This window comes from Bos taurus, chromosome 15 (genome assembly GCF_002263795.3).
Source record: "Bos taurus isolate L1 Dominette 01449 registration number 42190680 breed Hereford chromosome 15, ARS-UCD2.0, whole genome shotgun sequence".
In the NCBI taxonomy this organism is placed as follows: domain Eukaryota; kingdom Metazoa; phylum Chordata; class Mammalia; order Artiodactyla; family Bovidae; genus Bos; species Bos taurus.
The window spans coordinates 74,363,186-74,506,290 of NC_037342.1; the positions used below are offsets into that span (position 1 = coordinate 74,363,186).

At 51.6% G+C, this 143,105-nt stretch overlaps 1 protein-coding gene across 1 annotated transcript; it reads right to left on the reverse strand.

Annotated features, from left to right (window-relative positions):
- Nucleotides 1-9,818: 9,818 nt before the first annotated feature.
- On the reverse strand, nt 9,819-54,409 carry ALX4 (ALX homeobox 4). The gene is given in 4 exon segments (NM_001030304.1): nt 9,819-10,291; nt 12,720-12,848; nt 21,731-22,041; nt 53,986-54,409. Coding segments are annotated over 4 exon segments (1,194 nt in total). The 3' UTR covers nt 9,819-9,961.
- Between the last annotated feature and the right edge of the window lie 88,696 nt (nt 54,410-143,105).

Here is a 143,105-nt window from a genome sequence, read left to right on the forward strand (position 1 = left end):
TGATCTGATCTGAAAGAATATGAAGTTTGAAAATGTATTTTATATTTGAAAATGTAATTCACAATAGCAATAGAATAAAGGAGAATAGTCATATGATTATCTCAGTAGTTTAAAAAAAAAAAAAAAAAAACAGAAAACATATATCCACACAAAGACTTGTATACAGATGCTCTCGGCAGGTTTGTTCATGATAGCCAAAACCTGGAAAAAACTCAAAGGTTAAACAGCAGATGAGTGCATAGATAAATTGTGGTATATCCATACAATGGAATACATCTAGGCAATAAAGATAATAAACTACTGAGACACACACAAGGATGTGTTTCCAAAATAGGTGAGCAAATAAGCCGGACATGAAAGAGTGCATACTCCACATACATAGCTTCTATACATACAGGGATTCCCTGGTGGTCCAGGGAAGGGTGAGGTTCACCCTCAACTGTTCAGTCTTACGCAGTAGACAGGACCCTTAAGGGCTTCTCTCCTGTATTAGTTTGCCTGGGATGAGGCTCAAGGGAACTTTTGGGAGTGAGGAGGTTTTATATTTTGATCCTGGTGATAGTTACATATATATATATATATATATATATATATATATATATATTTGTCTAAACTCATCCAACTCTACATGTAAAGTTGGTGCATTCTTATCTAAGTAATACCTCAATAAAGATGATTATTTTTTCAGTGATAGTTAAAAACTGTCATCTTTCACAGTTCCTTTGCTTTGTCATGGACCAGCGTCCCTTTTCCCTCCTTTACCTGGAGGTTTGCTTAGGGCCTCAGGGTCCAAGCTGCCTCCAGTTCTGTTTACTGTTTTCTATCGTGTTTTGACATGGAATGCAGATTTGCCAGCCATCCAGCTGATATTTATCAAGTGCTTGCTGTAATACTCTACCAAATATTGCAGATAAACAATGAAGCCGTTTCTGCCTTATAATCAAACTAACACAGGAGATAAGTCCCTAATAGTCCTGTCTACTCTGTAAGACTGAACAGTGGAGGGTGAATGCACGCATTCCCTGCTGTGGAAGGAGCATGCGATCGCTTCTGACTTGGTGAAGGGGTGAGACTTGAGGTGTACTTTGGAGAATTCATTGGTAGAGACAGGCACTGTGTGGATAGGGGTGTGCTGGGAGGTTGGGCAGTCACTTTGACCTGAGGGGGGTGAAAGGAAACAAGAAGATGAGGAAGTGTACTGATACCCTAGATTTGTAGGAGCACTAACTCGAGGTTGGGACTTTACAAATTATGGCGCTGGATAGGTGTTTAGGGCTAGACAAAAGAGCTAAAATGTTTGTGGGCAGTGTGAAGGCTTTGCAGATGATTGTTCTGGTTGGGAGCGTGATCAGAGCTAGTCTTAGGCACTCCCACTTTGGCATCAGCACAGATGAGCGGGTGGAGCAGAGAGGGACCAGGAATGGGACGTGACCACTTAGCAGTAGCCTAGGTGATAAGTGACAAGGAACCGAGCCCAGTGGCTGCTGGACTCATGTGGGAGCTTGCTGGAGCTGTTGAGATGCTTTGGGATATGAAGTTGAGAAGAGCAGTCACTTCACCCATTTAACACATACCAGCCAGTCTTCTTGTTACAGACTAAATTATATCCTCCGTAAAACTCATATATAGAAGCCCCAACCCCCAGTGTGACGGGATGAGGAGATAGGGCCTATGTAGAGGTAGTCAAGTTTAAGTGAGATCATAAGGGTGAGGTCTTAATTCATTAGGACTGATATCCTCAGAAGAAAAGGAAGAAATAGCAGAGCTCTGTCTCTGCATGAGCAAAGACCACGTAAGGACACAGTGGGAAGGTGGCCGTCTACAAGCTAGGGAGAGAGGCCTCACCAGAAACCAGATCTGCAGACACACTGGTCGGAGCTTCTAGCTTCCTGCAGCTGTGAGACAATAAATGTCTGTAATTTAAGCCACCCAGTGTGTGCTCTTCTGTTACAACAGCCCAGACAGACCAATGCACTGCTCACCACCAGATTCCTCACCACCCGCCTTCCCAATTCCCATAAATAGAATATTGAGGGTTCCTGGTGCTTTATATTCTGATGACATACTTTTGTGAAACAGTACCCCAATCTCTGGCTTCCTTCTCTTAGCCGTTCGGGTACAAGTCAACCCTGCTGGCCCTTCCCAACCGTCAGCGTGTGTAATTCCTCCTGTCTCTACAGCTCTTAATTATTTCCAAGTATTTTAACTCGTTTGGATTTCATAACCACTTGTCTCACTTCCTATGACATAAGCAGGCAAGAGTTGGTTTGACCCCATTTTACAGATGAAGAAATTGAAAATCGGGATTTTCGTGGCTTGTCTAAGATAACCAGGAGGAGTTGCAAAGTCAGCCCATTAAATCCAGCTCTCTCACTTCACCACACAGCTTCCTGGCCTGTGCTTTTCTATGACTTTGTCTGGAGAGAGCTTTCTGTTCAAACCTGTCTTGGAGTGGAGATGTGGGCTGCCTTTGGGCTTCCTTCTTCCCTTCCTTCCTTTGTCCTCCCAGCATGCACACACACACACACACACACACATAAACACACACATTTATTTTCGTTCTCTCTCCATAGTGTAGCTTGGCCTTAATGTCATAGGAACAAGGAGCTCCTCCTTTTCCCGCAGAGCCTAAACATGACAGATCCCCTGTGGGTAGAGGACAAAGAAGGGATGGGCAAGGGGCTTACGATGCAACCAAAAGAGAAACCTCGGAAGGCGTAGCAAGAACACTGTAGCCCCTGGGCTGTCTGAACCGCATCCTGGCCAGGGCTCTGGGGGGCATCTCCTGCGGGCCCCACAGTGGGTTTGCTCCCAGCTAACAGTTAAGGCAGCACCTTAACACATGGTATGCACATGGTCATAAACCGAAGCTCCTTTCGGAAGTTTGCCCTTCCTCAAGGCTGTTGGTCTGTGTTGGGCTAAAAAAAGAAAATCTGTTTGGAATCACAGAACTCCTGGGAAAATGTCAACTCTCACACCCCATTGTCTTTGGAGCTGGCATGCATCTTCTCACTTCTGAGCCCTGTTTTGAGGGGCGGGGCTGTTTGCGGAGGGCCTATTGTTCCTGAGCAGCTGAGCATGCAAGTCTGGGCCTGTGTGTGTGTGTGGAGAAAGACCACCACTACCGTATCACCCCCCACCAGCCGAATCAAGGATTTCTGCTGAATCACAGAGCAGCCCGCTTGTGGCGCCCTGAGGTTGGCAACTGTTCTTGTAGCAAGACCTGGGACAATGGGATTGGTGAGAAAGATTCACTGGTGGTTGAGGCAGAGCAGAGGTGGGGAAGGAAGGTTTAGAGCATGAGGGTTGTCGAGGGATGACATGGGGAAAAGCAGGCTTTGAGCCCAAGGATAAATGGGAAAACCTCTGAGATGAGCACTCTCAGATTACAACACCTAGCCATCTCGAGGAGCTGGCCTCATGCCACCCAAACCCCAAGAACACTAAAGAGGTTAGGCTTCCTGTCCTGACCTTGGCTCATTGGGGATGCATATGACCCCTGAAGGAACAGGATGGACAGAGTCCACAGACAAGCAGAGGCTGTGAGTTCACACCAGGCTCATCTCTAGCCTTCCTCTTCCTATCCTGAACCAAAAACAGAGCCTCTCCGCATTCCTATCTTCCCATTCATTCTCCCAGTGAATTGCAGTTACTCAGTGTACTAATTTTCTGAAGGATTCATTCAGAAACAGAATTGGCCTGTCTTTTCTTGGCACTTGGAAGGCAGCTGGGGCAGTCAGACAGATACATAAGATACTATTATAAACAGTTCTGTGGGAGCATGGAGCCGCAACCACTGGCCTGGGGGTGGAAGTTGGGACGGGGCATAGAGTTAAGGAAGAACTTCACGTAGCACATTCTTATTAGGAGGAAGCCACAGAGGATGACCAGGAGTCCTCCTGGTAGAGTGGGCTGGTGACAGGGCGCAGGCATTCTAAGGAAACAGATGGCAAGTCTACCACTGTAGCCAAGTGAAAGGCCCCAGATGGTTTGGGGAAGCAATGAGTGGTCCTGGCACCCAGACAGGGAAGGGCTGAGCCACAGCTGATGTTCAAGGAAGCCCTGCTGACAGGGGAGTGTCCTCCCCAGCGATGCTCCTTGGAGGCACACATCCCAGGAATGGGTTACTTGAGTCCCCAGGGAGGACCAGATGACCCGGCAGCCATCCTGCCCTTTGGTGGGAGCACTCATCTGGACTCCAGATACTGTTGGGGTTGCTAAGCAAGGATTTCAGGCAGGCGGCTTCCCATGCACAAGAAATTTCTCCCTCTGCTTCCATTCCCACCTTGGGACTTGGCAGCGACTTGGTGTGGAGAGTCCAAGAGCTGCCATGACCCTGTCAGATGGCAAGGGTCACTTTTAAAAACAAGTTCCTAGTTAAAGTCAACCTAAAGCCATCTGGGTCTATAGTGAATGAAAACTTACCCTAGAGGTACGGTTGCAGAAAAGGGGACCCCTTCCAGGGCCCAAGAGTGGGCTCTTGTCTAACACTCGGAAATGAACTGTCCAAGGAGACACATGTGCTACCAAAGCAAGAGACTTGGGACGGGGCACCCAGGTGGAATAGCAGGGTAAGGGAACCCAGGAGAACGGCTCTGCCATGCAGCTCAGTCTCGGGTTTTATGGTGACGGGGTTAGTTTCCAGGTTGTCTTTGGCCAATCGTTCTGACTCAGGTCCTTCCTGGTGGCACCTGCATTGCTCAGCCAAGCTGGATGCCAGCGAGAAGGACTCTGGGCGGTGGCGGGACAGGTGGCAGCTCCTTTTGGCCTTTCCAGAACTCTTGCAGTTGGTGATGGCTTGTTAGTTCCATGTTCCTTACTAGGACCTCCTGTCGTAACGTAACTCTCACAGATGATTCCTAGCCAGGATGGGTGGTTTCAGTCAGAGTGCTTCCCCTAACGGAACCAAATCTGAGATGTGGCTCCAGGAAAGCAGCATTTACATAGTCAGAGAAGATGAAAAAGAGTTTCATGTCGGACTCAGAGCTGGTAGCCGGAGGGTGATGTCTTTCTCCCGGGAATAATCATAGCCCTTCATGTATTGCCACATCAGCTTACAAAGCCCAGGCATAGGCCATCTCACGCATACCTCCCCATGAACTGGGAAACTGGGCAGAGACAGGCTTCTTCCCCTCCTTCAGATGTGAGAGTTGATGGTCAGGCAAACAAGGATGCCTCCCCTTCAGCTTACATAGGGGTCCCTGGGAGACTAACTGCTTGAGTCACCTTTAGGCTGGAAAGCAAGGAAGCACCTCTTGCATAGCAAAATCCAGGCCTCCAGCTTGGCTTTATAATTAGTATATTAGTGCTTTGCTTTAAAAAATCCCCAGGCCTTACCTCCTGCAAGCTGTCTCAGCCACTAAGCGTTAGAGCTGGGACAGAGACCTGCCTCTCCTGGAAGCCTATCCTGCACCATTTGTCCCAAGCAGCCAGGTCTCCCTACCCTGACCTCCAGGCCCTAGCTGGCCCCTCGCTTTCAGAACAGACCCCGGAAACCCAGATGGTACCAGTGATATCGAGGGGCCGTGATGAGCGCGCTGGAGACGCAGGGGCGGCCCCTGATTTCCCTCCACTGCTTGTCTGCCGTGGAGGCAGGTCCTTTGGGATGACTGGGGGGGGGTGCTCCAGCCCCTCGCAGGCCATGCGCCCCTCTTTGTGCAGGAGCCCTGGCCGGCCACCTGTTGTTAATCTAGCCCTGGTAATCCATTCTGTACTGTGTCAGCAGTTCAAAAGGGCATTGTTAGTATTTTTTGCCGACTTCAATTAACGTGAGATTTCAGAGGCCCCTCTGATCACATTTCATCTGTCACAAGTTAGGAACAAAACAGACAGGTTCCAGTTGAGGGGAGGAAGGAGAAGGAGTTTATTGCAAACAACAACCAAGCGGACAGTGTGGGCCGTGCCCAGACAAGGGCGCTCTGCGAACGCGCAGCGGCGCCCCCCACGCCTGGACCCCGATGCCCCCTCCTCATCAACAGTCCAGCAGTCCTCCCCTCCCCCCAAAGATGTAAGTGCAATAACTTACTTTAAAAGGCAAGAACTTTTTTTTTTAATATTTTGCTATAATGTAGTTACATGGTGGTATAGGCAGTAAAACTTTATGGAACCGACTTCCTTTTTTTATACATTTTTTTTCTGAATTTTTAATGTCTTTTTCATATATACTTTTAATATTCCACCCCAGGCCATTAAGCTAAAGGAAAAGTTGCATTTATACAGGGTTACAATATCTTACAAGGAGAACAGTCATTATTGATTGAGGTTCATGTTCCTTCCAGCACTCAGCTCTCTTTTCAACCCACTGCACACCAAACAGACTATTAGACATTGAAAACTGTCCTTCAAAATCAGTAGTATAAAGGCCTAGCTCTGTGTGTGTAAGTGCAGGGGAAGAAGGGACAGGGCAGGGCAGGTTAATGTTTGGTTGACTGGGACACCTTTCCTCCCCCCCAGCATCTTTACAGACATCACGTGGGCTCCCGGGAACTTGAGGAGTGGAGTTTTCCTTGTCTTCCCAGTTTTCTCTTTTGTGGTCATGGATTATTATCCTGGGGGCCCGTTTGCCCAGCCATCCTCAGTCCCCACCAGGCCGTCAAGCAGACCGGAAGCCCCAGAACTGTCCAGCCCAGGGGGAGAAAAGCCGCAGAAGCAGGATTCATGGTCGTTTGCATGGAGGAGTTCCTCTCGTCGACCCAGCCGAAAGACGGCAGAGGGGACACTGGCGCTGGGCCCGATGTGGCCGCGGCCACGTGTACTAGGGACCCACCTCACGCTTGCTACCGCCACCCCCTGGCAGTGTCTTTGAACCAACCTGGCCGCCATGCTTCCCCACGCTGGGGGCATGGTAGTGAGAGCCGAGAATCAAGTATAGTGGAAAGAATTCAAGGAAAGTTCCAAAGCCCGTGTCCTCCAAGTGCCGTCGAAGACTCGGGGACAAGCCTCTCCGTGCGTCCCCGGAGCCCCCTCTCCCCACGCTGCCCTGGGAGCAGCGACGGCATCTGAGGGTGGTAGCAGCACCGTAGTGTCAAGCCTTGGCCGCCGAGACTGGTTCCCAGCAGGATTCGGGGGGCTGGCAGCGTGAGGAGGCTGCCCGGGGGCCTGCCAGCCACCCATTATTTCCGGTTTTGTGTGGCCATCTCTGTTGAGATTTTAGGCAAAGAGCAAAGGAAACCCCACCTCTTTTAGCTTATTGGCTTAACAGTGACCACCGGAGCCATCCACTCTCCCCTGTACCTGCCTTCATGAGACCACGCTCCTGAGGATGCCGCCAGCCCAGAGAGTCACACCCAAGCTTGCTTTAGTCATCACAGGAGAGGCTGCGGGGTACCTCCCACCCCAGCAGCTGAGAAGGCAGAAGGCCTAGGCCCAGCCCCCCACCCTGGGGAGCTCCACGCAGCATCAGTCATCAGAGCCCCTCTCTTAGCTCTGCCTCAAGTGAAATGTGGCTCAGGATGATGACCTTCCCCACTGGGGACTGGGGTCATCTCCGTTGTGAAGGGATTGGGCAGGCTAGAAGTTTTCTGATCCCTTCCCGCTCAGCGATTCTGTGCTTGTTGGAGTGTCAGGCAGGCCCTAGGGTCTGGGACAGGCCAAGGGCAGGCCTAGGGGCAGGCAGCTGCCCGTAGGGAGATGCAGAGGTGTTTCAGGCCGACATTTTAATCCTAAATACTTAGCTGCGTTGGTGGGACGGGCGGTCAGCGCCAAAGAGCCTTCTTCTATCGGAAGATTTTTCTTCTCAAGGTTTGGGGTGGAATTTGCCTGACTGAGGTCTGGCCCAGGTGGAAAGCAGACACACAGCGGAACTGATCGCCAGAAGTCCCTTCCAGAAGGTTCCACTTAAGAGCCGTGTCTCTCCCTTCCCTCCCCCTCGGTGTCTATCCTGGTTCTCTCTCTCTGTCTGATTCTCACCCAGGTGAGAACATACCTCCCAGGTCTTTCCAGCCATGATGGCATTTAAGGAGGAACTGGGGGGACTGTCTCCATCCTGAAGCCATTTCTTCCTTCCTTTTCCTAGATTTTGGGAGTCTTGAGTTGTTTCAGCCAAGCTTAGAACTAGAAAAGCCTTCCTAAGAGTTATTCCCAGATCCTCAAACATAGAAAACACTTAAAGCTAAGTCTCCAAGAACATTCAATTCAGTGTCCAAGATGCTTTTCACTTTGAGAAGATCAACTTTAGAGCTACGATTCCCAAAGAGGTCTGACTCTTACTAGGGGGAGGTTGAGGCCAGCTCCTTCCATAGTCCTGTTTCTGGAGCACATGAGGACTTGAGACACAGCTGGAGATGGCCACGTCCCCAAAAACCTAAGCAGGTCAAAGGGGGAGGGTCTCACCCCTCCCCACCCACCCAAGAGGCTGTGCTGAGTCCAGTCCCCTGGGCCTGGTAGACCTAGCTCTCCTCACTGACAGGATTGGGGTAGAAGGGATAAAAAGCAGACCCTTCTCCTCGGGGATACCTGCAAGGGGGCCTCCCAGCGCTCAAAAGGCCGGCCTTGGAGGATGGCTACCCCATGCCCCGAGCTTAGCTGACCCCTGGGCCCTGGAGCTGAAACTCAAGCTGCAGGCTGCATGTCAGACGGAAATGCAGCCCCCCTGAGAAGGAGGCCCCTTCCTGCAGGCAGGGAGATTGGCTTCCAGAAAGCACTGTGTCCAGAACAGAGCAAGCGACCCCAAGGAGCTCAGCCCCACATGAGCCCTCTGGAGGCCAGAACAAGGGACCGGGGTCACCCATGCCACAGGGCAGAATTGCCAGGGCAGGCGCTCTCTGCCCTACGCCCAGAGGACTGCACAGAAGGCTCTGGGCAGGTGTGATGCAGGAGGCCGCTAACCGGGAAGGCTGTCTGAGGCCGCGTGGGGGCCGACCTGGTGCCCGGAGGCCGGGTGAGTGTGCCCTCGTCGTCTGCCAGACCCCACAACCCGCTCTGGACCCTCTGGCACCGTGCCCCCAGGCCCTAGCGGCTGTGTCAAGGTGCGAGTCCTTCTGCATCAGGACACTGGCCCAACAGCTCCAGCAAGTGACCAGGATCTTCAGATTCCACCTGGAGGGGCCAGACTGGACAGGGTACAAAGCTACCCAGACCTGCCCCCTGCCACCATCATCCTGCCTGAGGTGGGGCGTCAAGGTGGCCGGAGAGCCGACGTGTGTGCACGAGCCCCTGCCTCCCCAGGACGCCTCCCTGCAGCCCTCTCGGCTCCTAGAAGCGTGCTTCCAGCACCGTGGGGCCGTGGGCAGCGGGTCTCCTTCCCTGCACTGTTCACCCAGATCCGGAGCCTCAGGGTCCAAGGGGGCCAGTGTGGCTGGGTGACGGCGGGCTCCTTCGGCTCCAGCTCCTCTCTCTCTGCCCTGTCCCTCCGGGTGCGTCCAGCACAGGGGACAGTCAGCAGGACGGGGGCTCCTCACGTCCAGGGTAAAGGCGAGGTGGGTGCCTTGGATCTAGGAGGTTGGAGTCCATGGGCTTTGAGGGAGAGCACAGGAGATGGGATGGCAGAGGCTGACTGGGCAGGGCATCTGTTCTCCAGACACGGTCACCGGGCTGGTGATCGGGGACCACACAGCAGAGGGAAGGACGGACTTTGACGGAACCGTAGCCACAGCTGGTCCAGGTGGGAATCTAGCCTCAACTCAATGGTCAAACCGGGCAGGGCGGAGGAGCAGGAGTGGGGAGAAAGGGTCTTCAGCTTATAATGGATGCAAAGCTGCAAAACTCGTGCCACCTGGCTGCCTCCACTGCCTCTGGCCGGGAGCGGGGGCACCTGGCCTCGGTGCCCGCTGCCCCCTTCCCTCCCCACAGTCCCCGGGGGCCTCAGACTTGGGGCGGCTGAAAGTGCTGAGGGTCAGGCTCCTGGGCCCAGGCCAGGTGCCTAAGAGGGGAGTTGAGTGGGGGGCCCGGGGGCCTGGGGAGCATGGGCATGGCCAGTGCCACAGGGCAGGGGAGGGCGCAGGGATGGGGCGGGGTGGCCCTGTCATGTGGCCCAGGAGATGGCCGCGCTGTGCTCCTTGGCCTTCATGCGGAGGGCCGCGATGCTCGAAGTCTTGCGGTCCGGCTCCCCGTTGAGCTCATAGCCGTTGAGGCCCGGGCTGAGGCCCGCAGCTCCAAACAGGCTGCCCATGTGCGTCTGGCCCACGTGGCTGCCAGCCCCCGAGACGCTCAGGAAGTCGGTGACGCCGCTGGCCCCGGAGCCGGGGGGGTGGGCGTGAGGGGACATGCAGGCGGGCACCGGGTCACAGGGCACCACACAGGCCGGCACGGGCGAGGCGGCCCCATTGTTGCCGATCCAGGACGGGTTCTGAATCTGGGGAGAGGGGAGGGAGACGCGTCACAGGCTGGCTGGACACAGGGGTGCTTTCCTGTCCCACACGGGGGACCTCTCTTCACTTACAAACCCATCCTGATGATAAAACCATTCCTGAGTGTTTACCTGGGAGGCTTTCCAAACCTGCCTGGCCACCTAGCCCCCTAGGAGCCTCGGGGTTTTATGCTCTGGTTCCTCCGTTCCCAGGTCCAGGAGAGCAGTGGACAGAAACTCCGTTTTAAGGACTGAACTCCGAATTCCATCAAGAGTCCAGTGAAAGGGTCGTCCTGGGGCACAGCTCACCAGCTGAGGGCAGCCCCTGATTCTGTTTATTTATTTGACCACACCACTTGCAGATCTTAGTTCCCTGACCAGGGATCGAACCTGTGCCCCCTGCGGTCAGAGTCCTCTTCATTGGACCGCCAGGGAATTCCTGGCAGCCCCGGATTTTAGACACAGAGGCAGACTCTGTCTCTCCATCCATGGACCCATTTAGGGTCAGCACCTGGGCCTCACCCTGCTCCGGCTCCTCCCCAGGCCCAGCACGCCCTCGTGACTTGATCCATGGGAGGGGACACGAGCTCAGAGAGCTCTGGCATGGCAACGTGGGCTCCGAGGCTGTCCACTCTGAGAGTGGACGTCGGGGGGGCCTCAATTCTCTCAGAAGCCAAGGTCAGTAGTGGAGGTCCTAGGGGCCGGTGCCCTTGAGGCTTCAGAAGTAACTCAGGGTCTGAAAGGGCTGCCTTGAGAGGTGGTAAGTGGACAGATAGAGCCAGGCGGGATGCCCACAGGCTCTAGGCTGGGGCAGAGACAGGTGGAGGAGGTGGAAGGTGCTCGGGCAGCGGGTGAAGGGTTGAACTGGACACTTTGTCTTGTATCTGCACGGCTAAAATCCTTTCCCCCTCCCCAGCTTCCAGCTCTAGACCCCACTTTGCCCCAGCATTTATGTGGAGGCAGAACTGGGGACTCAGCCAGAAATGCATCTCTCCTGGGTGATGGGAGGCAGGGGGGTTGGTGGGCAGGATGGGCTGTGAGGAGATGGTGCACCTCTCGGCCACGTGAAAGGGCTTCTCAGTGGTCCTGGAGCAGCATCTGCCGGCCTGCCCCCTGCCCCCAGCGTTTGGAGTACATTCAGAGAAGTCTGTAATAAAAGGAGTGACAAGGCGGCCATGCCCCCAGATGCCATGGTGACTGCAGTGACAACAAGAACTGCTTGCAGGTTCGGGTGATGGGGACCCCCTCTCTCGAAAGGCCTAGGGGATGTGGTGTGTGGTGCTGCATGGAAAAAATGAGCATGAGCCCCTCTGGTGTGTGAGCTCGGGCAGCAGAGGTCAAGGCCAGGGAGTCCGGGCTGGAGGTCCATCCTCCCAGGGACAGAGGGAGGCTGGCTGGGGGGACGGAGAGAGGAGAGAAAGATATGGGCGGGCCCAGGCTTGGAGCAGAAGGCGGAGGCCACAGCACAAGGAGGCCTGAGAGGAAGGAACCGGCTGCCTTTGCAGGGCAGGTTGAGGGGCGTCAGGATGGTACTCAGCCCCAAATGCACCTCTCCAAGGGTCCTGGCTGCCTGACTTCACCTACATCGCTTCCCATCCCTTGACATCCCACTGAGGACCCAAGTGGCACCAGGAAGGGGACTGAAGGACAGCCGTAGAAGAAGATGCTCTGGAAGGGATGGGAAGAAATGGGCCAGATGCCTGGGAGAGCCACAGACATACGAAGCAACCTTCCTAAAACCATGTAATTCACAAAGCACTTTTGCACAATCTAACGTAGACCTTCCAACAACCTTGTGAAAGAGCTGAGGCAGGTGTTTTTTTTGGCCACATCGTGTGGGATGTGGGATCTTAGTTCCCCGACTAGGGGTTGAACCTGAGGCCCCCCGCCCATGGAAACACAGAGTCTTAACCACTGGCCAGGGAAGTCCTGAGGCAGGTTCTTTTAAAAGACCCAATTCCTAGGTGAAGAAACTTGAGGCTCAGACATGTGACTTGCCTGAAGGGAGAAAGCTCTGGAGCTGGGATGACAGCCTAAATCCTGGGTCTGAGAATCCCACGTTCATTCCAGCCTTGCCTCACTCACGTCCTCGAACTTCAGGAACCCCTTCTTCTAGGAAACACTCTGGGTGGCTCCCGGTGGCCTGGAGGGCCCCTGGCCTTCAGCATTCCTCGGTTCCGATGCCCGTCACCGAAGTGGCCGAAGGAAAAGTCATTCTCAAGCTTCTCCCCCAGTCTCCCCTTCCCTAAAGTCCAGCCAAGCCTGGGTCAACGCTTATGGGGGGCAGAGAGAATTCTGGGCCTCCCACATCCTGGAGACACAAGTGCACTCCTGGAACGGGCCTGAAGCGGGGACTTAGAGCCCCGAGCTCTCTCTCCAGGGAAGGTGTTCCTCCTAAGGGCCCCAGAGCAGGCAGCTGGGGGCAGGGACTCACCTGGGCATAGTTTTCCGCTCGGGTGAGGAGGGGCAGCTCGTAGGCTGTGGAGAAGTGGGTCCGAACCTGCTGCATTTGCCCGAAGCGTTCCCTCTTCCTCCACTTGGCCCTCCGGTTCTGGAACCAGACCTGCAGGACAGAGCAGTTGTCGCCAGGGTCAGGCCCGGAGCTGGGGCCCCCGTGTTCGAGGCAGCGCCAACCTTGCCCTCGAGCCCCTCTGGCTGTAGTTATAAGGTCAAGACTGTGGGGCTACAGATTACACATCTGCCTTGGTCTCCGTGCTCAAGAGCTGATAATCTGGAAGGATCGACGCTGAGAGCCGGGAAGGCAGTTCACACCCCAGTCGTAGGCGTGACTTCGGGCCAATAGGTTCCTTTTTCTGAACTTCAGAACCCAGAGCAGGCAAGTGTCACAAGCACACGGAACACGTCACCAGTCATCTCAGCGGTCAAATAACCAGCCCTGACATGGGGCGGCCCAGTCCTCTGGGGCCACAGACTACGGCAGAATCTGATGACAGCCGTGAAAGCTTCACCAGAGAGTCATTCTCCTGGGTGGCCAAGTGGTAAAGAACCCGCCCGCCAATGCAGGAGATATAATAAGATGCCAGTTCCATCCCTGGCCCAGGAAGATCCCCTGGAGGAGTGCATGGCAACCCACTCCAATGCTCTTGCCTGGAGAGTCCCATGGACAGAGGAGCCTGGTGGGCTACAGTCCACGGGGTCACAGAGAGTCGGACAAGACTGAGCGACTAAGCACACACAGAGGATCACACACGTGTGGTTTTTCCATTGTTTTCCACTTCCTGAATCCCCCATGCAGCCTTTTGTGGAAAGAGTCTGGACCCCCTGGGTTACAGCTTCTCTGGGAGACAGGGCTTTAGCCAGGCTGTTGGAGGACAGTCAGGGACAGCTTTGTGGAGGGAAGGTGGGGGCTGGAGGAACAGAAGTCCAGGCTGAGTTTAGAAACGGCCCGGCCACGCCACCAGCTGGGAGAGTGATGGGAGGGGAAGGATGGTGGAATCAGATGGTAGGGGCCCTCAAATGCCAGGTGGGAGGGTCACCTTGGTGTTGTGAAGAGAAGCTGCTGCAATCTCAGGCCCCCAAGAGCAGCGTGATGCCAGGGAGGAGGGGAGGCCCAGCTGTCACTCAGCACGGGGGTGGCACATTGGCTTGACCAGGGTGCTCTAGGGGAGTGTGGTCTCTGAGTCAGGTGTGTATGAGCCAGGGTCTTGTTTCATACTTAGGAAAAAAATTGAGAACCTTCCAACAAAAGCTATTGGGCTTAATGGAAGCTTCCTTTGCAGGAGCGTTTCTGGCAGGCTGAGAACTTTCCCAAGGCTCGTGGGCAAGAGCTGGCTTTGGGGTCTGCCACCCCTGCAGGTGACTTGGGGTCTGGGGAGAGGGTGACGGGGACCAGGGAGGATGGGAGAGAGGGCGTGAGCAGGCTTGACTTCAGGCTGGCTCACAGGCAGGCTCCAGAGCTCCTCAGAGGGAGACTCCTGGCAGCTCGTCACACACCTGCCCGCTGACTCTGGTGCAGGGCACGCCCCTGGCACCACGGCCCAGGGCATGGAGCTTCCTGGGAGGAGGGGGGCGGAGCCGGGCCAGAGGGCTTGGCCCGCCCCCTGCAGGGCAGCACAGAGGCTGCTGGGCCCCTGGGCGCCTGCTGGACTGCCCCGCGTTTCCAAGGGCCTCAGTTTGTGCATCTGGAAACTGGGCTAGCATCCGTGTTGCCGGCTTCCCAGGGGCTGTGCCTCCAAGGGCCACAGGCAGCTGGAGGGCAAGTGCTGTCTCTGAGTTTTCAGAGGACTTTGCCCTGGTTTATTTATAGCTCCCTTCCAGCTGTCTTTTTCAGAAGAAAGAAGTCAAAAAAGAAGCGGTAGGTGTGGTTCATGTTGATGTGGGGAGGGAGGGGTGGGGACGGAGGGTGAGACTGCACCTTCCCAGCCAGTATACAAGCATCACACACACACACACACACACACAACACACACACATACACATACAACACACACACACACAACATAAACACACACAGCCCCCCAAGGGAGGGTGAGACTGCACCTCCCCAGCCAGTATACAAGCATCACACACACACAACACACACACATACACACAACACACACATACATACAACACACACACAACACACACACACAACACACACACACACAGCCCCCCGAGGGAGGGTGAGACTGCACCTCCCCAGCCAGTATACAAGCATCACACACACACAACACACACACATACACACAACACACACATACATACAACACACACACAACACACACACACAACATACACACACACAGCCCCCCAAGAGAGGGTGAGACTGCACCTCCCCAGCCTGTATACAAGCATCTCACACACACACACACACACACACACACAAAACACACATATACACAACAAACACACACAACATACACACACACAACATACACATAACACACACACACCCAAACACCCCCAAGGGAGGGTGAACTGCACCTTACCAGCCAGTATACAAGCATCACACACACACACACACAACACACAACACACACCACACACATACATACACCACACACACCACACATACACAGCACACACACACAGCACACAAACACAGCACACACACACAACACACACACACACACACACACACAACATACACACACCACACACACAACACACACACACACAACATACACACACACAACACACATACACATAACACACACACACACACCCAAACACCCCCAAGGGAGGGTGAGACTGCACCTTCCCAGTCAGTATACAAGCATTACATACACAGCACACACACACATAACACACATACACACAACACACACACAACACACACACACACACAACACACATACACACACACAACACACATACACATAACACACACACACACACCCAAACACCCCCAAGGGAGGGTGAGACTGCACCTTCTCAGCCAGTATACAAGCATTACATACACACACACACACACACACACACACACCACACATACACACACCACATACACACACCACACACACACACACACACACCCCCCACCCAAGAGAGGGTGAGACTGCACCTTCCCAGCCAGTATACAAGCATCACACACACACACCACACATACACACAACACATACACACACCACACACATACCCAAACACCCCCAAGGGAGGGTGAGACTGCACCTTCTCAGCCAGTATACAAGCATTACATACACACACACACACCACACATACACACAACACACACACACACACACACACCCAAGAGAGGGTGAGACTGCACCTTCCCAGCCAGTATACAAGCATCACAGACACACACACACCACACATACACACAACACACATACACACACCACACACATACCCAAATACCCCCAAGGGAGGGTGAGACTGCGCCTTCCCAGCCAGTACATAAGCACGAGCATCACACACACACACACGCACACGCACACACACCCCCAAGCGGCCGGCATTTCTTTCAGCACCACTGTTCCCCATCTTGTGGGGGAGAATCAGCTCTCCTGTGTCCCCCTCCTCCCCGGAGCTGATCCCCTCCCGGGCTGGGGCCTCAGCCGCTGTCCCAGAGCCTCCCAGGGGGGCCCCCCTTTCCTCCCAGGGCTCCTGGGGTCCAGGCCCAGGCCGCCCACTGGGAGCCAAGGGCGGATCGGGTCTCCTCTCCGGGACGCTGAAATGGGATCCCCCTTTATCAGTGGCCTGGAATGGGGGACTGGGGGCAGGACGAGAGAATGAATCAGAGGCGCTTGTTTTCATTTCATGTTTAATTTCCTGCAGGCTTAGCTCAGTCTTTCCGCTCCTTCCTCAGCCTCCCAGGGTTTTCTGGGCAGGAGGGGAGGCCAGGGGGAGGGGAGAAGCCCACTGGAAGCATCTAGATATACGACTGGACTGCTTTCTTCAGGGCTGAGGAGAAGCCTAGAAAAAAGTGAGGTTGCCACTGTGGTGGGGGCCGCCCCCTTGAGTCTCTGTGGACTCAGGTCCTACAGTGGGAGACACACAGGGCTGGCAAAGGGGGCCTGGGGGTGAGGGCAGGAGCAGAGCAGGGGTGGTGGGAAAGGGGGGCGGGGGACAGGAGATGGAATGCCGGCGGGCGGGGCGGAGCGGGGTAGAGGGGCGACCTGGGTTATCTGGGAAGACAGATGAGCTGGGGGAGAGGCAGCTGAGAGCGCTCGGCCTTTGGGAAGGGAGTGAAGAGGGTCAGGCAGAGGGGTTTCTTTGCAGGTTAAGATGGAGATCGTGGGAGGCGGCACGGCTGTGGGGAGCAGGCTGGGGGGAACAGAACTGCCCACCTCCAGCCCCTTCCTCCCTGGGGCCTCACCCTGCAGATGAGGCTGGAGCTTTTCTGCCCAGATAAGGCTTAAGCTCCATTAGCTTCCTGGTCTTCACTCTCATCATGCATAAACTTGGGTGGTGGCAGGGGTATCCTCCCGGGCCCCATCTGTGCTCACATTCATGGGCCCCCAAGGCTTAGAGCATCCTCCCATTTCTGACCCTTGGAGCCTGGGGTGCTGACAGCTGCGCCCCTAGATGCCCTGGGCCTCAGGCTCTGCAGCCCATAGGCTTGACTCCACTGGGCAACCTTGGGCAGGAGAAGGGACCCAGAGGCCCCAGCCTTCCCTTCAGTGCGTCACAGCAGCCCAGGACCACCCCGCTCCTGGCCCACCCTGGCCTGGACCCGCTCAGCACGGGCCTCTCCCCAAGGAACCAACTGTCTTGGCGGAGGCCCCTGCTAACCGCAGCCCATCTGGGGCCAGGGCGGGGTGGCTCAGGGCGGGGAGGCCTCTGCCTTATTGTCTTCAGACACAGCTGCGTAGATTGGAATCCCAGACAGCACAGAAGAGGCCCCTGCAGCCCCCTGGAGCGGCTCCAAACTCCGGGTTTCTTCCCAGGAAAGGTCCATCTCGGGGGCGGGGGGGCCCGTCCCTGTCCCCACCGTCACTCTGTGCCAGGCACCTGGCTTCCCATCAGCTGAGTATGGGCCCCCAACAAACTCATCAGAGGCAAGCAGGGGGTTCCATCCCCACCTCCCCCCATCTCCAGGGCACTGCCAAGCGCAACCCAGAGGTCTGACGCACCTGCCAATCCCACCAACCCTGCTGCCTTTATACAAAGTAAAGTCTCAGAACAATTAGGCACGTGTTCCTGGTGAGGCAAACTACAGGAAAAGCACTGGAAAGGGCTGGAACTCAGGGTCCCTCATTCTATTCTCAGCACGGCCACCCCATCACCTTTCCTGAGTCACCTGGTCACAGGTGATGGTTTCCTGCCTCTGGGTCTCTTCCTCCTCGATAGCGAATGAGAGAACGAGGTGGTCCTCTCCAGCACTAGCCTTCTAGAATTCTGCGGTCTCCCCCTGAGATGATAAGACAGGCAGCACATCACAGTTCCCCTTTTTGCTTTGGCGGCTGGGAAGCTCAGCATTGAAATTTGCGCTCAGTGAAATCTAGGATCCTTAGCTTAGCCTAGGTCTTTGACATAATTACCTTCCCATTTCATGGCACTGTTATTGTTCGAGGATGAAGATAAATCTTTTAAGTGTAAGCTGCCCCAGCTCCTTTTTGGAAGTAGGCATAAATGTGTGTGTGTGTAGAGAGAACACTCCTGAGCTGTACTGTGGTGCCTGAAGAATGTTAAACATGCTCTGGCGTCATTTCGTGTGTGGTACCAGAAGGATCATCCTATCAATGCTAAGCGAATTCTACTCCTGGGCACTTCTGTCCATTTGTTAGGGACACACACACGTGTGTGCACACACGTGTACATGTGTATACCTCACAGAAAACGGACAGTTCATTTTGCATCAACACAGCACCTACAGGAACATCCCATAGCCAGCTGCTCTCTCTCCACCGACTCCTTACGCTCCTCTCAAATCCACTGGCTGAGCTGAGGCCAGAGGCTGGGGTTCCTGTCCAGAGTCTGGGGCACCAGAAGTCTCAGGTGAGACAGTGGGTGTGAGAAGGTTTCTGGAACCACAGTGAGGCCTCAGCTGCCTGTCTTCCTTCCCCAAACACTCACTGTGAGCTGGAGAGGAATAAGGTGGGAAGCTTGCTTTGGGGAATTTATGAATAAATGAGCTGACCGTTCAGAGTTCCCTGGTGTTTCTGGATGGCTGTGTATTCACTGGCAACTACCAGTCTCTTTTACACTTTAGCCATTTTAGATGATCTAGTTTCTGGACCATGCTATTAATACAAATGTCTCTGCCTTGTTAAACAAAGACTGGTGAGCCTTTTATTGACACCGTAGGGGTTCCCTGGTGGCTCAGATGATAACAACTTGGCCTGCAATGCTGAAGACTTGGGTTCGATCCCTGGGTTGGGAAGATCCCCTGGAGAAGGAAACTGACTACTCACTCCAGTATTCTTGCCTGGAAGAACCACGGACAGAGAAGCCTGGCAGGCTACAGTTCAAGGGGTCTCGAAGAGTTGGACACAACTGAGAGATTTTTTCACTTTAGGAACACTCTACTTTCCTGGTAGCTTAGGTGGTAACGAATCCTCCTGCAGTGTGGGAAACCTGGGTTTGATCCCTGGGTTGAAAAAATCCACTGGAGAAGGGAATGGCTACCCACTCTAGAATTCTTGCCTGGAGAATTCCACCGACAGAGGATCCTGGCAGGCTACAGTCCATGGTGTCACAAGAGTCAGGCGTAACTGAGCGACTTTCACTTCACTTCAGAATACTCTGCAGAAGATTCTTTAGTGAAAAAAGGCGAGAAGGGGCACCCTTGGGGTCTGCTGAGTAACAGGGCTCTCAGTCCTGGCACCGAAAGGACCCCAGCTGAGCTTGCTGCTTTTTTAAAAAGACTCCTCTTTGCTCTTAAGCTGTTGATTTCTATAGCCCACGGGAGAGGGAAACACTGTTATCTGCAAACACTTGATTTGCTATTTCAACATGATTTGGGCTGGGAAGGCAGGCCAAACGTGGCGTTCATTTAGTGTTACGCTGAAGCCTGAGCTTTATCTTGTCATCTATGGTTGGGGTGCTTAGAGGACTTTGCATCCTCTCTGGTTTTTCCTTTGTTACAATTTCATGCAGGGAGGGGAGACATACCTCTCTGGACAAAGGAGGTCAGTTGGTCCACATATATTTATTTTTTGCCTTTTCTGATCTTAGTTCAGCCTTCTCTAATTGGTGGGAATTATAGTGATGAAGAATCAGACCGTACCTGCCCTCATCATATTCTAGTGAGATGAGACAAACAGATGACATAATTTAAGCCAATCATAAATTCTAAGATAAAATAGCACAACTGGTAGAAGGTGACCTGGTTTGTTTGTGTTGTATTAGGTTGAGTTGTGTTGGGTTGGGTTGAGCTGTATGGGGTTCCACTGTGGTGCACTGAATTGTGTTGGGTTGTGCTGAGTTCTATTGAGTTGAGCTGTGTTGGTTTGGGTTGTGATTGGCTGTGTTGAGTTGCACTGGGTTGGGTTCTGCTGGGTTCAGTTGAGCTGTCCTGGGTTCTGTTGTATTGTGTTGGGTTATGTGGATTGTGTTGGGTTGAGCTGTTAGTTTGGGTTATGTTGGTTGTGTTGGGCTGTGTTGGGTTCTGTTGAGTCGAGCTGTGCTGATTTGGGTTATGTTGTGTTGTGTTGTGTTGTGTTGAGCTGTGTTGGGCTGTGTTGAACTCTGTTGAGTTATGTGTTGATTTTGGTTATGATGGGTTGTATGTGTTGTGTTGGGCTGTGTTGGGCTCTGTTGAGTCGAGCTGTGCTGATTTGGGTTATGTTGTGTTGTGTTGGGCTATGTTGGGCTGTGTTGAGCTGTGTTGGGTTGTATTGAAGTCTTTTGAGTTATGTGTTGATTTTGGTTATGATGGGTTGTATGTGTTGTGTTGGGCTGTGTTGGTTTAGACTATGTTGTATTGTGTTGGGTTCTGCTGGCCTGTATTGAGCTGTGCTGGGTTCTGTTAAGCTGAGCTGTGTTGACTTGAGTTGTTTGTGTTGTGCTGAGCTGTGTTGGGTGTGCTGGACTCTGTTGAGTTGAGCTGTGTTGATTTAGGCTATGCTTGTCTGTGCTGGGCTGTGCTGGGCCGTGCTGAGCTGTGTTGGGCCGTGCTGAGCTGTGTTGGGTTAGGTTGCAGAGTGTTGTGTTGTACTGAGCTGTGTTGGGTTAGGTTATGGTGTGTTGTGTTGTACTGAGCTGTGTTGAGTTAGGTTGCGGGGTGTTGTGTTGTGCTGAGCTGTGCTGGGTTAGGTTATGGTGTGTTGTGCTGTGCTGAGCTGTGTTGGGTTAGGTTGCGGGGTGTTGGGTTGTGCTGAGCTGTGCTGGGTTAGGTTATGGTGTGTTGTGTTGTGCTGAGCTGTGTTGGGTTAGGTTGCGGGGTGTTGTGTTGTGCTGAGCTATGTCGGGTTAGGTTATGGTGTGTTGTGTTGTGCTGAGCTACGTTGGGTTAGGTTATGGTGTGTTGTGTTGTGCTGAGCTATGGTGGACTCTGCTGGCCTGTGCTGGGATTAGTGTTTTGGTGGTCGGGTGATGGTAGGGGGCAGTAGTCATGGTGATTGGGAAGACTTCTCAGAGGAGGCATACTGAGCTGGGACCTGAAAGATGGAGGAGGAGGCAGCCAGCTTGGGCAAAGAGAAGAGTTGGATTGTCTTGGTTTCTGCCCATGGGGTGCCATGGATGTCTTGTAAGTTCATCCTGTTTCCTTTCTAAGAGGTAGGCCTTCCAGAGCAGAGACCCCTCATCGTCATCACCTCCTTCGCAAGAGAGCCTGGACTCACACACCACACAGAACTCAGAAGCATAGCTGACGGGCTGCCTGCCCCTTCCCTGGGAGCCCCGCCCTAGCCCCTGCCAACCAGAGCATGAAGCAGGATGGGAACGTGAACAAAAGCAGACCTGCTCTGGTTACGGCAGGGGCGCGAGGGGCGAGCTCCTTGAGCTGAGGTGAAGAAAGCCCTGGTGCGCCTGGGGACGGGCAAGCGGCCCTGTCTCGGGCCACTGGCGGAAGGGGCCAGCCCCGCTCTCCCCGCCTTCCCTGGCACCCTCACTGACCTGCACGCGGGCCTCGGTGAGGTCGGTCCTCATGGCCAGCTGCTCCCGCGCGTACACATCGGGGTAGTGGGTCTTCTGGAAGACCTTCTCCAGCTCCTCCAACTGGTAGCTGGTGAAGGTGGTTCTGTTCCGCCGCTTCTTGCCCTTGTTGCTCTCCGAGTCGGCCTTCTCCATTGGGCTGGGGAGGTCGGCGCTGGCCCGGTCCTGGGGCCCCTTCACCCCAGCTTCCTTCACACTGAGGTAGCTGCTGTCCATCCCCACCGTGTCAGAGTCGGGTGGCAACTCTGGCTCACCCAGGGAGCTCTCTTTGGCTGAAGGGGGAGGAAACAAAGTCAAAAAAGCAATGGCTGAACCCAGCCCGAGAGGTAGGAGGGACGGGGGAGCCATTCCCTGCTTTTCCCTTCTCGGGGAAGCATGGGATGCAAGGTCCGGAGGCCTGGGTTCTAAGGTCATTAATGTGCTTTGTGACCTTGGCTAAGTTTCTTTCCCTCTCTGAGCCTCTTCGCCGTTACGTCAGCATGGGCCCCTTTTAGCACCGTGTCCTGTGACTCTGGGCCAGCCAATCTGACTTCTATAACATTTACCCTCCGCCCCCACTGACCCAGGGCTCCTCCCTCTAGGACTCCCCTTGCCAGAACTTCTCCTTTGGGTGTTGAGGATGTTGTCTCAGTCCTTCGGACTCAAAAGCTCAGCCAGCAGCCATGTCTGGCCCAACTGGCCTTAGGGTGAGGAGGAGAGGCTCCTCCTTGCCTGGCCTGATTCTGTTTGGGGTTCAGCACCCTGCCCCCTCCAGGTGGGGGCTGTTTACTAAGGAAATAGGGGGTCCTCCCCGTGACATGCCCAGGATGCTGAGCTGGGAGGCCCAGCAGATTTACACAAAGCTCATGGCCCCGGGGCCCACAGCCACCGCTGTCTAGCAGAACGGGACTCTGCCGGCTGATTCCTGGACGCTCAGAGCTGGCAAGGACCAGTTATCCAGTGCAGGTCAAGGTGAGGAGACAGAGGGAGGGCAGGGAGGGCGAGCTCATCCTTGTTCAGATAGCCCCATCAGTGCCCTGGGCAGACACACTCGCCCCAGGGCGGAGGTTAGGGGACAGGCCCTGCAACTGGCCTCAGGGTGTGAGTCCCCCCCCATGTCTGACTCCTGAGCTGTGTGCTTGGACCTTTCGCTGAGCCTCTCTGTGCCTCAGTTTCCCCCTCTATGAAATGAGGGCACAGATACTTGGATCTCCCTCACAGGGACTTCCCTGGTGGCTCAGACGGTAAAGCGTCTGCCTACAATGTGGGAGACCTGGGTTCAATCCCTGGGTCGGGAAGATCTCCTGGAGAAGGAAATGGCAACCCACTCCAGTATTCTTGCTTGGAGAATTCCCATGGACGGAGGAGCCTGGTGGGCTACAGTCCATGGGGTCGCAAAGAGTCGGACACGACTGAGCGACTTCACTTTCTTTCTTTCCTTCTTTTCTTTCAAAGGGTAGCTGTGGGATTAAAACGTCTTACAGGTAAAGTTGCTCCCTGTTCTGGTCTAGACTTGTGAGCAGCAGAAGAGTCTAGCCCTGGAAGAGTCCTCCCAGTGGGCAGGCCCTCCCTGGAGTCCCCCAGCCCAGGAGTGGGTGCGGATGGGGTGCGAGTCCCTCTCTGAGCCAAATTCCACTGGGGACTCTGACTTTACTTATAGAGTGAAATAACATACGGGATAATAAGACATGTGTGGGGAGCATTGGATAAAACTTTTCATGTGTGAAAGCTCTGATCATAACAAGCATTTGTGGTCTGTATGGGCTTCCACCATTCTGACTCTTGGTCTCCTCCTCTGGGAATAGATCTGAGCCCCAGGTGTTAGGTGTCAGGACGGTGCCTCTAGACCCGGTCCCTTGACCCTGACCAGATCCTGGGGCCGAAGCTTCGGATCCGCCCTCCTCCCTGGCACTCTGTGTTTACTGGGGGCTCTCTTATTGCTGGGGAGCTGAGAGGGACAGGCTGCCCAAGGCGGTGAGGAAAGGGAGTGGAGGTGAATGCTCAGAGTGGGCCTGGAAGCAGCTTCAGGAGGCTGTTCCTGAGGGCCACTGGCAGCATGGGCGCCAGCAGGCTGGGGGGCCGGCCCTTGGGCACCACGGATGACACCCGTGTGAGTCCAGGCACACGCAGACCGCCACGGCTTTGGTGACAGCGTCATGCAAACTGCAGCTGGCAGCTGGGCTGAGAGCTTTCAGCAAAGATATTTATCTTCCTGGCAGACAAATACATTTTATGTTTTGGTTTTTTTTTTTTTTAAAGAGAAGAAATCCCACCCAGTCTCACCAAAAATAAACATCTCTGTTATGCAACCTCCTGGAGGCCAGACTCGGGGAGCAGGCAGTGGCTGCAGCCCCTGCCCCTTGTGCCCAAGCCCTGCTGCCCAGACCCCATCCCATGACCCCAAGGACCCTTCCCGTATCCTCTGGCATCCAGCCTGGGCTCAGGACCACCCCACACAGCAAAAGGGGCTGGGCCGAGCAGGGGAAACTCCATGTTATAAATATCAAGGGACGGTAGGGACTAAACTCCTTGTGTTAATTCAGGGGAAACAGAAGCCAGAGAGAGTAAGAAATGTGCCAATAGGGACAGGGTGCAGGCTCTCAGCTCTGGGTCAGTCCTTCTCTTCTACCCCGTGGTCTTGGGGCCTTTCCCAGGGAGAGAGGGAAAACCAGAAGGAATCCCCAGGGCCTCACGTAATCAAGAGGTATGGTCTGCACATCAAGGAGGCAGAGAACCAGTCCCCGAGGATGAGAGAGTGAGGATGTGGCCCCTGGGAGAAGCCCACCCCCGCTGAGCTGGTTCTAGGCTCACTGCGGGTGGAGCTGGCTGAACACCCAGTCGTCCAAGTAGAGAAGCTTCCCCACCTCCATCCACCCACTGAAAGGGTAGGCATGGGGGGACAGCATAGTGTGGGGCGCAGCATGGGAGACCCCAGGCCCAAGGTGCGGAGATCTGCCTCGTCCCAGCTCTCCCGAAATCTGCCTGTGACCTCAGAGGACGCCTTCCAAGTGCCAGAGCCTCCTGTGCCGATGGGAGCAGGCAAGCCCTGTCCGCAGTGGGGAGTGCAGGCAGGAATGGCATCTCGGCCCTGTGGGGCAGCCCTCCCGCCTCAGTCTCCAGTGGGACCTTCCCCTTGGGACCTGGAGTGGGGAGAGGCTGGGGGCATATCTGTCCAGGCAAACGTCAGCTAACTAGAAAGGCTTCAAGATTTCAAGACGGAAGGGATTCTGGCAAACCGAGGCCTCTCTGGCCCTCGAAGAGGGACGAGACCTTCCAAATCTCAAGTCTTGATTATTCTTGCTTTAGGTGGCTTAGGCGGTAAAGCGTCTGTCTGTAATGCAGGAGACCCAGGTTCGATCCCTGGGTTGGGAAGATCCCTTGGAGAAGGAAATGGTAGCCCACTCTAGTACTCTTGCTTGGAAAATTTCATGGATAGAGCAGCCTGGTAGGCTATAGGCCATGGGGTTGCAAAGAGTCGGACACGACTGAGTGACTTCACTGACTTCACTTTAGGTTCTGAGGCTTGGCCCCTAATTGAGACAGCAAAGGAAAATTCCCCAAGGTTCTGACCCAACCCATTAGAATGACAAGCCAAGGTACTCATCCCTAAAGTGCCAGGCTTGGGGGCATCAGTTCCCACCTCCTGCCACCCTATAAGCATCTGCACCCAGTGCTGTCACTCAAGCTTTGGTGACGGAGCTCATCGCCCCCAGGACCACTGGACCGTCTGTCCAAAGGTCCAGCCTGTGTCTGATTCCTGCGGTCTGGCTCATTGGCATGGGTTCCAAACCTCCATGGGCCTTCCCCAAGGCAGCCCTGCGGACATCTGGAGATGGCTACCATGCCTCTGAGTGTCCCATCCTCCTGAATAAATATAGCTCTCACTGCTGTTCTGTAGGAGGCCCTGAGTTTAACAGGCCCGTGTGAGACAGGTGAATGCCAGGGATGGGATGGGTGGTGGTGCTGGGCTCTGGGCAAAGCCAGCAGATCGCTCTCCAACTAGAGGATCCAGAGAGGCTGGGTAGAGACTTGGCACCATGGCCCGAGACCTGGGCCTGGTCAGGATCCAGCTTGCTCCGTAAGGCCCCTCCTCAACAAGACGGCCGCTGAAAACAGAGGGCCTGAGACTCAGGCTGACTCACTCCTGAACAAAGGAAACCGCTGAGCTCCTTGCTCTCCCTCACCTCCTCCTCTGTCCACCTGTCTGGAACGCCCCTCTTTTCCAGCTGACCTCCAAGGTCCAGTCAAGCACCAGCTCCTCCAGGAAGCCTTCCCAAACTGCGGCAATCATACAGACCCCCTCCATCTAGTTGCTGCCTACGTTTTAATCAAACCCTGAAGGTCCAGCTTCTCCTCAGGGAACCAGTTCCCTGAGGGCTGGAACCTTGGGCCATTTGTCCCTGCTCAGCCCAGGATGGGGCAGGCAGGAGGTTACCGAGGAATCAATGGCCAATACAAACATTATCGAGCTCTCACCCTGTCCAGCTACCTCTGTGTACTCACTGGCAGTACCTACAGGGTACGTGCAGAGACGTCTGCTGAACAAACACATCCTCGGAGACAATGGAGAAAGCTGGTGAGGGTGCATGAAAGAGAGGCATGCAGTGGGTAGTGCCTCCATCAGAACTGATAGCTGAAACAGGAGGAAGAGGTGAGATCACCGAACGACAAGAGGGGAAGAGGGCAGACCGAAAGGAGGCAGGAGGAGGAAGAACAGGCAGACACAGATGATGTCTCCACACAGTGAGCAAGGGGGACACGCTGGGGGAGGCCACGCAGGAGCACCGAATGGGGGCTCTAGAATTGACGTTTCCAGAAACCCAGTCCAGGATCTGCCAGGAACCAGCTCTGCATTTACTGCACTGCCACACCAGGAGACAGGAAAGGCCCCAGCTAACCCCTTTGCCGGGCGCGCCTTCTTGAGGCCACATGGCATCCGCTGCTGGCATGAAGCTGAACGACAGCCCTCACTAGGACCAGGCCACCTGCCTGCCCGGCTGGCTTCCCCACATCCTCCCTGGAGCAGCCCCTCATGGTCTCTGGCCCCATCCAGAGCGGGAAGGGACCCCTGGGCGGGCTTTGTCCCAGGCTTTGGGGGCCCAAGACAATGTCCTCGCGAGCTGCAGCTTGCCCCGGAATGTCTTGATCTGGAAATACATCCCAGACTACCCAGAGGAATCATGTATTGTGCACAGAACGTCGAGAATCCAGAGTGCCTGCCCCCAGGGAGGGATGCACACCCTTCAGAGACTCCCATGACCACTTCTGATGAGTGGGCGGCGTTTGGTTCAAGGCTTACTGTTCATCAGGAGTCACAGACACCCTTGAGCCTCTGCCTGTTCTCCTCCTGGGGAGGAGGCCTCGCCTCTTCTGAGGGCCAACTGGTCTGTGCCGGACAGCCTTGGCTGTTGGATTTTAAGAGCTACAAGAAACGGGGTACCTTTCTTCATTCTCTTGTGTGCATGCTTTGTCACTCAGTCATGTCTGACTCTTTGCAACCGCATGGACTGTAGCCCACCAGAGTCCTCTGTCCATGGAATTCCCTAGGCAAGAATACTGGAGTGGGTTGCCATTCCCTCCTCCAGGGACCTTCCCGACCCAAGGATCTAACCCAAGTCTCCTGCATTTCTGGTGGATTCTTTACTGTCCGAGCCACCAGGGAAGCCCCTTAGCTTCTATCTACTCATCCTGGTTGAATCCTAGGGTGTTGCTCCAACCTAGTCTAACTTTTTTTTTTTTTGACATGAAAGGCCTTGAAAGATTTCCAAAGTTCACCTTAATTTTTTTTTTTTTTTCCATGACTGTGATTTCAAGAGAATTATTTCTGTGATTGTGATTTAAGGAGAATGAGCTTCTGAAGCCATTTGGGGAGAGGCTGCTGGAGCCCTTTCTGCGTGTATCCCTTTCTTGTGCACGGATGTGCGCCTTCGGGCATGTAGCACAAGCCTGCTGTTGTGAATGGGTGTGGGCAGCATATGTGTAGTTGCCTGCGGATAGGTCTGCGGAGCGTGCAGGCTTGTGTGGTCAAGGGCAGGCACACCAGTGGGCGTGTGTGCCAGTGGATGTGTGCTGCTGTGTGTGTCTGTGAGTGAGCGTGAGCCTGCAGACAGCCATGGGTGGGTCTGGACATGAGTTGTGTGTATGTGTGTGTGTGTGTGTGTGTGTAGCTGTGCACACACTCTGACGTATGGAGCGTCTGTCTAAGGGGCTGGAGTAATTTTATCCTCCATGGTTTTGATTATATCTATTTTTCCTCCAAACATCTGCTTTGTGGGGGACACACCGCTCGCCCTGTTCTCGGGTGAGCCAGCCTCACACGCCCTGTGGCAGTGTGCACAGCGCCAATGCAATCTCCTTAAAGAAAACAGGCCAGCGTGAGGCCCTTTCCTGCTGTTTAAAGGGCACCGAGTAAACCCATCGCTGTCCAAACAGTTGTGCGGGGGTGGGGGCAGAGGTTAAAGGTGAGCCATCGATCACGTCCCCAGCCCACCTTATCTGCCACTGGGCTCTGTCCCGAGTTCAGCTTGGATGGCCCGAGTTTTAGGTCCAGGCCCAATAAAATACACCAACGGGGGAGCCCATGCTGGGGCGACCTTTCAGCAAACACACGTGGAGCTTATCTGTGTGTACCGGGCCGAGATGGACTGTGTTCCTGTCCGGGAGGAACTGCCAGGCGGAAGAGGAGAGGTAAGCCAGGGACTCAGCCAGCCACCCACGAGGTGGGGTAGGCACTCCTGCCACCAACACACACCCACCCAAGGCCCAAACGTGCTTCTCCAAACAAGGCAAGTCTGAGAAACTGTCACACGTCACAGGAGGCTGAGACATGGAGGACTAAATGTGATGTGGTTTCCCGGACAGGGTCCTGGAACAACAGTAAAAAGCACATTAGCGGAAAACTAGTGAAATGGGAATAAAGCGTGGCACTTAGCAGGTAGATGGGTAAACTATTTGAATGGACATTTCACCCAAGAAGATATACATCTGGTGGTTCAGATGGTGAAGAATCTGCCTGCAATGCAGGGGACCCAGGTTCCATCCCTGGGTTGCAAAGATCCCCTGGAGAAGGGAATGGCTACCCCATTCCCTTGCCTGGAGAATTTCATGGACAGAGGAGCCTGGGGGGCTATCCTGAACTCACAGGATCCCAAAGAGTCAGACAAGGCTGAGCAACTAACAAATATAATAACCAGCTCAATGTATTACCAATTAGAGATTATTTACTAGGGATATTCATGAGATATGGCTACACACCAACAGCGATGGAAATAAAACTGGATGATACCCAGAGATATCAAGGAACTGAAGGGCGTGAACTCGCTTCCATCAGTGGTGGGAAAACAGCGCAGCAGTGCCTTATACCACGAAACACACTCTCATGGCTCGAGCCAGACATCCCACTGCTAGGCATTCGCCCTCAAGAGACAAACACTTCTTTTCAGGGCAAACCTGTATGCAAATATTTATAGTGGCTTTGTTCACAATCGCCTCAAACTGGAAACAGCCCAAATGTCCTTTAAACCATGGAACAGCCATGCAATGGGATACTACTCAGAGATAAAAGGAGAAAACTAGTGATGTGAACTGTGGATGACTCTCAAAGACAGCATTACTGTCTGTAAAAGAAGCCAGTCTCCAGAGGTATATGGTGCCTGGCTCCACTTGTTTATTGCATGCCATTCTGGGGAAGGTAACCGACTCAGTGGACGTGAATTTGAGCAAACTCCAGGAGACAGTGGAGGACCCAGGAGCCTGACGGGCTACAGTCCATGAGGTCACAAAGAGTTGGACACGACTTAGCAACTGAACAACAAACAAACAAACAGTCCCAGGACAGAGAGCAGATCGCTGGTGGCCTGGGGCTGGGCTGGGGTGGTTTTAACCCCAAAGGGCTGGTGTATGGGACTATCCGATCCTGTATCCCAGCTGTGATTGTGAGTACACGGATCTGTACAGGAACGTGTTCAAATTCATAAAATCACGCTCCTCAGTTTAAATTTTCAGCATGCTATTTAAAAAATAAAAAATATGCAAACTACAGGGCTTCCCTGGTGGCTCAGGGGTAAAGAATCTGCCTGCCAGTGCAGGAGACACGGGTTCGATCCCTGGTCTGGGAAGATCCCACATGCTGTGGAGCAGCTAAGCCCATCTGTCTGTCTGTCAGTTGCTCAGTCGTGTTCAACTCTGCAACCCCATAAACTGCAGCCGACCAGGCTCCTCGGCCCATGGGGTTTTCCAGGCAAGGACGCTGGAGTGGGTTGCCAAACTGCAACGTAACTATCGAGCCTGCGCTCTTCGAGCCCGGGAACCTCAAACGCTGAGCCCACGTCCTGCAAGTACCGAATCCAAGGTGCCCTTGAGCCTGGACTCCACAAACAGAGGAGCCACCACGGTGAGAAGCCCGCACACCGCAACAGAGAAAAGCTCGTGCAGTAAGGAAGATCCGGCACAGCCAAAAATAAATAAAAATATTAAAAAAATAAAAAATATATAAAACTATAGAGAAAATACAAAATTGGGTTTAAATATAGTAAAGAAAAACTAAGCAGGTAAAATGTTTGTATGTCTTCACCCAAAAATCTCACCTCTAGGGATTTAAAGACAGAATTATGGATAGACACAAAGAATTAACTAGAGAGAAAGTTCCTCGTGGCATTTTTATATGGGAAAATTGAAAATAAGCAAAATCTCTATTAATAGGAGATTGGTCAAATAAAGGATGATATTTCCATAAGTGGAAGATCCTTCCTGGTTTTCTTTATTCTACACACTGTTTCTCTCTTGGTATTTAACACATATTATTTTGTATTTATTTGTTTTTTCCTTCATTTATTGTCTCTCTCTCCCTTCCATAAAACAGGGAATATATCTGAATATATTTGTTTGGCTTAGCCTTTTGGTTTAATGCCTAGTATTGCGGCTGGTATGCAGAAGGGGTTCAATAAACACTGATGAAAAATGAAAGAAACTGATGTCCAAGAATAGCATTTTATTACCTGAAAGTTGTTCATGTTACAGTAAGTAAAACTTATTTTGAAAAAAGGGGAGGTGAGGATGCGGTGTCTGTTCTTAGAAAATTCTAGCAGTTTCCAGAAGTAAAGAATATCAGTATCTGGGTTTAGTTGCTTTTTTGTTTCTAGTCTGACTTAATTTTCTTATTTGTCCTACCATAAACAGGAATTTCTTTCATCATTTTAAAATGCTATGTGAAAGCAGCAGCTAGAATCCTGAATGGTGCCGGCTCGGTAGGTTTGGGACTGGGCTGTGTGATGGGAGGCGGAGGGAAGCGCTGCAGGGAAGCAGAGGAGGATGGCAGTGATGCTTCAGAGAAAGGCCCCTTCCGAGGTGGGACTAGCTACCGTCCTCACAAACTGGGCACCGCCCCCCACGGCTCTGAGGCCTCGTGGGTGCTGGAGAGTCCCAGAGCTCTGGCTTACGTTCAGACCTCACCGGTTCCTCTGCCCTCAGATCACCACGCTCCACTACAACCGGAGACAGTGTCTAAGACGCACACTGCTGGTCTAGGGCCACCCTGTCTAACCCAGAGCTCTCCTTGTTGTTCAGTCGCTAAATCGCGCCCGACTCTTTGCAACTCCACGGACTGCAGCACACCAGGCTTCCCTGTCCTTCACTAGCTCCCGGAGTTTGCTCAAACTCATGTCCATTGAGTCAGGGATGCCACGTAACCATCTCATCTTCTGCCACCTCCTTTCCCTCCTGCCCTCAGTCTTTCCCAGTATCAGGGGCTTTTCCAATCAGGATGGTCAGATAGGGTACAGGGTGCTCAGTTAAATTAGAATTTCAGAGAAACAGGAGTCACTTTTTCAGTAAAAGCATGTCCCAAATATTGCATGGGAAATACTTATGCACTAAGTCCCCTACGAACAAACCTTCAAGTTGCAGACTTTCAAAGATGCGAACGTGCATTCCCTCAGTGTCAGACCCGAGTGAAACTGCAGCTTGGCCCCTACCATCTCCTATAGCTGACGATCCTTCCGCTCTACCGTCTCCCACCTCCTGTCCCTCCTCCAGCCAGCAACTCTTCTTGCCTGTGTGCTGGAGGCCAGCTCCTCTATGCCAGCTGTTACACTGTGCTATTGCACTTTTCAAGGTACTGTACTGGAAGATGAAAAATGTTTAATTTTTTCTGTTTGTTTTTATGTATTGATATTATTTGTGTGAAAAGTATGATAAACCTATTTCCGTACAGTACTACATAGCCGATTGTGCTCGCTGGGTTTCTAGGCTAACTTGCTTGGACTTACGAACCAAGTGAAGTTACGAACTCGCTCTCGGAATGGAACTCGTTTGTATGTAAGGGACACAATGTACTGAACATTATTCATTGTTTATTTGAACTTCAAATTAAATGGAACATACTGGTTTTGTTGTTAGATTTTTATTTTATGTATTTATTTTTTTTGCTAAAACCGCCAATGCTCGAGTCAGGCTGACTATGGCATTCAGGATTCCCCAGGCAGGACCGGCCACTGTCCCCCTCACAGACTTACGTCTTGCCACACCCGCCCCTCCACCTCGCTTCCGGTCCCGCTGACCTGCCCGCACGCCCCCAACACACTGCTCGAGCGGCTTCAGGCTTCCCCACCCTTGCATCCTTCTCGCTGGGACGCCCTCTGCCCTTCGTGCACCTGGCTAACTCCTACTCTCCCTGGGTATCTTCCTCTGTAAGCTTCGTGGCTTTCCTCCCCACCCCCACTACATACAGTTATCTATGTTCTATATGAAGACAAGCCCAAAGAAGAAAACTATAATACATAAACAGAAAAGGGAAACATAATTTTTTATAAAAGTCTTTTGTAAAACCTATCACTGCCCTGTACATCTTTCCATCCTGTTCTATATTCTTCTGCTAATACATCACTTTTAATGGCTGCATAGTATTCCATCGTACAGACAAACTCTATTTCCTTTCCTCAGTCCTTACTGTTGGGTATACGGATTGTTGATTGTTTGAAATAGGAACAGGCCTGTGATGAATACCTTTATAGTTAAGTCCCTTGACATTTTTGTGGCAGTTACCTTTGCAAAAGTTCCAAGAACTAGAAATACTGAGTTTGGTCACAGTCACACCTTAAGAGCTCTGATAAGTGTGTCTGCTAGAAATGTGCCCATTTTTTCAGCATGCCTGCCTGCTTCAGGACAAGTACCAATCATTACACTGTTTATAAAAAGCTTTGCCAGTGTAATGGATAAAAGTGAAATCTCATTTGAATTTACATTTAAAAAAAAAAAAAACAAATTTGGGCTTCCCAGGAGGCTCCGGAGAAGGCAATGGCACCCCACTCCAGTACTCTTGCCTAGAAAATCCCATGGAAGGAGGAGCCTGGTAGGCTGCAGTCCATGGGGTCGCTAGAGTCAGACATGACTGAGCGACTTCACTTTCACTTTTCACTTTCATGCATTGGAGAAGGAAATGGCAACCCAATCCAGTGTTCTTGCCTGGAGAATCCCAGGGATGGGGAAGCCTGGTGGGCTGCCATCTATGGGGTCGCATAGAGTCGGACACGACTGAAGCGACTTAGCAGCAGCAGCAGGAGGCTCAGTGGTAAAGAGTCCACCTGACAATGCATGTGACATGAGTTCGATCCCTGGGTTGGGAAGATCTCCTGGAGGACGAAATGGCAACCCACTCCAGTACTCTAGCTGAAAAAAGTCCCACGGACAGAGGAACCTGGCAGTCTAGAGTTCATGAGGCCACAAAGAGCCGGACGTGACTGAGGCCGAGCGTGCTCACACACACACAGGCACATATTACTAGTGAAGTTAACCTTTAATGTGTTGCATTTCTTCTTTTGTGAATTGTTTCTACTGAGCTTCCAAGGTTCAGTGCAAAGGTGACTCCTTCTTCCTCTCTGACCCCAGGGTCGGGCTTCTCTCTTAAAGGCTGAATTCCCCACTCTGAAGCACGGCGGTGTGGTGTGGCCTCCCGTTCGACCGAGAGCTGTTGGGAATAGGGCTGCCCTGATGCACTTCGGGGTCCTGAACTGGGCCCCGGCTCCTTCTGCCTTTGGTAGCACCAGGCAGCTCTGCGTGCCCTGCTGAGGGCGACAAGGGCACCCAGAGGAAGGGGGCCCAGGACCATGAGGCTGGGCTCCAGAGCAGGGTGGGGGGCTGCGATCCCCCAGCACACACTGCTGTGGGGTGGCTGTGGCATGGGGGTGGACCTTGGTCCTTGTGGGGTGATGGGGCTCAGAGAAGCCGGCCACGGGGCAGGTCGTGTAGGACCAAGCCCCATGTAGCTCCAGACACTGCTATGGCCTCAGGCAAGGGTTTTGGCTTTTCTGCTTCTTCACGTCAGCAAGCCCTGCCTGGTCTCCTGCCAGGGAGAGGAGAGGAGGGTTACAGAGGAGGTGCAGCCCTCCCCGGGAAGCCAAGACTGGGATGTTCTCCTCACCCACAGGGCAGGTTTGTGCGGGCCCCTGTGTGAAGGCTCTAGGCACCCCCATCCTGCCAGTCAGGATCAAGGCTGCAGTAGCTCACACTGGCCACCAGGAGGCACTGCAGTCCCAAGTACCTTCCTCAGGGCCAGAAGTGAGGCCCCAGGGCCCCGCCGCAGATGCTTCTCCCAGTTTGGTTAAAGACCCAGGCCCCCTCCCGGAGGGTTGGCCAAACAAGTGGTGATTCAGCCCTACTATGTGTCTCTGATATCCCAGCCCTCCACACAGTGCTGGGTGAGGAAGGGTCCCTGCCCTTCTCCACAGAGCTCTTTCCTCCTCCGGCTCTGAGGGTATTCACGTTCTTGACTTGTATCAGTCCCCGTCTTGAGCGTCCTCATTTTACAGATGGGCAAACTGAGGCTCAGAGAGAGGGAATCCACTAAACGTCACCAGCCACTGGGCAGCCGGCCTGACCCGAGTTGCTCTTATTCCCCCCAATCTCTTCCCTTTGTGGAGACCTGAGGGGCATCGCTGGCCCTCCGGATACTGACAGGTAAGCCATGCCCAGGCTACCCGACCCTGGTTTTGCCAAGTCGGCTGTCCAGGCAGCTCGTGGATTTGTTGCTGGCTCCTCTGTGGGCTCTTCCCCAGGGAAGCTTCAGCAGTCTCGGGGACTGCAGGCTCTTCTTCCCATCACTCCACACTGAGGGGAGGGGTTTCCTGTGAGCCAGAGGATCGAGGGGGCTCCCCAGAATCAGGAGGGAAAAGGACTCAACCCTGGGCTCTCACTACACACCAGGAGCTTCATGGTTTACTAACATGCTCTCACTGCTGCTGTTTACAACAGCGATGTGAAATATGCCCATTTTACAGCTGCAGAGACTGAGGCCAGAGGGCGTAAAGGACTTGTCTAAGAATGCACAGCTGCTGAGAGGCAGGATTTGAACCCCAAGCCTGGGGCATCTTCCTCTGGGCCCTCCTGGAGTGGATACCCAGTGTGGGGCTGGGACAGGGCAGCCAGGAGACAGAGTCAGGGAAGAAGGGGAAAAAAAAGTGGGAGCCACAGGAAAATTCCTCCTCTCTGATGCCTCTAAATCTGCCCAACATATCCAACCTTCAGTGCTGGCCCTGGTGAAACTGTCCTGATAGAACTTCATAGAACATCTGGGACCTCCAGTGTGGACCAAGGCCTTTTCTCGGGACCTTGCTTTCAGGGTCACTCCATCCCTCAGTTTACATTCAACTAATTTTTTCTTTTCCTCTTCCTGACACTGGGTCTGGATTTATATTCAATTCTCTGCTAAATACCGAAGTATTTAAAAGTAAAAAGGCTTATGTCTGCGACTTACCCCCAAACAGTTCTGAAAGAAATAATATGTATATGTGCATCTGAATATATATTAATATATACATACAGAAAGAACACAAAAGAGAGTGAGGGCAATAATGCAAATATGGTAAAACTTTAAGATATGGAGGATCGGTGTCAAAGGGATCTGGGAATCCTTTGTATTCTACATTTAACTTTTCCTGGTGTCTGAAAACATGTCAAATGAAAAGCTTTTAAAAAGAACAAGAATGCAGACAAATGGGAAGAAACCACTTTATCCAGGAATCCAAGTTCTGAAACCGGCATTTGTTACAGTTTGAAACAGGACCCAGACTAGAGTCTAGTAAGCAATCTCTCTGCCTCCCTCTCACCAGCACCATCCACAACTTCTACAAACGGGCTTGCACGCTGAAATCAAAATCACAAGGCAGATCAACTCAAGGGACAAACGTATACTCCGTAGTCCTATGGAAACCCTCATTTCCATCCCCGGAAGCAACCGGAGACCCCATTAAAACATGCGGTTCTTCTAAGGCCGTAGGAGGCAGTATTTTGTTAGCTGAGGTCGAGCTATCCTTGGGACTTAGAAGTACTTGGTACTGTTTGAGCCTATTCTAATTTCAGCTCCCTTACAGTTAGTCCAAGCGGGTACGGCTTCCTTGCACCCAAAGAGAAGTGGTTAAAAAGGAAGCCCGCCGACAATAGCTGGCACATGCAAGTGACCGTGTTCATCGGTGATGAACCTCCACACAGAGGAGGATTATTCACCCTCAGAAAGGAGGGAAATTCTGGCACCTGCTACAGCACGGATGAGCCTTGAGGACATCGTGGTGAATGAAACAAAGCAGTCACAAAAAGGCAAATACTGCACGATTCCACGTACACGAGTCCCTGGAGCGGAGACAGAAAGTAGAACAATGGCTGCCAGCGGCCGGGGCCCAGGAGGGTGCGGAGTTGGTGTTTCACGGGGACAGGGTTTCGGTTTGACAAGATGAAAAGAGTTATGCGGCTGGATGGTGGTGATGGTTGCACAACATTATGAATGCTCTTCATACCGCTGGACCGTACACTTAAAAATGGTCATGATGGTAAATTTTATTTTTACTTGTATTTTAAAATTCTTTTAAAAATTGGAGAGAAAGAAAAGAAAGTCCACTACTGGCTAGGGTCCCTGCGGGCCTTCATCCGGCCTTCCTTCAGTCCCCACGGTCCTCTCCGTACCCCAGCTTAGGCCCCAGATTCTTTTCTCTTCTCTTCTCCCTGACACTGTGGCTTGGGTTGCGTCTATTCATTGCACTCATTCGTTAGTTGACTTGTTTGTTCATTCACCAAGCACCTCCCCAGGGCCTCCCTTTAGACATGGCCTCACCAAAGGGACAGACGACACCACGGCCTGACAGCAAGAGCCCTGTGACCTGGGCAAGGCAGGCTCTATGGGAGGAGTGGCCGGTGCTGGCTGAAAAGGTCAGGAGAGGCTTTAGCAAGGATGTGAACTTGACCTGAGTACTGACATCTACAGAGGCCTTGGCAAGGCCCGGTAACCACATTTTATGGCAAAACAGGACACCCAGCTTTCAGCTGAACTGGTCCTAAATTACTAAGTGAGAAGCCCCAGGGGCCCTCCCCCAGGGCTGGTGACAACAATGAGACAATCATACAATTGCTTGCGTTGCAGCAGTTCTGACCCACTCACTGTCTCATCTGATCTCCTCAGATCCCTAAGAGGTCCGTGATGAGGAAACTGAGGTCCAGAGAAGCTTGACTTGCTCAAGATCACAAAGCAAGGAGGGGCAGAGCTGGGATTTGAACCCAGATGGTCCGACTCCAAGCCTGGTGTCCCGTCCACGGCCTCTCACGTGTCTCCTGGACACAGGCAGGCAGTCTTGGGGGGTGGGGCGGGCACTGGCTGACTCGGTCTTGTCTTTGAGTGACACAGTTGAGCCTGAGGAGAAATTTCCATCTCAGAGGAATAACCTCAACAGAGCTCTGGGGTCACCGCGTGCTGGTTTTGGTGGTGTAGTCACTCAGTCGTGTCCAACTCTTGCGACCCCATGGACTGTAGCCTGCAGGGCTCCTCTGTCCCTGGGATTCTCCAGGCAAGAATACTGGAGTGGGTTGCCATTTCCTTCTCCAGGGGATCTTCCCGACTCAGGAATCGAACCCAGATCTCCTGCACTGCAGGCAGATTCTCTACTAACTGAGCTACAAGGGAAGTCCATGGGTCACCATGAGAAGCCCCATTTATGGTCTAACACTTGGACATCACCTGGTGCTGTTCTCTGGGGTGGGCTGGGGTCATGACCTCAGTCAGGGACTCTAACTACCCCTGTGAACAGCCCTCCTCATGGACACTGAGGTTTCCCAGCTCCCCGCTTCCTGGCCCAGCCCAGGTCTCATCCCCAAGCCCTGCCTCACGAGGCTGGAGGGGATCCAGAGACCCAGCAGGGGAAGGGGCAGCGGCCCAGGCTGGGTCTACTCCCAGAGAAACAGAAGGAACCTCCCCCATTCTCCCTTCAGCCCAAAAAGAAGCCCCAGAGCTCAGGGGCCACCCTGGGCCACCCCTCCTCTTTCAGGCAGGATACGGAGACCCCCGAGTGATCACATCGCCTGTCAGTGGAAGGACTGTCTTCTGATTTCAGATCAGCTCAGTGGTCTGCCTGCCCCTTGTCCCCCTCTACCTTTACAGAACCATGTGGCCTTGGGCACGTCCTTATCTCCTTGATCCCTCAGAGCCTCCGTCTCTCCTCTGCTTCAGAAAATCTGCATTCCCAAGCATCCCCTTGGGGACACTGTAATACCACCGTTGTATTCAAGGGAGGCAAGATGGAGAAGCTCAGATCCTGCTCTAGGTGAAATGAATGAGGAGTCCTTGGAGCAGGACGGACTTGGGTTGACTCCTGAAACTGCCCCTGACTTGCTGCATGCATTCATTCAGCAGCATTTCTGGAGCGCTAGTTATGTGCAGGGCAAAGCTCCAGGAGATGGAAACAAAGTCCAAGAAAGCATGGCCCCTCCCTTACAAAAGCCCTGCTTCATGAAGGAGGCAGTGATTATGGCGGTGGAGGTGGATACGGCAGGGGCATCTCGGCCAGCCTGGCGCGGGAAGCAGTGTTTCTGGGGCCTCTCCAGATCTCTAGGCAGCGATCTGGTTGGAGGGGTCTGTCGAAGCTGTGTACAGCTAGCTCTGTGCATACGATGAAGAAATGTCAGCTCTCCCCATCAAAGAAATGGGGAAATTTCTCAGGGAGATTGTTTAGGAGGCTTCCAAGCCACTCATGCCTTGGCAAAGTGACTTTGGCCTCTGTGTGACTGGGTTTCCTCATCTGTAAAGTAAGGGGGAGGGGACCCACCTCCCAGCATGTTTGTGGGCTCTCAGTGAGGCCAAGGGCGAGAAGGCACACCTCTGCCTGACACCCAGCACGCTGTCTGTCAACGGGAATCCTCCACGGGAGATTAACACACTTATTATTTGGAGGGAAGTTAGGCCAGGGCGGGAGGAGACCGCAGAAGAGCCCCTCAAGCTGCAGTGTCTCATCCTCCCCCTGCCCCCGCCCCCGCCCCAGGTATATGCTCTTCAGCTCAAGTTTCCCCAGCTCCAGCTGCCCAGAACATTCCACAGACCTCCGTCCCAAGCAGCTCCCCCCACCCCAGTCCCCTTCCAATCAAGGCTCATTTCCACGTACATATAACAGAGAAATAAATGGGGTGAAACACTGAAACTATTTTGTTTGTCATTTGTTATAGATATTTAAAAGTGCTAGCTGATGTTCAAGAAAGCCCCTTCCATACATACATTTTGACCCAGGCTGCAACTTGTAGTAGAGGCATGAAAGGAGGACTCTAATTTTAAGCGCTGCATCGAAGACAGTGTGGCTTATGCGCCAGTTGACAAAGGTCAGAGAGGCTGTGAGCTCCTTTCAAAAACCTCGCTCCTGCTTAGACACTTGGTAACATCTGGATGACTCTCCTATGCAGGCACACCAATATTTAACGGCTCCAGAAGAATTTTCTCTGTGGGGGCCTTCGCTGTCCTCCACCCAGCATACCACCCAAAAGCTATCTGGGGGTGGGGAGTGTCGAGAGGGATCGTTCCAGAAATGAACCGCCACTCCCACTGGCGCTGCTGTCTGCTGTCCTATAGAAACTAACCTTGGTGATTCGGGGCTATGTCAGGGCCCTTTCTGCCAGAGAAACCCAAATCACATTTCCAGGCCCGAGTCTGTTACCACTTCCTCTTTGTAGATTTCCTGCCATGCCCTCCTCCAAACTCTCCTTCTTCTTCTGTGAAAGTCACTTAGTCGTGTCCAACTCTTTGTGACCCCATGGACTATACAGTCCATGGAATTCTCCAGGCCAGAATACTGGAGTGGGTAGCCTTTCCCTTTTCCAGGAGATCTTCCCAACCCGGGGATCAAACCCAGGTCTCCTGCACTGCAGGCAGATTCTTTACTAGCTCTTCACGAGCCACAAGGGAAGCCCCCGAACTACTCCTAATAATTCGACTGCTTTTCACAAAGCATTGCCAAGTGTGGATGCATGGCACCCTCCACCATTAGACAGTGTCTTCATCACAGGCAGGGAAAAAGTCTTGTCAAACTCTGGTCCGCACATCTGGCACTCAAAAAATACCTGCTGAACAACCAACTCAACAGATACCTGAATTAAATGAATCTGGTTAAGTAACTAAATGTCTCAGTCTGTGGAACGACCACATCGGCCTAGAGAGAATGTTTTTCCCACCAAAATCAAGGGTTTTCTTCCTCCAGATGTGTTCATGGTAAACTAAACAATCATTTACAAGCCCCAAAAGCAAGAATATGTTTTCTCCCCTTGGACAAGAAGGGAAAAATTATGGCTGGATCAATTGTGAGGTTGCCAGTTAAAGTTTTCTGAGGTTGATAAAGATGGATAAGATTATTCAGGGTTTCCCAGGTGGTGGTAGTGGTAAAGAACCCACCTGCCAACACAGGAGACATAAGAGATGCGGGTTCATTCCCTGGGTCGGGAAGATCCTCTGGAAGAGAGTATAGCAACGCACTCCAGTATTCTTGCCTGGAGAATCCTATTGACAGAGCTGCCTGGCAGGCTACGGGTCCACAGAGTTGCAGAGTCAGACACGACTGAAGAGACAGCACAGTGCTTGTCAGGAAAATGACTCATCCCATGAAACAGTGAGAATGCACCTTATGGAGCACAAAAGTGGCTTCCTGTAATCTTATCCGAGGGGCTGAGTCCTGGGTAGCTCATTAGGTAAACCTGGCCCTGGATGTCCACTCAGGCAAGGCCTCTCCAAGGCAGCCCCTGATCCCTGGCACAGAACCAATGCCGAGCCAACGAGGAGGCCGTTCCAGGAGCGGTCATTTCTTGCGAGTTTAAGGAAGGGAGCCTAAACTCCCCAGCAGACATGGCTTGAGGGGTCTGAGGGGCCTAGGACTACCCTTCTCCCCTCCTTGATCCCTCCAGCCCCCATGCTGGGCAGACAGCCAGCTTATACCCTTTTTTCATCACTCATCTGCATTTTAAAATGCTTTGTCAACCACACAATATAGACTCAGCAATAATTTGTTGATTTTTCAATTTTATGCATTCAAGTCAACCATAACTGTCTGTCAAAGTTTCCGGCCTCACCTACTCAAAGTTCCAGCAACATCCTATTATCAACAATAACAACTAACATTTATTGAGCACTTCTGCTGCCGTAAGCTCTTTACCTATATCACCCTCCTCAATCCTCACAACATTCCTTCATGGTAGATAGGATTCATATGCCCACTTTACAGACAAGGAAAATTGAGGCAAGGAGGCAAAGAGGTCAACTCATTTGCCGAGGGGCACTCAGCTGGACAGGCCCAAATCTGTTTCCAGGTCCTGGCTATACTGGCCTCACTGAACCAAAGGCACCTGAAGATGCAGGCAGCCGGTGCAGCCTGACTGTAGCATGAACACAGTTTCTATAAGATTCCAAGGCATTAGAAGCTGCGCCTGTTACTTGCCTTTGGGCTTCCCCGAAGGCTCAGAGGATAAAGAATCGTCTGCCACGCAAGAGACACAGGAGACATGGGAGATGCAAGTTCAATCGCTGGGCAGGGAAGATCCCCTGGAGGAGGAAATGGCAACCCACTCCACCTGGCCGGGAGACCAGGCCTGTGTTTAACCAACTGGGCTGGGGGGTCCCGAGGCAGGATACACTGGTCTCATGAGCGAGCCCCCTCTGGGGCTCTCACTGCTCCACTGGTAGCGGCAGCCACCTGTCCGTTGCCCCCTGCCCCTCTGGTTACCCACCAGGGGCGCCGAATCCTACCTGGTCCCTGGCTGAGCCACTCCCTGGGCAGAGCTTGGGATGACCAGGGTTGGGTACAGGGAGCAGCAGATGCCTCTGATGAGGAGGAAGCAGAAAATCTTCAGGACATTCACGGGCCCAGGAGTACAGAGCAGGGTGGGGTGCATGGACTTCCCTCCAGGGGCTCCTCCCAGCCCTGTGGGGAGAGGGCTCTGGGGTCATGTTATGGAAGGGAGTCCTCTCCGATCTGGTCCTCTTAGGGGGTAGTGTGAGGACCCTAAGAGCACATCTACCCCAAGGCCATATCCTCATGGGAGACTCAGCTGATGGACACGGGGGCTCCCAAGTATGGCCACAGGCCTAGTCAGAGGCCAGGGCTGGGGCGTGGGCACCCTCGCCACTAGCTCTGCCCTCCCCCACTTCTCATCCGCTCTGGCTGCTGAAAAACAAATGTGTCCCAGAGCCGAATCTCTTTGGCGGGTCAGTCGTTGGCCTGGAGGTGAGGAGTTGAGCAGGATGACTTAATGAAGTTCCTTATATTCTAGAACTCTGGACCTTCATCTCAGGAGGCCATGCCACACTGGGGACATTGACTAGTGGTACAGAATAGAGAGCCCAGAAATAAATTCTCAAATACATGGCCAATGGATTTTTGACAAGGCAGCCAAGACCATTCAATGGAGAAAGGGCAGTCTTTTCAACAAATGATACCGGGAAAAGTGGATATCCGCATATGAAAGAATAAAGATTGATCCTTATCCTATACCATCTACAAAAATTAACTCAGCGTGGTTCAAGACCTAAACTTAAGAGCTACAACTATAAAGCTCTTAGAAGAAGACATAAGGAAAATCTTCCTGCCACTGGAGTTAGCAATGATTTCTTGGCTATGACAATGAAAACACAAGCAACCAAGGAAAAAATTGATAAATTGGATTTTTTCAAAATTAAAAAATTTTGTGCATCAAAAGGACACTATCCGGAAAGTGAGAAGACAACAATAGAGAAAATGTTTGCAAATCAGATATCTGACAAGGGATTATCATATATATATATATATATATATATATATATATATAGGGCTCCCTGGTGGCTCAGATGGTAAAGAATCCACCTATAATCTAGGAGACCAGAGTTCGACCCCTAGGTCAAAAAAATGCCCTGGAGAAGAGAATGGCAACCCAGTCCAGTATTCATGCCTGGGAAATTCCATGAACACAGGAGCCTGACGGGCTACAGTCCATGGGGTTGCAAAGAGTTAGACATGACTGAGCGACTAACACACATATATAGATATATCCAGAATATACATAAAACTCCTACAACTCAACAGCAAAAGCCAAGAATGCAATTCAAAAATGGGCAAATAGATATTTATTTATAAATATTTGCCCCAAAATGGGCAAATAAATCTTCTTTCTCCAAAGAAAGAAGTTGTCAGAATAAAGGTCAAAGATAAATAAATAAAGATTGTCAAAGAATAAAGGTCAACAATGGTTTGACAAAATGGTCAAACACAGAAGGACAAATATTGTGTAATTCGACATCTATGAGGTGCCTGGGGTAGGAAAATTCAGAGACAGAAAGTAGAACAGAGGTTTCCAGGGAATGGGAGGAGAGGGAGATGGGGAATTATTGTTTAATGGGCCCATTTGGGATGATGAAAGGGTTCTGGAAATAGTGGTGATGGTCACACAACACCACGAATGTACTTGATGCCAATGAATTGTTCATTTTAAATCCTTAAAATGGTAAATTTTAAGTTACGTATATGTTACCACGGGCTTCCCAGGTGGCACCAGAGGTAAAGAACCTGCCTGCCAATGCAGGAGACGCAAGAGATGCGGGTTTAATCCCTGGGTGGGGAAGATCCCCTGGAGGAGGGCATGGCAACCCACTCCAGTACTCTTGCCTGGAGAATCCCATGGACAGAGGAGTCTGACGGGCTATGGTCCACAGGGTTCCAAAGATCCAGACATGACTTAGCACAGCACATATTTTACCACAATAAAAATTATCCCTAATTAAAATAAAGATTTGAATGTTGAAAGAGGCTGCACTAAGTCTGGGGACGCAGCCTCTCACTGCACTGCTCAGAGGCTTCCAGGGGGCTTCCCAAAGTCTGAACCCTTCGTCAGAAAGTGAATGGCCCCCTCTGCTTTGCCCACGCCGTTCTTCAGGCTGATTCTTGCCTCTACCCATCATGCCCTCGCAAGTCACACACCTGCTCTTTCCCAGGCATTCCACGCACTTTCCTGACCTAGTTCTCTCTGACTCTAGAGTGCTGTTTCCAGCTCTTCCAGCTGGAGAACTCCTATTCAACCTCCAAGGCCCACTTCCAAATGCCCCTACCCACTAAGTCCCAGTCCATTCGCACTTTTCCTGAGAACCGCGATGTTTGCACATTTAGCTCCCCGTGGGCAGGAATCACCTGACTCGCTGCCCAGTGTTCCACACCCAACAACACAGGGCACAACCCGGCAGCAGCATGTGTCAGATGTGAAGGGGGAGCCTTTGGCAGCACACCTCTCACAGCCCCGTCTATGCCCAACTCCTTCTCTACAGAGAGACGGGGGGAGCCCTTCCATAGAGTCTCCTCCGCCTTTGTTGGCCGCCACCTGTGAGAGCTGACTCCAACCCAGGCTCAGGTCTCAGTGTTTCTTCTCATCTGGGCTGTGAGCTCAGGACGGCATATAGGCCCGAGCGGAGGGGGGCATCCCCTGGCGGGGGGAATCTCAGAACCCTGGGGAGGGGCAGGGCTGAGTGGAGGGGGGAGGACCTAGGGAAGAGCGTCATCAGAAGAACCAGGGGCCCCAAACTCACTGCAGGGAAGGGGGGAGCCCTGAGGAGAGGAGGGTGTGTATGGGTGGGTGAGGGGGAGACGGCCCAGGAGACTGCAGCCACGGTGCTCCTCTAACTGCAGGAGCCTGAGAGGACACCAGGCCTGTGCAGAACAGAGCAACTCAAGGTCTCCTTCTACCACGCTTCAGAGGGGTCCCCGCAGGAAATATTTTTCGCCAGGGTAGAAGAGAACTAGAAGTCGGGTTCTCACCCATGCCCATGCCTCCTTCAAAAGGAGGAGGAAGGGAAGGAGGATGGGAAGGTTCCCTCCCTCCTCCCTGCCTCCCTCCCTTCCTCCCTACGTTCCCAAAATTCACTGAGCGCCTGCCCTGTACAGCAAGCCCTGCTCTAGGCTCTGGGAAAACAGTTTGAAACAAAACCGTTTTGTAAGACAAAAGCCTCACAAGGTCTCACAAACTCCCCAGGAGGCAGGTATTTCCTCCTGTGGTCTTCAGCTCCACCCTGCCCTGATCAGAGGTTCTGGCACGATCCTGGAACCTCTGGGACTAAGATGCAATCCCTCACAACAGTTATGAGGCACCGATGCCACACCTGACCCCAACACAGCAGGACACTTGAACAGGGAAGAAACTAGGCCCAAGGACACAGGGTCAGGTCTAGACTCGGACCTACCGGGGCTCCAAGCCCATCCTTGACCTCCTCCCCAGCCACCGCCACCCCACCCGCCACCACTGCACCTCCAGACAGGAGGATGGGAGGAGCTCTTTGGGGCCATGTTTGTAAACCCATGTCATCTGAGATAGGATGAGCTGTGTTTAGTCGCTCAGTCGTGTCCAACTCTTTGTGACCCCATAGACTTCAGCCTGCCAGGCTCCTCTGGCTCCTCTGTCCATGGGGATTCTCCAGACAAGAACACTGGAGTGGGTAGCCTTTCCCTCCTCCAAGGGGATCTTCCCAACCCAGGGATCGAACCCAGGTCTCCTGCATTGAGGGCGAATTCTTCACCATCTGAACCACCAGGGAAACCCCTGGATATCAGGGAGGCCCACAAACCCAGGAAGGCCCCAGTGTTTCCTTTCTTACCCTGAAACCTGATCAGAATACCCCCCTGGCCCCCAACTGCCACCACCATTCAACATACCTTCATCATCTGCAAGATGAAATGAGAAGGCAGCATCCCTTAGTCCAGACTTTGGCCACCTTGCAGGATAACCCTGCAGGCATATCAGCTCTCTGCATCCTCACATTTCCTCCCACAGAGGCGGGACTGCCCCACACAGCCCCCGTTTTGCAAACGAAGAAATAAACTAAAGAGATAAGCAGACCATTTCAAAAACACAGGCAATTTCCAGGGAAGAGCCAACACATGAACCCAGAGCTCTTGATGTCCAGAGAAGCCATGGAGTGGGGAAGGAGAAAGCAAAGAAGCAGCTACTCAGCCACCAGAGAAGATCCAGGTGGTCTGTGGCAACTCTAAGCCCTCCCCTTACGGGGTAAAGCTCCACCCACCTGGGAGCGGGCTGCCCTTCTCCGCCCAGCCTCTCCAGCACCAACCCATTAACTGCAGTGAACCAAGCTACTAGTCTGTCTCCCCATCCCGACCTGAAGGCAGAGGCTGTGTCCAGGGCCTCACAGAATCCCCCAGGAGGCCGGGAACAGGGACAGGCAAAGTCTGGTGAGGAGCTGGAATTAGGCATTTCAGTCCCCTTCTCTGTGAAAACTGGGCATTTGGGCCAGGAGGCGTCTGGCGTCTCTTCCAACACTGGGCGGGACACCCATCCCGACACCAGGACCCATCATGTTGGAGGGTTGACTTCCGGGCCTCAACCAAGGTCCCTGACCTGGCAGGTGGTCAGCCTCAGAGGAGGAAATAAGTCATGTGGCCTCAGCTAACACCCTTGGGCTCTCACTGCCGGGTTTCCACACACTTAGGAAACAAAACCCGGGTCAGGGAGCCCAGCAGAGAGCAGGAGTCCCTGCCCCACTGGGTCACATTTGGGGATGAGTTCCTGCAATCCCATCAGGTGCTCTTCTGTTGCCCTGGCAACCCCAGGAGCTCCCAGTGGAGCCCATCTCATTTCTGAAGGAGGGGGAAAGGGCAAGCATCTGCTGTGCATGAGACACAGAGTGTGTGGCCAACTGGATGGATTACAGTGAAAGGAGACGGTAGGAGAAGGGGCACAGGTACCCCAGCTCCTTCTTCCTTCTCCACCCTCTGCAGTCCTTCCTTCCTTCCCACTGACTTGCCTGTGGGGTTCCATTCCCCTTTAGGCCTCAGTTTGTTGTTGATTAGTGGCTAGGTCGTGTCCGACTCTTGCAACCCTGTGGACTGTAGCCTGCCTCTGTCCATGGGATTTTCCCAGGCAAGAATACTGGAGGGGGTTGCCATTTCCTTCTCCATGGGGGTCTTCCTGACCCAGGGATCGAGCCCCAGCCCGCGTCTCCTGCATCAGCAGGTGGGTTCTTTACCACTGAGCCACCAGAGAAGCCCAGGCCTCCGTTTGCCAAGACGGTGCTCAGGCTGGTTTCTCTTCCTCAGAACTGAGGAAATGCTCAAGAGCTGGAGGTGGGAGGAGGCCCCACTGCGGTGTGGGTGGGCTGGGTGAGAGCTCTAGGAAGCCTCTGGGGCTTGTTCCACCCCCAAGGGTCCCAGGGAGACTCTGCCTCCCCGGGGAGCCACAACCAGCAACCGGGAAGGCCACAGGTCATGAAGCACAGGCTCTTAGTCACCGCCTCCTCGCCCAAGACTCTGGTGGTTGCACAGACCACAAGCATGGTCCATCCCCCGGGGAGGGGGTCGCACAGGATCCCATGCAGGTTCTCATTCTCACCTGCACGCTGCTGACTATACTGGGTGCATCCTTGCAAGTGCTAGGGGGCACGCAAGGCTTCCATATAGGCGTGCACATGAATTGGTACGCATGTATGGTCCCTGGAATCACCCTGGGACAGACACCCTGGTCCAGGACAGATGAGTGTGAGCCGGGAACACCACCCCACAGTCACGCGGGACTCGGGCTCACACCCACTCCCAGGCCTCCACCCGCACCAGTAAAGGTATTGGGATGTGCTCATAGCTTCCTTCCGGACAAAAGAAAAGTGAGGAGGGTGAGGAGGACCAGGAAATTGGGTGGGCGGGGGAGCGGGGAGAGTCCAAATTGGTACCAGCACAGTAACCCCTAGAGGGCCTTTGGAAACTGTCCAAACTCCCGGTTTCGTAGAAATAAAATCCGGATCCAGAAGGGGAAGGGGACCCAAGGCCGTGCGGGGAGTTAAGAACAGCGTGGTGGAGACCCGCCACCATCTCAACCTGGACCTTAGTGCCTGCCCCAAACCTTCCACAGCCTCTCCATCTTCTCTGCCATAGCCTTGCCCTCGGACAGCTTGGGAAACCTGCTGCTCTGCCCGGACCCGGGACCCCGGCAGTCCATCTTCGAGGTGCTTGGGGCTGATGCCCAGGTTCCTGAACCCCTAGTTTGGAAGGAAATCCGCTCTCCAGGACAATCTGCTTTAAGAATCCGATGAAATGCGCACTGACTCCCTCTCTTTCTAAAACGCACAGCTGCAACGCGCCCACGCCCAGCAGCCCCAATTCTGTGGTTCCCAGGACACGACCAACCGAGGTGCGGTCGTAGGGAAAGCAGGGTAGTTGGCAGGTGGTGGCACCTCCGTCAGTGACCCTCCACGCGGGAGGGCTATGATATCTCCCCGTAACCCTCCTCTCACACGCCGTGGTGACCCTGCTAGCTGCCCCCGGAGCTGAATTCCGAAACCGCCCGCTGCCCAGTCCCCAGCCTTTCGCAGCTCCGAGCCTCCTCTTTGCACGTCTCTTTCCCTCCCCACCAAGCCTCAGCTCCCCTTCCGCGGCTCCCTCTCTTCCTTGGAGCTGCCGGTTGGGGGTGGGACGGGGCAGAGAAGAGAGTCTTGGCTACGGCGGCAGAATGTTTCAGGGAGGCGTGGGGTGCACGGCCGCTGGTGTGTCTGGGGTCTCGCGACCCCTCCGTGGACACACTGGAGGCTCCGGTCGCACTCTTGAGTCAGCTTTGCTGGAGAGAACAACGTCCAGGCAGCACGGCGTCGGCTGCCCGCGGCCACCCCAGGGAATGGAGGTGGGGGTGTTACCGTCCATCTGTAGGCGAAAGAAGAGGGCACAGGCTGCACCTCTGGGTGGGAGGCCCCTGGGAGACCACCAGGAACTCGGATGGCTGAGAAGCACCAGCTTATGGCTGGAAGGTTTGTTGGCCAGACAGAAGTGTTTCTCTAAAAAGGCCCTGTTTTGAAGGAAGGCCCTCTTCTCAACTCTCTAGTGTGGACCAGCCGTCTCGGCCAGTGGTGTCCACAGCCCCAGACCAAGGGGTGGGGAGCGGGGTTGGGGGGGGGAGGGTGCCTTTCACTCTAAATTCGCTGGGTGGTATCATCCCGCAGCTGAGTACCCCCCTGTCTGGGTTTTCGAATCTGATGACCCGCCTTGTGACCGTAATACCTCCTGGGGAACCGGGTAGCGAGCGGGAGCATGTGGCCAGGTGGCACCTGGGTAAGCTGGGTCCAGATACAGGACCACCCTCCCACCGCCAGTGCCTCAGTCCTTCGGTTTCCTGGTGGGGAGTGGAGGGTCCTGGGAGCTGAGGACGCGGAGGTTGCCTCCAGCCAGGCATTCTCCCAGATCCATCCCACCAACTCCCCTTTCCCGGCCGCAAAAGGCGCACCCGCTGCAGCTCGGGCTTCGCGGGTCTCCACCCCAAGCCCTCGGAGCCGCTGGGGATCCCGGCAGTTTTCCTATCCTTTCTCCTGCCGCCGCTTCGGGCACCCTGGACCAGAGGTGAACGGAAAAGTCCAAGCCCCTGACAAACGCCGGGACCCCTCCCTCCCTCCCCCCAGCCCCCGTCGACGCGAAGGTCGTTATATTTCCATTTTATATTTCAATTTGTCACCGAAACAAAGCCGCACGCAGATTTGCGGGAAGAGAGAAAAGGGCTGGGACCAAGGGATAAGGTATGATCACGGGGCAGCGTGCGCGCAACTGCTTTCTGAAACGAAAGTTCTCATGGAGCATGGCGACATTTTACGTTTGGTACTGTTAACTTGTTTTCCTGTTGTGGCCCCTCTCTGCAGCGCACCAAACTCGGGGCTTCAGCGACTTCGGGAGAGCCTTTGGCGGCAAGGTTTCTGGGGCAGCCGGCAGTTCCCAGCAAGAGTGAGGACTGCGCAAATGCCCGACAGGCAAGGTTATTCTCTGGAGAAACGCCACTATCGGGAGAGGGGCAGGTTCTCTGGCTCCCCCGAAGCCTCTTCTGAAATTTCCTTGAAACAACTGAAAAAAAATCCCCCACCCTAGTTTTCGTTTAGGGATACAATATGTAAATGGTCTGTATCTCCATCCACGTGATAGTTATACCTGGAGCAAGTAATTAACAATTCTTCCAACGTTTCATTAACCGGGTGCTTCACTGTATATAAATTATAATAAAGACACATCGACTGTTTTAAAATAATAGGAGACCTTTAATCCAGGTCTGTTTTTCTATTTAAGATGCTATGTGTTTAGGCTGAACTGTTTCAGCAGACTGAGGGCTATAGAAATTAACAAAGTAAAAAATTAAAAGCATCTTTCTTCTTCTCCTCCCCACCCGCAACTGACTGGGGATCCTGGACGTCACAGCTCCTACGCTTGAGTTTTCCCTTCATCATCCCACAATCATCCATGGGTTCTTAAGGCTAATGCGCGCCCCTCAGTTTCTCCCTGTCTTTTGGGGGGATCCCTCTTACACAAAGCACACCCTGGTTCTTTGGCTTAATTTGACTATGACCCACGTGGAGTTTACATATTTCGTGGTGTGTGGATTGTGTCGGTGCTGGTGGGGGGAATAAATATCTCTAGCATTCAATCACTGCGTCTAATTCGACAAATCAAGGCCAGCCCCTCGGTGGCGCCCCAGGGGTCTCCGGCCGGGCTCAGGTCTCCCAAGACCTCTGCGCGGAGAGCACTGCCTTCACGCGCCGGGATGGGAAGGTAGCAATCGGCTAGCAACGAAAACCTGCGTGCACCAAATAGAAAGCGAAAGAGAAGGAAGTAGCAAGACTGCTTTCGGAAGCGTCCCGGCGCGCCTGGCCGAGGCCTGGGGTGGCGAGCGCGGCTTGGAGAGTTGGCCCCCGTTGCGAGCGAGATGCCAGGGTCCCGACTCCTGCAGGGATGAGGCTCTTTGAGCAGCTGAAAAACACTGGGTCTCCAACCTGGCAGGTCTCCTGGGGTACAAGCCGCCAAGTATGGGCCAGGATGGGCGGGGACTTTGGAAGGGCGACGTGTGGCCCCAGGGAACCTGGTGGGGTTGGGATTGCAGAAGGCAGGATACGGTGGGGCTCTTGCATAAAATAGTGAATGTGTATGCCTGAAGGGAACCGTGACTCCACGGTTCGGGACCCTTTCAGTACCGACGGGGAAGCAGTGGAGGCGCAGTTAGGGGCAGGAACTTCTGCAGCCTGGATTCGTGTCTCCCCTCCAAGTTCCACATCTCCAAGCAGCAACCCCCCCAACTCCCCACAGGAGGCTGCAGGCGGCTTCCTGCTCCAGGCTCTCGGGCTGCGGCCCCAGTGCAGCCCCCGGACCCATAGCTCTCCCGTCAAGGAGCGCTTGTATCCAAGCACTGGCTCCCGGCGGAGGAGACCTCAGACCCTCACTTTTGCTCCGAGCAGTTACACAGATGGAGGAACTGGCCTCTGGCCCCCGGACCAACGGAGCTGGAAAGGTGGTTGCCAGGCCGAAGCCCCACTGGGTGGCGGCCCGAGCCACAGTCAGCCTGGCACCAAAGCTGAGTCTGCCTCTGCCTTTCCCAAGCTCCTGGGAACCTCCGAGGCTTTTTCCCTCCTACTCACTCACTTTCCCCCTTTGGGGTACACACTCTCACGAGTGTAGGGAGAGAACCATGTCGGTGTGTGTGTGCTTCAGAGTCCCTGCCTGCTGCCAGCTCCAAAGGTCTTCTGCGCAACCGCCTCTCTGGGCGGCAGAACCTCACCTCTTGGTGCCTCGGTTCCCTCCTTTTGGGCCTAATGTGCCTTTCCCCCCAACCCCCACCTACAAGAGCCAGAAATCTCCTCCTGGCCAGAGAGACAGCAGCTGCTGAGAGAAGGAAACGAATAAGCAGAGCTGTCCATAGTTTGCGGCCGCACCCTGAGCAGTGCCTCCATCTTGGACAGCCGGGGAGGGCAGTCCTGTTGGTGTTTTCCAAGCTGCCGTTTGTCCCAACCTGCGGCTTTGGGATTTTACCAGCGCAGGGTCAGCGCCCGCCCTGTCCTCACAAGCGGGTGCTTACAGGTTCCCAGTGCAGCACAGAGGCCGACGGAAGAAACGTGGAGGGGGCAGGCTAGACTCCTCTGTCTCTCTGGGCTGGGGGCCGTGGGGGTGTGTGTGTGAGACATTTACTACCCAGTGAGGCCTGACTGTCATCTCCCTGGGATGCAGGTGAGGAAATGGGGCTTTAGAGAAGCTCCTCACACGCAGGTCAGCGGGGAGCCCCATGGCCACTGCCCATCGAGGGTGCATTATGGAGACTGGCAGTGGGGGCCCAGCAGGGCTCAGAGGTGGTGCTCAGAGGGGTCTCACACTTTCCCCCTTTCCCTCCAAAGCCGAAAACATTTCCAAATGAGACATTGGGAGCCACGTAGAATCTCTCCTTACCTACTTTCTCAGACGCCTTGCTGGGGAATTTCTCTAAAACATGAAAAACCAGTGCAGAGGGAGGGAAAACTGTCCGTGGGGCGTTCCGTCTGGGATATACCCACACCTAACGTTCCCAAAGGACAGGAACCAGGAGAGGCCTGGCGGGGGAGGAAGCCTGAGTCCCAGGGGGCAGGGGGGGCGTGCAGGCAGGGGCACGTGGACAGGGTGAAAGCCCCTCGCTGCCTGAGTGTGGAAGAAGCATCTGTGCGGAGATGCGGCTGTGATTCACGCCGCCTGAACTCATTCCAACAGGAAGGTGGAGAGGCGAGGTAGAGGAAGTGGGGAGAGCCCCGGAGCTCTCAGCCTGCTGTTCTCTGGGTTTGAGAGGCCACACGAGTGTACTAGGCGTGTGTGTGAGCCTGCTGCTCCTAAGGAAGAGGTTGTGTGTGTGTGTGTGTGTCTGTGTAGAATCCAAGTGTAGACAAGAGTACGACCCTGTGAATGTTTGTGCGTGTCAACAACCACTTAGTGGACCCCTTCTGAGCCTGTGGGGAGCCAGCTCCAGGCAGAGGGTAAAAAAAAAAAAAAAAAAAGCATCGGCCGAAGTTGTTTCCTAACGTTATTCCAGTCGCCAAGGCCTCCACCCCGTCTCACCTCTGTCCCCGGGGCCCGGTGTCTCATCCCGCCTGGATCAGTGCAGCCAAACCACTGTACTGTCAGAACCAGCTCGTTTCCAGGGCCCTTTGTGAGGGCCGTGGCCCAAGGGGGAGCGTGTGAACCCAGCGCTCCTAGCCCAGAGATTCTCCCATCCGTCTCAGTTTCTCTCCCTGCCAGACTGGAGCTCACCAGTGCCGATCCTGTAGCAGAAAAGGTTCTGGCCGCAGGCCTTCCTTGAGAAGCCCTCTCCTCCTCTTTGGTCGCGGCGCTCCGGGGCCCAGGCCTGTGTCCCGTGGCCGCGTTCAAGGGGGCTTGGAGGTCATTTAGGCCTCGAGTTCCCGTTGGGCCCAAATCAGGACCCAGAACCTTCCCTCTGGCCCAGCACCGCGCCGCCTGGAGCTCTGTGGCTTCCTGTTTTCCCAGCCGCTCGGTCCTAAAGCGTGGTTCAGAGGCCGGCCGCCTCCCGGGATCGCCCAAGGCGAAGCGCTTGGGAACTCCGATTCGCTCGCCTCGCCTGCTGCGAGCCACCCCGATTCGGGTCATCCGCGGCCTCGGGCGTCTTCGAACCCGCACCCAGCTGGCTCCCCTGCGCCACCGCATCCCCGGCGCGCCCCGCCGGCTGCGCTTCAGGCTCCCGGCCGGGCTCCGCACCTGCGATGCTCCCACCTGCAGCGCCGCCCGAGGAGCCTTCTAGCCGGCCAGGAGTCAGGCCTCAGCGGCCCGGGAACCCGGAGCCCAAGCGTTGTGCTGCAACTGTTTCCCGCCGCACGCCGGGAGCCGGTGCTGCGAAGCATCCGCTTCGAAGCCGGCCCGGCAAGCAGCGCAAAGCAAGCGGTTTGCGGAAACGGCGAAAAGGAGGAGAAACGGACTCCGGGTTGAGTTTTAACAGCCAACGCTCCGTGCCCTTGGCCGAAGGATCCCAAGGGGGCTGGACGGATTCCCCCGGTCCCTTCAGAGCGGTCGATCCCCATTTTCCGACCCAAAGTCACAAACCGCTCGGCCCCACGCCTCCCCAGCCCGCCAACTCTCGCCTCCAGCAAGTTGATCGCGTTTCGAAGGTCCCGGAGCCCCGGGTCCAGGGGTCCCCAGCCCCGAGGGATTCGCACATGCACTCACCGTAGCAGGGGACCTGCAAGGCCGCGTTGTGGCCGCCGCCGCCTTCCTGGAGTTTGAGGCTGCCGTCCGGGGGCGTCTTGCAGGCGCCTCGTTGCAAGTAGAGATGCGGCTGCGGCGCGGGCGGCTGCGGCTGCGGCGCGGGCGGCTGGGGCTGGAACTTGCTGAAGGAGCCCCGCGCCCCGGCGCCGCTCTCCAGAGGTGCTGCCGGGTCCTGCTGCCCCGCGCCGTAGCGGGCCCGGCTCTTGGCGTCCCCGAATCCCTGCCCTTTGGCGGCGGCTGACAGGAAAGTTGTGCTGAACTTATCACCGCCGGGGTATGCCCTAAAAGGCGACGAGCCCTCCCGGCTCTGCGACACCGGGCTGTAGTAGGCGTCCATGGCAGCAGCCGGCGACTCGCAGTAAGAGACGCAAGTCTCAGCATTCATGCCTGGCTCGCGCGGGCGACGGGCGGGGGCGCGAGCGGGAGCGCGAGGACGCCACCGCGCGCCTTGGCCGGGAGTTAGGAGAGGCCAGGAGGCGGTGGCTGTGCGCTGCGCGCGGGCCTGCTCGCTCCCCCTCCTCCCCTCCACGCCTCTCTCTCTGGCTCCTCACCCCCTCCTTTCTCTCCCTTCTCCCTCCCCACAGCTGGCCAAGGGAAAGAACCGAGGACTGTAAAAAGATTCAGATGTTTCGGAAAGTTGACCAGATCTCCCAAACCCTCTTAAGGTTTTTGAACCGGAAAAAGAGAGTGCTTTTTTTTTTTTTCCCCCCGACTCTTTCTTTTTCCCTTCCGTCTCCCTCTCCTCCTCTCTGCCTACTCCCCTTCTCCCTCACCCTTACCCCGTCTCCCTTCCTTTCTTTTAAGGAGGTGCTACTAATTCGGTCGCCACTCCGAGGGGATTTTACGCGGAGCCGCCCGAAGGCCTTTTCAAGTCAAGGCGGGGCCAGGGAGGTCTCTGGACTCCCCGGGCTCCCGAGGCTAGGTGGGTCCAAGCTTCGGCCTATGGGAGGGGGGCATGCACAACTTTAGTGATGGATTAAAAAAACAAAAACGAAAAACAATCCAAAAAATCTGACAGGGTTTGACATTTGGAGGCAGAGGGGCCGCTAACTTCTGGGTGCAGGCAAGTCGTTGGGGCACATCCCTGAGAATTTAGCGCGCAGCTGCTACGGTAAATGTAGCGCGCAACTTTCCTGTCTTCCCAACTGGTGCCTTTTGCTCTATTTCCAACCCCTTTTCCCTATTGTCGGTTCCTCCTTGAAAGTAACACAGTCACACACACACACACCCGCGCGCTGCAGTCACCCTGCGCACGGCCACTTTCTTGTTAACTGTTTTCCTCCCTTTAAGGGCACGGGCGAGGGTTGCGGAGGAATCCATGTTCACTCAGACACTGGAGAACCAGCAGGCTGCTCCAGTTTCTGAAGCTTTGCGCCCAGCCCAGGAGATTTTCTGGCTGGGTTAAGGGCGCTTTGAGAGTGGGGAGTTGAGAGACCCGCACCTCACCGCTGCGCAGTCACCTGCTCACTGCTCAGGTGGGGGTGAGACAGTCTAATCTCTGGCCTCACAGTCCCCACTAGAAAAGTAATGGCCTGGATTTGACGGGTTGTGTGCGCCTCAGGGCCCTGGAACCGGCCACAGCAAGGGAACAGGACTTCACTACAGTGAGCCGCGTCCCTTCTACACGGCTAATCACTGATTGCGCCTCACAGCAACCGTGCTTGGTGGAAATCGGGGTCCCCAAATTTTCCGATGAGCAAACCGAGGCTCAGAGAGGTATGAGCCCTTGACTGAGGTCACACAGCTGGGAAGCAGCAGCGCCTGCCTTGAAACCCACGCTGAGGCTCGTCCCTCCGCCGATCTGGGATGACGTTGCTGACAGCGAAAACGAAACCACGCAGAACGGAGGAAACGGAGCTCTGACTGTAGGATGACTCGGGTTTGGAGGAGCCCATTAAGAGCAGTCCTGGATAAACTGCAGAGAAAAGGATAGAAGACATATCTCAAGGGAGGCTGGGAGTGGGGTGAAAGGTGAAGGGGCAAAGTAAAATGAGAGAGGGCCTGAGCGCCCTGAACCCAGGAATGTAGGTCAGAAGTCAATCTTCTGCACCTAAAAGGTCTCCCTAAGAAGAAATATCGGGGGGGGGGGGCGTCATGCTTCTACCCCCAACCTTATCCTAGCTAATCCTCACCCCCACCCCTCTCCCTTGGTATCTCTGCTCCTTGCTCTGCCGCCGACTGCGCGATCCCACATCTGGTTTCCATCGCGGCTTACCTTGAAGTGCTCGTTAATAAAGATATTCTGCAAACCGTGGCCAGGGGTGCGCAGGCCTGAACCCCTCCCCCACTGCCCATAGGGACCCGCACCTCTCTGGCTCACGGCCCAAGCCAAGTGAGGATCTCATATATACTGAGTCCTTGTTGTGCCAGAAGCCATCCACAGGTTGTCTCTTGGGGCTACCCCAGCAATCTGGGGATGCTGGTCGTCTCCTCATACCCATTTTCCAGATGGGTAGACTGAAACTCAAAGACACCAACTAATTTTCCAACCTCAGTTAGCCAAAAGTGAGTGAGCCTGCATCATCCCAAATTCTCCTGTTCAGCCCTAGTTTCTTTTAGTTCTTAGACTCTGCCAAGTTCTGGAATTCCCGTCTCATCCCTGTGCTTTTTGTCTTGCTAATAACTTGGTATTCAGCAAAGAGTGTCTCCTCCAGGAAGTCTTCCCATCTTTCCCAGTCGAAGTGCATCTCTGTTTTGGACTTCAGGTTTGTCTGGTTGCCGGTTCAGTGTTCATCTCCATCGCACTAGTCTGAGGTTGCAAGAGGGCAGCTTCTGCGCTGCCTGGCGCCCCACAAATATTTACAGAATAAAATATTAGAGCCTGGGTTCCTTCCACTGCTCAGCGAGGCAGTTCCCAGCGTATTTGGTTTCCTCTAGCCAAGGACGACCGGCTGCTCGCCCTCCCCCTCTTCATGAATCAAGCGACAAAATTAAGAGTACGCTGGCCTCTCCCTGGCCGCACAAGAACAGTGAGTTCTCTCAGAGAAGGGGCCAGGCCTGTCTTGTTCACTGCAGGGCTTGGCACATCCTAGGTGCTCATAAAATGCGCATTGAATGAATGAATGAAAACACTGAGCGATCCAGTCTGAGATCTTAAAGGTGCATTTTCGCTAAGGCGTTCCAAGCTGAGAAGGCTACTCCGGTCCCCTGTGCCCCAAAACTGGCTACTAGAACCCAGATGATGTCTGCGATCCTTCTACTTCTCTCCCCTCATTTTCCAATTCCAGGAGTAGACACAAGGGGGAAACTAAGAGAAGTGAGCTATATGGGGTGGGGAATGGTGACTAGACAGGTAGAATGGCAATCACCATATTCTCTAGTAACTTCTGAGCTGCTCTGGCTGTCAATGCAAAAAGACAAAACCAAAAAACAACCCTGCTGCGATCCAGAAAGCTTTCTTTGCATTGGTGGTATAGTGGTTAGCATAGCTGCCTTCCAGAAAGCTGTCTTTGAGTGCTGCCTCCTGCCACCTACCCACCCCACGATCTTATCACCAGTTTCATCACTACTCCATTATTTAACCTTTTCCTGGCCACCCCCCACCCCTCACCCCTCACCCAGGGAGGAATTTCAGCCTCCCAGCCCTCCAGGCACAGACTCTGGCGTCCTCAGTCAGAAGCCCTCCTGGTGCACTGAGGTCATGGTTCTTGGAACCAGCAGGGGGGCCTTCTACCTTTCAAGGTACCTTAGAGGTGAACTCAGAAAGAGTGAGCATCTGCCTGGGCCTGAGAATGTGCATGTGGGTTTGCCTGTGACCAGTGAGAACATTCTGGGCATGTTGTTTTCCCCATGAAAACCTCCACAGACCCCCTGCCCAAGTCCCTTCAAACACGTCTTTTCTAGGAGAATGAGAAGCATAGCTGGTTATTTCTGTGTGCGTTAAGTCATTTGCAGGTTGATCAGCCCATGCCTCCCTATCTCCCTTTATCTCTCCCTCCATCTCTCCATCCATCAATCTATCCATCCATCCCTCTGCCATAGCTGAAAGCCAAGGCTCTCCCACCCAGTTCTCCTGCAAGGGTGCGGGGCATCTTTCCAGCCAGAAGTGAGGTGGATGACTCTGAAGCCTGGTTCTGGTCTTTGCTCTCCCCTTGCATTATTTCTTCCTCGGCTAAGGCTCCTCCGGCTTGCTGATTGTCCCTCCATCACTGATGTGTCTGGCAGTATCTCTACACTTCTGATCACTTTAATGTGCCAGGAATAGTGGGTGCAGCCAGTCCCTCTGCTTCAAGTCCTGATTCCTGTCCCCAGCCCTGGCAGACACACCCCTTGGCCATCCCTTCTCTCTCCCAGTGGCACTGTCCCACTTCACCCTCTTGGAAGCGGCTTCCCCCTTCGATGGGCTCCGCACACAGCCTGGGAAGGGGGAGTGGTGACAAAGTCTTTGTCAAGGCCAAGTGCTCAGTGTCACCTCCTCTTGGAGGCCTTCCTTCACCACCCTAGCATCTGCCTGGTTATTTCCTTGATCGTCTCTATTCTGACCTGACATTTTCTCCCACATTTATCAACCTACTTGTTTTATTGTCTGTCTTCCTACCAGAACGTGAGCCCATAGCTACACTCGCCCCAGGAGGAAAATACAGGGCTTGGCACATAGCACCACTCAGCACTCGATAAATATCTATTGAGCGAGTGACTAAATGAGTGAATGAACCAGTAAGTTGAATGAACAGATGAAGAATACTGGAGGAGAAATGCAGTAACTGCCCAGTCCCTATGGCTCAGGGCGGGAGCTCTTGAGGCTGGGGTGTAGAACTGAGTTGGAGAACGGGGAGGCATGGACTGGAAGTTCTTTCTTTTAAAGGGGAGGACGGATTCGGAGCCACCCCCTTTGGTCTGAGCTCCCTCCACTCCATCCGGCGCTGCAGTCTCCACCTCCTACAGACAGTGGAGCTGGGGAGGGGAGCAGCCCTGCTTATCTGCTACTTGACTTCTCCTGACAGTGCCCCAAGTCTTGGCCCCCAGTGTGGGTAAAACCGGGACCATACACACCTCAGCGAGTCACGTACTACTTGGCTTGCACTTGCCACTTTGTAAATGCCAGGAGGCAGCAAAGATTGCTCGAAAGGTTGGGGCTGCTGAATAGACATTTTGGACATCTGCAGAGGGGCAGGAAGAGTCAGGATATGAAGGGGGAAGGCCAGGGATCTTACAAATCTTGGGCAGAAATGCTTCTGCTCTGCAGACCCGGGCACACAGACCTCACATTCCCAGCAAGACATAAATTAGCAACTGTGTTTTGGACAACTGTTAAAAGTCAGCTCTTGCACACAGATCTTAGCAGTCCTTGAAACGGCCCGGTGATGGTACTATTATCCTCGTTTTACAATGATTAAAAAAATATATATCGAAGCACAGAGAAGTGAAGCGACTGCTTACAGTCACACAGCAAAGCAGACGACTTGGGATTCGAATTCAAGTGACTTGATCTCAGAACCCACGCTCTTAACCACTGCGCGTTCTCTGAGATCTCTGCGGCGACGCGGGTGGAAAGGTTCCCGAGTCCTCTCGGCCTACCGGGCGCTCAGAGAAGCTCCCCCTTCGCCAGTGCCGCGGGCATAGGGGCAAGGGGCTGGGGGCGCTCGCCAGCCTCGGCCGCACGCGCGGACCCTGGTCCTGTGGCGGAGGACCAGGCTATCGCCCCGAGGTCTGTGCCAGCGTTCGCCACCGGCGTCCAGCCTTCCAGCGTCTGCCCGATCTCCCAGGAATGCAGACACCTAGTCACCTTCCTGCATTCGGCTCCAGCCCCCGCGCAGCCCCCGGGACAGCCGCGCCTGCTGTGGGATGGAGCCCGGGAGGGAGGCACTCCCCACCAACATTCTCCGAAGACTCCAAGGCCACGCGGCGTGGGCGGGCGCACCCCCGGCAGTCCGCACCCTAGTGCGCTAGGCTGCCCGGGGCAAGAAGCGAGGGTCTCTTAGGCGTTTTGAGCCGAGGGAGGACCTCGCGAGGGGCCACCACGCTCCGAGAGCGCCGGGTCGCCTGCGCTTCCTCCTGGTCCACGGCCCCTATCTCTCACCCGGACCGGTACTCCCCGTTTAGGTGTTTAGCGTTCGCGGAGTCTGGCCCCTGGTCGGCTCCCTGGTGGCGCACGATAGGGGATTCAGCGCGGGGAGAGGCCCCAGAAGGACCTCCTCTTCCCCATTCTCCGCTTTCTAAGGCCGGGGAGCGAGGGTCCAAAAGGAGGTCTGCGTTCAGGGACGTATCTTCATTCACATGGGAAAAACACTAACTCCCGAAATGCGGGTAAACGGGGCGTTCTCGTGGGTTCTAGACGCTTGCACAACTGTTCGGTCGGGAGGGTCAATGAAATACAAAGCTGGAGGGATGAAGGTTTTTAAAATGACCAGGCGCGACGCCCCGACCCGCAGGAACGCATCCCTCCACCGCCCTTCCCCGCCCCCACGGTGCGTTTCTGGGACCTGCCTTCCCAGTCGCCCTGGTACTTTTCAGCGTGGGACTGGGGCTCCTGTCTGAACGCGCGGTCCAGGCGCACGACAGAACCTGGTTCCCTGCTCCCCACTTATCCGCAGGGGCAGAGCAAAGAGCTCAGGGCAGGGAGAGAGAACTGAGAGGGCCACAGCTGGCGAAACTGCAGTCTGGCGAACCCCCCAGGAAAACCGACTTGGCTGGAAAGCTCGTGAGGGGAGGCCTGGACATCGCCGGGGCGACCGCCTTAATCCTGGATCCGGAGAGGAAGTTGGAACCGGAAGTCCTCCTACGGGGGTCCTTGCACCCCTTGCATATCGGTTACAGCCCAGGAGAACACAGATCATTCACCTCCGCAGATAATTCCCAAACGTCATTAGCCAAAACCCCAGCCAGGTGTTGGGACTGGAGCCCCGTGTCCCCTCTTTGTCTTCTCTGTCCCTTCTCTCCTGGAAGCCATTCCTCTAGGGTTTCAAAAAGATGGGCCGTGGGAAGGTGGAGGCCAGAACACACCAGCTCGGTTATACAGGAGTCCTGTGGCGCCTTGTGGGCAGAAATGAGGTCTTATTTCCTGGGGGTGCTTGCTGGGTGGAGAGGATCTGCCCTTCCCCGCTCAGCCTTAGTTCTAGGGAAGTATATTTCGAAACTTTCTACCCATTTCCCCGCTGGGGAGATGGAGGCTTCAGTGATGGAGGGAAGGGAGTGTGGATGGCCAGAGGGGCCTCTGTGCCGTGCGCGCTGGGACTGCTGAGCTGACAGCCCACAGGTCTCTTACTGTAAGGGGTGGTCTTCCCAATCTACCGCTCAGATAACTGAGCTGGAGCCAGGGAGGGGGAGAGGTGAATGGGACAGGCTAGGCTTCGGATTCTCCTTCTTTCTCTCTGAGATCCTTGGGGTGAGCCCTGGGGGGCCCTTTCCCTCCGCCCTCCCTTCTCCACTCCGCTCCTGCCCACCAATCCCTGGAGCCTGCTGGCACCACACCCTCTCAGTGCCCTGACCACACTCTGCTGCCATCACTGGGAAGGGGCGGGGAGCACGGCCCCTAATTCCCTTTTCTCCTCTCCCACAACCCCAGAGTCCTTCTCCTCTAAGGTTTCGTTTGTCCCTTTGTCCCCTCCCTCAGCCCCAAGAATTCGTGGGCAGCCAGCAGCAGTTGTGATGACTCTAATTCCTGCAGTGCCCCCAGCGCTGGTCTCATGGATGGTGGGAGGGGCTACTGGACTGGAGGACAGAGCTGGGCTCAGGAGCCCTCTGTGGCAGGCCTCTGGGGCTGGGAAAAAAGTGGGGGAGGGTGGTTCAGGGAGGAGGCAGAATTAGTGATTCCATTAGTGGTCAAGAGGCCAGCTGTAGATTCAAGTTTGAATCCCATTTCTGCCACTTTTTCGCTGTGTAACACAGGCTATGTGACTTCGCTCATGGGCCTCAGTTTCCTCTCCTGTAAAGTGGGGAGATTAGTAGCACCTATTTCATTGAACAGCTGCCAAGATGAAATAAGATCATGCTCACTTAAGGAGTTTTCTAGTATCAGCAATGGTAATCTCCTTTCTGTCTGGAACACTCTGCTCTTTTAAACTTCACAGCCCAGACTTAAGGAACCAGAAATGACCAGTTGGAGTTCCTGCCCTTCAACCATCGTGACGGCCGGTCATATTTATCTTTCAGACCACAGCTCCTCCCTGGTCAGGGTCTTTTAAAGCACCAGGAGTGAAAAGGCCAAAGGATTTTTCAGGCTCTGCGGTCCAGCCATTCCTGATAGTTGGTGCACATAAGATGGAGGCGGTGCGTTGTGTTTTGCAGAGGGGTAGCTGTGCCCAGGCTCAGCCCCACCTCAGCGCTTTCAGCAGCAGCGCCTTCACCTCTCTTGCTGCTGCTGCTGCTGCAAAGTCGCTTCAGTCGTGTCCGACTCTGTGTGACCCCATAGACGGAGCCCACCAGGCTCCCCCGTCCCTGAGATTCTCCAGGCAAGAACAATGGAGCGGGTTGCCATTTCCTTCTCCAATGCCTGAAAGTGAAAAGTGAAAGTGAAGTCGCTCAGTCGTGTCTGACTCTTAGCGACCCCATGGACTGCAGCCTACCAGGCTCCTCCATCCATGGGATTTTCCAGGCACGAGTACTGGAGTGGGGTGCCATTGCCTTCTCTTCCCTTGCTTCTCTGTAAACTCATGACTGTCCTGTGGTGGAGGGTTTATGTCATCGCTTTACAGGCAGGGAAATGGACGCCCCTTGCCTACAGCACACTTTGAGCAAGAGGTCAGGATGACCCTCAAATACGGGGCTCCTGGCTCCCAGGCCTGGTATGTTTGTCCCAGCGTCCAGAGCGCGCAGGGGCCTCAGAGACAGGGCCCCGGGGTCTGGCCACAGCGCCTCCTGCCTGTTCCTCCTCCCCCCACCGCCTGCCTCCAGGCGGTGAGGTCTGGGCCCCAGCACCTGTCGAAGGAGCCAGCCGGAGCGCACCAGCTGATCCGGGTAATCCGGGGCTTTGTGATTGGCAGGGAGGAGCCCTGGAGGCGGGAGGGTGGGGAGGAGGGGAGGATGAAGGAGAATGCGGGAGACAAGCACTTGTTGAGCAACCCTGGATGCCCGAGACGAAAGGAGAGACTGATAACCAAGGGCGCTTGACTCAGTGCCTGGCACATAGTAGGTGCTTAGTAAATGATGATGGTTATTCTATTTCTATCGCCTCCTAGTCTTACTAGATGTCTGCCAACTTACCTAAACCCCTCCATCTGAGGATGTCATGCCGTAACGTTCACCCTCTCTCACCTACCCCACCAGGGGTCCTTCCCTCCTTGGGACCAGTGGCCGCACTCCCCGCTTGCCTGGAGCCCGGTCCAGAGCGCACAGCTGCGGCCAGGCTGTGAACACTTCTGGAGTCAACCTCTCCGCCCAGAGCCCAGGGGTGGGGGGTAGGGGTGGAGGTGGGAGTGGGGTCGGGGGGTGGGGTGGGGGGTGGGGAGAGCGGCCTTGACCGAGGAGCGAAGGACGGAAAAGCAGTGCAGCCTTAAGTCTTCAGGGACGCTATGGCGAGTGCTGGCAGGTCGCCCCAGGCCGGAGGGAATTGACTTGGAAAACGAAAAAAAGGCAACTGATAAAAGAAACAACCAAATCTACTCCCCCCTCCAGGCTTGAGCAGCCGCCAGAGGCCAGAGGCGAGGCCCCAGGAACCCGCCCGCGGACATCCTTAGGAGGTGGCGTTTTTGCTGCATTTATTCGGTGTCAATTCAGGGCCCCTCGCACCTCTGCTGATCCGCGCAACATCCCTCCCGCCATAGCCCTCACCCAGGGGCTGCGAGGCTGAAGGGGACACGGCCGAACACCCCGGGAAAGGGCAACCCGGCCGGAGTCGGCGCTGGAACGAACTTTGACTGGAGAGCCGGGCCCTGCGTTCTCAGGCCTCCGCGCCTTTACGCGCTGGGGGCTTGGACACCCAGGTTCTTGCCTCAGCCTCTTCTCCCCAGATGCCTTGCCATCCTCGGGAGCGCGGAAACGCCTAGCTGCTTTCTCCAAGTAGAATTCGTTTCCAGGTCGTAGTGGAATTTTTCAACGGGTAGTTGAGAACGGTCAGCTTCTGGAGGCAGGCATCTGGGCGCTAGCCCTGATCCGGGCTGGTGCAAGCTTGGGCGATCCATTCTCCTCCCTGTGCTTCAGTGTGCTTATCTGTGAAATGGCAGTGACTCTTCTCATCTCCTGGGAAAGCTGTGGGGAGCAGAGATCACCTGGGTAGGTGCTCCCTTAACTCCAGTTGTTAATCTTTTGGGGGATAGTTGCAGATCTTGGGGGACTTGGAGGAACACTCAGTTCTTGTGGCCACCCCGACCTCCTGTCCAGTTCAGATCACCCCTCGCCAGGATTCCAGGATTCTGGGATTCCTGAGTGCTTCACCCGGGACCATGTGACTAGCTCTTTGATGGCCCATAGAGTCCTTTCGTGGTGGGTCTTCTTTAAAAAAAATTTCACTGGTCTTGCCCTCACCCTTGCCAAGCTAACTGGACTCACTTTCAGTTTCTTGGGGATGAAGGTAGCAGACAAAATGAGCATTGCCAAATAGCAATCGATGCATTTTTTTCTTTTCCTGTCTTAAGGTGAAATCCACATAACTTAAAATTAACCATTTAAGGCTTCCCTGGTGGCTCAGACAGTAAAAGAATATGCCTGCAATGCAAGAGACCCAAATTCAATCCCTGGGTTGGGAAGATCCCCTGGAGAAGAGAGTAGCTATGCGCTCTAGTGATCTTGTCTGGAGAATCCCATAGATAGAGGAGCCTGGCAGGTCCATGAGGTCACACAGTCAGACACGACTGAGCGACTAACACATAACCATCTAAAAGTGAGCGATTCAGTGGCATTTAGCACATTTGCAGTGTTGTACAACCACTGTCTCTGTCTAGCTCCAAAACATTTCCATCACCCCAAAAGGACCTATTTTTCTTTTTCAACACTTTCTCCAGAACTGAGCTGTGTGCTGGCGGAGAGCGAGAGGTCAGCACTTCATGCCCTTTCAACTTATCTTTTCAATGCCTTTAACAGGAGCTCTGTTTACAAATGACTTGCAAAGTTGAGCTCAGGAAACCAGGGAGCCCCGGAGATGGGAGTAGGGTGTTTATTCAGAATCCATGGGGGGACCAGTGTGTGTCTGAGAGTGTGGGCTGGGCCCAGGGAATTATTGGACAGGGAGCTGGAGAACCAGGTCCAGAGAGAGGGTCTTTAATGGCCCTGCCCATCTAAAAGCTATAGATAAAATTCTCATCCTGCAGGAGTGAGGACTCTATTTCACAGACATTTTAAATCACAGGCTCTCAGTCTCTTTAGGAAAGCTACTTCTTTGATCATCCGATGAAAGCTGAGGACCCTCTTCTTGGACAGATGCAGCGAAATGCTGCCTTAGTTTCCAAGGGTTTGTAACAAATGACTGCACACTTGGTGGTTTGCAAGAACAGACATTTATTCTGTCTCAGCTCTGGAGGCCAGAAGTCTGAAATCAAGGCGTCCCGGGGCCAAGTTCATAGGAGGGGACTTGCTTGCGATTCCCAGCTTCTGGTGGCTCCAGGCTTTCCCCTTGGCTTCACTTTTCCCATCACTACCTTCATCTTCATGAACTTCTGTCTTCTGCTCTCCCGCCTCTTATAAAGACGCTCATCATCAGAATTAGAGACTACCTGCTGGAGAGCCCAAGATCAGGTCTTCTTGAGGTCCTTTACTTAATTAAACTGTAAATATCCTTTCTGTAGGGCTTCCCAGGTGGTTCAGTGGTAAAGAGCCCTCCTGCCAATGCAAGAGACACAGGAGACCCGGCTTTGATGCCTGGGTCAGGAAGATCCCCTGGAGAAGGAAATGGCAACCCACTCCAGTATTCTTGCCTGGAGAGTCCCATGGCAGGCTAAAGAGTCAAACATGACTGTGTGACTGAGCACACATCTTTTCTGTAAATAAGCTCGGTCTCACAGGTACTGTGGAGAAGGCAGTGGCACCCCACTCCAGTACTCTTGCCTGGAAAACCCCATGGACAGAGGAGCCTGGTGGGCTGCAGTCCATGGGGTCGCTAAGAGTCAGACACGACTGAGCAACTTCACTTTCACTTTTCACTTTCAGGCATTGGAGAAGGAAATGGCAACCCACTCCAGTGTTCTTGCCTGGAGAATCCCAGGGACGGGGGAGCCTGGTGGGCTGCCGTCTATGGGGTCGCACAGAGTCGGACACGACTGAGGCGACTTGGCAGCAGCAGCAGCACGGGCACTGTGGCCACTGTCTTGGGGGACTACCCTTTAACCTCAGTACAGGTGCATACAGCCAGCTTCATACTCAACCTCAGGGGCTCTCAGGCTCCTGTCAAGTCAGAAATGTCTGATTGAATGTCACAAAGCGAAGTGAAGTCGCTCAGTCGTGTCCGATTCTTTGCGACCCCATGGACTGTAGCCTACTACGCTCCTCCGTCCATGGGATTTTCCAGGCAAGAGTACTGGAGTGGGGTGCCATTTCCTTCTCCAGGGGATCTTCCTGACCCAGGGACTGAACCCAGGTCTCCCGCCCTGTAGGCAGGCGCTTTACTGTCTAGCCACCGGGCAAGTCCAGGAACGTCACAAAGGAATCCTTAACTGCCACCTTCAGAAAGGTTGGAGAGAGTAGAAACCACCCTTCTCTTTAAGGAAGGACATTCCCACTTGCGGTTAAAAGGAGAAAATGAACCCACCATCCTGCCTCGGTGATACCATCTGCCCTCTTGAGGAAGGACATTCCAGAACATTCTAGAGGCAGAAACCAGTTGCCTTTTTACAAAGAAGCCCTTGAAAAATGCAAGCATCAGCCAGAATCTCAATTTGTGAAAATGGACCGACAGGAAATTTCTTCACCCTGTCAGACAAACTTCATAAAGGCTCTGTAGGGGCCCTACCACTCCGAGAAGCCTTTTAAGAAAATTGCAACTTTTAGTCAGACCCTGAGGGAAGTCTCACAAAGGTCTTCACACCCCTTTGGCTCCTCTTTGTGGGGTGGTGAGGGAAGAGCAAGGTTTTTTTTTCCAGGGGAGGAGAGAGGTGAGGGATCAGGGCTGGGGAGAGGCTGCTCTGAGGCAGCGAACAGGATGGCTCCACAGATAGAGGTGACAGTTTCCTCAACTGAGTCCCCGGGTCGCCACCTGTGTCCTTCCTGCAGATTGGATTTATAGAGTGTAACATTTTAATAAAAAACACACACACCTTCCCATTTTGGTGCATTAAGAGATTTCTAACAAAACACTGTAATGTTGCTATAAATTTTTCTCCCAGCACCCTCACAAGTAATAACTCAGCCCCGGAATTTTGCATTTAATGTTTATTTTGATGGCTACATTCCAGTCAGAGTGGGGGCTCAGGGTGGGGAGGGAGAAAGCAAAAAAAAAAAAAAAAAAAGGCTCCTCTTTCCTAGCCATTAACTGTGTGTTTTTAATAATAAAAAAAAAAAAGGTCCCCACAAATTGGGGAGCCAACACTTGGAAAGGAAGGAGGGAAATCATGACACCCTATGAGGAAGCGCCAGTGGCCTCAGCTCTAGGAAGTTGACAGGGTGAGCCCTGGCCGGGTCCTGCCAAGGTGGGTCTCCAGAGGGTTTCTGGAATGTCGCCTTTGCCCATGCCATGCATTCAGCCTGAGATGCCTTTTTCTCTTCCCTCAGAGCTTCTGAGCCTCAGAAGTCTCATCTTCTGGAATTTTCCCCACATCCTTTCTCCACGAGAGTTATGGGCCCTTCCCCTGAACAGTATTCATTCTATTCACTCAACACTTGTAGTGGAATCTGTGGCTGGAACGGGCTCAGATGAAAGCGTATTGAGTGAATGAACAAGTGAACTGAGTAGGTTGGAGAATTCTATTTTATTCCATCTGAATTGCTTCCGCGAAGGCAGCTATTTTGGAATGGTTAATGATTTTCTCCCTAAAAAAGAATCTAAATAGTTCAAAATCATGTGGAGATCAGATCACAACCCCTTTTCCTTCAAAAGTGCTATATTTTAGTTGTCTTATCCCCCAGCGTCAGAAGGGAAGCTTCTAGTTTATTCTTTTGCCTCCAGGTAGAAACAAAAGATGGGATGCTGGTCCAGACTGTCACAGATGGGTGGAGACCACTTCCTGGAGGCTGAGGCTGAAGAGTCCCACTGCCTGATAGCTGATTAATGCTCATCTTCCCTGTGCCTTGGCTGTGGGGCTGATACCCTTCTCACAACACCCTCTCCTTCTAAGAACATCACATTCCCCCAGCATGTCTTCCCATGGGGCCACTGATCAAAGCCTGGGTTCTGGGGTTGCCCTGTTCCCGAGGCAGGGGATAACACTCAAATTGTCGGTGGGGATAATGAATAGAGAAAAATGCTTGTAAACTATGGAGTGCCTGGAACACAGAGGGTGGCCCCTAACAGCGTGTATGTCTCAGTGACTGTGAGGCACGTAAGTGGGGGGATCAGACCCCAAAGTCAGATGATTTGCGCTTATTGGTGTAAGACCTCAGTTTTCTCATCTGTAAGCTGGGGACAACTTCAGCAGTTGGATCCTGGGAGGTGGGAGAAGGGGAGGATTATTTGAGAAAGTTGTTCATGGCATGTGCCTGACTCACTGTTCAGGTTGGGAGGGGACCTGGCCCTACCCCTGCCACTCACTGACCTATGGGCACCGTCAGCTGGCTGGGTTGGAGCCCCTCGCTTTCCTTACCTCCACCGCACAGCCTTCCCCAGAAAGGAAGGACAGCCTGTTCCAAGCTGCTTTACTTTGCCTTCTCCATGGCGAAAAACTGTTTTTTCATGAAGGGTTTCAAATCCTGCCTCTTCCACTTATTTGCTGGTTGACCTCGGATCAATTGCTTAACCTCTCTGGGCCTCTTATTTGCTTATCTGATAAATGAGGATGATAATGCTGGCCTTGGTGCATTGCCCTGAGGATTGAAGACGATAAGGAAGCCTGGTACACAGCAGGCACTTGATAAATGTTCTCCCTTTCCCTAAGGAGATGAGAAGCAGATACTGGATGTGATGCTCCGGGTACCTGTCCTAGGACCTACGCACAAACAGTGCCTACTAACTGCTCTGGAGGTATGGGCCGGCAGGAAGCTGCATTGCCCATAATGGGGAGCTCTCAGGAAGACCCCCTCACTCATCATGCTCTGTGAGGACACCATACATTCTTCCCTTTTACAAACTCTCAGCCTGGCCCATTGCATTTTAAAGCTGAATAAATAGTTCCAGGGCAAAGCCAGGGATCAGGGCTGCTCTTGGCTCTTTCCAAAGTATTTCTGAGCCTTTCAGCAGGATCCGAGTCCCCACCCTGCAACCCCTCTAACTTTAATGGGTGCTGATCACTTTACACCCTGTGAAACCCTCAGCAAATGGTCCTGATCTCTGATGTGCCGTTCAGGCTGGCAGCAGGGCGCTGGCACTCAGACTCTGCCCGAGGAAATGAAAGCCTGATGGGGCTGGAGGGGGAGGTGGCGAAGGAGCTTCCAGGCCATCATGGCAGCTGGAGGAAGTTTTCCCCTAGCTGAGCCGTCCTGCACCCTGCCATCTCTCCCTTCTCAAACACGGCAGCCAGGCCTGCTCCGTCTGGGGCCTCACAAAGGCCCTTCCTGAGCAAGCTGTGTAGATGTCTACCCTACAGAAGTAATAATCGACAGGACCATTTATCGAGCGCCTATTATGGGTCAGACCCAATTCTTGACTTATCCCATGAATACCCTCTTCTGCGGCCCCCTGGCCACCCCGCCAGTCAAAATTAGCTCCCTCTTCGGGGACTCACTGTCCCTCACCTGCTTTAATTCTTCAGAACCATTTGTCACTAGCTGTAATGATCTGGTTCATTTATCTTTTTCCTTTGTCTACTATACATCTCTCCTATTACAATGACGGGAACCTTGTCTGTCTGTTCATACACCATGGCCCGGAGAAGCGCTCAGTGCAGAATAGGTGTTCGGAAAATATTTTATTTTTCATCTGAATGAATCTTCATTCATCTTCAGAGTGATCTTATGGGAGGGGACTATGATTATCCCCATGTTCCAGATAGGAAAACTGAGGCAGAGAAGGGGCCAGGAGTTTTGACAAAGGGCACACAGGAAGGGCAGAGCTGGGATTCTGACCCTGGAATGTTTCACTGAAATCTGTGCTGTTCTGCCCCACACAACCTAACCCCACCTACCTGGCTTCCGATAGAGTGAGTGCTCTGTTGGAAATAGAAGATCTTGTCAGAAATGGAAACTTGAGGCCCCTGTGTCTGAATAAATACTTCCCGAATATTTATACTCATGATCCTACAATATTTTATTTTCTGTAGTTTTCACAGAAACCCATTACATTGTTATCTTTCTATACCATTTTATAACGAAGAAGTCAAAACTCAGAGAGGTTGTGTGCTTGCCTAAAGACACACAGCGAGGAAGTGGCTGAGTGGCCTTGGGTCTGGACTGGGATGGAAAGGCTGTGCTCATCTCACTTCTCAGATGCATGGCCTCCTGGGGAATCCGAGTGACCCCTCTGGACTCACACAGTCGGGAAGTGACAAAGCAGATACAGGGCCAGGTCTTGTGATGCTCTGCCCAAATCTCCCCTATTTCAGTATTGCAGCCTGGAAACCAGGCACACAGAAGGAAGGCATGAGGGTCCTGACCGAGGGCATGATGTGGTTGCCTTGAGGGCTGGGAATTGGCAAGGAAACTCACAAGGTCATCTGCATGTGTGTGTGTGTGTAAAACACAAAGATCTGACCCTGCCCTACCCTACTGCGTGGATCAGTAACTGTGGAGGGAAGACAAGGGGCAGAGAAGCTGGACAAACTAGCCAGATTTATATGGGAAAACCTGCAGAGACATAGGAAGTAGGAGAACATCGAGAAAGGGTGAAGCTGCAGCCTATGGAGGAGAGAGGGAGGTTTGGGGGGTCTGGAGTCAAAGAAGGGAGGCTTCGGAGGAAGCTGCCAGGTCTAGGAGTTGGGGGAGCAGAGGGGGAGAGAGAGTCCTCAAGGTATTTTTCCACCTGATACCTTGGGAATATGATCTTCCTTTTCTGGTGAGTCTGCCATCAACATTTTAATAGAATTTTAAGTTACCTGTGGATGCTGGCTGACATTTTGTGGATTGAGACTCCGTGTCGAGAGAGAGGCATGAGCCAGCCTCGTTTGCGAGGGTTCATGTGTCTATGGGGTTCTCTACATGTGTGCACACGTCTGCACATGTATGTATTCACGTGGGTGGGGGCGTTTGCTCTAACTGAAGGCCTGTGTGCATGTGTACGTGCATGCCTGGGGTACCGATGGCCTGTCCATCCCCCCTGCCCTGCCCCAGATTGTGAACACAGCCCCCACCCAGGAGTGGAGTCAGACGACTGGTGTGGGGAGAGGGGGGTTGGAGGGTCTGAATTGGGAGGAGTGCCCCACCTCCATTGTGGGAAAGCTGGCATTTGTGGGGGCTAAAACAGGGTGTGGGGGGATGGGGATGGGCTTGCAGGGGCACAAGACACAGAATTCCTCCAGGGGGATTTAGCAGAGAGAGGGGAAGAGAGCAGAGAGGGAGGGGCCCAGGCAAGGGGGGGGTGGTCCTTGGCGGGGGTGGGGGGGAGTGGGGACACTCTAGAGGCGGTGAGGGACATCCAGCAAGACTGTCCCCATCCCTGCCTTTCCCTGCCAGTGATGCTGGGGCCTCTGTGAACCGATGGCCACGTGCAGGGGCTCAGCAGCCAAGGAACCACGCACAGGGGGAGCTTTTGAACTTAGACCCGAGAAACCGGGTTCTCAGCCTAGCTCAGCTCATCCCAACAGGCTGTGCAACCTGGGCAGATCACCTGGGCTCTCTCATCCTAGCTTCCTCACTGTGGCGCCACCTGGGGGCTGGAGGCCTGCATGGGCGGGTGGGTGGGACGGGGCTGGGTGGGCTCTGGAGTGCCGGTGTGTGAGGCCTGGGTTTCTTACTGGGATCGCCAGTTTTGGCCCTGCCCTGGGCTCCCAAGAATTTCTGGACCTGGTGTTCAGCAAGCAGGGTACCTATTGGGTTGTCTCCAAAAAAATGTTCTCAGCCTTCATTTTGTTGTATTTAATCTTCTTGAATGTGACCAAATCAGTCTGTTTTAGGAGGCGGGGGCCCTCGTGCAGGTCCACCTGCCCCGTGATCACCCTCCCCGTGCCAGGGGGGTGACTGATGACTACTCCCTGCCCTTTTTGGTGTTAACTTTAAAAGGTGTTAACTGCCCTTGGTATCCCTTCAGACCCAGCTCTCGCCTCTCCAGGAGGGATCACCTGCCTGGGTGATCGCTGAATACACAGAAGCAGCCTTGGCAGTTGGCATGAGTGTTGCCACTGACTGGCCAGGGAACCCAGATTCTTGACCCTCGGCGAGTAAGCACTGGAGCCAGCAGGCCGGACTCAAGGCCTTTTGTCTCCTAGCCCGGTTTGGCCACAGACTGTAATACTATGTTGATGACGAACTTATTTGTCAACCACTTTCCTCTTTGCAAGTATCAGTCATCCCCCACATCGCTGAATGTGTTTGTTAACACTTGGTTTTTCTGGCCGTGCCGACGGACACACACTGTTCTGAAACGTGTCATGTGATGGCTACACCTGAGACAAGCCTTGAACAAATGGTTTCTACGACTGCTGCCTTGCAGGTGTGTGTATAATGGTACCCTCCTTGCCCTGATCCCTTTCTATTTTTTTCTACGCTATTCCCTCCCCTCTCCGATCACACTTTTCCTTGAGCCTCCCTCTCCCCCACATTCCCTCTGTACCCTCTTGCAACCTGGTCTGCCCCCGTCCTCTCTCTCTCCCCCAGCCCCGTCTCTGGAGCCAGAGCCTTGGCCAGGATGAAAGCCACTGGCCAGGCCCATAAATCAGCCGGCCTGTGCCCCTTAACCTTCCCCATTAACCTCTCACACGGGCAGGCATTAGGTGTTACACTTGGCTCCCGTAAATTACTTGCCAATGAATTTATGAGTGCTCACCCCTCAGAGGCCTGCTTCCTCATCCTCCCCCACTTTCCCTCAGGGTTTCCAGACATCGAGCCCCAGCCTAGCAGTCAGTGCCTGGTTCTGGCCCGCGACTCCCTGAGTGATGCTCTGCACCTGATCCCCCCACCCCGTTTCACACATGGACTAGAAGATTGAAGAGGGGAAGGGGGGGGCGGGTGTGCGTGACAGTCACCCCTTGGCTCCGCTGTCTAGAATCCCCTTCCCCAGAGGCCACCCCCTGGAGCTTCCACACGTTTACCTTGGAAGGTGAGAAGACCCTGCATAAGAACCGTCACCACTGTTTATTGTGTTTCTGCCACGTGTTTCTACCACGTGCCAGATGATCATGCTCATTGTTTCTAATTCTTTGAACAATTCTTCGGAGGTATGAATTGTTATCCCGTTTTACAGATGAGGAATCAGAGGTGCAGGCAAGTGATGTGACTTGGGCAGGACCGGGCATCACTGGTGCTGAGAGTTAGTGGATTTCGTTGTATCCTGCGTGCCTGCTCAGTCGCTCATTGTGTCTGACTCTGCGGTTCCTTGGACTATAGCCCACCAGGCTTCTCAGTCCATGGGCTCTCCCAGGCAAGGTTACTAGAGTAGGTGGCCATTGCCTTCTCCAGGGAAACTTCCTGACCCAGGGGTCAAACCCAGGTCTCCTGTATTCGCAGGCAGATTCTCCTACCAACTGAGCTCCTACTCTATACAAATCCAAATCTGCAAAAACAAGGCCACGTATGGAAACCGTGATAAGCCCGTGACCCAGAATCTCTCTGCCTCACTCCCTCATCTTGCTGCATGTCGGTTTACAAGGAAAAATAGTAGTGACGATGTTCATCACGAGAATGGCTGACCCCCGTGGATGTTTACTAAGCACCTGTTATTATGCCAAGCGATTTATGTGCAGAAACTTGCTTAATTATCATCCCTGTGTAAGGTTGATGCTATAGTTATGCCTGTTTTACAGAAGAGGACATAGGCAAAAAGAGGTCAGTTAATTTGTTGACGGTCACCCAGTGAGGAAGGGCCGGGTCCAGCGGTCGGACCCCAAGAGTCAGCCTGCAGAACGCCCAACACTTCACCATGAGTAGTGACACTAATGACAAATGTGATGCCACCACAGATAGAGCGACAGTTGCGTAGGCGCCCCAGGGGCTCAGTGCTGTTAGCCCCGCGTCCCTGCGGGGAGCCCCTGGAGAGTTCTCCGTGGGTGACCCAGGGGCGCATCTCACCTGGTTTTCCTTCTTTCGCTTTTCCCAGGTGACAGCAGGGGCGGAGCTACAAACTTTCCCCAGATGAGCCCAGGACCTCTCTGGGTGCCTGTCCCTGGCTGCTGCTCCAGCTCTGATCCCTGATCCCCAAAGCTATGAGGTCTCCACCTCAGCTTCCTGAGTGTGATCCTGGGGAGACGGGAGCACATGTCTGGGATGGCAGGGAGCAGCTGGAGGGGGATGAGGAGGGATGCGAGGAGAGCACGCTGTGTTCCGGGGACCTGCAGGGACAGCAGACCGAAGCTGGACGGCAGGACTCCAGGAGGATGTTTCTGGGCCAGCTGTCACCAAGGGCCCTCCCCTCCCTGTGCCCCCACCCCCCGAACTTCGGCCCATGTGAATGCCTCCTGTGCAATTCACCAAGGGCCCTCCTCTCCCTGTCCCCCCACTGAACTTCGGCCCATGTGAATGCCTCCTGTGCAGTTCAGTCACCACTGCAAAGGAGGGGCAGACAGCTGCTTGTGTTCCTCTGGGTTGTGTGTGACCCTGACTTAGAGGGAAAAGGAAAGGTCAGCCAGAGGGTGCTGCCACAAAGGCAGGACGCGGGCCCTGTTATACTGGGAGGGCAGGAAAGCAAGAGCCATACAGACCTGGCTCAAGTCCCAGGGGAACAGGGCTGAATAGGGTCCCCTCCCAATTCACGCCCACCTGGAACTTGTGGATGTGATTTTGTTCGGACAAAGGTGTAACTGCAGGTGCCGTGAGTTAAGATGAGATCAACCTGGATTAGGGCGGGCCTGGCATCCTTGTAAGAGGTGGGAATCTAGACACAGACACGCAGGGGCGAAGGCCCTGTGAGATGGAGGCAGAGATGGAGTGTCAGATCCACAAGCCAAAGAATCTCAGCGGTTGCCGGCGCTCCCCAGGAGTGACAAGAGGCAAAGAAGGATCCTTTCCTTAGAAGAGAGTATGGCCCTGCTGACACCTTGAGTTTGGACTCCTGGCCCCCAGAACTGGACGAGAGTAAGCTTCTGTTGTTTCAAGCCACTCAGCGTGTGGTACTTTGTTATGGCTTCTTGTTAAGAAAGCTGACAAGCGAGCTCCAATCACTTATGAGCAGGATGGCCTGGCATCAGTCACTGGTCTCTCCAGGCCTTGCTGAGCATCCTTGTAGTGAGTGTGACACTAGTTCAGAGGGTGCTGTGAGGATGGGATGGAATGATGCCTCCAAGGCTAAAACGGTTCAGTAAAGACAGTGGATTTGGCTCTGGGATTCCTGGGTCAGGCAGATCTGCTGGAGAAGGGATAGGCCGCCCACTCCAGTATTCTTGCGCTTCCCTTGTGGCTCAGCTGGCAAAGAATCCGCCTGCAATGCAGGAGACCTGGGTTCGATCCCTGGGTTGGGAAGACCCCCTTGAAAAGGGAAAGTCTACCCACTCCCGTGTTCCGGCCTGGAGAAATTCCATGGACTGTATAGTCCATGCGATCACAAAGAGTCAGACAAAACTGAGTGACTTTCACTGTCATGTCTAAATACAGCGATTCTTCAGAGCTGGGCTTCCTAGTTCCTTCTGGAAGGACTGAGAGCCCCGTGTTATTTTTTTATGGTTAATTTTGGAAATTCCAAGTTAACAGTTAGGGTACAAGGTGATCACATTTATGTAATCTTTATCAGAAGTCTCACAAGTTGTATATTCAACATTTTGAAGAAAAAAAAAAAGCAACTCTAGTTTTTACTCTGTACATCCAGATTACATGCTTGGACCAACTGCACGAACAGTTAGTTTATACCAGATGCCAGCTGACTGCCTGATGCCAACTGGAAATAAAGTTATGTGCGTATGCACACTCATATAAACTGATCGCTAACCTTGTATACAAAACCATATGTGTCTATCTCCCTATGCATATTGGATGCTTACATATTCATAACAGATGCGTACATATATCTGCTCAAGAAATCCATCCAGCAAATATTTATTCAGTGTTCACCTTGTGCAGGGTGTGTGCGTACATGTGGGTGTGCAGATAGAGAGGAATACGTGTTCATACATAAATAATGTATACACGTAGCTGATTAGACCAGAAGCCAACCAAATATCTAGATGCCAGTGTGGGAGCATGGCTGTTGGAAAGCCATATACTTCAAATTCCCTGGCTGGGAACAGGCCGGAGCCTGGAGGTGAGCTGAGCCCCCAAATGAGAGAGGGGTCAGCACAGGGCAGACAGCTGGGGCGGGAGGAAGGCCTTGGGCCCCCTCTAATGCCATCGGGGTGAGGCTTGGGGCTCCCAGCCCCTTCTGGTCAGTTGTCCCCAAGCTGTCACTCTCTCTGTCTTTGTGGGGACTTGGAACGGAAACCCATTTTGAGAAGAGTAGCATCTAGGGGCACGGCGACCTGTTCCTGCCTTCTCCCACTCTGAGCATCCTCAGAGTGGGATGTATCCTCTCTGGATACAGGGGCGCTGGATGCTTTGCTGGCCCCAGCACCACTTTGGAGACCTGCTGTGTGCTTCTCAATGCCACCCCCTCCCTGATGGCACTTCTCTCCGTGAAGGGGCCAGGCCGGGGAAGGGCTGCTCTGCTGTCACGCTTCCTTTCGTAACTGAAGTGATACAATCTCCGCCTGCCCCGCCTGCTGGACTCCAAGGGTGCTGTTGGGACATGGCTGCTCTTCCTCCACAGCCCAGCCCAGAGTCTGCTTCCTAGGAGGCCCTTCGTAAAATCTGGGGCACTCAGGGGTTTAGCCAGGTGAAGGGGTGTGTCCAGGGCCGCCAGGCAGTGGAGGGAGGCTTATGCAAACACGCCCTGACTCAGCAGACTCCCTGCTCCAGAAATGCTGCAGCTCACCACCCGCCTTGGACCAGGACCTCCCTGTGCCACGGACCTTGTCTGACCCTGCCAACCGGAGAGGGGAATGCCTGGGGTGGCCCTTGTATGGCACTTTCATATCTGAATTTCCAGTAACCAGCATGCCAACCTGCATACAGTAGGCAATCAGCTGGTGTTTGCTGAAAGAATTAATGACTTCAAGGCCTGGGTATACAGCTCTGGGCCCTCGGGACTGTGAGGGCTCAGAGGAGCAGTGTTTTTGCCCTGGTAGACGGCGAATTCTCTGCTAAGACCCTAAAGCCAATGTGGCGTCTTAGGGGAGAGGTGGGTGGGCAGTCAGCATGGGGCAGGAATTGGCTGCTGGGTTAACAGAAAATGAACGAGATTTGCCTGTGTCAGAGGGGCTCTGGTCAAGGACACTTCCTGTAATAAGTAAACATTCCTGAAAGGGTGAGAGCTTAAACACAGTAAGTGATGCTAAATGGAGGAGAGCAGTTCAAGGAGGGAGATTCTTTCCAGGTGAGGCTTGGAAGGGGAGGGAAGGAAACGATCTTTCTTTAAGCTCCTGTGAAGACTGATGCTAGAGACTGCACACATGTTCTTCCTGGAAAAGCAGGTCACTGGAACGATCTCTGTTTAACAGATGAGGACACTGAGGTTCAGAGAGGTAAAGCACCTCGCTCAAGGTCACACAGCCAGGATGTGGCAACATCGGTCCGACTCAACTCCTGTACTGGTCTGGCTGCTGAATCTAGGTAATAGCTATGTATTGCCTGCTTGACCTTCCCTTTTTGTTCTTTTTCTGTGAGGATTTAGTTATTCTCTAGAGCAAAAAGAATATGTTTTGGGGGTATTCAAGCTTTGGGGATTTTTTTTTCCGTCCTCTGGTATATTGTTAGGAGGGCTTCCGTGGTGACTTGGTGGTAAAGAATCTGCTTGCAATGCAGGAGACTTGGATTCAATCCTTGGGTGGGGAAGATCCCCTGGAAAAAGAAATGGCAACCTACTCTAGTATTCTTACCTGGAGAATCCCATGGATAGAGGAGCCTGGTGTGCTACAGTCCATGGGGTAGCAAAGAGTTAGACATGACTGAGCGATCAAACAACAACCGCAACAAATACCGTTTGGAAGGGTATCAGTTCTGGCCTCTTCCAAAGGCTCCATCAAAGATAACGTGGGAGGCTTTCCTGGTGGCTCAGTGGTAAGGAATCCTTCTGCTAGTGCAGGAGACACAGGTTCAATCCCTGATCCAGGAAAGTCCTGTGAGCCACGACTATTGAGTCTGTGCTCTAGAGCCCCGGAGCTGCAGCTACTGACTCCGTGCACTGCAGGTATTGAAGTCCACGCCCCTCGAGCCCGAGCTCCACAGCAGGAGAAGCCATCTCAATGAGAAGCCTGTACATGGCGACTAGAGAGTAGCCCCTGCTCCTCGCAACTGGAGAACAAGCCCTCGCAGCAACTAAGACCCAGCGAAGGAAAAATAAATAAATAAATGAAATTATTAAAAAAAAAAAAGACAACATGGGCTTCCTGCAAGGTGCCCCTCCACCATAAACCTATCCTTCCTGCTCCTTCAAGAGCGATCCCTGGATGCTGTAGTGAGAAGGATGTGTTTTTGAGGGGGCCTCTTCCCAGGTGGTGCTAGAGGTAAAGAACCCACCTGCCAATGCAGGAGGCATAAGAGACGCCAGTTCGATCCCTGGGCCGGGAAGATCCCCTGGAGGAGGGCATGGCCACCCACTCCAGTATTTTTGCCTGGAGAATCCCGTGGACAGAGAAGCCTGGTGGGCTACACAATCCATGAGGTCCCAAAGAGCCAGACACGACTAAAGCGACTTAGAACAGCACAGCTCATCCCTGTCAACTGGTATAAAAGCAAATTGTTTGCAAACTTAGATGCTGGAGAGATCAATGAAAGAACTAAAAGTGTTTCCGCGCTGATCCCATAATCAACACACGTCTGGGGACTGATCCGACCGAGCCTGTGCTAGTGGCATGTGTTCGACTATCCCCAGGACGAGGCCCCTGCAGGTCACACCGGTGTCCCCTTCCCCCAGAATCCCAGGTAAGTGGCAGAGAGCCTTGGCAGACAAACCTGGTCGAAAACACTTCCTGTAATAACTAAGCCAGTCTGTTTATCTAGCTTCTTGGCTACTAAACAGGCATTGTGAGGGAGGGGGCCCTTCGTCACTAAATCCCCACGCCCCTTTGTAGCGAGTGATGTCCTTTGTAAGTTGCTGGGTGTCCCTGAACAAGTTACTCCAGCCCTCTCTTCCTCATCTGTTTAAAAGGGGATTATATTACCACCTCCTACGTGCTGTGAAGTTTTAGCCCAAGCACTTAGCACAGAGCCGGGCACCTGGGAAGCTCTGAATGAACATTAGCTGTTAGGACCACAGTTAGCATCATCTGCCGGGCAGGGCTGATGGAAGAGCTGGTGAGTGGAGGTGAGTGTCCCTGTGTGAGGGTGGGAGGGTGTGTGTGACCCCTGCCTCTGCTCTGGGGACACCGAGGCCCTAGGGCAGACTCTGGAGGGATATGGATAAGTCTCCTGTCTTGCTGGGGCAGACTCTGGAGGCATACAGATGAGTCTCCCGTCTTTGCTCCAGCGAGGAGGAACTTTGTCCTCCCGCACAGGCTGCCTCCTGCAGACTCTGTCCTCTGGACCCGCTGCCTGTCCCTTCCCTGGCGAGGGCGGGGAGGAGGCCCAGCCACGGGGCCCTGGCCCCCGGGGCGGCTGGCCCAGCAGGCCAAGGACTCTGTGTCCTGGGAGGGGAGCAGCCCTGCGCCGCAGCTGCTCCTCCTGGGAGGGGCTGGGGCAGCAATCTCATCTCTCAGCAGAGACCTCTCAACCCAGGGGGCAGTGCCCCAGAAAGGGCACAACCCCGAGACCCGCTCAGAGCTGCTTCCTCCTCCTGTTCATGTGTCCCAGAAACCTGAGAAAATGAGCCAAGTCCTGGGGAGAGGGGGCTCCAGCTGGGGGACCCGGTCCTCCTTGACCCCCACTTACTGCCGCTTGGGGGTGGGGAGAGCGGTCGTCCGCCCTCCACCCTCCGGAGGTCCCCTCCGCGTCCCGCCCTCCCTCTCAGGCCACGGGCCGGTTTTCCAGACTTCTCCCTTTCCCACACTCTTTCCCCGAAGCCTCCTTCACACACCCAGTTCTTCTTAAAGGGGTTCTAAGAAGAACGAATTTCCTATGAACAGAACAATGCCCTATTAATCTTACGAGGGATTTGAACTTGGCCACATTTCAGCTTTTGATTTAAATATCATTTTGGTAATGGGGGAGAAAAAAAAGAAGGCTGACTCTTGGACAGCCCCGAGTTTCCAATACCTTCTGAGCATGAGACGATTTCAAATATAAAATTAAATCCAACTCCCTTCTGCCTCCCCCCTCCCCCCACCGTCCCCTTCCCCCGCTTTCACTCAGACAAAAAAGCTCACGTCCCACATACTTCATGGGGATATTTCAAGTTAAAGTTTTGTTTACCTTATAGAAAAGTTAATTAGTTCCTTTTGATCTCACGGGGAAAACCACACAGGAAATTTTTCTTCAGAAAGTGTACACACGAAGGCATGCTTTACCCTCATAACCAGAGATATTCATTAAAACAATTCGTTTCGATTTTTAATTTAAAGAAAACATTTTACATTTTCCTGATTTATTATTAAGAGAGTAGTTGTCCCTGGGGCAGAGCGTGAAGGGGGTCGGCTGAAGTGTTTTTGCTGTGCTGGCAGCCAGCATTGGGCAGTTTGTTTTGCTACTTTGGATAACAAGAGACTTCTGCAGAGAGGCAAACCTTCAAACACGCCAGATTTCAGTCGCCAAAATATTAAAAATCCAGGGTTTGGGAGATTGGGACTGTATGGTTTAAATAAAGATATTTAAGTTCTGAAATATAAATATTCGAGATCCTGAAAAAACATATCATTGCATTAAAATCTGAAACAGGCAATGGGTGAATCGAGGGGAGAAAATGTTTACTTTTTTGAGGTTTATCTAATGAAATATAATAAATAGTACATCATGCTCTTTTTTTTTTTTAACCCCTAGAGATATTTAAGCAATACCTGGATTTGTACAATAAGCTGCTTAGGAAAAGTCTAGAAAGAGAAACGGTTGGATTTTCGAAATGCGATTTTCAACCTTAAGCACATTTTCCACATCTTGTATTGTTATGGGATGAGGGATGCAGAGGACCCTGTAAATTGTGGAACTCATTTCCAGCCCAGACCAATTGAAAAAAGAAATAGTATGGCTTCCCCGAGGTTGAAAGAACAAATTAAAAGATATTGCTGATGGAGCAGCCAAAAGCTGTGGTCCCCATTACTGCAAGGAAAAAAATCTTAAATAGATATGGTATGGACAAAAAGCCTGTGGAAGAGATGTTTTTACTAAAGCAAAACCGCTAAAGCAAAACAGCTCTAAAGAGTGGTGTTGACATCAGTATACGATTTTGAGGGTATTTTTGGGTGCGTATCCCTTTCCTGCCCCTGACACAAATATTTGGAGATTGGGACTGTCATTGTTGATAAAAATTAAATTGATGCCGCATACAAAAGATATATAAAAACCATGTTAACATATGGGGCGACTTTGATGATGTTCTGTACACAGCAAAAGTATAAAAATCTGATGACATTTTATTGTCACCAATTTGCTTTTTAATCTGTCCCAACCACTGCTTTTAAAAACAGAACTCTTAATATAGATTTCTTTATCAAAAGTTTGCACCTGAAGATAAATTTTCTGATTTAAATGTATTCCACTCTCCTATTTTTTATTTTTGTTTTTTGGTAAATGGTGAAGGTGTGTGACAGTCCGTTTGTGAAGTTAGGGAAGAATGCATTTATTTTGAAGAGGGATTTAAAAATGCTGGCTGTAGGAGCAGATTCCTACAAATGAAGCCAGTTCTTAAGGCAAGTTTCCAAAATCTTTCTGTTCAAATACAGAGTCTGAAAATCTTTTTAAAAAATTGTCCTTCTACAACACAATTAGTTTTATTTCCTGCCTAAGATACCTTTGTATTTTCTTCTGAAGAAGGATTTACCTTTTTTTTAGAGCTGGAAATATTCCCTTTTTTCTTCTTTTCCTGGAGGAAAATGGTTTAATGTAAAGTTTAAGGGAGGGAGAGAGATGTATGGAAATGAATGGAAAACAGAAGCTTCAAACGGCTACCCAATTCCCTCTTTGGATTTGCCAAATAACAACTCAAAAATCAGATACTTCCCATAAGACCATTGATGGGAGACCTTCCCAATAAATATGCATCTATTCCTGTTTTCATCAAAACAAATAATTTTCTCTGCTGATTAGGGGCCCTTCCTTCTCCAGTACCCATCATTGGGAACTTTGAGATTTCACTAAACATATATACATATATATATATATATATATATATATATAATTTTCCTTTCCGTGAATTTCTACGAAGTTGGCTTTCTTTCTCCAGGAGGCTGGAGTAGAGTCGGGACCCTGGGTAGACACTTCATTGGTCTGAATGCAAGAGGGAAAGGGGTGACACTCTAAAGGGAAAGCCACGACCCCAAAGGAGAAAGCACGGACAGATAAAAAGAACAAGACAAGTAAATATTTTCCTAGCGCGTTTCCAAGTTAAAACCGATCAAGCTACCCGGTTAAAGAAAGGCAAAAACAAAATTCGTCCCTACCTTTGTCAGATGCAAAGTAATGAGGGGTTGTTCCCAGAGTGGTTATGACCTACACAGAGCTTCTTACCTTAAATCTATACATTTTGAACAAAAACAGCTTGGAGCAATTCTCTCCAAACAACCCCAAATGTTAACCATTCCAACTCAAGATCGGGTTTCTCCTTCAGCCTAGACGGTGATATCAGTTGGGTTTTCTTTTCTTTTCTTTCTTTCTTTCTTTTTTTTTAAAATATGTATTCTTATGTTTCCAATCCTCAAACATACTTTTTTCATCTTTGTTAAGGCTCCTTCTGGCTGCTGGATGGGCTGGGAGTCGCAGGAGTCCTTCTCTTCGGGACAATTAGTCTCTCACTTGATCACTTGAAAACGGAATGATTTGTCGTGGTCACTGAGTGGGGCTCTCTCCCTCTTTCCTCTAATATTGTTGCAGATACGTAAAGTTTACTGCGTGCTGTAAATATGTCAGCTTTTGCCAGGGAGTTTGCTAATAAAGAACCTAGAGGTATTATTGATGGAAAAGATAATGTTTTCAATAAGACTGGCCCGGGCTAAAGTCTGAGACATTCCACACCCAGCCAAGCATAGGCGTTTGAGACGCCGACCCCCTGGCCGAGGTGCCGGGCTGGTTTACCGGCCACAGGCCGGCCGTGCTGCCTGCTTCTCCGTGGTCCCCGTGACTGTTTTATTCAGCGCAGTTTTAAACGCCCGACTGGTTTTAGGAGCTCTGTCCTTTCTGAAAAAATGGCCTTCCTGACCGTCAGGAATAGGTGAACTTATCAGAGAATCATGAGATACGCTTGCCCAGATTGATCTCTTTGGGGATTTATCAGCTCACCCATGCTGAGAGCAGAGGAAAAAAAAGAAGTCCACCCTTTTCTGTTTGATGCTCACTCACATTTTCATTTGTCGTGACAACTTCTGAGTGTAAATTGGATTCATTTTTTTTCCTGGATGTTCGTTTGTGGAGGATTGTTTGGCTTCCCTCTCTTAAAGGAAAAAAAAAAAAGAAATCGCAGAAAGCTTGGCGTCCGTCTGCCCCACGGCCCTGGTCCCCTGATTTCAGTCTCCTGGTCTCGGTGTTTTGTCACATCACCCACATGACAGTTTCATCTGGTGCTAATGTGGCCGTCACATGGGTTGGTCGTCAGAATTCCATGCTCATTTACCATTAATCAAATGCATCATTATGAATTGTGTATGCATTTTAGGGCAGACCCAAACCCCGGCTTGATAGGAAAGTGTTTTTGTTTTTTTCCACTTAACGTTCGGCAACGGCAGATGAATGGCAAGGCCAAAGTGACACTCTTTGTGTTTGCTTAGCCCAGAAATCAACAACCCTAAATTACAGGTTGGTAAGCTATGTCCAGGTAGCATTAGCTTCTCTGGGTGATTATTATTACTTAAGGGCGGCCACAGTCAGCGCCAGCAAACTGAAGCTGGCCAGAGGGAGGGCAGACAAGGCGAGCAGAGAGCAGGGTCTCGGCTTCCAAGGGGCCCGGTGCCTCCTTTTGACTGGGGGGATTTTAGTCTTAGATTGCATTTTCCTGGAAATAGGGACTGGCCCTTCTAATTTGGAAGAATGTGAGGTATTTGCAGGGCGAGTTCGGATGAGTGGGGGTGGGGACGGGTTACCACTGGATGCTTTTGGCAATTTGTGGACTCTACTTCCCCAGGACTCACTTGCCAGCTTGGCCTCTGTGGGAACATTCCAAGTTCTGGAACCTTCCTTGGAAGGCCTGACTCCTGTTGGTTGGTGGGGACCTGGCGTCTCCTGGGCGTATAAAGACGGTTTTCATTGGGAGTTTTCAGTGATTAAAGTCTTTCCTGAGGACGGGGGACTGTGTTTCAGGTAAAAACCCTTTCCTGAGCTGTCACAATAGTTCTGGGAGATGGGGGGCCTGGTGCCTGAGACCGGAGGGCCCCAACCTGACCCCTCTCCCCCAGCGAGCCTTGGGAGACAGATCTGACCTGGGCTTAGCTCCCATTCGTTGTCTAACTGCCAGCCGTCCCAGGCCAGATCGGGAACAGGGAAGGAGGTTGGTCCCGAAAAGCGATCAGAGACGGGGTACAGGGGCTGCGGTGCTGGCTTATTTGATGGCGCAATTTTTTTTTTCCTTCCCAGCAGACAGCTGGGCCTGGTTGGTGGCTTGGAGGCCTCTCCCAGGGAAGCGGCGGAGCACTCTTGCCCCCAGGAATGTCTCTTATTTGTGAGGCTGTCCTGGGCTACTTGGGAGCTCAGGATGTTAGGAAAGCCTGTTAAAAGATAAATACCTTTTCAGAATAAGCTGCTCAGGATCCACCTTAGCCTGCGGTGGGGGAGGCTCCAGGAGAGGCAGAGAGTGCAGTGCTGGGGGGCCAGGGTCTCTCATGAGGCCTCCTGGGCTGGCTTTGGGAATGTTCCTCCCTTCAAAGCCCCACTTCAGCCTGGAAGGGCTGAGCCGCTTCCCCAGAGGGCAGTCCAGGGCCGCGGCACACAGACTTCAGCCCTTCTCCCCTCTTCTCCTGGTCAGCAGGGAGAGATGGGGCTCCCGAGAGCTGGGTCGGGTGGCAGCTGCTGGCAGAGGCCTCAGAGGTGGGCCCTATGCATAGGGCTGGGGCCAGGGGAGTGTGTGAGTGTGGGTGAAGGGGTGTGTGAGGGGCAGGTGTGACCTCAGGAAGGAGGGCTACTGGGGTCGCATTGCTTCTCCTCCCAGCCCGTGACCTTCGGGGCCTGGAACCAGGCAGTAGCATCCAGCCTCTGAGCCCAGGCTCTGAGCCCAGGCTCCGAGCGGCTTTGAAGAGGCCTGTGGGTCAGCGCTGAGGGTGCTGTTTTTTGAGGCCTTAGGCTCCACTAGCCGGGTCTGTGTCTTCATCCCAGAATGAGCTGTGGCTTCACCAAGGGGCTCAGAACGGTTTTCCACTCATTCAAGGTCACCTCAAGCCCAGGGCTTTCTCATCTGAATCTTGAACCTAGCCTCTGTGAAGGATGTCCTGAGCTGTCACCCTGCTGACAAAAATGCTGGGCCCTGAGACCCTGAAATAGAGCTTCTCAGACAAAGATTTGAGCAACAGTCTAACTGAACTCCTTATGAAAATACAGAGGTCTGGTGCCAGGCCGAGTGGGCGGCCTTGGGAGTTTAAGGAAATAGGTCTGGTTCCATGGACTTTTTTTTTTTAAATTAGGGTTTGGGTCATTTTGGTTTGAAGTTCAACAAATCAGCATGGCTTGTCTGGCTTTTTATCTGCCACCTGGTTTGGTTCAAGGACAGAGAAACGTTTCTGTTTATAAAACATGTGCAGACGTGGCTGGCCAATGCTGGTGTCATTTCTCCTGGCTTCTGCTCCTTTTCAAGGGAGCTGGTAAAGCTGATCTTCTCCACCCTGGGCTGGTCATTTAGCCGGGCCCGGCTGAGGCCCCTGTGTAATGGACAACTGCAGCCGGCTGGTAGAGGTGATGGGTGTGTGCGTGCGTACTCAGTTGTGCCCGACTCTTTGTGACCCCCTGCACTGTAGCCTGCCAGGCCCCTCTGTCCATGGGGTTTTCCAGGCAAGAATACTCGAGTGGGTTGCCAGTCCCTTCTCCAGGGGATCTTCCTGACCCAGGGATTGCACCCGTGCTCCTATGTCTCCTGCAACGGCAGACAGATTCTTTACCACTGATCCACCTGGTAGTATGTAAGATAGATATTATTTGATGTGGAGAGATGTTCACTGCAAGCACTAATATAGACTCATTTTTGTAACTGCAAAAATAACACATAAATCTGGTAAGAAATGAAAGCTGTACAGAAGTATTTTTAAAGTAAATGAAATACCTTAATATTTGTACAGTGCTTAGAAGAACAGTACCTGGCATGTAATAAACACTAGACACACTTAATAAATAAGAGTATATGGAACTAGAAGTCATTTTTCCTCCCAATTTGGATCTGTAGTCTCCCTCTCCAGAAGCAACCAAATTAATATTTTCTTGCATATTCTTCCAGAAATTTTATGTGCTTATGAAAGCGTGTCAGCACACATAATAATTTTACATCGTAAAGAGAAAAGGGTAGGTTACCAAGTAGCTTTAAAGAGCATAATTCTATTTTTAAAACAAACAAACAAACATGCATAGAAAATAATCTGGAATCAGATATATCAATCAGGTAAAACTATGATTATCTTCAAAAGGTGGGATCATGGGTGGATTTTCTTTGTCTTTCTGTTCACTCCTTCTATAATTCTAAAACTTGATTAGAGAAAAACGCATATGAAGAAACACATGCATGGATGGGCACATGGACCCTGGTCCTCTTATATAAACGTGTTTAAGAGGGCTGACATCCATGCCAGGCCCTGGGATCCCATCACAGAACCAGCCTGGACAACCTCCCCTTTGCTCCCTGGGGCCAGCTGCTCTGTTGCTGACACTGAACCCTGATCTGCGTTTGGCTTTGCCCAGTGGCTCCAGGACTCTCCTGGGGACCCCTGGACTGATGATCGAATGAGGATAAGATTTGAGGGACTGTCCAACACATGCATCCCCCTTTAACTGTTTGTTTTGCTGCTTCTATATCCCTCTGCCAGTTGTGGGGAAGACCCCTTCCTCCCTCTGCCAGCCTGGGCCTGGGGGTGGCATGCCTAGTTGACCCTGATCTCCCATCAAGGAACAAAGGTGAGCCCCGTTTGAACTTACATGTCCATCCTGAGCCCCCGAGTCTCATGGCCTGGGTCCTTTGGACCTATCAGAAGCCCCCTCTGATGTGCCTCTGAGATGCAGACAGGCAGGCCGGTGCAGCACTCCAGCTTCCCCACCTGACTTCCTAGAAGCCAGTCTGGTCCCTGTAATGACCAGTGGAGCAGGGGTCTCGGCGGTGGTGGTCCTGAGTAGGCACAGTGGACTCCTCTTGACTCTGTAGACAAGAATGGGGAATCAAACAGACCTGGGCCATGAACCAGCTGCTGTTGCTGTAGGACCTGGGGCAGATCAGTTCACCTTTCTGAGCCTCAGTTTCCTCATCTCCAAAATGGGTGCACTGAGGGTACCTTCCTCCTGGGGCTCATATATCTTCATTCTCAATTCATTCCTTTAACACAGATTTTTCTGAGAGCCTTGTGTGCCAAGCTCTTTACTGGACTCACAAAGGCTCACATATAAGCTTCTACATAAGATACCAGAGAGAACAACAGCAACAAAAATGTTTTCCAGAGGTAAAAGCATGGGGAAAGAAGGAGAGGCTTCTTGAAGGATGCATAGGAGTTCTGACACGGTGAGGGTTGCAGTTGGGAAAGAAAGATGAGGGGTTTCCACAGTCCTTGCATGTGTATGATTTTGCATATTTCTCACAATACTCTTAGAATTTGAATTTTCTGAGGGTAGGCTGTCATTGTTGCTGGTTGCTAAGTCTTATCTGATTCTTTTGCGACCTCCGTGGACCTCCATGGCCCACCAGCCTCCTCTGTCCGTGGGACTTCCTGAGCAAGAATGCGAATGCTGGAGTGAGTTGCCATTTCCTTCTCCAAGAGATCTTCCTAACCCAGGGATCAAACCCATATCTCCTGTGTTGGCAGGTGGATCCTTTACCATCTGAGCCACCTAGAAAACTTAGACTGGATTCAGCTAGATTGAATCGTAAGCAGAGGGTAATGTGCTAGACAAAACCAAATAATATCGAAGAGTCCAATCTCCTGTCTCCTCTGCTCTCATCCTGGGGAATTGGTTGCCTCTTCATTTTTGAGTCAGGGAGAGGTTTCCCCAGGAGACCTATCTTCCATTTTCCTATTGCTGTTGTTCTCAGGGCTGGAAAGAATAAGGTCTTTAGACAGGCTGGCCTCCATCCCTGACTCTGTCACATGTGGGCTGGAGGTCTCCAGCAAGCCTCAGTTTCCTCATCAGCAAAATGGGCACAGTGGCAATGTCCACCTTGCCAAACTGCTGTGAGACTTCAGATGGGGCAAAGCACCCACTTAATGCTGGGCACATGCCAGGATGCCTGAGACAGGGCTGAGTCCTCTGCCAGCAGGGCCCAGTGTCTGGACTCAAGGCATCCTTCTCTTTATTACAAAGCCACACATTGAGTCTGAGCTCATCTGGGGCCCATGTGGACCCCGGGGAGTCCAGAGATGTTTCATCCCTCTGTTTGGCTTCCATTTTCCCCACCCTGGCTGAATGCCTCCAGCCACCTGCCACACCTCCAGATCCCCATCAGGCAGAGAAATTGGTGACCCGTAAGAGCAGAGGGAGAAGGAAGCTGTGAGGTAGAAACCAGAAGAGATGTGTTTGCAGATGTGAGTCGCAGGGGTGATTAGGACCCCAGGCACCGTTTCTGCAGGATGGGACCTTCTGGGCGACAGAGCCGACCGTGGAATCTACCCTCCTGGTCCCAACAGTTCCCAAATCGAGAAGGCAAAGAAGGATTGGCTTTTCCCCCTCCGCCCCTCCCTCCTCTCATCTGTAAAATTGAGACATTACAGTTCCAAAATGGGCTTTGAGCCTGTAGAAATTAATCTGGTCTGGCAGGAGGTCTACAAATAAACATATTGTTTCGATTGGTGTTGACATTTGAATTGTGAGAAGGTTTGAAAATGTAACTGTAGTTGGGATTTTCCAGCCCATCTAAGTTTTTTTCCATGGAGGGGCTCAGTGAATGCCAACTGGGAACCCAGCAACTGCCCTCTTTAAAAGGACTTGGGCGCTGGGCGAGGCTGCGGATGTCAGGGCTCAGAGCCTGTGCTGAGGCGGCAGCCCTTTTGTTGGGGGGTGGGCAAGGATTTCAGGAGGCCCAGTGCCTCTGGGCATCTGGGGCAACCAGCCACTCCAGGAGTGACCTGAAACGTTTAGAGCAACTCCTGTGTGCCCGGAACCTTGTATGTGAAACCTCACTCAAGTCCTCACACCAGTGCTCTCTGTTGTCCAGTTGCTAAATTGTGTCCGACTCTTTGTGACCCCATATACTGTAGCACCAGGCTTCCCAGTTCTTCACCAGCTTCTGGAGTTTGCTCAAACTCATGTCTATTGAGTCAGTGATGCCACCCAACCCCCTTATCCTCTGTCGTTCCCTTCTCCTCCTGCCCTCAATCTTTCCCAGCATCAGGGTCTTTTCCAATGAGTCGGCTGGTCTCATCAGATAGTCAAAGGATTGGGGCTTCAGCTTCAGCATCAGTCGTTCCAATGAATATTCAGGGTTGGTTTTCTTTAGGATCGACTGGTTTGGTCTCCTTGCAGTCCAAAGGATTCTAAAGAGTCTTCTCCAGCACCACAGTTGGAAAGCACCAGTTTTTAGTGGTCAGCCTTCTTTGTGGCCCAACTCTTACATCTGTACATGGCTACTGGGAAAACCATAGCTTTGACTATATGGATCTTTGTCAGCAAAGTGATGTCTTTCTTTTTTAACACGCTGTCTAGGCTTATCATAGCTTTCCTTCCAAGAAGCAAGTGTCTTTTAATTGCTCTTATTATCCCCATTTTACAGACTGGAACACTGAGGAAAAGAGAGGTTAATTTGCTAAAACCACATAGGAGTAAAATGCAGACTTAGACACAGCCTTCTCTGGCTCTTGGTGTCCTGCCCTATACAATCTACTTTATGCCAGAATTTTCCAGAATGTTGTCTCACCAAGAGAAAGGCTCATTGTCCCAGAAAAAAGACTGAGCCTTGACTGAGGTGATCTGGTTGTTGAGAACACCAGCTCCATTCTATGTCTGGAACCCTTGAGGATTTAAGCCCCACCCCCTTATCTTCCTGCCACCAAGGAAGGGGTCTGTCCTTCTCCCTCCCTCCCCACCTCCACGCTCTGGATCTCATCCTTCAGTGGCCTCTGAGTCCCCACTGCCTGCCCATCCCACCTGGCTCCAGCCTCCCCCCACCGGCCCCACAGGGATGCAGCTAGTTCCCTGTGGGAGGGGCAGCTCTGAGACAGCCCCCTACTCAGGGGTGAGGTGCACATGGCTTTCAACCACGAACTCAGAGTGCTGGCCGGTTAGGGCAGACACCTCGTTTTGGGGAAAGGCTTGGTGATTTCTGTACCTGGCAACTTCTGTGTGTGTCAGGCATCATCTCCTGGCCCCTTAGCTCCAGAGATGCGAAGATCCATCTTCAGGGTCTTCAGTCACCTGCTACCATCTCCCTTCTGCGCTTCCACACCTACCCCCACAGAGCTGAGCATGGCCGGGAAACACACATGGGAACTATGCTGCCTGCTCCCCCTTTATCCTCATCATTGGGAGCATCTAAGGGGCCCATCTGGAGAAGCCTTACAAATAGCTGTGAAAAGAAGAGAAGTGAAAAGCAAAGGAGAAAAGGAAAGATACAAGCATCTGAATGCAGAATTCCAAAGAATAGCAAGGAGAGATAAGAAAGCCTTCCTCAGTGATCAATGCAAAGAAATAGAGGAAAATAACAGAATGGGAAAGACTAGAGATCTCTTCAAGAAAATTAGAGATACCAAGGGAACTTTTCATACAAAGATGGGCTCGATAAAGGACAGAAATGGTATGGACCTAACAGAAGCAGAAGATATTAAGAAGAGGTGGCAAGAATACACAGAAGAACTGTAAAAAGATCTCCACGACCAAAATAATCACAATGGTGTGATCACTCGCCTAGAGCCAGACATCCTGGAATGTGAAGTCAAGTGGGCCTTTGAAATCATCCCTACGAACAAAGCTAGTGGAGGTGATGGAATTCCAGTTGAGCTATTTCAAATCCTGAAAGATGATGCTGTGAAAGTGCCGCACTCAATGTGCCAGCAAATTTGGAAAACTCAGCAGTGGTCACAGGACTGGAAAAGGTCAGTTTTCATTCCAATCCCAAAGAAAGGCAATGCCAAAGAATGCTCAAACTACCGCACAATTGCACTCATCTCACACACTAGTAAAGTAATGCTCAAAATTCTCCAAGCCAGGCTTCAGCAATACGTGAACTGTGAACTTCCAGATGTTCAAGCTGGTTTTAGAAAAGGCAGAGGAACCAGAGATAGAAAAGGCAGAGGAACCAGAGATCAAATTGCCAACATCCGCTGGATCATGGAAAAAGCAAGAGAGTTCCAGAAAAACGTCTGTTTCTGCTTTATTGACTATGCCAAAGCCTTTGACTGTGTGGATCACAATAAACTGTGGAAAATTCTTTAAGAGATGGGAATACCAGACCACCTGACCTGCCTCTTGAGAAACCTATATGCAGGTCAGGAAGCAACAGTTAGAACTGGACATGGAACAACAGACTGGTTCCAAATAGGAAAAGGAGTACGTCAAGGCTGTATATTGTCACCCTGCTTATTTAACTTATATGCAGGGTACATCACGAGAAACGCTGGGCTGGAAGAAGCACAAGCTGGAATCAAGATTGCCGGGAGAAATATCAGTAACCTCAGATATGCAGATGACATCATCCTTATGGCAGAAAGTGAAGAGGAACTCAAAAGCCTCTTGATGAAAGTGAAAGAGGAGAGTGAAAAAGTTGGCTTAAAGCTCAACATTCAGAAAACGAAGATCATGGCACCTGGTCCCATCACTTCATGGGAAATAGATGGGGAAACAGTGGAAACAGTGTCAGACTTTATTTTTTTTTTGGCTCCAAAATCACTGCAGATGGTGATTGCAGACATGAAATTCAAAGATGCTTACTCCATGGAAGGAAAGTTATAACCAACCTAGACAGCATATTCAAAAGCAGAGACATTACTTTGCCAACAAAGGTCCATCTAGTCAAGGCTATGGTTTTTCCAGTGGTCATGTATGGATGTGAGAGTTGGACTGTGAAGAAAGCTGAGCGCCAAAGAACTGATGCTTTTGAACTGTGGTGTTGGAGAAGACTCTTGAGAGTCCCTTGGACTGCAAGGAGATCCAACCAGTCCATTCTAAAGGAGATCAGCCCTGGGTGTTCTTTGGAAGGAATGATGCTACAGCTGAAACTCCAGTACTTTGGCCACCTCATGCGAAGAGTTGACTCATTGGAAAAGACTCTGATGCTGGGAGGGATTGGGGGCAGGAAGAGAAGGGGACGACAGAGGAGGAGATGGCTGGATGGCATCACCGACTCAATGGACATGAGTTTGAGTGAACTCGGGGGGCTGGTGATGGACCAGGGAGGCCTGACGTGCTGTGATTCATGGAGTCACAAAGAGTCGGACACAACTAAGCGACTGAACCGAACTGAACTGACACTTGCTCCCCCACTGCCTGAGTCCTGTCCTCTCCTATCTCCCCAACAACTATTTACGCAGGGGTCCAAATTAGGCCAGATGCGGGAGGAAGGAGTCCTCAAGGGCAGGACCTCTATGCCACCTAGGATGAAGGCTCCCCACGCCCATACCTCCCATCCCTTTGATGCCTGGAGGGACAGGAAGCAGGGTGGCAAGATGGTGCCTCTGGTCTAGTCCACACCCCACACCCCTGGTTTGGTGGTGAGGTGGCCCCATGCCTGACCAGGAAGATGACTCCTTGGCCACAGACTGGCCTCGCTGCATCCTCTGCTCCCTACCTCTCCTCCTGAGGTCCCTGGGGGTGGGGGGAATTGGTGGCCTCCTAGGAAAGAACCCACTTCATCTGTACTACAGATACCACCCCCGACCCTGAGACCACGAGAGGCCTTGTCTTTGCACCTTAACACACCTCGTCTTTGCTCCTCTGTCTGCCCTGCCCCCAGCCTCCATTGGTTTGACTCCTCAGTGCCTTCCTCCTCATATTCAAAAGCTCGAAACCATGACCGAAAGTTTGGGGACACTGGGTTTGTCCTGACACATCTGGGAGCACATGTTCAGGCTTGGATCCGTCTGTCTGGATGTTTTCCGTTTGTTGGCTGGTTTTGCCTGCAAGAGGTGTGAACCTCTGATTGGCTTTGAGGTTCTGGAAATCAGGAAGGTTTGTGTTCATTTCAAAGTTCAGAAAAATCACTGTGGTTTTGGGTCACGGTTGGGTTTGCCTGCTTGATGGCAGCGGTGGTCTGGGGGGTATCTGAGCTAGGTCTCTGTGGGGTCCCCATGGGGTCTGAGTGTGAGACGCTCAGGGGGTGGCCCTCTGGGTGGGGCTGATCCTGGACTCAGTGATGGGGTGAGTGGCCAAGGGCGGAGGCAGGGGTAGGGCGCTGTGCTCGCTTAATGAGGTCTGGATGCTCTGGCTTTCCAGCTATGGTTTAAAATCCTCAGTGCCACTGTCAGCCTAGTGGCCTTGGATTTTGGTCTGTAAATGCCAATATTGGCCTTGACTTACTGACTTCCTCAACTTTCTGGGCACTGACTTAATCCTCACTGCTGCTGTGGTATGGCATGATAGCACTGTCCTCATTTTATAGATGGGAAAATGGAGGCTCAGAGAGGTCAATAACCTGCCCAAGATCACACAGCGTATAGTGGCAGAGCTGGGACACAAAGCCAGGTCTCTGGCCCCATGGTGGACTGTCTGTTCTGCCCCAGACACAGTGCACAGATTGGAACGAGGGAGAGCTGGTGTCCAGAGCTGCTCTCCCTTCAAACTTACTACCAGCACACCTGGATGTGATTTTTCGTGGACACAGAGAGGTGGTTTGTGGTCAAAGCGTGATGAGAGGGCGGGGCTCAGAGTCTGAGGGCCCCAGACACGGTGGTGTGAGCAGGCAGTCAGGGGTCTTCTCTGGGGTCTGCCGATGACGGGGCTGCTCCTCACTTTTCTGAACCCCAGGTTCCTCCTGCCGCTTCCTAAGGCGGTTCTGAGGCTGCATGGGGATAATGTTGATAGAAACTCACAGAGGAGGTCAGAACATATCCGATTTCATGAGCTCTGCAAAGACGGCTGTGCCTCGTTAGTCATGTTCTTCCCAAGTTAGCGCAATGCTTGGCCCTGCGCTCGCTCAGTAAGCCCTCTTGAAGCCACGTGGGGTCTGGCCTCACAGTCACCGCTGTCAGTTTTAGAGATAAGTCTGTTTCCCTGACCGGCACTCTGGGTTGGAGTCCCGGATGGCCCCGACTTGTTCTGGAAGGAGCCCCACTGTCTGGGCACAGCAGTCTTCCTGCAACAGACACGAGCCTTTGGTTGCCTCCCAGGGGTGTTTCCCCTGCCTGCTAAGGCCTGTCACCTCCTGCCTCTGAACTGACTCTATGCCTTTCCTTCTTCCCAGGGCTGGAGGAGCCTGACTTCCCTCCCCTGTCCAAGGAGTTCCCACAGTCTTTGGGTTTTCAATTGGAACAATGTGCTAGAGCTTGAGGTGCCTTGAAATTTAAAACAGCTACAGTTTAAAATCCTCAGTGCCAAGGTCCCTGTGTCAGCCTAGTAGCCTTGAATTTGGGTTTGTAAATAGCAATATTGGCCTCAACTTACTGACTTAACTTTCTATTCTAGGCTCCTAGTTAATCCTCACGGCTGCCTCGGTGGGTGGTGTTATAGCATTGTCCCCATTTTATAGATGAGTTTGAAGAGGTCCAGAGAGGTCAGTAATGTACCCAAGGTCACACAGCTTGCCATGGCAGGGCTGGGACACAAAACCGGCTCTCTGGCCCTGTGGCCAGCCATCTCTTCTGCCCCAAACACAGCACACAGATCGGAATAATGTGAAGCTGGTGTCCAGCGGACCCCTCTGCCTCTGACTTGGTCGGTGACTCAGAGTCTCCCCGGATCCCTTCCCCATCTGGAACAGGGAAGGCGAGGAATGTGCCCAGCCTTGGGAGACATGAATGGCTGGCTGCTTCGTCGGGCTGAGTCGTCACAGCCTGTTCAGAAGGTGTGACAGTCATGAAAGGTGGCCTGTTCTAAACAGCACTGCCCAGGGCTGTGGCGGGGGCTGCCTTCCCCACACTGCATGCTGATTAGCTGGTCATGGCCCCCCTCACTCCCCACCCCGCCCAGATCTGTTCTGCCACCAAAACCACGAGTCTCAGGTCGGCAGCCCCACACCCTGTCCCAGCCATCCTGGCCTTCCTCCTGCTTCCCTGGGGACGAGCGGCCCAGGCCCCCCGTCAATGCTGCAGTGTTCCGGGTGGCATTGCCCACGTCAGGATTGCTTTGCCCTCTTCAAAAAGGATCGGCTGCTACCCCCACGGGGGCCTTACCGGGCTTCGGGGTTCCCTGGGTGGGAGCACAGAAGGCCTTTTGTGGCTGATGTGAAAAGGCGCTGCCACCTTGGAGGATAAGAAGCGACCTCTGATGAGAGAGTCACGTTGGCAGACAGAAGGACACAATTTAACTTGTCGAAAAAGATTTTTGTTTCCCTTCACCCCGTGGGGCGGGAGTGGAATGAGGCAGGAAGGTTCTGTCCCCCTTCGCACGCTCTCCTAGCTTTCTTCTCCGGCGTCTCCCTTTCCTTTTTCTTGTCCGGCCTCCCTCTTTGCTCTGCTGAGATGTCCCCCTGTGTGTACCGCCTCTCAAAACGCACCCCTGTCTGTCTGCTTCAGGCCCGTAGATAGCATCTCTCTCTGAGATGCGCCTGCTCTGCGGGCTTCCACTCCTGCTCTCCTTGGATCCTCACAGGGGCCAGGATGACCTTGAAAAGCACCGGTCTGATTCCATTGGCCTCAACTACCTCCTGGGTCGTCTCCTCCCCTCTTGCCCTTCAGTTTCTGCTCTGGGGTTCTCCAGGCAGGCTTCAGGCTCAGAGGCTTTGCACATGTGGTTCCTTCTGCCTGGAATGCTCTTCCCCCCAGTAACCGCGTGGTTCCCTTATCTCATCTAGGTTTTCCCGAGGTCATCTTCTCAGACCCTGCTGGTCTACCCCATTTCAAGTGGCAGCCCCCTTTGCCAACACCACTGATCTCCCTCTGCCCCCAACCCCTTGCCTTTCTTCATCACGTGACCACTGTCTGGCTAGAGGTGGAGTTTCTAAGAAGTCAATGATGCTTAAGCTTCAGAGCCCCTCATCAGTAGGTTCCAAGGCCCGACACCTGAATTGATACTGATAATTTTTCATTCTTTTTTCATAAGGAATCCACTCTCCCCACCAAACTGTATAAGCTTCAGGTCCCACAGAAGCCTGGATCGACCTGGTCCTATGTCTGACAACGCATCTGTTTTCATTCTACTGTGTCTCTCCCTCTACTGTTAAAAAACAAACTCCAAGAGGGCAGAGGGTTTTTTAAAATTATTTATTCGATTTTTGGGGTTGTGCCGGGTCTTCACTGCTGTGTCTGGGCTTTCTCTAGTTGTGGAGAGCGGGGGCTGTTCTCTAGTTTCAGTTCACGAGCTTCTCGTTGTGGCGGCTTCTCTCGTCGCGGAGCACAGGCTCTAGGGCACGCGGGCTCAGTTGTCGCAACATGCCAGCTTAGCTGCTTCCTGCCATGTGGAATCGTCCCAGACCAGGGATCGAACGCATGTGCCCGGCACTGGCAGGTGGATTCTTAGCCACTCTACCTCCAGGGAAGTCTAGAAGGTAGGTGTTTTTGTCTTTTTTTGTAAAACTATTTTATCTCCAGGGTCCAGAACAGTGGCTATGCACAGTAGGAGCTTAATAAATGTTGCTGTATGTACGTATATATGACAACTCCAGGTTCATACTTCTTTCAGGGCGTCACATTTCTCTTAGGATAAAGGTCAGCCTCCTTAACACACCCCACAAGGCCCTGCCCTTCTGCCTGCTCCCAGATGTGCTAGGATTCAGACTCAGGGCCTTTGCACATGCTCCTTCCTCTGTCTGATGTTCTTTCTCTCCCCTGCCTCTGCCTCCATCAGGTCTCTACAGCGGGCAGTCTGCATCAGTGGGCACTCCACATATGTGGGCTCCACAGCCTCAGATATCGATGGCTGACAGTACCACACCATCTTAGCTGAGCGACTTGAACATCCACGGATTTCAGTATCTGCAGAGGTCCTGGAACCAACCCCCTGTGGAGACTGAGGGACGACTGGACTTGAATGCTGCTTCTCTGTCTGTGCCCAGCCTGGCCCTGGGGATACGTGTTCTGGGAGGATCTTGGAGCTTCTGTTGATAGCACTTGCTGCCACCCTCACGTGGTATCCATGCCATTGCTGGGTTAGTACTTATTTCCCTCCAGGACTGTCAGCTCCATCAGGGCAGGACCGCCTCTTGTGTGCTCCTGTATCCCCAGCGTAATGCCTGACATGTGCTCGTTTTTACTGACTCAGTCAAGAGCTGCTGAGGAGATGTGCAAGATAATAATACTTTAAAAAAAAAAAAAGGGAGGGAAAGACAGAAATCAGGCACAGTTAATATGAAAATACACAAAATCACAGACTCTCTGGGGCTTCCCTGGTGGAACAGACAGTAAAGAATCTGCCTGCAGTGCAGGGGCCCTGGATTTGATGCCTGGCTCAGGAAGATCCCCTGGAGAAGGAAATGGCAACCCATTCCAGTATTCTTGCCTGGAGAATCCCATGGACAGAGGAGCATGGTGGGCTGCTGTCCATGGGGTTGCAGAGTCATACATGACTGAACGACTTAGCAGCAGCAGTAGCATGTCAAGTCAGAGTCGGGAGGGCATTTGTCCACAGCTTGTAGACTGTGGTTCCTGGTGCCCTGGGGATGCGCCTCTGGGAATTCTGGGAATTCTATGGAGTGGTCCCTACAGTCCACTGCTGTGAACGTGCAAGTGTGTGTGTTCACATGTGCACATATGCGAGTGTGTGTTCACGTGTGTGTGCTCATGTACACGTATGCAAGCGTGTGTGCACACACACAGGTGTTGTGACTGGGGGTCAGGGAAGTAGAACGAGCTGCATACGGACAGATCTCAGAGCCCCATTCCCACTTCAGACAGAGCAGTTCTGCTTTTACCTGTTGAGGTATTGAACTTCTGCTTCTGATGTTGTTTGAAAAGAAATAAGCTTTCCATCCAAAATCAAATTTGGAAATTTCTGATCTGATTTACGGAGAAGGCAATGGCACCCCACTCCAGTACTCTTGCCTGGAAAATCCCATGGAAGGAGGAGCCTGGTAGGCTGCAGTCCATGGGGTCGCCAGAGTCGGTCACGACTGAGTGACTTCACTTTCACTTTTCACTTTCCTGCATTGGAGAAGGAAATGGCAACCCACTCCAGTGTTCTTGCCTGGAGAATCCCAGGGACGGGGAAGCCTGGTGGGCTGCCGTCTATGGGGTCGCACAGAGTTGGACACGACTGAAGTGACTTAGCAGATCTGATTTAACGCCCCCTTTCCATTTTAGGGATGAGTAAACTGAGATCTAGAGATGGAGGTCCTTGTCCTAGATCACAGAGTGAAAGGAGAACAGGACTGGGACCAACCATCAACCCCCCTGCCCCACCCCGAGGCCCTGCCCACGGCCTGTTCCCTGATGCCCAGCCCCCTCTTTCTGGTTTTGGTACAGCGCTGCCGCCTCTCAGCTGTGACCAGGCGGCCGAACACCTGGATGTCCTGGAGCTGATGGAAAAGCTCCAGGGATCCCCATGCTTTAATCCCATCATGTAAATCAGGAATCATTTTACTTGCAGAAGACATGACTTCCTACATGTGTGCTGGAAAATTCACATTGTCTGGTACACCTACTCAGGGGGAAAATCCCAACACACAAAACTAACTTTCCTTTGAGTCTTTCAGTTGATATCCACTGGCTACCTGTTCATTTATATTATTGTCTGAAAGTGCTCCTAGCAGACACCCAGCAGCAAGCACTGAAGGTTTAGAAAAATCTGTGGGAGCAAAAAGCAAATGATTCCATCCACTAGTTTCATGGGGGGTGGGGGGTGTAGGTGTGAAGATATGAAAAAAAATTAAAAGGATCATTTCCCATATACTTTGATGCTGGAACAAATACCTCTGGCCAATGTATAGGGGAGAGAAAAACCATTATTTTTCATTCTTTAAAAATAAGTCTTCAATTCATTCTCTGATTACAAAAGTACATCATAGGTACTTCTGGAGAAGTAGAACTTCTAGAAATGTACATGACTTAGAAAGTAAATATCAGTATTATTCCTAGCCCCCTCCCACCAACCACAGCTAATTCCAATTTGCTTTCAAACCTACTAAGTGTCAGGTTCTATTCTAGGCACTGGAGGGGCAACAGTGAACAAACATAGATGACAGTTGTGCCCTGATGGGACTCACAGCTGAATGGAGAAGAGGGGGAAATGGTCACACAATTGTAAAAAGTCAACTGTGTTTTGCTTTGAAAAGAAGAGATATGAAAGCATAAAATCTGGGGAGAGGACCTTTCATGAGGATTTCTGGCGAAGCTTTGTGAGGGAGTCAAGATAGAGTTGGGAATCTCCCACGTTTGTGAAGATGGGAAGAAAGAGAGGTCAAGGGAGAAAAAAAACGTCCATGCAAAGGCCTGTGGCAGGAGGGCAAAGAGCGACATGACCAGAGGAACTGGTTCAGGCGAAGCGGCAGAGGCTCCTGGGGTTTTGTGAAGACCACGGTAAGATTTTTGGGTCTTTGTTCTAAGAGCAAAGAAAGCTATAAACTGTTTAAAGTAACGGTTGCTGTCTAGTCACTAAGTCGGGTCCAGTGCTGTTGCAATCTTATGAAATACGGTTCTCCAGGCTCCTCTGTCCGTGGGGTTTCCCAGGCTAGAATACTGGAGTGGGCTGCCATTCTCTTCTCCAGGGATCTTCCCAACCCAGGGATGGAACATGCACCTCCTGTATTGGCAGGTGGATTCTTTACTGCTGAGCCACCAGGGAAGCCCCTTAAATAAGGATGCGTATGATTATATTTGCATTTGATATATATTCATTCTGATTTTTCTTGATGCATACATGCATCAGCTAATGTTGTAGCAGAATGGCTTAAGCAGAAGAGATTCTGAACTGGCTCTTGTGGCTGCAGCTTGATCTGGGGTCTCAAACAGTGTCTCCAGTTTCTCTCCAATTTTCATCCTTTTCATCTGCCCTCCTGACTCTTCCAAGCCCCATGGAGGGCCTCCTGTGGCACCAGGCGTTCATACACTATCTTTCAGCCTGTACCTCAGTGAAAACGACTAACCTGCCTCCGCTGGCATGGCAGTTCTAGCCCTGCTCATCTTCAGCCAACCCCTAAACCAATCACTGTGTTTAGAGGAATGCGATGCTCTGATTGGCTAGGCCTGAGTCACATGTTTCACAAGGGGGCGTGGAATAAACTCTACCCAGAGCATATGGCCTGGTAGAGGGAAAATCCTTATGATGAAATTACTTGTAGAATTAGGGCTGAGATTGACCAGGAGAGGGCGCAGGGTGTGTTCTAGGAGGGTTGGAAATGTTCTATATTCCTGATCTGGGGGTAGTTAGGCAGGTATGTGTGTGTGTATATGTGTGTGTGTGTCTGTGTGAGTGTATGCTAAGTCACTTCAGTCGTGTCCAACTCTATGTGATTCTATGGAGTATAGGCCACCAGGTTCCTCTGACCATGGAGTTCTCCAGGCCAGAATACTGGAGTGGGCAGCCTTTGCCTTCTCCAGGGGATCTTCCCAACCCACGGATCGAACTCAAGTCTCTTGAATTGCAGGCGGATTCTTTACCATCTGAGCTACCAGGGAAGCCTAAGAATACTGGAGTGGGTGATCTATCCCTTCTTTAGGGGAACTTCCTGACCCAGGAATTGAACCCAGGTCTCCTACATTGCAGACAGATTCTTTACCAGCTGAGCTCCCAGGGAAGCCCATGTCCAGCTATACCAAGATTTTAAAAAATACCTCACTGGAGAGTGGGAAAGAGGAAAATCGGGATGTTGTTACCAAGAGGATGGTGAGTGGGTGTTCATTATAATACATTAATATGCTGTGTATATACATTTGCTGTGTCTATACACAGGGTTTCCCAGTTGGCCCTAGTGGCAGAGAATCTGCCTGCCAATGCAGGAGATGCAAAAGATGTGGGTTCGATTCCTGAGTTGGGAAGATCCCCAGAGTAGGAAATGGCAACCTCCTTGAGTATTCTTGCCTGGAAAATACCATGGACAGAGGAGCCTGTTGTTGAGTCGAGTCTCTGAGTCCCATGGACTGCAGCACACCAGGCTTCCCTGTCCTTCACTATTTTCTGGAGTTTGCTCAAACTCATGTCTGTTGTGTCAATGATGCCATCTCACCCCATAATCTCATCCTCTGTCGCCCCCTTCTCCTCCTGCCTTCAATCTTTCCTAGCATCAGGATCTTTCCCAATGAGTTGGCTCTTCACAGCAGGTGGCCAAAATATTGGAGCTTCAGCTTCAGCATCAGTCCTTCCAAAGAGTATTCAGGGTTGATTTCCTTTAGGATTTGAGGGCTACAGTCCATGGGGCTGCAGAGAGTCGGACATGACTGAGAGATTAAGCCCTCACACACACGTATGTACGTACATAATATATACATGTATGTTATGTATCAGTTCAGTTCAGTCGCTCAGTCGTGTCCAACTCTTTGCGACCCCATGGACTGAAGTATGCCAGGCTTCCCTGTCCGTCACCAACTCCTGGAGTTTACTCAAACTCATGTCCATTGGGTCGATGATGCCATCCAGCCATCTCATCCTCTGTCATCTGCTTCTCCTTCTGCCTTCAATCTTTCCCAGCATCAGGGTCTTTTCCAATGAGTCAGTTCTTCACATTAGGTGGCCAAAGTATTGGAGTCTCAGCTTCAGCATCAGTCCTTCCAATGAATATTCAGGACTGATTCCTTTAGGATGGACTGGTTGGATCTCCTTGCAGTCCAAGGGACTCTCTAGAGTCTTCTCCAACACCACAGTTCAAAAGCATCAGTTCTTTGGCACTCAGCTTTCTTTATAGTTCAACTCTTACATCCATACATGACTACTGGAAAAACCATAGCTTGGACTAGATGGACCTTTGTTGGCAAAGTAATGTCTCTGCTTTTTAATATGCTGTCTAGGTTGGTCATAGCTTTTCTTCCAAGGAGCAAGCATCTTTTAATTTCATGGCTTCAGTCACCATCTGCAGTGATTTTGGAGCCAAAAAAAAAAAAAAGTCTGTCACTGTTTCCTCTGTTTCCCCATCTATTTCCCGTGAAGTGATGGGACCAGATGGCATGATCTTAGTTTTCTGACTGTTGAGCTTTAAGCCAACTTTTTCACTCTCCTCTTTCACTTTCATCAAGAGGCTCTTTAGTTCTTCTTCACTTTCTGCCATAAGGGTGGTATCGTCTGCATATCTGAGGTTATTGATATTTCTCCTGGCAATCTTGATTCCAGCTTGTACTTCTTCCAACCCAGCATTTCTCATGATGTACTCTGCATATAAGTTAAATAAGCAGGGTGAAAATATACAGCCTTGACGTACTCTTTTTCCTATTTGGAACCAGTCTGTTGTTCCATGTCCAGTTCTAACTGTTGCTTCCTGACCTGCATACAGATTTCTCGAGAGGCAGGTCAGGTGACCTAGTATTCCCATCTCTTTAAGAATTTTCCACAGTTTGTTGTGGTCCCCACAGTCAAAGGCTTTGGCATAGTCAGTAATGGATACATTGATATGTATTCATATACACAGATTTTTTTAAAATAGAGCAGGACATTACAATTCTCCCTTGTGTAATGTTTTTTTCACTTAAAAAATCTTGGGCTTTCCCCCCCAGTAGCCACCATTTTACGCAGTAAACAATTTCAGAAGTATTCTTTAATTAGGCAAATGAGTTTGTCCCTTCAGGACTCCTTACAGGGAGGGTCACCCCCGAAAGATTCTGGGGACCAGCCCCCTCGAATGGAGCATTGCCTCAGAGGCTCCGCAGACTCATTAGGGGCTGTGTTAGTTTGTGCTGACATAGCAGAGGACCACAGACTGGGTAGCCCAAACAACAGAAATTTATTTGCTCACAGTTCTTGAGGCTGGACGTCCAAGACCAAGGCGTCAGGAGGGCTGGTTTCTCCTGAGGCTTCTGTCCTTAGGGTGTTCTCTGCTCCTCGTGTCGTCACGTGGTCGTCCCTCTGTGCACGTCTGTGTCCCAATCCCCTCTTCTTAGAGGGACACCAGTCACTGGGTCAGAGCCCACCCGTATGGCTTTATGTTACCTTAATTAACTCTTTGAAGGCCTGACCTCCATATATATATATATGTATATGGTGGTGGTTTATTCACTCAGTTGTGTCCAATTCTTGCGACCTCATGGACTGTAGCCTGCCAGGCTCCTCTGTCCATGCGATTTTCCAGGCAAGAATACTGGAATGGGTTGCCATTTCCTTCTCCAGGGGATCTTCCCGACCCAGGGATTGAACCCAGGTCTCTTGCATTGCAGGCGGATTCTTTACTGACTGAGCTATGAGGGAAGCCCCATATATATATAGTCACATTCTTCAGTACTGAGGGTTAGAACTTCAGCCTGTGAATTATGTGGGGACACAGTTCAGTCCATGACCGGGGCCCTGAACCAACGTGCCTGCCCATCAGTCACCATCATAATTTCCTTGCTTTGGGCCTTCCAGGTTTTTTTGAGCTTTAAGATACCAATAGCTGATTCACTTTGCTGTACAGTGGAAACTAACACAACATTGTAAATCAACTACATTCCAGTAAAAATTAATTAAACATGTAAAAAGTTCACTTTCCCAGTGAGCCTAACTGTAGGGTAGAGCTGTCCTCTTAGCAGCTAAAAGCAGTAAGAGCAGAGATTAGCTGAAGTGACTGAGCTGGGCTCCACGGAGGACAGAGATCCAGGAGGGATGCTCACTGGCCAGGGCAGACATCTGGCCGTGGCTGAGTGCTACTTATGTCCCCTAGGCTGGCCCTGGGCCCAGCCATTCTCTGCAGGTCTCTTCAGATCCAGCTTGGACACTTGTCAATGTCACTCGCTGGGCCGCCAGACCTGGGTGTGGGGTCAGGGAGAAGATGGGTGGCCTGTTTGGTGAATCAGGAAGATGTCCCGCAGAGTGGTGGTGGTGCGGGGGGTTGGTATGAGTTTGAGGTTAATCCTGTTAGTAGCCACATCCTGAACCTCCTGAGGCTCCTTGCCACCCTCCTTGCCCAGAGCCTGATGCCCATTCCCAGGCAGAAGGCAGACGAAGCCTGAGAAAGCTCAGGGTTGGGACAGATCTCTGGACCTCAGAGATGCTGCCATGGGTGTCCTTACCATTTCTGACAGGTCTGGAAACTGATCTGCTCCCTGCTGAGGGCAAGAAACTTGAGTCTCTGTGAATGCATTTCCTCTAGTTGTGAAATGGATGATACTACAGGATCCCTTGACAGAGAAGCTCGTCCAGCCTCTATGATGAGTCTTGTGCTCTGAACATATTGTGCCAGGCTCTGAAGAAGCTGAAACATACTGTGCTTGTCTCATGAGGGAGGGGCTTAGGGTAGGATCAGGGTCAGGTGGGAACCCTTCAGAGATTATTGGAAAACTGTGCTTCTTGGGGGCAGAGGTTATGGGGAGACATACTGGTGGGGTTTTCATCTCTTAATTATGTGTAGGAGCTGAGAGACTCTGGAATTTTCCAGAAGAGAGGTCTAATCTTAGACCTTTATTCTACACTGATGCACACAGATATCAAGACTTCCTTTTGAAGGAAAGTGCATGACCTCATTCGCTCCCCAGATGATAAGAACAAAACTGTGTGTTGTGTTTTCTTTTTCACTTTGGCCACCAGGAAGCTCTGGGTAAGATCTAGTGTTTAGTTGCTGTTTCTTTCAGATCCTTGGTTTCTAACATTATTTTTCTCTTCCTTTCCCTTAATATTTGTCACTTATATTATGTACCAGTATTAAAATTAAATATGAATACTACATGTGTATGACTCATTTGGTATGGGTCCAGAATTTGGATAGATGCTGTATGTGTGTGTATACAGTGAAGAGCAAAACCTTTATACATAGGGACATTTATACATAGGGACACAGTACCAATTTCCACAATTGGCAAGCTGATTTTTATTGATGAGCCCTTATTAGGTAAAGTGCTGATGAAATGGTCTATAAATATTAATTCATCTTCATAACAACTCTAGGAGGTATGGACTATGATCAACCCCCTTTTGCAGATGAAGAAACTGAGATAGATGGAAAGGCAGTCATTTGCCTAGAGTCACATGGGTGTGTGCTCTGCCGTGTCTGACTCTTTGAGATCCCGTGGACTGTAGCTCACCAGGCTCCTCTACCCATGACGTTTTCCAGGCAAGACTACTGGAGTGGGTTGCTATTTCCTTCTCCAAGAGATCTTCCCGACCCGGGGAAGGAACCTGTGTTTCCTGTGTATCCTGTGTTTCCTGCCCTGGCACACAGATTCTTCACCACTGAGCCACCTGGCACACGGTTCCTAAGTGGCAAAACCACAATCTGAATCTGGGCAGCCTGGCTCCAGAGCCCAGGTTTTAGATCAGTACTTTAGGGCTTCTCTGTGTTGTCCCGTAACGGAGCCACCAGCCACATGTGGCTTCTGAGCTCTTGACGCCTGGCTAGTGTGACTGAGGAACTGGATTTTAGATTTAAATTAATTTAAATTTAAATAGCCCATGTCTGGCTAGTGGCCGCCTGAGACAGCGCAGGTCCAAACCTCCAGGCTTGCTTCCTCGTGCCCATCCCTGACGTTGGTGGAGGGCAACTCAGAGCCATGTAGTGTAGTTACTACGTGTAGTTGTGATTACAATTTGCAGTAAGTGTCCAGAGCCTTCAAAACCCCCTCTTCCTCCTTGTCTCCATCCTTTCTCTTCTCCATTGTCATCATAACTAACATTTTTCTGAGCGCTTAAGATTCTCACTTAATTCTCCCCCAAATCCTTGGACATAGGTGCTTTTTTTTTTTTTTTTAAATAAATCTGTTTAATAGAAGAGAGAGCCGACAGTCAAAGAAGTGTCTTGTGGGGAGTCCCAGAGCCAATAAGCGGCAGAGTCTGAGTTTGAACCAAAGTCAATTAGACTCTAAAGCCAAATTATGCTTCTCCATTTTTTTTTCTTTTGCTTTTGAAAGACTGAAACGTGCTCCATCTGACTCCTTAGGCCACAGGCCTGTCCGTTTCCATCCAAGTAAAGTTGTGTTGTCGACTGAAGTCAGCATTTTGGAAGGGAGGAGAGAGGAAGACAGAGGTGGTGAGCAGAGGCGGATGAAGCGCTGGGTCAGCACAGACCCAGAGCAGCTGGAGAGGCCGGGGCCTCCTGGGAAAAGCCGGGGCATTGCCCAGAGAGCCTAGGGCCCAGCCCCACCTCCCCCAGGGAGGAAGGTCAGAACAAGACGCCTCAGTTTCCTCATCTGTCAAATGGGGACAAGGAGGATTGAAAAAGACAGACAAGATGGAGGTCGCCCTTTCCAGCCTCAGAGCCCGCCTCTGGGGTAGAAGCTCCTGGGAGCCCTCGCGGGGGGCGGGGAGGGGGGAAGTCATCTGGGCGCAGAGCTGTCTCCGCTGTGGGCGAAGGGAAGGAAAACAGCTTTCTAGCTGAGGGGTCGGGGTGGGCGGTGGGGGCTGCAGCGCATGGCTGTCAGCTGAGATCACTGCCTTCTCCCTCCCAGCTGCCTGGGGATATTATGAAGTTGCAGAGACAAGGAGAGGAAGCTCAAGCTTGGGGGCCTCTCTGGGGGGCTGGGGAGGGGAGCAGAGAAGGAGGACGTTAATGAAAAAAACATTCCTCGTTCAAGGTGACTGGAAGGGTTTGGGGCTGGTTGGGTCAGGGTCTGACTCGGGCTGAAAATGAGTCCCCAGACTCGGAGCGACCAGGAGGCGTGGGACAGCCGCTGGGGAGCAGGCTGGTGCCGGCCCGGCTGACCGTCCCTCTCAGGGTAGCTGACTCCCAAAGACCCCTGACTCCAGGGACACCCGAGATGGGGCAGCTGTGAGATCCCGGGGCCGGGGCTGTCCTGGCTGCGGGTTTCCTCTCCCAGTGCATGTTTCACCCCCTCTCCCGCCTGCCTGCCTCCAGACCACATCTGGGCACAAGCAGGGGCTGGTCTGCTGGAGATTCTGTTCTGCCCCAGAGACGACACATGCAGGCCCCACCTGAGAGACGGAAGGACCTTCCAAGAGGTGGGAAGGCTAAGATGGGTTTCTTGGGAGGCAGCTCCTAACTCGACTTCTCACTTTGCCTCTAGACAATTTCCAGACTTGCAAAGGGTACATGATACCTGACAGGTATCCGAATGGGGTACCTCTCCCAATCAGAGAGGGCCAGCCACTGCTCTAGTCCTCAGGATAGACTTGAGAGGTGGCCATTCTCCTTTCACAGCTGGAAAAACTGAGGCTCAGAGAAGTGAAGACTTTACCCTCCTCGCTGCTTGGCTGAGAAGGGAGCAGGACTGGGACCGGATTGCTGATCCCCCGGGGCTGGGGGGAAGAAACCCCTTGCAATTTATACCACTTCTCCCCACTTTGTTCTAAATGCCAGGAAAACTTCTGATGGCCCCCGAGACCTGGAAAAGAGTCCCAGCCTGGAGTGCAGTGGGGAGGGGAGGGGCAGAGCGGACGAGGGAAGGGGGCCTGTGATTTGTCCTCAGGCCACTTTGACAAGGCCCCCAGGGAAAGCTAAAGGAATAGATCAAAGCCACGTGGAGCCAAGAACAGGCCCTGGTTCATGCTGGGACCCCCGTCCCCTCTTCCAAACCCGATTTCATCGACTAGTCTTCATCCCTCCGGAGGGAAAAAGGAGCCCTTGTAATATATTCTTGGGCTTCCCCGGTGGCTAAGATGGTAAAGAATCGCCTGCAATATGGGAGACCCGGGTTCGATCCCTGGGTTGGGAAGATCCCCTAGAGGATGGCATGGTAACCCACTCCAGTATTCTTGGGCTTCCCTGGTGACTCGGACGGTAAAGAATCTGCCTGCCATGCAGGAAACCTGGGTTTGATCTCTGGGTTGGGAAGATCCCCTGGAGGAGGGCGTGGCAACCCACTCCAGTATTCTTGCCTGGAGAATCCCCATGGAGGGAGGAGCCTGGTGCGGGTTCCAGTCCATGGGGTTGCGAAGAGTCAGACGTGACTGAGTGCCAAGCGACTCAGCACAGCACTGCAGTGTGTTTTAGGACACACAGAGCCCCCTTTCTTCCCTTGGGAAGCTTGGTTTTCCTTGGGATCGAAACTTTGACTGGCTACGCACAAGAATGCATCTTCATCCCTGGGAGCCCCACCAGAATGGGGACAAAGCCACCCCTTCTCCTGACTACATCAGTGTTTCGAGGGGCCCAGCTGCATCAGGAAGTTGCAGAAGATTCTGAAGGCTGTGAGCTGACTCAGACGGGATGCCCAGCTTCTGTAAGTCCTTCTGTTGGGCATCAGGAAGCCTTTGCAGTCCAGATAGCATCTTAGCCCTTCACAGATGAGTGAACCATCAGCTCTGGAAAAGACCCTGGGCATCATCTCATCCAGCTCCCTCATGGCATGGATGGGTAAGCTGAGGCCCAGAGAGGGGAAGGCACTTCTGGAATGGGGACCAGAGTGGGGCTGCTGGCTCCCAGGCTGCAGAGCCTTCCAGGAGCCCACACCAGGCGAAGCTCTGATGCAGAAAGGGAGGAAGTGGATAGTCAGGGGCCTGCTCGGAGGTTCTGGGACGAACCAGCCCCTGGAATATTCAGAAATAGCCTCTCTGCTGAAGGCTCCTGCAGAGGCAGAATGTCCCTGTCTTCTTCAAGTCTTGTTCGGCTTGGCTGTTCCCAAGAAGTGGCTCCCTTTTCCTCTCCTCTTCCGGGAAGAGAAAGGCCTCTGTCAGTAGAGGAGAAAGGGTTCCAGAGAAAACTAGATGCAGTATCCTCAAAAAGAACTAGCCCCAAAACACTCCGGGCCCAACAATTCCCATGACCAAGACACTCCCAATGTAAGTGCCATGATCTGGCCACGGATGGAATGTCACACACACACCAGGCACTTCCTGTAGGGTCACCTGAAGCCCTCCGAGGGACCTTGTGAGGGAGATGTTCTCAGGGTCCCATGGAAGGATGGAGAAGGCAGAACATACAGGATGCAGTGACTTGCCCGGCGCCCAGAGCTGGGGAATGGAAGGGGATAGGGCAGGCCATAGCCCTGTCCCTCCTGGGCTCTGCACCGCCTTCTCACAACAACAGTTATCGAACTAGCGCTTTAAAAATCCGAACTGCCCATTTGCATTCATTTCTGCCCACTTCAGACACTCTACACCCTCTCCTTTTTTTTTTTTTCCTGCTTTAGTTGGAACTTGCAAGTCTCTAGTGCCCTGAAAACACAAAACCCAAACCAAAAATGACCCTCCAAGTCCCAGGAGACACGATGGGCCTGGACACTAGCCTCCTGCATCTTCCCAAGTACAGGACTCCTGAATTTCTGTTCAGAAGCAGAACGGCTTTTTTTTCCCCCTCTCTTAGACAATGTGGTTCTAATATATATCAACAGAGCTAAAGAAAAGGCCTTTTTTTTTTTTTAAAGAAGTTAACTTCATTTCAAGAACTTGTGTGTTTCTCATTAGTAACGCTGTCTTTTGAAATCCTGCCGAGGGAGGCAATTCCAGTTGAAATCAAAACTGATATGAGAGGGTTTGACTCCAATGTCACTCTGCTTCCCCTGCTCGCTGCCTTCTCGGGGGCTGATCGCTGCTCGGATGGGATGGGTGGTGGGGCAGGTGGCCAGCTCTCTGCTTGCTGACCTGCGGTTCCATGTCTGCGGTGGGTGCCGGTGTTTCCGGGGAGTCCGGTTGGTAGCGGGGCCTCCAGCCCGGCCTGCTTCTCACCTGATGAAGGAAATCAAGACTTGGGCTTGAGCTAAGTCCTTGAAGGAGGGAAAGCAGGACTCCTTGGGCTGGTAGCCAGGATGCTGGGGCCCATGGCAGGCAGAGGGCTCCAGCCATGATCAGAGCTGTGAGCTGAGTGATCCTTCCATGTCACAGGCAGGCTAGTAGGGCATGATCAACTAGTCCCAAGAGAAGCCACGTGACTCCAAGTTCTAGGTATTTTGAGCTGTTTTCAGCAGAAATCTCCTAGTTTTGGGGGGCCAATTTTGACCATGTCTCTTCTCTCAGCGACCACGTTTTCTGGAGAACATTAGGAAAACGGAAAAATCTTTCCATGGTCGCCAGAGGGGCACCTCAGCCTTTCAGCTGCTGGGGACCACTTTCTCTGGACGAATCATTTTCTGGATGGATGAGGCAGGCACAGGGCATTCTCCCCCTGTCCTTCTCCTTTCTTCTCAGATTGGATTTTTTTTCCTTAATAAAATAAATAAATAAATAAATCTTGTTCTTAAGGAGAGCTGATGTGGCTTGTTCTACATGCCAAAGGGATTTGTTTCAAGGATGATAGAAATGAACAGGATGGCTTTCCCGATCCAGCCCTCTAATCAGATTTCCTCCATCCTTCAAGGCCTAGCAACATTTTCTCCACCCGCTACCTCTGGTGATGGCTCCAGACTGAAGGTTAAACCTGAATCGCTCTTTTTTACGCTGAATGGGTTGCTGCCATCTCTTCTCTATTGTATTATCTAACTTTTCAGACATCCAGGTATTTCTGTCTTGTCTCCTTAGCTAGAAATGTGATTTCTGGAGGACCTGAGCCTTTGCCATGCTTGTGGCTCCAGTCAGTTATCACCAAGACTCTCTGCACAGAGTTTGCAAATCATAACAGTAATGAATGATTTAAGCACTGTTACATTTAAAGGCTTTAACCCATGTTCTTACTTGTCCCCTGGAATGGTGACTCCTTTAGAGAAACAGTGTTCCTAAGAGACAACCGGAATAATCATCGAGTCACTTTCTCTTTAAGACCCCTTCCCTCAGATTTCTTGGGCAGCCTCCACATACTTGGCTTCTGCTGGAAGCTTGCTCATGCATTGCCTTGTTTAAAGAATTTATGGATCTACTGATAAATCTATTCAGTTTTCCCCAAATTAGTTTTGGAGAAGCAGGAGGCCATGTGTTGTGGAACCTGCCTGGGTTTAAATCTCAGCTCTACCCCACACCCTAGGTGGGACCCTCTGATCCTCACTTTCCTCATCTGTAAAATGGGCGTAATTACTATGCCTTCCTACCCTGGTTATGGGGTCTCGATAAAGTGAGCTTTCAGTAATTGCATTTGCTTCCTTTCATTGCACTTTCACTTTTCACTTTCATGCATCGGAGAAGGAAATGGCAACCCACTCCAGTGTTCTTGCCTAGAGAATCCCAGGGATGGGGGAGCCTGGTGGGCTGCCGTCTATGGGGTCCCACAGAGTCGGACATGACTGAAGCAACTTAGCAGCAGCAGCATTGAGCTTTGCTAGGTCAGCACAGTGCCGCACTTGACCTAGAAGTAAACATGAGATGCTCAAACATCAGCTATTCCGGAAGTCTTTCCCACATCCCTGCCCCGACTAGGTCAGCTCCCTCTGTGATCCACTCTGTGTCCTCCCCTCTCAGCACCTCCAGTTGGTACCTACTGTGTGTTATGAGTGGTTGACATCACTCTTTCCCACTAGGAGCTCCCAGAAAGTCAGGGCCCTGTCTGTTTTCACTCCATTATTGATCCAGGTCTTGCCTAAATACTTAACAGACATTCATTCCCATCTCCTTTGGGTCCCTTTTCTGAGCTAAGTCAAAAGTTCCCTTGTTTTCCTGAGAGCCTTGTATCAGGGACTAACAGCAGAGGCCACAGAGTCGGGGATTTATGTCCATGGAGGTTTGATGTTCTCTTCTGTTTAGAACCTCTAAGATCCCTGACCCTTACTCCTACTGAGGACTTAGCGGTTGATGGCCATCCCACGTCTCCACCTGATCAACCTTATTCCTCCTTTGGGATGTGCTCCAAGGCCACCACCTCTGAGGAGCCTTCCTTGACTCTCTGTAACAGACGTAAAGACTTGGAAACACTTACAAGCACAGGCATGATCTTGATCACAGGCCTGTGGCTCCCCAGGGACTCACTGAAGCTTTGCCTTCCCAATGCCTGGTACAGAGATAATTACCAGTAAGTGCTAATTGAATGAATCCTGCCAAAGCAAAACCAAACCCAAGTCACTCCCACACTGCCCAGAAAAAGCTAGCACACACCCTTGTGATTTACACAGCTAGTTTCTTTCTTAATTCATTCAAAATAGGTTCATTGAGCACCCAGTGCAGACCCCACGCTGAGTGCTGGGGAGCCAGTGGTAAACGGGGTGGACTCTTTCCTATGTCCTAGTAACCTGGAGCTCCCTGTCCAGGCCCGGAGATTCACAGGCAAGGCCAGAATAAAGCCAGGAAGCTGGGCGGCATGAGCCTCCCCAGCAGACACTTTCTGGAACCCACCATTCCCACAATGACCAAGCATCTCCAAAGAAAGGAAAGAAAATGAACCCTCTGTCCACAGAAGTGCATGGACCCAGGGGAGCAGACAGGCAGGGCTGACCCTCTGAACTCCGGGCGGGGAGGACTATGTCCACCCAGAACCAGCTGGGGCCGCCCAGCTGTGGGCCGGCACCGCTGAAAGGTCCTAATTAGCTCATTTCCCCAGCCCCGTGGGCTGCAAGCAGGCTCTCTTCACCTTTGGCCCTGCCCCATCTCACTCAATTTAGCAGTTCAAGGTTCACCGTGGTGTCAGGGTGGGGACAGGGAAAAATGTCCCCTTATTCCCAGGCCATTAAGCAAAACATCCCTTTGTGGTCAGCTCCACCCTGAAGACTCTCCCTTCCCTCCTCAGCCTGGTTCTGATGGCTGCAGTGACGGGAGACGACGGGTCTAGAGAACCAGCTTCAAACTCTGTCTCTCCTGCTGGACGAGCAGCTGTGTGATCCTGAGCAAGTGACTCGCCCTCTCTGATCCTCAGCCTCTTCAATTCTGAGGAAACTAGCAATGAGCTCCCTTGATGCTTGGAAGGATTTGGTGGGATAAGGTCTGCAAGGCAAGGAGCACAGGGCCAGGACAGACCAAGCCCTCAGTTCGAGCCCCTACACTCTGCCCAATACTCCTTAAGACTGTCAACCCCTTGGGGGCAGGCACAGCATCTGTTGGGCTCCCCGCCATGCGGCCAGCATCTTGCTGAGGTCCTGGACATGGAAGGCACTTCTTCATCCCTTTCTTTAGTCTCTCCTATGTGCCAGGCCCTCGGCCCAGGGAATAGCTGTAGAATGAATGAAGGTTTTCTTCCGCCTCTCACCACTTTTGCAGGGCTGAGCCCTGGTAAAGGGGGTCCCTGCCAAGCTCATGAGACACTGTGGATGGAGCGCAAGACATGAGGTCAGAAGACTGGGAAAGAGCCGGAGTTTTGCAGCCTGGTAGCCCACTTGTCTTAGGAAACGTCCTCCTGGCCTACACTCATACTCCTAGCCTCAGGGGCTGAGTGTGCCACGAGCCTCCATCCTATCCCTTTTATTGGCTCAAGTCTGGAACATCCCCCACAGCTCTTGGAGCCTCAGCTTTCTCAGGAGAGGGAATGTGAATAAACATCCGCCTGCCCCAGAGTGACACGTGGCTTTGACCAGGCTTTTATCCAAGGAGTGAGCATGGTAGAGCCCAACTCAATGGATATGCGTTTGCGCAAACTCCAGGAGATACTGAAGGACAAGGAAGCCTGGTGTGCTGCAGTCTGTGGGGTTGCAAAGAGTCAGACATGACTGAGCAACTGAACGACAACAATGGTAGAGCCCAACACAGGCCCTGGCCCGGAGAGGACATGTCAACTTCCTTTTCTTCAGTCAACATGACAGCTACCTTATTTCTCCAGGCGTGGTCCTCTGCATCTTGGAGCTGGCTGGAAATGGAGAAGCCCTGGGTACCACCCCAGACCCACTGCGCCCACACCTGCATTTTAACAAGATCCCCAGGTGTTCCTGTACCGCCCAAACTTGAGAAACCTGCTCCACTGCGTGTCCGCTCCTCGGCAACTCAACTGGGGTGATGCTAATAAGAACTCTCCATCAGTTGAGTTCAGTTCAGTCTCTAAGTCATGTCCGACTCTTTGCAACCCCATGGACTGCAGAACTCCAGGCCTCCCTGTCCATCACCAACTCCTGGAGTTTACTTAAACTCATGTCCATTGAGTTGGCAATGCCATCCAACCATCTCATCCTCTGTCATCCCCTTCTCCTCCCGCCTTCAATCTTTCCCAACATCAGGATCTTTTCAAATGAGTCAGTTCTTCGCATCACGTGACCAAAGTATTGGAGTTTCAGCTTCAGCATCAGTCCTTCCAATGAATATTCAGGACTGATTTCCTTTAGTCGGATCTCCTTGCTGTCCAACCTTGGCATAAGCCAAACAGAACAAGGGAGAACAGGATGGCCTATTTCAAAGCCAAGCAGAAGCAGACTAAGGGCTTTCTGCGGTGGGTCTCTGGGCCACAGCTCTTGAGGTTGCTGGAAGCAGATGGAACCCAAGAGTGGGGCGGGTGATGGGCGGTGGCCTCATCTCCATCCTGCGTTGAGTTTAAAAATAGAGCAGAGGGAGCATTCCAAGTTTGGATGGATAAAATACCTTCTCCTGCTTCTCTTTATTAAGGTCTGTGGCGGGGGAGGGGGTCAGGAATCACGCCCCATCCTGTGGTTTACAGGACCTTTCCCTAATAAAGCCGAGGGCCAGGAGGCCGAGCATTCCAGGGGACTTAATTAAAACCACCAAGGGTTATTTGGAATAACAGACCATTTAGTCGGAAGCACTTGCCATGCTAATTCAAACAAGGTGATTACAGGCGATTAGCAAACCTAATGCCTTCAGTTTATAACCTGCCCCGAAGGAGGGATGAGCAAGTGGCCTCCGCTACTTCCTGTGGGTGGTGGAGGGGGCTGACCTGGGGCTGAAATTTCCCAAGGTCAGGGCCAAGTAGGGTCCTGGGCTGCCCACCTGGGTAAAACGCTCTCCTAGTGTGAACTCGTTGGCAGGGAGGAGGCTGACCCCACCTGAGGAGGGTCAGAAAGGAATCTCTCCAGGTCTCCTGGGACCATCCTGGGCACATCCTTCAAGAGCTGGCCCCACCTGTCTCTTCAGCTATCTCTTCTGGGTCCTCTTGAGGGCAGAAGCTGGGTAGTGTAGTCCCTGTATCCTTGAAAGGGATTGATTATGGATGTGCCTATACACACCAAAGAATTATCTTTTATTTAGCACTTATATGCCAAACCCTGCGTGAAGCCTTTCATATTTGTTTTTGTTCAGTTGCTAAGTTGTGTCTGACTTTTTGAGACCCCATGGATTGTAGCACGCCAGGCTTCCCTGTCCATCACCATCTCCCAGAGTTTGCTCAAATTCATGTCCATTCAGTCACTGATGCCATCCAACCATCTCATCCTCTGTCATCCCCTTCTCCTCCTGCTTTCAATCTTTCCCAGCATCAAGGTCTTTTCCAATGAGTCAGCTCCTCTCATCAGGTGACTGAAGTATTGGAGTTTCAGCTTCAGCATCAGTTTTTCCAATGAATATTCAGGGTTGATTTCCTTTAGGAATGACTGGTTTGATCTCCTTGCAGTCCAAGGGACTCTCAAGAGTCTTCTCCAACACCACAGTTCGAAAGCACCAATTCTTTGGTGCTCAGCTTTCTTTATGGTCCAACTCTCACATTCGTACATGACTACTGGAAAAACCATAGCTTTGACTATACAGATCTTTGTTGTCAAAGTGATGTCTCTGCTTTTTAATATGCTGTCTAGGTCTGTCATAGCTTTTCTTCTAAGGAGCAAGCATCTTTTAATTTCATGGCTGCAGTTACCATCTGCAGTGATTTTGGAGCCCAAGAAAATAAAGTCTGTCACCATTTCCATTATTCCCCCATCTATTTGCCATGAAATGATGAGACCAGATGCCATGATCTTCAATGGCAGAGACTCTTGGAGGGCACAAACAAAAACTTGTGCGCACCAGGACCCAGGGGCAAGGAGCAGTTCATAGGCACCACCTTGTATAATTCACTGAAGTCAGTGCTGTTATTGTCCCCATTAGATGGGGGAGGAGCATGGGGCATGGAGAGACGGTTACGGCTCCAGGCCACACTGCTGAAAAGTGGTCAGTGTGGTGTTCTACCCAAATTCACCGGACTCCAAGGCCTTCCTGGAACCTCACTGAATTTCATATTACAGTTGAGGGGACTGAAGCTAGCGATCATCAGCTGGTGAGTGGAGGAACTAGAATCGGCCCGCCATGTTGCTGCTTCCACCCCACCGCTACACCTCCCCTGCTGGAGCTCTCTGGAGAGTGTGCAGAATGGCAGGCAAACCTGGAAGGGGTGCACGACACCAGGGAGCCTCACCAGGGAAGGGCGTCCCCGACAGGGGGCTCTACAGACATCTGGGGTAGGGGGCTTTCAGGTGCTGGCAACCGGAACCCCCAAATCAATGGGCTTCAACTTCTTTAATAGGGGATATTTATTATTACGAGCAACAAGAAGTCCTCAGGGCTGATTAATTTAGAGGCTCCACAGTGTCATCAAGAACGCAGGTCTCCTTTCTCACTTTCTTCCTTCCTGCCTTCCATTCATCAGATACAACTGGGCTCCTTCTAGATGCCAGGCACTCTCCTAAACCCTGGGTTTACAGTGGTGAAAAAACAAGATCTTTGCCTTTTTGGAGCTTGCATTCTTGGGTGAAGGATAACATACATACACTATATGTGTACGTGTATATATATGTGTGTATGTATATATATATATATACATACACACATAAAGAGTGTGTGCACATTATACATATATATGTATATATACCTAATATTATCCATGTGTAATAAGTAGTGTGTATATGTAACATGCATTTACTATATGTATGTATTTATATAAATATGAAATATATAAATATATGAAATATATGAAATAAATATATATGTGTGTATATACACAATTAACACAATGCATATATATTATATATCCATATTGTATATGGATAATATATATGTATTATATATAAATAATATATGTAATATGTATAAATAACAATGTCAAGTAAGAGCTATGAAAATAAAACAAGGGGAAAGAGAGAGAAGGAGGAGAGAGAAGTCAGAGAAATCCTTTTTACGGGCTGGCTTTGAGCAGAGATCCAAATGAAAGGTAAAAATGAGCTCGAAGAGAACTGGGGAAAGTGTTCTTGGCAGTGAGCACTGCATGTGCAAAGCCCTGCAGTCGGTCAGTAGTTGGAGTGGAGCCATTGAGACCGTTCTGTTGTGCAAACTCAGAGGGTTGGCTTCTCCTCTAGATGAGTCCCCTCATGGTGGTCAAGGTGACTGTAGCAATTTCAGACACTGCAGGCAGACATGACGCTTCCTGGTGTCTCTGTAAATCAGTGGAGAAACCCTTCCCAGAAGCCCTCAGTATACTTCTCCTCAATCTTATTGGTCAGAATTGAGTCACTGGTCCAAGTCTAAATTGATCCCAGACAGGAGAATGGACCACAGTGGTCAGCTTAGACCAGTGGGAATACACCCTTACAGCTGGAGATGGGGCTACACTGGTTTGAGCTGTAGGGGATAGATACTCCCCTGATAAAATGGGGCCCTTCCAGGAAGAAAGAAGGGGGATATAAGTAGAAATGATGTGTACAATTACGGGTCATGATTTTAAAAGGAAAGGGCATGTCCTTCCCTTCTCTGGCTGGAATCTGAGCTTGCTGGTAGTTATCCAGTCTTGACCATGAAGACAAGGGCAGCTGCCTGGGAATGGCAAAGCAGCATGACAGCAGGAGACTGAGAATCATCAAGGTCAGCTCCAGAATGCTTGCGATCAGACGGTGGGGAGACATAGTTAGAGGAGATACAGACAGAGACAGAGGCACAGATAGGTTCCTGTCAGCGGGACTTGCATTCTAACTGATTCAGCTCCCCAGTCCTGCTTCAACCAGAGCAAGTCCTCTTCCCATATCAGGGCCCATGTCATGCTTTCCTGGAGAAAAAGCTCTGCTGCTTAAAAAACCGTTCACAATGACTGGTGTAGTCCAGCCTCCCCATCTGACAAACTGGGAAGGGAAATCCAGTAAAGGGAAATGACTTGTCCAGGACCGCACAGGCACCTGGGTCAGAGCCAAGATCAAACTCAGACGCTGCCCAGTAAGCGCTGGTACTGCCTTCCTGCATTACTCCCATCAGGCATATTCTCTACTGCGATCTTGAAACTGTGCTATGGAGAATTCCTTGTTGATTCAGTGGGTAGAACTCCGTGTTTTCAGTTTTGAGGGCCCAGGTTCGATCCTTGGTTAGGAAACTAAGATCCCATGGCGGGGGAGGGGGTTGACCCCAAAAGCTAGAAACAAAATCACCAGCAACAAAAAAACCACAGATAAGACAAGCAAAAACAAACTAACAAAAAATCCACAAAAAAACAAAGAAACCACCCCCCCCACACACACACAAAAAAAGTACCAAGAAGAGAGTGTGGCTGATTCCAGCCCTGGTGGAAGACAGCCTCAAGGTTCCTTGGCATTACATGCTCAGGCTGTCACTCCAGCTTTTACTTCCTTTCTACATGTGAACCTCAGCCAGGATGTGGACTTGGGCAGGGAGATAGCGGCCTTTTGGCTTTTGCTAGCAGGAAATGGCAACCCACTCCAGTGTTCTTGCCTGGAGAATCCCAGGTACGGGGCAGCCTGGTGGGCTGCCATCTATGGGGTCACACAGAGTCGGACACGACTGAGGTGACTTAGCAGCAGCAGCAGCAGGTCTCAAACTTTGCTCTGCTTAAGACTCATCTGGAGGTGGGTGAGGGAGGGGGTGATTATAATGCAGATTCGTGGGCCCTTTCCTGAAAAATTCCGACTCAGTAAGTTTGAGATTGTTGTTATTCAGTTGCTAAGCCATAAGTGACTCTTTGCGACCCTATGGCTTCCCTTTCCTTCACTGTCTCCTGGAGTTTGCTCAAATTCATGACTATTGAGTCAGTGATGCCATCTAACCATCTCATCCTCTGCTGCCCTCTTCTCCTTTTGCCTTCAATCTTTCCCAGCATCAGGGTCTTTTCCAGTGAGTTGGCTTTTTGCATCAGGTGGCTTAAGTATTGGAGCTTCAACTTCAGCATCAGTCCTTCCAATGAATATTCAGGATTGATTTCCTCTAGGATTAACTGGTTTGATCTTGCTGTCCAAAAGACTCTAGAGAGTATTCTCCAACACCACAGTTTGAAAGCATCAATTCTTCGGCACTCAGCCTTCTTTATGGTCCAACTCTCACATCCCTCTATACGACTACTGGAAAAATCATAGCTTTGACTATGTGGACCTTTGTTGGAAAAGTGATGTCTCTGCTTTTTAATACACTGTCTAGGTTTGTCAAGGCTTTCCTTCCAAAAAAGCAAGCATTTTTAAATTTCATGGCTGCTGACACCATCTGCAGTGATTTTGGAGCCCAAGAAAATACAATCTGTCGCTGCTTCTACTTGTTCCCCATCTATTTGCCATGAAGTGGTGGAACCGGATGCCATGATCTTAGTTTTCTGAATGTTTAGATAGGGCCCAGGAATCTACTTAAAAATTAAGGCCTCTCTAGAAGCTGTGTCACAGGTTGTCCATAGGCCACACCCTGAGCAACACTGTCTCAAAGAATTCCATAGGAAATGTTTATTCATCCTAAGGGAACAATCCCACAACCAAATCTGAGACTTGATATTGTTTTTCCAGGTGCCACCACTGTATTACAGCAAGAGAGTTTTTATTACAGCAAAAGTTCGATTCAGCCCACTGTCCTGACCCATGGTCCGGGGCCCTTTCCATCATGTCACTGGCCTGAAGAGGACCCTGGGAGCCTCCTGTTGGGGTTAAAGTGTCTGTGGATGACAATATAATGGAGTTAGGGTGAAAGCATATTAAAAAGCAGAGACATTACTTTGCCAACAAAGGTCCCTTTAGTCAAAGCTACGGTTTTTCCCGTCATGTATGGATGTGAGAGTTGGACTGTAAAGAAAGCTGAGCGCCGAAGAATTGATGCTTTTGAACTGTGGTGTTGGAGAAGACTCTTGAGAGTCCCTTGGACTGTAAGGAGATCCAACCAGTCCATCCTAAAGGAAATCAATCCTGAATATTTACTGAAGGACTGATGCTGAAGCTCCAATATTTGGCCACCTGATGCGAAGAACTGACTCATTGGAAAAGATCCTGATGCTGGAAAGGATGGAAGGTGGGAGAAGGGGACGCCAGAGGATGAGATGGCTTGATGGCATCACTGACTTGATGGATATGAGCTTGAGCAAACTCGGGGATTTGGTGATGGATAGGGAAGCCTGGCATGCTGCAGTCCACAGGGTCGTGAAGGGTCGGACATGACTGAGTGACTGAACTGAACTGAGGGTGAAAGTGTCAAGGTCTTGGCCAAGTTTTCAGGTGGCCATAATTTTTTAATGTGCAGATCAGGGAGCTCAGTGCCAGTGATGGAATTCTGCCATTTCCTCTGTATTTGGACTCTGCTATGTACATGTAATTGTCAAACTGAGTTAACCTCTCTTACCCTCAGTTTTCTCATCTGTAAAAGAAGGATAATAAATACCTATGTCCTTGCACTGAAGAAATTATTGATAATCCTTGGGAGGAAGGAGAAAGGGGGAGGGGAGAACAGAAGCTTTGCTCAGCAAAAGTTGGCATGGGGAGGAGGGACAGAGGACACAAATGAATGCTGACCTCTAGAGTGGCTTTGGCAGGACATGGCCCATATGGGGCCTCTCACAGTGCACTACTTACCTGGCGGGGCGGGGGGTGCTGTCAGGGAGGGTTTGCAAGATTTAACAAATAAAAATACAGGATGCTGAGTTAAATTTGAATTTCAGATAATCAACAATTTTTGTATGTTTCATACAATATTAGGGATACATAAAGCATTATTTGTTACTTATCTGAAATCCAAATTTCCTGGATTTTATCTGGCAATACTTGATTATGGGAAGAGTATGTGAACCGTGAACTTCCTGATGTTCAAGCTGGTTTTAGAAAAGGCAGAGGAACCAGAGATCAAATTGCCAACATCCGCTGGATCATGGAAAAAGCAAGAGAGTTCCAGAAAAACATCTATTTCTGCTTTATTGACTATGCCAAAGCCTTTGACTGTGTGGATCACAATAAACTGTGGAAAATTCTTCAAGAGATGGGAATACCAGACCACCTGATCTGCCTCTTGAGAAACCTGTATGCAGGTCAGGAAGCAACAGTTAGAACTGGACATGGAACAACAGACTGGTTCCAAATAGGAAAAGGAGTACGTCAAGGCTGTATATTGTCACCCAGCTTATTTAACTTATATGCAGAGTACATCATGAGAAACGCTAGACTGGAGGAAACACAAGTTGGAATCAAGATTGCTGGGAGAAATCTCAATAACCTCAGATATGCAGATGACATCAGCCTTATGGCAGAAAGTGAAGAGGAACTAAAAAGCCTCTTGATGAAAGTGAAAGTGGAGAGTGAAAAAGTTGGCTTAAAGCTCAACATTCAGAAAACGAAGATCATGGCTTCTGGTCCCCTCACTTCATGGGAAATAGATGGGGAAACAGTGGAAACAGTGCCAGACTTTATTTTTTTGGGCTCCAAAATCACTGCAGATGGTGACTGCAGCCATGAAATTAAAAGACACTTACTCCTTGGAAGCAAAGTTATGACCAACCTGGATAGCATATTCAAAAGCAGAGACATTGCTTTGCCAACAAAGGTTCATCTAGTCAAGGCTATGGTTTTTCCTGTGGTCATGTATGGATGTGAGAGTTGGACTGTGAAGAAAGCTGAGCGCTGAAGAATTGATGCTTTTGAACTGTGGTGTTGGAGAAGACTCTTGAGAGTCCCTTGGACTGCAAGGAGATCCAACCAGTCCATTCTGAAGGAGATCAGCCCTGGGATTTCTTTGGAAGGAATGATGCTAAAGCTGAAACTCCAGTACTTTGGTCACCTCATGCGAAGGGTTGACTCATTAGAAAAGACTCTGATGCTGGGAGGGATTGGGGGCAGGAGGAGAAGGGGACGACAGAGGAGGAGATGGCTGGATGGCATCACTGACTCAATAGACATGAGTCTGGGTGAACTCCGGGAGTTGGTGATGGACAGGGAGGCCTGGCATGCTGCGATTCATGGGGTCGAAAAGAGTCGGACACGACTGAGCGACTGAACTGAACTGAACTGAAAGGATCTTATTAGTTGAGGCTAATAATGAACCTGAGCCCAAGAAGTAGTTCATGGGAGCCTACCCAGGGCTCTGATTCCACCACCAGGAACTTGCCTTTTTCTGTTTCTTGGCTTTGCTTTCCTTTGTTTTCACTCCTAAACAGCATGAAAGTAGCCACCAGCAGCTCCAGGCTTTCTTTCCCAGCAGCCTAGCTAATGGAGTAAAATAGCAATTCCTCCTTCCCATCCCACACAGTAAAAGTTTCAGGCCTCACTCTTATTGGCCCGAATTGTCACATGCCCTTTACTGAACCAATCACTGTGGACTGGGAAGATGAAGTCACTTGATTGGCCAGGCCTGGGTCATGTGCCCATATTAGGGGCGGAGAGCGTGAAAAGTGAAAACCGTGGTACTGTTAGCACTGTGGGGAGTGGAACTGGACTGCTGAAAACAGCAGGTGCCCACAGAGGGGGAGCTTTCCTCCTGACGGAAGCTTCATCTCAAGGGGCGGACTTGGCTAAGCCTGTGTGGCCTCCCGAGCAGGGCAAGTCTGTGTTCTTGCTGCTCCTGGAAAGGTCTGGGATTACAGATCACACAGAGCTAGAATAAATTCCAGCTCTGCCTGTGTGAATTGGGCCAGTTCTTTTACCTCTCTGTGGCTCAGATTCCCCATTTATAAGTCAAGAATAAGTAGCTCTGGCATTATCAATGTTATCAAGCAAGCAGAGTGCCTGGCACTCTGTTGTAACCTCTCGGGAGGTTTTTGGGGATTAGTGGTCCTGGTGAGGTCCTTTTAAGGCAGAAGTGGCAGTGCTTTGGTTCCTGGATTGTTGGAAGGACCGTCTTTCTGTCTTCGGGTGGGTAAAATGTGTGAATGGTCCTTGCCCACTGGCTGTACCTACCCCTGGTGAAATAATATCAGGGTGGGGAATTCAGGCCTTGGAGTCCATGAGCCTAGGCATGCCACACCTCCCCACTTGTTAGTCATGTGTCAAAGTCATGGACGTGGGCTAGTATGGCTCAGGATACCTGACAAAGTAGGCTTCCCCTTCTGGGATCTGTAACCATCCTTGACTCACGCTCTCAGACTGACTACACAAGAGACCCGTGGTGTTTTATTCAACAGCCAGAAAAGCCTTAAAATAGTCTGTTCCCACATGCCTGAAGTGCTCTATCATGGCTCTGTGCCTTGAGTTTTAGACTTTCATCCTTTCCAAGACATAAATACTCCTGGGAGGGGTTCGACATTAAGCAGTTAATAACTGTTGACACCTCTCTGTGAATGAAGGTGCTGAGAACAAGATTTATAAAGGGATGAGAGAGGGAGAGAAATGGGCATTGGGTGTGAAGGGAAGTGGGTTCGGGTCCTGCTGATGGGGAGAATTATTAAGGCAGAGAGGGTGCGGCTGCCTCCTCCAGGCGGTGCTGGCTCACACCGGGAAGCCAGCTCTTCAGGCTGCCCTGCCGCTCCCTGGTGCCTGGGACCCTGGAAATGGAGACAGTGCACATAGTGAACGGAACGTGACCTTTGGAAACACGTGGGATGAGGAAAGAACCCTGCCTTTGCCAATTAAACACAACGTTGTTTGAGCTTCAGCAAATCATTTAACGCCTCAGAATCTGTTTCCTCATCTGTTAAATATGGATCCCTGATACGGGGTTAGTACCAGGGTGTGTGAATTATGTTTCAATACTCTGCATTCTTGGCTTACCCACCGAGATTTTCCTGAAAGCAGATGGGTGGCTCTAGATCTTTCCATGTTCTCATGGCAACCCCACCCAAAGGAATCCTCCCCACACTTCCGGCTCCTGACCCTGACTTCAGAGACAGAACCAGACAGCTCATCAGACCCTTAAGAAGAGGCTCGTGGTGTTAGGTCCTGGCCTGGCCTTCACCACCAGGCCCCCAAATCAGGAGGCATCTTGTACCTCCCGGCTCCCTTGCCCTCCAAGCACCACCATTTGCCCATCAAGGAACTTGGACCCATGTCGAGTCAGACAATAGCAGCTTTGTTCTTCATTAAGGAATCTTAATGGACTGAAGAAGAAGGGGAAAGAAAAAAAATCTGAGCTCTTCCCTAAGAAGCTCATAATTTAATAGGTGAAATGTCAGGGAAAATCAATGCCAGGCTGTTTCCTGGCGGCCTCATTATGCCGTCCATTAAACAACTTTTATGTTTTGTTTATAGTTGCTCGTTTTTTCCCCTTCTTATTCCACCCCCCCTTTTTTTTTTAAATAAAAGAACATTAAAAATTTTATGATGTTAAAAAGGGACATGGGCTGAGAAACTGAGTTACGAGAAACCTACTGACCATCCCTGGCAGGGCTGGGAAAATTCAGTCACCCCAGAAAAGGAGATTCTCCCAGGAGCAGACTAAGGGGCTGGCCCAGCAGCACGGGCTCGAGGTCAACACATTCTTAGCATTTGGCTGATTCTGAGGGCATTTCTGAGGTAGGAAAGTCTTGTTTGCTGGATGATGGTCAGAGCGGTCCTGGAGGGTCCAGAGAGAGGGAAGAGCAAGCGAACATTGGAGCTTTCCTTTTCCCTTCAGGGAGAGAAACCTGGGGCTCTGTTGTCTGGCAGGGCCTGGCAGGTCAAGAGAGGCTCTGGTCTGGATGTAGCCTTGTTTACAGGCCTGTGAATGAGAAACTCAACACGCAAAGGAAAATCTTAGGAAGTGAGGCCTCTGGCACAGTCAGCTGGGTCCTGCTTGTTCCCAGCTATGGTCTGGCCACAAGCTATGATCACTTGGGGGACACCCCAACGTGAGAAATGACCCAGGCTCAGGATGAAGCTGCCCCCGCCCCTAGCCTCAGCCTGGGAGTCTCTTGCCTTGGTCAAGGTGGGTGGGCAGAAGTCAATCTCTCTGGAACTTCTAGAGGATGTGTTGTGCCCTCCCCTCGCCCCACCCATCCCCTGCCCTGGGATTGATTCTCTGAATCATCTCAGACATCAGGGTCTAGACCAGATTCTCCCAGGTTATCAGAAGAGAGGGTGGAAGGTCTCTAAGTATAGGCTCCTCCAAGAGCTGACCCGGAGAACAGAAGTTCACTGCAAGTAGCTGATGTGGGGGTTGATCCCAGGAAATTCCAGCAGAAGAGTGGGGAATCCAGAGTGGGAAAGGGAGCAAGCTGGTCAAGGGTGACGTACTGAGTTGACTGGGGCTTCCCTGGTGGCTTAGTAAAGAGTCTGCCTGCAATGTGGGAGACCTGGGTTCGACCCCTGGGCTGGGAAGATTCCCTGGAGGAGGGCATGACAACTCACTCCAGTGTTCTTGCCTGGAGAACCCCCACGGACAGAGGAGCCTGGAGGGCTACAATCCATGGGTCGCAAAGAGTTGGACGTGACTGATCAACTGAGTGAGCGACTGAGTTAATTACCATGGGCAACCTGGGCTTTGTTCATTTGGGGAAATAGCTAGCACGTACCCTGGGGAAGGGTGGGGAGGGCACAGGTTCTGGATCAAAGCTTCCCCTCCCTCCCTGTCTACCCTGGGCCAGGTTCATGCCAGGCACAAAAACACAAGGATGGAGAGGGGGGAGATGCAGCCTTGTCCTGCAGGAGTTCCCTGCCCATGGAGAACCAGAAGAGGGGCATCCTCCTTGGGGCTGGCACGGTTGCTGTGCACAGGCCAGGCCAGCTTTCCTGTGTTCCTTGCCTGCAGCTCAGAGCTGAGTTCTAAGGCCTTCAAGATGGAGGTCATCATTCCTACTGCGACCCGCACCGTGCCTGTGAAGTGGCCCAGTAAAGAGATTCACTCCTTGTTCTGAGCTGAACTGTGCTGCACTGCACCCCTGAATTCACATGTTGAAGCCCTGACTTCCAAGGTTTCTGGATCTGGAGACAAGGCCTCAGAGTTAAATGGGATTGTAACTGCGGGGCCCTAATTCGATGGGGTTGGTGCCCTTATAAGAAGAGGAAGTGACACCAGAGATCTCCCTCCACGTGTACAGAGGAAGGACCATGTGAGGAGATGAGCAGGGCTGTGGGGGTGAGAAAGTGATGTCTACAAGCCAAGGAAAGAGCCTCCGCAGAAACCAACCCTGATGGCACTTTGATCTTGAACTTCTAGCTTCCAGAACTGAGAGACAATAAAGTTCTGTTGCTTAAGCTTCTGAGCGTGTGCTATTTTATTTGGCAGCCTGAGCGGGCTAAGACTTGAAAACCTGAGACCAGACTAGGTGGATCTGAATCCCTTACTTTTTTTTTTACAGGCTTTATTTATTTATTTTTTTTTTAGCATTGTTTATGGGCTTCCGTGGTCTCTCAGACAGTAAAGAATCTCCAAATGCAGGGGACCCGGGTTCGATCCCTGGGTTTGGAAGACCCCTTGGAGAAGGGAATGGCATCCCACTCCAGTATTCTTGCCAGGAGAATTCCATGGACAGAGGAGCCTAGCGGTTGACAGTTCATGGGGTTGCAAAGAGTTGGACCTGAGTGACTAACACACTTTCTGTTTACATTTAAGCTGTGAGAACTTGGGAAGTTTTTTATTTATTCTCAGTGTTCTCATCTGTGAAATGGAGAGAATGATGATACCTGTCTCAGGAGCGACCCCTCCACAGCCAAGCGGATGAAGACGAAAAGCATCAGTTCCCACTCTCGAGTCTCCACTCCCCCTGAGCAGGCAGCCCTGCTCATCTCAGCTAGGGCTTCAGATCCTTGGAAGTTAGCTGACTATGGACTGGTCTGGGATGGTCCCAACTGCCTTCAGGAGCATCATTACAGGTGCACACATCAGAAAATGCTGCCCGGGCCAGCTGGCACATCACACGGGCAGAGCTAAGTCTCTGCCTCCCAGCAGGCTGTCCCAGGCTTCTTTTTTTCCCCACTTCTTCTTAAAGTCTTTATTGAATTTGTTATAATATTGCTTCTGTTTTATGGTTTGTTTTTTTGGCCGTAAGTCATGTAAGAATCTTAGCTCCCTGACCAGGGATCGAACCTGTACCCCCTGCATTTGGAAGGCAAAGCCTTAACCACTGGACCACCAGGGAAGTCCCTGGCCCAACCTTCTTCATGAGCCGGTGACACAGTTCCACATGAGTGAGTGGAAGCTGCCAGACTTCCCAAGGCCTACGCTGGAGCTGGCGCTCCGTCACTTCCACCCCATTCTATTGGCCAAGGCGAGAGTCTCTGATTAGCTCAGACGAAGGAGAGGTGAAATGGACTCCACCTCTGCATGGGGATTGGAGCACAGTCGTATCGCAAAGGGCACCTTTAAGGAAGTCATTGACTGGGGCCATGAATTCAATCACTGTACTCAAAGCACATTTGAGGGAGGAAATGTGGTCTGTGTCAGCGGCTCGGCTGTGTCTGATTCTTTCCAGCCCCACAAACTGTAGTCCGCAAGGCTCTTCTGTCCATGGGATTCTCCAGGTAAGATGCTGGAGTGGGTTGCCATTGCCTTTTCCAGGGGATCTTCCTGACCCAGGGATTGAACCTGGGTCTCTTGCATTGTAGGCAGATTCTTCACTGTCTGAGCCACCAGGGAAGCCTGAAATGTGGTACCGTATAAAAGTACTTGAAAAGATTATGACTGAATAATGCTCTCTACTGTTTTTGTGAAGGAGCCAGGAATTTTTTAAGGTAAGTCTAGATGCCCATGGGTCATTGAGTCAGAACCGAATTACTTTAAAACCAGGGATTCTTTGAGGGTGAACACACGAGTCTAGATCTCTGTCCGTGTGTCACACACACACAACACATCCAGATGAGGTGCTCAGACATAGCTAGACACACACAGGTGCACGTGGCCCCTAGGCGTCGCATGTGTGGCACGCACTGTCACAGGCTCCAGCAGCTGGTTCACACACCCAGCAGACATGGATGGCCCCACACACAAGGTGCCCGCACACACACGTGTGCTCACACACCTGGACACACAGATGGAGCAACCAACATACATCTATCCCACAGGGACACAGATGTGCGTGTACCCTCCTCCCCGCAACTGCTCATCTCCACGGGGCTTTCCAGTGAGGCCTCTTCAAAGGGGTGGGAGGCGCGAGTGGGTGGGCTGGGGAACAGACGTGGTCATTTGGCTGCATTGCTTCTCGGGGTTGGCATCAGTACTCACGGGGCAGGCCAAAGGATGCCTTGTAGATAAAAGGGAGGCGGACCATGAGTCTCCAGAGAAGGGGACTCTCCTCAGGTGGGGCTGAGGACCCAAGGACAAAGTGCCCTCCACCAGCTCCAGTACCTAATCGTCCCTGGGAGTGATGCGTGAGCCCTGGACTAAGCAGGCAGACTGAAGCTGCTCCACGCCCCCAGCCCCACCTGGTACATATTGGCAGGAAGTTAGAGGTGACAGTGCTGATGCAAAGTCCCACCACTTGGTGCCTCATGTGGACTATGTCACAGCTTCTTGGCCATCAGACCCCCAGCTGCCGCATTCTGGGGTATAATTGGGTGGGTGGGGAAGGGGAGAGAGGGTTTCTAAGGCTCAGCTTTCCACCTCTGAGAGGATGACAGCTGGCCAGCAATCACCCCCACACCTCCCCTGTGGGTAGCATTTATTCAGTGTTTTGCTAAAAGCTTCTTTCTTTTATTTAAAAAAAAATATTTATTTATTTTTGGCTGCGCTGGGTCCTCATTGCTCCTCAAGGGCTTTCTCTAGTTGCAGAGAGCAGGGGCTACTCTCCAGTTATGGTGTGTGGGCCTCTCCTTGCAGTGGCTTCTCTTGTTTCGGAGCACAGGATCTCTAGCCTGCGGGCTTCAGTAGCTGCAGCTCGTGAGTTCCAGAACGCAAGCATAGCCGTTGTGGTTCAGGGGCTTAGTTGCCCCATGGTATGTGGGATCTTCCAGGACCAGGGATGGAACTGATGTTCACTGCACTGCAAGGTGGATTCTTAATTCACTGGACCACCAGGGAAGCCCCTAGAGGCTCCTTTAAATCAGCGTTTCCCCAACTGAATCCCTGGTCAGGGAGCCTGATAAAAATGCACAGTCCTGAGCTTCACCCCAAACCTGCTGAATCAGCCATGAAGAGGTGGTGAGCTGTGTGAGCGCTCATCAGGCCAGCTGGGAAAGGAGGGCAGGGCCTGAGTGGTGTGGGTGTGGCTTAAGGCAGTCAATTCCTCCCCTTGGTTTGGGACTAAGGGGCTGCCCTGGGTTGCACTGCAACCAGGAAAGTCCTGGGCAAACCCAGGTGAGTTGATTACTCTGAGTTGCTCCTTATATTAATAATAGCTATCTAGTGGGATGGCTTGGCAGGCAGAGGCATGGTCCCTGAAATACTGCGTGGTTAAAGTTATTTGCCCCAGGTCACAAACCATAAGAGTCAGGGTCTTCCAATTCTTTGGAGGGAGTGTATGTATGTGCTAAGTCGCTTCAGTTGTGTCTGACTCTGTGCAACCCTATGGAAGGCAGCCTGCCAGGCTCCTCTGTCCATGGGATTCTCCAGCAAGAATACTGGAGTGGGTTGCTGAGCCCTCTTCCAAGAGATCTTCCCCACCCAGGAACTGAACCTGCATTTGTTAATGTCTCTTGCATTGGCAGGTAGATTCTTTACTGCTGAACCTCCAGGGAAGTCCTTTGGAGGGAGCACTTCACAATATTTGTCTTAGGCAGCCTCATCCATCCCCTCTTCCCTCTCTCCATCTCTCCCCATCTCATTGCTATCGTATTTCCAGCGTTTTCTGTCTTTTGGGGGTCTCATGCCTCCCTTGTTCCATCAAGACTGACTGTCAGGAAGGATGAGCTATCAGTGGTAATACTTAAAAGTAATTTCTGTGTGGGCTGTGCATTTGAAGTTTCATTTTTAAGCTTGGAACAGAGAGCGTTTTAGGGAGGAAAGCAATGTCTGGATTGTCACTGAACAATAGCACCTATTCCTGCAAACCCTGTCCCAGCAGCCCTGGGAGAAACTCAGGGGGTGTCCTTTCACCTCTGAAGGGAGCCTGGGGCCCTGGGCCACCCTGGCCCATCTTTGTCTTAACTCTCCTGAGAAGGGTGAAATCTTAGCTTTTGAGCCAGGAATATTGTTTTGAAAAAATGAAACGCCCAAAGAGTCCCTATAGTCCCCAAACCTCATTTTAAAGGGATTATAGCAGCTGGCTTGTAAATCCTGTTTCTTATGGTGGGGGGCTTAGAGTGGGGCTCAGGCAGGGCTGGGGTAAGGGAAAGAAAGGAGGTCATTTCATTTCCTGGAGAGGAAAGCCTGGGTTCTCCCCTCTGCTGAGCCCGGGACTGAGCTCACTGCCTCCACAGGGGAAAATGGACTTCGAATCTGGCGACCAGGGTTCTAGCCTCAACTTTGCCAACAATTTATGGCTGACCTTGGGGCTGCGCCATTGCCTCCTCTGGACCTCAGTCTCCTGGGTGACAAGGACTTTTTTTTAACTGTTTATTTTGTGCTGGGGTGTGGCCAATTAACAATGCGGTGAAGGTTTCAGGTGAACAGCAATGGGGCTCAGCCATGCACACACATGTATCCATTCTCCCCCAAGGGTTTGAAAATCAAAAAGAGTTTTGCCATCCTCCTTTCTTTTCCTATCCTCCAAGTAGGAGTCCCTCTCTCTGGGTTCCCCCCGCAAGTGAGGGTGTAACAGAGGCGGGTGACGGGAGAGCTGGATCAAAATGCTCTGCGCAGGGAGAGCTTTCTGGTGGCAGTTGTGGGGCTGAGAGATTGCAAAAACTCTAAAAAATGAGGCTTATTTTTGGGGAGTGGGTGGAATTGAGGAAGAGATGTGACACCTGCCATGAAGTGGGACTGGGGGAGGGCCAGGTGGGGAAAGAGGATTTCAAGTAAGTTTCACAGCAAGCTGTGCAATGCAGTTCTCCTCCCTGGAGCCCCCTGCAGAAGCTTGAGCAGCCCACCATGGAGTTATGGGGTCAGATTAGTAGTTCTTCTGGGCAAATGCGTGTGCAGATGCAGGTCTCATGGAAAGAACTGCAAGGTCCATGTCAAATTGATTGGTGTTTCTAGCCTCCAAGACGGGTCCAGACTGGTACTGGTCCCAGGGTGGGGGACAAGTCACTAGTGATGAGGGACAAATCACTAGTGATCTGGGTGAATTTAAGGTTCACTACGCTGAACTCATGATAATTGTGAAATATTGATTTAAAAGGGTCCTGGAAGAAAATAAGGCATGCATCAAATCTGAAATTTTGAGGAAATTAATGCAGAGGACAAGATCCAAAGAGGTATTTATGTTAATAAATTATGACTTGATCCAACGAGAGCGTTTAAGTGATGCTCTGACTACAAGGCCAGTGGCTCTAAAGGCCAGCAGCAGCAGCTGCCAGAGGACAGGAACTTGGTGGGCATCAGCTAGCCCACACCCAAAGGGCCTGGCTCCGTATCCACTGCCCACGCCCCTGTGTGCCAGGAGATTACACAAGCCCCTTCCCCAAATATCCAGTCGCTATCTGAAGAGGCGTTAGGGAGAGCTGGGGAGGAACTGAAGTGTCAGTGAACAGAATGAGCTGATTAAAGAGATTGTTAAAGTGGTTGAATGAGAGGGAGTTGTGAACCAGACTAGGCAAAACTCAGCTTCCTTCTCTCTTTCACCCCTGCATTGACTTCTTTCTTTCTTATCTTCTTTCCTTCTCCCATGGAGTACAAACTCGTTAGGGGATTTAGAGTAACTTTAGAGAAATAAACGACACGATTGTGGCAACTTCGCTCCGCCTAGAACAGTAGCGCTCCTGGACGATCTTCATACACACAAATCATGTAAATCAAATTAAATAATTCTTCAATCAATAGCATCTCTCATGGCCTTTTCTTGGACAGTCATAATATTAGATGTGAAAATTTAAGATCCTGAGAGTAAGTGAGTGAAAGATGCTCAGTCATGTCCGACTCTTTGCAACCTCAAGGACTGTAGCCCGCAGGGCTCCTCTGTCCATTGAATTCTCCAGGCAAGAATACTGGAGTGGGTAGCTATTCCTTCTCTAGGGAATCTTCCCAACCCAGGGTCTTCTGCACTGCAGGCAGATTCTTTACCATCTCAGCCACCAGGGAAGCCCAAGGTCCTGAGAAGTCCTGTACTTAAAAAGAAGACTCTTGACTGTGAGCCTTTCTCAAATGCTTTTGACTCTGGTATGTTACCTCCATACAACACATGTTGAGATCCAACAGAATTGCTTCCTGAACAACCCATTTTGAGAAATGCAGGTCTGCGAGCTGGCATGGGTGCCTTCCATCCTGACAACTCATGTGCTGATCAGCCGGGGAGATATCCAGCTCCCAGCCCAGCCTCTCCTGGGAGGGCAAGAGGATTGACTCCTCCACAGGAGGCTTCTAGACAAGATCCGATCCCAACACCATCTCTGTCTCCTCCACCAGGGAGAGGTCAGAGTGACCTGCCAGCCATGGATTTTCAGAGCTCCCAGTTTCCAAATAATTTCTCCCCACTGCCTAGGCTTCCTTTTGCCTCTGTTATTGGGATTAGAAAGAGAAGAACAGCTATGAAGACATGAAACACCAAACAACAAAAAAACCCCGGACTGAACAATACCCCAAGCCACATCAGAGCAGCCCTTTCCCTGCTGGCCCTCCGCCTTGTGCAGAGTCAGGATGTCTGGGTATGTCTCCCGGCTCCGCCCATGGTCAAGGCCAACGTACTCTCTGGGGGGCCTTGGTTTCCCCAACTCTTCGCTGTTTCTCGGCCACCCTCCTTGGGTGGTGTGAATGAGTGGGAGGCCAGAACAGCCTCCATGATGAAATATCAGCCCTAAGGTAGTTGCAAGCTCTTTATTTAAGTACTTAACATTCTGAACAACCTGAATACTGTATTAATGCTAATTAGTAAGTTAACATCTGTTCAGCATTTGACAGTTTACAAAGCAGTTAGACAGTCGTTCCTAGGAAGAGCCCCTGAAGTGCACAGTGCTTCTCCCCTCCATCAGAGAGGAGGCAGAGAGGAGCGGCAGCTTGCCCAAGGTCACACAGGTAGTTGGCAGACTTAGGGTTTGAACCAAAGCCTTCTGATTTTAAATGGGGGCATTATTAAAGAGCAGAAGACCTTTGAGAGTTTCTTTGTTTTTGCCGTGATGAGAAAATGAGACTTCCTTTATCCTGCTTTCTGTTGTCTGTTTTTGGATGTGCGTGAGAAGAAATTAGGCTGGGTAAGTTGTGTAGATACCCTCTCACTCAAGAGATCTGTTTTCAGAGAAAGGAGAAATTCTGTGGGCTGGGGGTGGTTAAGGGAGTCGTCCTACAGGAGGTAGACCCAAGGCTGGGCCTTAAAGAATAAAACACAAAACATATCAAAAAGCTCTAATACAGTAGTCATGTATACCATAATGTAAGATTCATTTGGTGCTCAGTCTTTACACATAGGACAAAAACAAGGTTTTCTTATTTTTTTAATTCAAGACAGCACTTTGAGCTGTTACTGTGAGGCATCTGGGGGCTAGCTTGCTAATACCACCTTGTCCCTTGGAATAGGCCCCTGGGATCAGAATGATTTTAAATGTAAAGAGGAAGGAGACAAGTGTTCCCCATCCATGGGGAGGTGGAGGAGCTGAATTTGGCTTTCAGCCTCTGTTCTGTTTTCAACCTACTTCCCTCCATCAAAGTGGCTCACCTGGCCTCCTGGGGAGCGCTCAGACAGGGTTGAGGACTCAGGCACTGGTCATGGAGTTTTGGGGGGATGGGGTGGGAAATCCAGGGAATCTGAATTTGAGGCCTGGGCCAAATTCTGAGGCTGGAATCGGAGGAAGAGGCAGCTGGTGTATAAGTGTCTATTCCATCAAAAACACAGAAGAGAGAAAACCTAGAACAGGGATCAGTAAAACCACGGGAGACCGAGAGGCCAAGAGATGGATCAGGATGAGAGTCAGGGGAGGCCGAGCCTGTGGGTGGTAAGGAGAGGAGCTGTCAAGGCCCCTGGGCAGGCTGGACAATGAGTGGAAGAATCATGTTTCTAATCGAATTTCTGATTGCAACCTCTTTGTTCAGTGAGTGAAATGAGGTAGTGATAGTCGATGGGGAATTGCTTCAAAAAGGAGAAGAGGTTTGCAATGGTGAGTGGCACACGAAAGCTTCATGACTGGTTGTTAGCTCCTTTCTCTCGGCTATTTATCTGTGTAGGTGGCAAATAGGGAACTCGTGCCTGAATTTCTCTTCTCTTTCTGGCTCCCTACAGGGGCTCATGTATTTACTCATCTGGCTGTCTGTTACGGCATGTGACTCTCTGGTTGCGTCACACGGGCTCCAGAGTGCATGGGCTTAGTTGTTTTGCAGCATGTGGGATCTTCGTTCCCCGACCAGGGATGGAACCCATGTCCCTTGCATTGCAAGGCAGATGCTTAACAACTGGACCTCCAGGGAAGTCCTGAGGGACTCTTGAAAACAAGGTTGACTTGAGGTTTGCTCATCTCCTGGCTGATCTCTTCCAGTCCCGTGACTTTTAACCTCCCCCTCTTGAGTTTCCTATGTGGCCTCGCCAAGTCTCCTGGGTCCTCTGGGCTTCCTTTCTAGTCCAGACCCCCCTTGATAACACCGCAGGGGGTCTCCAGTTCAATCCAGCCACTCTCTCTGCTCTCCATCATGCACACACACTGGTGTTTCTGTTCTTCTAATATCCAAGCTTGGTCTCACCTCCAGGACTTTGCTTGTGCTTTCCCCACACCCTCACGTGGCTGGCTCCTCGTGTAGGGCTAAGTCAGAGATCACCTCCTCAAAAGGCCTTCCATGACCACCCATCTTAAGAAGCATCCCCATCACTAGTCACTCTCATTACCTACTATTTTTCTTTATGGTGTTTGATAATAGGAAATTCTTTCTTATTTACTTTCTTTGAGAAGTAATGCCTATTTTTTTTAAAAAAAGTAATATATGTGCATAACTTTAGAAATTTATATTCAAATAATTGTTACATTAAAAACAGCAGGCTCCTGTTTCCCCTCCTTTCTGCTTCTCAGAAGCAGTATTTTTAGTTCTTTTGGCTGCTACCTATATTTACCTCTGTATTTCTAAATAATATCTTTGTATTAGAAGTCCTTGGTTTTTGTAATTTATTCAGAATTATGATCTTTTTACTGAGGGTTTAACTTTTACACACTCATAATGGTTTTATGCACACAAGGGGTTGTCCTTTCCCTCCATCCCCCCTGAATAATTTATCCCAATTTTTAGTAAAATTCATTATCCAGCTCTTCATCATCATGACTATGTAAATATTGTTCATGGAAAGACACGAAATAATAGCATTGTTCTCTTTCTTGCATAATTTTGCATTTTTTCTACAATGATTTGAAAAGTATTAAATTCCTTCTTGTGTTCATTTTCTTAGTTTTCCGTGTTGTTCAGTCACTAAGTTGTGTCTGACTCTTTGAGACCCCATGGACTGCAGCATGCCAGGCTTCTCTGTCCTCCACTCTCTCCCAGAGCCTGCTCCAGTTGATGTCCTTTGAGTCTGTGATGCTATCTAACCATCTCATCCTCTTCTGCCCCCTTCTCTTTTTGGTTGCAACCTTTCCCAGCATCAGGGTTGTTTCCAATGAGTTGGCTCTTTGAATCTGTGGCCAAAGTTTTGGAGCTTCAGCTTCAGCATCAGTCCTTCCAATGAATAGTCAGAGTTGATTTCCTTTAGGATTGACTGGTTTGATCTCCTTGCCCTTCAAGGGACTCTCAAGAGTCTTCTCCAGCACCACAATACAGTCAAGTAGGGTGAGCATTTAGGGGAAAAAAACCAGGTACTACTGCCTAGGGGACTGAAGAAGTGAGGTTCAAGTGATCTCTGATGACCAGAGGAGCCTAAGCTATCCTGTTGAGGAAGCATCTGTCTGGAGGGTCAATGGTGTGTCCTGGACAGAGAGGAGAGTATGTGTAAAGCCTGGTGTATTAGTTAGCTATTGCTGCATAACAAATAACTCCCTAAGTTAGTGGCTTAAAACATTTATTATCTCACAGAGCCTGTGGGTCAGAATCTGGACATGGTTTGGCTGGGTCTTCGGGCTCCAGGTCTCTTACAGGTTTAGTCAAAGTCTCAGCTGGGACTATAGTTATCTTAAGGCTTGACTGGGAGTGGATCTGCTTCCAAGCTCAACCAATGGAAGTACTGCTAAATTTAGTTCCTCCTTGGTTGTTGACATGAGGGCCTCCATTCCTCCCAAGCGGTCAGCCTAATTGGTTCCCTGCCACATAGGCTTCTCCACAGAGAGTTCACAACATGGAAGGTGGCTTTATCAGAGCGAGCAGATGAGAGAGCAGGACAGAAGCCGCAGTCTTTCATGACCCAGCCCCAGTGACAGCCAGTCCCCTTGCTACGTGTGTGCTCAGTCACTCAGTTGTGTCCAACTCTTTGCAACCTCATGTACTGTAGCCCATCAGACTCCTTTGTCCACTGAGTTTTCAAGGCAAGAATACTGGAGCAGGTTGCCATTCCCTACTTCAGGGTATCTTCCCAACCCAGGGATCGAAATTGCATCTCTTGCATTGGCAGGCAGATTCTTTATCACTGCACCATCTGGGAAGTCCCATTACTTTGCTAGTCAGAAGTGATTACAATGGCGTCCTTGGGTCCAGTCCACTCTAAAGGGGAGAGGGCTCCACAAGGATGAGTCCAGGGGACAGCTGTCTGATCACTTTTAGAAGCACCTTTCACCTGGGATGTGGTACTGGAGTGTTTGAGTGGAGTGTATACATATCCAGCAGAGCTGAAGCCAAGAGTGTGAGGGGGAGAATGGGGAGTGGAAGTCTAGGGGGTTAGGCCATTGCCATGGAGGATTTTTCAGTCCATGTCTTAGCTTGGGCTATTATAAGGAAATACCATAGACTGAGTGGCTTAAACAATAGACTTTTTTTTTTTTTTTAAACTATTCTAGAGGCTGGGAAGTCCAAGATCAGGTGCCGACATTTTTAATTTCTGGTGAAGGCTCTCTTCCTGGTTTGCAGATGGCCACCTTCTCTCTGTGTGCTTCTATGACACACAGAGAGAGAGACAGAGACAGAGAGAGGGAAGGGAAACTCTCTGTTGTTTCTTCCTACAAGGGCACTAATCCCAGTAAGAGGGCCCCACCCCCATGACTTCATCTAAACCTCCTAAATGCTCTATCTCCAAAAAGCATCACCTTGGAGGTTAAGGCTTCATATATGAATTTGGAAAACCATGATTCAGACCATAGTAGCACGTGAGGTTCATGATTGGATATACAGTTTTTGGAAGATCAGCTGGGCTGCTTTGAGAAGCTTAGAGGAACCACACTGCAGAATAGGAATTATTTAGGATAAAGAAAAATGGCAAAGGAGACCTAGGAGGGCCATGAAGCAAAGTCAGGTGAAACCTGGATGAGGGTGGTGGCCTGAGGCCCAGGAGAAAACATTTGCAGGAGGTGGTAGCACAGGTGTGGCCCATTAGTTCAACTGTCCTCAGGCCAACTTCACTGGTAAAGTCATCCCTGGCTCAAAAATCCTGAAATGCAATGGCTTAGCCCCAACCCCTCAGTTATAGCTGAGGATACAGGCCTAGGGCAGTGATTTTTGTGGGAAGCAAGACCATCTGGGGCTGACAGGCTGAAGGCCACACCGAGCTCCACAGTTTCTAGACTTTGTCTGATGAGCAAATTTGCATTCTGCTTGCCCTCAACATGAGACAGAGAGCTTGTGATTCTGTGAGTGAAAGAGGCTGAGAGAGATAGGCTGAAACGGTGAGAAACATCTCTGTAAACCTTCTAGAACACGAGCCCTTGTGGTGCAGACAGTCATATGAGACCTTCTTCGGGGAGGGGTGGGGGCGTAAGGGGAAGTGGAGCCTGACAGAAGGACCAGTTTTGGAGATATTAATTATTCCCCTTTTGGGGCTCCTGGCCACAAACTCCTGTGCCCAGCCTGGATTAAAGCCCCATGTTGCTGCAATCCTGGGCCTCCAATGAAGAGCTTTCCAACAACGCAAAACCGCTGATGAGGCCATCCTGATGGAAGGCCGTGGGTCCCCCCTCCCTGGACCCCGTCCTGGGTCTTGGCTTTGAAATCCCTTGCAGTGCGGTGGGGGTGGGGGCTGTGACTCTGACGGTCTGGAAGCCCCCTCCCCACCATGCTGCTGTTCCAGGACCAGCCAAGAACAGGGTGTGCTCCCTGGACAGGCTCAGCCCCTCCCCAGCCTCCTGTTCTTGGCCATGTTTCTGGGAAGCTCACTTTCTTGGCGGGGGTTCATGTGTTCCAGGCATCAGATCCCACCATGCGAACCTCACTGTCTGGGGCCACCTTGCCAAGCTGCACAAGCATTTACCACCCGCAGGCAGGCAGGGAGCAGCGGGGGGACAGGGCTCCGGTCTCCCCAGAAGCAGCTGTCATTCTGTGCTGTCTAGGCCTGGCGGGAAGCCACGGCGACACCTCAAGGACCCCTTCTCACCCCCAGCTGGCCCACCTAGCCTTGCCTGGGAACTGTTAGGCTGCTGGGCATCATGATGAACCGCAGAAAAGTGGGGCCCCGAGCAAACGCCCCATCTCCAAACTCAGAAGGAGCCACGGAGCATCTGAGCAAACGCCGTCGCTGACACAGGTGCGCCCTCACCCTGTACTCCGGGCGGCTGCCTTCTCATCACTCGAGGGACCTAGCAAAGGACAGATGCAGAAACCAAGCAGCGTGGGGGAGGCCCCTAGAGGACTCCTTCCTCATGACCTCCAAGGCCGATATCAAGTGTAGGACGATTTGGTTCTGGTGAAAACCCTTTTCCTGGTTGCAGACTGCTGACTTTTTGCTGTGTCCGCACTTGGGGGAGGGGGTGAGCTAGCTTTTTCTTTTTTAATAAAGGCACTAATTCCATTTCAGGTTGCCTTCCAAAGGCCTCGCTTCTTGAAGCTATCACCTTGGGCCTTAGATTTTCAACATATGAATTTTGGCGCAGGGGACACAATCATTCAGATCATGGCAATAATTCTATTATTAGGGCTTCCCTGGTGGCTCAGCTGGTAAAGAAGCCACCTGCAGTGTGGGAGACCTGGGTTTGATCCCTGGTTTGGGAAGATCCCCTGGAGAAGGGAAAGGCTGCCCACTCCAGCATTCTGGCCTGGAGAAGTCCATGGACTATACAGTCTACGGGGTCACAAAGAGTCGGACATGACTGAGCGACTTCACTTCACTTCGGGATTTATCCATATTGCTATGTGTTGCCCTGTTTCACTTAGTTTTTAAAATTTTAGTTTTAACTTTGAAAAAAAATTTATTTATTTTTGGCTGCGTTGGGTCTTAGTTGCAGCATGCAGGGTCGTCCCTGTGGCTCCCTGCCCTCTGGCTGCGGCACCCAGGCTCAGAAGCCGTGGACCGTGGGCTTCGTTGCCCCACGGCACGTGGGATCTTAGTCCCCCCTACCAGAGATCGAACTCGCATCCCCTGCATTGGAAGGAGGATTCTCAACCCCTAGACCACCAAGGACGTCCCCGTTCTAACTTTTTATTTTGAAATAATTTTAGGCTTACATCAAAGTGGCAAAAGTGTGCAGAAGTTCCATCTACCCTCCACCCAGCCTCCCCGGATAGTAACGTCTTACAGAACATTTACCAAGACTAAGTGAACACTGGTACGATCTGTAGGAACTAAACTACAGACTTTATTTGGATCTCACTAATCTCTCTAATGTCTTTTTTTTTTTTTTTTTTTCTGTTCCAGCAGCTAATCTAGGACACCACACTGCATTTCGTTGTCATGTCTCCTCGGGCTCTGATCTGTGATGGCACCTCTCTGGTTCACTTATTTTGACAACCATATAATATTCCACTCTGCATTTTCACCATGTTGACTCATCCATAGCGGAGCCTTTGGGTTGCTTCTGAGGTTTTGCTCTCATGACGAGTGCTACTGTGAAACCACTTGTACATGTTGTACATGTGTCTTGCTATACAAGAGTTGCAAGAGTTTCTCTTGGGTGTATACCAGGAATTAAATGTTCTGAATCATAGGTTTAAATGTTTAGCTTTAGGAATAGTGCCAAAGCTTTCCAGATTGAGTGTATCAGTCTATAAGTCTATAATGGTTTATGAGCCCTTCCTTATTTGATGTGGTCAGACTCATTAATGTTCACCAATTGCATGGGTCTAAGTCGGCTTGATTGCTCTCAGTTCTTTGAATACACCAGTGTCTTTCCCCCTCTGGACCTTGGGCATAGCTGTCTCCCTGTTGATATGCCCCTCCTTTCCAACCCCCCTCTCCTCTTGCTCTTCAGATTCCACGGAGGGCTTCGTACTACACCTATCCAAGCCTGCCCTCATCCCCTTATTGCATCTAGCATCTTGTCTTTTCTCTCTGACCACAGTGTCAGCTCCACAAGGGCTGTGATCACATCACTCCTCCCCATCCATGCTCACCAGCTGGGCACAGTGCCTGGGACCCAGTGGATGTTCAACACGTGTCTGTTAAATGAATGAACGAGTGGATGGGACTTGTCTGTACAGGATGCTTCCTATTGGGAATCACCCTGGCCCCACAGCCAGTAAAAGTAAAAACTTCATCTGGTTTCCAAACCCCAGCCTCCTGTTTTCACCAGCAATAATTTGCTGCAAACCCTGCCAGCAAGGGACAGACCATTTGGGATGCATAAAGCAAAATGGAATCATGTGCAAGATCTTTGGGGTGGGCTGTGCTGCTTGTCCCGAGTCTGGGGGCCCTAGAGGCAGGAGTGAAGGCTGGAGGAGGAGCTGGGTGGGTGAGACAGAAGAGGTGAGGGAGAGAAACACACATCTCCTTGCTGGCTTCTTTTCTCTCAGTTTGACATGTGAGAGCTTGAGAGTGAGGGTGTGCAGGCCACACAGACAGTTCAGGGATCTTCCACTTCTAGTGGGAACTTCACTGATGGTGGGTGGTCTCCTGGGCAGCCCCATGGAGGGGATGGCTTCTCATGGCTGGAGGGCTGCTGGGAGAATTTTCAGGGTCCCATCAGGGATTCTTGCTGATCTTTTATTAGAAAAATTACTGGGGCTTCCCTGGCGGCTCAATGGTAAAAAAATTTGCCTGCCGGTGCAGGAGACATGGGTTAGATCCCTGATCCAGGAAGATCCCTCATGTCCCTCATGAGCAACAGGGCCACAACTCTTGAGCTTGTGCTTTAGAGCCTGAGAGCCACAACTACTGAGCCCATGTGCTGCAACCCCTAAAGCTCACACGCCCTAGAGCCTGTGCTCTGCAACACGAGAAACCAACTGCAGAGAGAAGCGGATGCATCGGAACTAGAGAGCAGCTCCAGCTTTCTGCAGCTAGAGAGGCGCCTGAGCAGCATCAAAGACTCAGCAGAGCCAAAAATAATAAAAATGCAAATAAATAAAATTAAAAACCATACTATTGTACTCTTGGTTCTTTCTGGTTGTAAATAAAATGTGTACAATTGTAGGAAAGAAAACAACTAGATCCTTGACTTATCCATCACCCAACCATCTCACCGGTTCCAGTGAGATATTTGGCGGTTCCAGCTGCCATGTTTCCTTCCTGTCTTTCTTTCTCCTCCCATGTTCACTTAGGAGAGCCTGGGAAATTGAGTGATTATAAGGATTAAGAATATGGGTTTTGCACACTGACAGCCCTGATTCAGATTCTGACTCTGCCTCCTGCTGGCTGCCTGTGTGTGTATGCTTAGTCTCTCAGTTGCATCTCTTTGTGACCCCAAGGACTGCAGCCCACCAGGTCCTTTTGTCCTTGGAATTCTTAAGGCAAGAATACTGATGTGGGTTGCCATTTCCTACTCTAGGGCATCTTCCTGACCCAGGGATCAAACTCATATCTCTTGTGTCTCTTGCATTGGCAGACAGATTCTTCCCAACTACGCCCCCTGGGAACCCTTGCTAGCTGCATGACTTTGGCAAATTCTTTAAGGCCTCTGTTTTCCAATCTGCAAAATGGAGCATTAACTCCAGTACTCTTGCCTGGAGAATCCCATGGACAGAGGAGCCTGGTGGGCTGCAGTCCATGGGGTCGCTAAGAGTCAGACATGACTGAGCGACTTCACTTTCACTTTTCACTCATTGGAGAAGGAAATGGCAACCCACTCCAGTGTTCTTGCCTGGAGAATCCCAGGGATGGGGGAGTCTGGTGGGCTGCCATCTCTGGGGTCGCAAAGAGTCAGACACGACTGAAGCGACTTAGCAGCAGCAGCAGCAGTGCCTGCCTCTTAGAATGGTTCTAAGGATTTCATGCCCTATGCATATAAAGCACTGGCCCATGGTAACTGCTGAATAAATGTTAGCCACTGTTGTGTCAAACTCATTCAGTCATTCAATAAACACTGCTTTGAGCATTCACTATGCGCCAAGTACCGTCTGTAGAGCTAGGCATACAGCAGTGAACAAAGCAAGTGTGTTGCCTGTCCTAGGGGAACTTACAGCCTCTTTGGGGTAAGGGTGGAGGGCTACCAAATGACATGCTAATGAATTTATGATCATGTGATGCCATGAGCCTCCTAAACATAAAGAATAGGGTGCTCTGAGCCATCTGAAAAAGTTACATCTCAGCCAGATCTGAAAGACAATGAAAAATATGCAGGGTGGGGGTGGAGGAAGGGGAGAGAGGCAGAACGTTGGGGGACTTGCTTGGTTAGAAGGAGGTTTGGGTGTGTTGAGGTGCTGACAGCAGCCTCTGTGGGTGAATCCAGCTGAGCAAGGGGACAGAGGTGGGGCTGGAGCGGCAGCTGGGTCACAGTCTGTGGGGTCTCGTCAGTGTCCTTGAAGATTTTTAGTCTAATTCCCATACAAACAGAATATAAATTATAGGCAAATGTGTCTAAAGGCGATCACATGTTGTCCACCATCCTGTGCCCTATTCTTCTCGCACTTAGCCTAGACTCCAACTTCTCTAAAAAGCGGTCCTAGACATCATTTTGAATTACTGTGTAGTACTCCACTGTGTAGATGGAGGCATAATAAGTCAGTTCTCTGTTGTT